Here is a 144,179-nt window from a genome sequence, read left to right on the forward strand (position 1 = left end):
AAAAGGAAGAAAGGAGGAAGGTCTATGTTTGTCAACAAAGAACAGCAAACAAACAGGTTCTATTAGGAGAACACATCCTTGATTTCAAACAGGTTTGTCAAATGATGGAATGTTGAAAAAGTTTCATCAAGGAGATAAGAAAGGTTTTTTCTTGTGTCAGGAGTGACTTGAGAAGCTGCAAATCACTTCTGGTGTGAGAGAATTGGCCATCGGCAAGGACGTTACCCAGGGGATGCCCGGATGTTTTGATGTTTTACTATCTGTGTGGGAGGCTTTTCTCATGTCCCCGCATGGGGAGCTGGAGCTGACAGCGGGAGTTCATCCATGCTCTCCCCAGATTCAAACCTCCGACCTGTCGGCCTTCAGTCCTGCTGGCACAGGGGTTTAACCCACTGTTTAACCCAAATAAAGGTATAAGGTGCAAATTATATTAGACATACAAAAACCTGGTTACATTGCCCTAATGCAGTACTGGGTTATGGGGAAAACAAAGAGAATGGGAAAGATTTGGAACCCTTTGAAATTATTGAATACTTTTGATTCCCTTGGAAAAATTATGTTGTTGAGTCAATAATAGCTCCCTTCTCCTTCATAAAATCCTTTTATTCAACTTGTTTTTTAACATGTCATCTTTTTAACATGTTGTCTCTGACTCATGGGCCATATCTTTGAAGAGAAGATCCCCCCCCCCCCCCAAACTATACATATGGCTTTAAATCCACATTTAGATCTTTTGCTCCTGATAGGACAAACCTGTCACAGAGACTTGATTCTTCCACCCACAGAGGAATGTTTTTTCTCTAATCTGTCAACTCCTGCAGATTGAATCAAAATACATTCAGCTGAAACAAATTACTTTTATTTGTAGCTGTCTGCGCAAAGCTGTTTTACACTATTGATAAATTTGTGTGTCTTTTTCGTTAATAAAAGTCAAGCAAACCACAGATAACTGGTCTGCAGTAAAACATTTATTCATGTCAAGTTGCTCCAGTTGGTGACATTTTGATTTGCAATTATGTAGTTATTGTTCTTTATGGATCTCTCTCTCTGTCTATCTATCTATCTATCTATCTATCTATCTATCTATCTATCTATCATCTATCTATCTATCATCTATCTATCTATCTATCTATCTATCTATCTATCTATCTATCTATCTATCTATCTATCTTATTATCTAGATGATTCTTGCATTCCTGAGTATTTTTGTTTTGCTGGACATTCCTTTAAAAGACAGCTTTTAACCCTTGTCTTGTGCCATTGATTGGTCAATCCTATCTTCTTTCTTTATTTAAAAACTGGTAAGTCTTATTTCAATGATACTGGTCTTTTTCACTACTCTTTCACTGCTCTTTCCAAGGAAAGAATGCCAGTATAGTTTGAGGTTTGCTATGCTATTTTTGGGGACCTTGGAAAATTCCTGGCCTTTGGAGCCAAGCTTGGCAATCTCCAGTAATAGAAAACAAGAGTAAAAAAATAGTGGGGTCTTGTGTCCTATTTCAGCAGATGGGGGTAGGTTCAGGAAACGCACACACGCGTGCACGCGCACACACTGTTAGGCCCAGCTTCTGCCAATGTAGCAGTTCAAAAACATGCAAATGTGAGTAGATCAGTAGGTAACATTTATGCGGGAAGGTAACAGTGCTTCATGCAGTCATGCTGGCCACATGATCTTGGAGGTGTCTTTGAACAACACTGGCTCCTCAGCTTAGAAATGGAGATGAACACCACCACCCCAGAGTTGGACATGAATAGATTTAATGTCAGCAGAAATCTTTACCGTTACTTATTTCATTTCTATCCTGGTCTTCTCATCCCTCAGAGGACTCAGAGCAGCGTACAACATACATCTAGGCAAAAATTCAATGCCTCATTATATAAACCAAATAAAAATAACATAAAATTACTAGAAACAATAAAAATATAAATACAATTAAAAACCATTAAACATATTAAAACACAATAACCCCATACACAAATAATGCATTGCACAAATCCCTTAATCACAATTCAGCTACTTCATTTCTAATTGTGTCGTGATAGGATGTTAGACTGCATTTCTGTCACTCGTCAAATTTGCATAGTGATGTTTCTCAAGTCTCTTGGTTGAGTAGCAGCATCACAGTCCATCAGTATCATAGCAGCATCACGATACACCCTACCTTTCCCTTCCTCTGAGGCTAAGAGTGTGTGACTTGCTCAAGGTCACCTAGTAGGCTTCCATGTCTGAATGCGGCATTGATTCCCGCTCTCCAGAGTCATAGTATAATGCTCAAAACACAGCACTACACTGGTGTGCACTAGTGAATTATCAAGCTATCATAAGAACATTTCATTAGTGGGAAATGCTTCTTCTTTTTACATATTTGCTTGCGCAAGATGAGTGCGATGGAGAGGGGAAGGATCTTTTACAGAATCAATAAAACCTAATGATTGCCTACAGGTTTTGCAATGTGCTTGTTTTAGATTGTGGATTGAAAACCAACCCCTTTAAAACATTAATCTGTTCACGCTGCAGATTCCTCAGAGTTTGTGAGAGGCAAAACTGGCAAAGAGTAAGTTAATCAATTTTAATCTACTTTTTTTGAAGTATCGTGAAACAAAATGTTTTCTTGAGATGGTATGCCAAAGATAGGCAGAATTGTTAAGAATGGTTAACAAGACTGATAAGTTTTTGTTTTGCGATGTGACCGTAAAGTATCCATTTACTCAGGCCAATGTTTTATTTTGCACATTTATGCATTATGCTTTATGCATCCTCATGATCCTGCTAGTTACCGCATAGCTATTGGACATGGCCCCTATGGCGATGGGGAGGCTGGTTTCAATGTGATACTTTGACTTGAGTAAATGGATATTTAATGGTCACATTGCAAAACAAAAACTTATCAGTTTTGTAGAGCAACATTTTCTCTTTCAGTCAGGCTCATAACCAGGATTTTGATTCGGGGGGGTGGGGGTGGTCAGGATCTACCCTAGCAAACCTTTTGTATCATTGTCCCAATACCCTCGTGCATATGGGATATATTGAGCATGGCGATCAGATAATGATATGAATAAACATAACAGTTTAAATAATGTACCAGTAAGGCCTTCTCACTGAGAATGGGTGGTGGTGGGGTGGGGGGGGGGGGGGCTATCATGGCTGGAATTACTGGGTTGTTGTGAGTTTTTTTTGGGCGGTATGGCCATCTTCCAGCAGCATTCTCCCTTAACGTCTCACATGCATCTGTGGCAAGCATCCTAAGAGGTTTATTCAGAGGTCTGTTGGAAATGAAGCAAGTGGGGTGTATATATATCTGGGGTGTATTTATATATGGGGTGGGAGATGCACACACACACACTACTTGCCTCATTTCCAACAGACCTCTGAACAAACCTCTGAGGATGCTTGCCACTGATGCAGGCAAAATCTCAGGAAAGAATGTTACTGGAACATGGCCATACAGCCCAAAAAACTCACAGCAACCCAAGATTCGGAATCTCTCCTTCTTCACTGGGTGTGTGGGTAGCCTCATTTTAATTTTTTTATTTCTTTCAGAAGAATACTTTAAAAAAAAACTATAATTGGAACTGCAACTTTGGGGGAAAATGACCGCTCACCACAGAGAAGGAAATCCTTGTGTCATCCCTGAATTTCTGCATCTGAATAATTTGGGCTGTGAAACTGTAGGAGGAAAGGTACATTTAGTGGAACTTGGTTAAATAATACAAATAATAGTTATCTTTGGTGATTTTACAAAATGATGAAAAGGAGCAGTTGTTTAATGAATTGTTTCTAGTATGCTGTTTATCAACAGAAATCAAGGTATAGTACAGTCAATAAGAACCTTTTAAAACAATATCAGCTTAAGAACTTGCAACAAGTTAAAATTCTTTAAAGCATGCACATTTCTTTAAAACAATTTAACATCTCCAAGTGATCAATTATTGCAACTTTATTTATTTATCATTTATTTATCACTTCGAGTGCCTCTGGTGACGCTGTAAGAAGGTCTGCCACTGTGCATGTGGCAGGGCTCAGACTGCATTGTAGTAGGTGGTCTGTGGTTTGCTCTTCTCCACACTCGCATGTTGTGGACTGCACTTTGTAGCCCCATTTCTGAAGGTTGGCTCTACATCTTGTGGTGCCAGAGTGCAGCCTGTTCAGCGCCTTCCAAGTCACCCAGTCTTCTGTGTGTCCAGGGGGGAGTTCCTCATCTGGTCTCAGCAATTGATTGAGGTCTCTGGTTTCAAGATACAATTTCTTGCTTCACATGAGAAGAGTGGTAGGGCTGAGAGGTAGAATCAGGTGCTCCAACACAGCTCTTTGGTAACTTCCAACAGAAGCATATCACAGAATGATTTGGAGCAACTAATAACATTCTAGAATTATCTAATTTGTTGGCTGCAGGTAGGTGAAACCATGGTACTGGACTCATAGATACGGGGTTTCTATTGCATAGTAACACACACACACACACACACACCACCAAGGAAAGAGAAGGTGACACAGTAGCAAATGAAGATTTGGATATGATCAAGTTGTACAAAGAGGAAGAGCATGAAAATGTACATATTCATCATGGAAACAGGATACCGAAAGCAAATACATACTAATAAATCCAGCTAAAATGAAATGTGTTCATGAATGTGTGGATCTCCTGGTCATTGATCATTGTACCACTGAGTATTGCTTTCTATATTGCAGGAAAGTAGGGACATTCTGCATGCAAACCAGTGCAAATTTGAAATTAAATGGCTAGCAGCTCATAAGTTAGATGTTGTTCATAAAATATAAGTTTCTGTTCTCAAATCCTAATTCTGAATTATTTTATACAGATTTTATTTGCAACAGATGATTTTTTTGCTCAAGCAGAAAACCTCTTAAAGGTAGGTAAAGTACATATGGACCTCCTTTGGATTTTAACCAAATTATAATGCATGCCATTCACAAAGGCCAATAATGGGCACCATGAAGACTATTATGTGTATGCTGCCCAATTGTCTCAATTTGATAGGGACTGTTCTGATTAATCCTCTGTTGTCCCATTTTTCAACTTCTTTAAAACGTCCCAGATTCCTCCTCTTCTTTCACCCCTTTGTCCTCATCTGAATTTATTGCTGCAAAATGAGTTTAAAAATCAATATTAGTTTGTTCTCAACTCAGCAATGGAAAGAGGAGAGGAGGGTCTGAAATCTTTCCCTTTGCTGTGTTTTTCAGGGCAAAAGCAAACTGATACATCCTTTGTGATCTTGTACATCTTCATTAATAATTTTTGCCATCTTGACTACAATCAATATTACTTGGTTACACATGCCCAAGGTTTTCACTGAAATATTGGAGGGTCTGTACTTTTTGAAGCAGTGGGTAGTCAAGCGGAAGAAAGTAGTTCCAACATTTGAGTAAGAGAATGCATTTGAGAATTTATTAGAGTAGCCCAATTCATAGAATCATTGAATCCCAGAGTTGGAAGAGACCTTGTGGGCCATCTAGTCTAACCCCCTACCAGGAATCAGGAAAATCACATTCAAAGCACCCCTAACAGATGGCCATCCAGTATCTGGTTAAAAGCCTCCAAAGAAGGAGCCTCCACCACACTCCAGAGCAGAGAGTTTGACTGCTGAACAGCTCTCACAGTTAGGAAGTTCTTCCTAATGTTCAGGTGGAATCTCCTTTCCTGTAGTTTGAAGCCATTGTTCTGCGTCGTAGTCTCCAGGGCAGCAGAAAACAAGCTTGCTCCCTCCTCCCTATAACGTCCCCTCACATATTTATACATGGCCCTCATCATGTCTCCTCTCAGCCTTCACTTCTGCAGGCTGCCCAGCTCTTGAAGCCGCTCCTCATAGGGCTTGTTCTCCAGACCCTTGATCATTTTAGTCGCCCTCCTCTGGACACATTCCTGCTTGTCAACATCTCCCTTCAATTGTGGTGCCCAGAATTGGACACAGTATTCCAGATGTGGTCTATCCAAGGAAGAATAGAGGGGTAGCATGGCTTCCCTGGATCTAGACACCATACTCCTATTTATGTAGGCCAAAATCCCATTGGCTTTTTAAGCTGCTACATGACATTGTTGGCTCATGTTTAACTTGCTGTCCTTGAGGACTCTGAGATCTTTTTCATTCCTTCAGTACCCATGGATATCAAATGAGTACAGATAATCCCAATAACTTTATGTGGAAAAGCATATTCCAATAATGTGAAAAATTGTTAAATTACTTGTTTATAACAAATGTCTTGAAGGAATTGACTTTTAGCCATTTGGACTGTTATTTGTTTGTTTAGAAACCAAGACCAGTATTCCATGCAGACCTATTCACTGATTATGGGAAGTGGAGGGATGGATGGGAAACCAGGAGGAGGCGGATTCCAGGTAAAGCACAAATAAAAAGTCACAAATAAAAGTCACAAATAAAAAGCCAAGGTGAATCTAGCTCTTCAAAGACTGCATGGAATCTATTGAGGCTTTCATTATCATATAATAGAGACTACGGGCCACCAAAGTTTGAAGGACCATCCTAAATTATAGATACTTTTACCCGAAAATTCATTTTTAATATTGTGATTAATGGCCAGTTCCCATGTATAATTTGTCACGAATCTCCTACTTTCTAACAAGTACTCAAATCAGTCGAAAAATTGAGGGGAGAAAGAAACTCAATCAGTAGTTTTTATATTAAGATAAACTCATATTTTAAAGAGCTGACAATCAACAATCTGCATTAATTGTTTTTTTGAAAACAACCTTTGGTCTTTTAAATATGTTGCACTTCCAGAAGCCCTCGACAACATAGGTCAAAGATTCTGGAAGATGACATGCAAAACATATGGAACGCCAAACCCCCCCCCCCCCCCAAAAACGAACAAACCAATTTGTGATAAATTAGTACAGAGTAGGTGAAACAGTGCTGCTTAACTAGATGGGATTGCATATGAAGAGCAATTGAGATGTTTCTGATAACTGTCGCATAGTTAGCTGTGTTAAACATGTCATTTGTCTTGTTCTAGATGTTGGATTTTAACAGCCCTCAGTACCACAGCTTTTTTTCGTGTCAGGAGCAACTTGAGAAACTGCAAGTTGCTTCTGGTGTGAGAGAATTGGCCATCTGCAAGGACGTTACCCAGGTGATGCCCAGATGTTTTACCATCCTGTGGGAGGCTTCTCTCATGTCCCTGCATGAGAAACTGGAGCTGACAGACAGGAGCTCACCCCTCTCCCCTATCGACACAAGGGTCTAACCCATTGTGCCATTGGGGGCTCCTTGTACCAAGGCTAACAATAACAGTTGTATAACATCTGGAGGTTAATAAGTTCCTCATCGCTGTTCTAGGAGTTATTGCTTTATTGGAACCAAACTTCTTTGAAAACCAAAGACTCATTGTATGTTTCATTAACCAATTCCCATTTTTCAAACTTACCCTAACCTAAGTGATCACTAGTTTATGTGCTGTGCTTTGAAAGATGCCTTTGTTTTCTTAGGTCATGATTGGTGCATCATTCAGCTAGGAGTGCCAGGTATTATTTACGGAATCGAGGTGGACACATCTTATCTGGCTGGAAACTGTGCTCCTCTGATATCTGTCCAAGCCGCATGCTTGAAGCCAGGTAACTAAGATCTTAAGAATTTCCACAGAGAACAGAAGTCCCTTGATGCTTTATTTTAAAAATGAAGGCCTCGTTCCTGTGAACAAGGGTGATTTGAAACAAAACAAGATCTTTCATCAGGGGTTATGATGTACAAAGAGATGATGATGGACCTTCATCACTGACATGATATACAACCATACCAATAAACTGCAATGGTACACAAAAGGGCAGCATGCAACATGTTCTGTTGTGCAGTGAGGGCTCCCATTGTTTAATGAGACATGGTATGCATCAGGACGCATTGCACACTAGAATATTATGTATTTTGAGACCGTTGTCCAATAAATACAATGCTGGCTTCCTATGTGCAGTGAGCCTTTCAAAAAGAAAGAAATGTGTGCACAATGTAACACATAAATGTGGAGGAAAACGTATGGTATGTTAATTGAAATCAATACTTTGGTATTTAGATAGAACACAAACTTGTTAATAACAACCGATTGTGGGTCCTGGCTGTCATGTATTCTGACTGTCCTTTACTGCTATTTTAAAAACCTGGAAAGTAAGTGGGTAACTCTGTCAACGTCCCTGAGCAGCGGAATATGTTAGAGATGTATTTATGCATCTCTGCTGCCTTATCTAATTTGAGTTTCTTTTCTCCAAAGTAAACTTCAGCAGTTTGTTCAATATGCCATTTCTTGTTTCAAACTACAACTGGAAAACTGTAGCCTCCTGCTTATTTTAGACTATTAACTTACACAAGCCCCTGTCATTTATATGGATGGCTAGGGCTTCTGGAAGTCTGAAACCTCCAGGGGGACAAATATTTCTTATCTTTGTTGCAAAACATTAGTTTTGGGGAAGAAGGCATATGGCATTAAAAGGTTGCATTCTGACTGTTCTCTGGTAAGATTCTATTGGGCAATTTTTTTTTTGCAGAGGAGTTACCAGCACTGCAACCAAGAGGGAGCAGAATAGGGACTGCAGCTTCAAATGAAGAGTTGAAGGTTGCCAAGGAGGTACTGTGACCCTGGGAAGCGGAACTGCTAAGTTGGTAGAAGCTGGGACTATCAGTGGGAGTTCACCCTGTTCCACCTATTTGAATCGCTGAACTTCTGGTCAATAAGTTTTGCAGCTTAGCGGTTTAACCTGCTGTGTCACCGTGGCCCCATAAAAGCTTAAATACATAGGATCATATTATATCTGATATATTAAAATAATTCTAAATAGAGTTATCACTGTTATAAAAACAAGCAACTAATATTTATTTTCAGATGCGATCAGATGAATGGACTGTCTTGGTTCCCATGTCAGAAATAAAATCTGGAAATCTTGATCTATGTCATAATTATTTTTCTGTGACTTCAAAGGAAAGGTGGACTCATCTAAGACTAAATATATATCCAGGTAACATTTATATGAAAACTGGAGTGATGCAATGGTTTGAGTATAAGTTTGGAGACCAGAGTTCAATTCCTTGCTCATTTATGGAAACCCACTGGCTGACATTTGGTGAGCCACACACTCTCAGTCCTAGAAAAGCCTGTGATAGGTTTGCCTTAGGATAACCACAAGTCAGAAACTGCTTGAAGACACAATGACAATAACAAGAAGATCTTTAGTTTGTGATTTGAGACTTGTTTGAAAGTTTAGTCCTGTCTCATTCAGTCTTATCTATCATCAGATAATGGCAATCTAAATGTAAATCTAAGATTTGTGTTTCTTACTATTACAAGATTTGTGTTTCTTACTATTATACAGACTGCTGCATGTGTATGTGTATGAGAACTTGTATATGTCTAATACCTAGTATGGACTATTGGAATGAAGCAGAGCCAGCGTGTTGTGATGGTTTGAGCATCTGGCTATGGTTCAATTACCTGCTTTGCCATGAAATCCCACTTCATGACCTTGGGTAGTAACACAATCCCAGCTTTAGAAAATCACGTCATAGGTTCACCTTAGCATCAATATGAAGACAAAAACCATCACCATTAACAACAACAACAACAACAACAACAACAACAACAACATAACCAAGAGTGAATCTGATGAACTTGTAATAAAAAAGGAGACAAAGTGGGCTTTATTCAATCATTATTAAAAGAACCTGAATGCCTGTGGGCACAGCTTGCACACGGAGCATTCCAGGAATAAATCAGCAATCCATGTTAGCATTAATGCTCTTCCAGTATTTTCTTTCTTAGACTAACCCTGCAGTTTCCTGTAAAGCTTTGCAAGAATGAGCACTAGTAAATCAATATTCTATTTTAAGTTGGCATCCATTGGGGCTATTTCCTTTGACTACAGAATTAATGTCGATATTCTGTAGCTGCAGTATTGCACGTGGGTCCTTGTTGACGTTGGCAAGGCTGAAAAGTGGAAGGCCCTACCTTGCACATCTCCTGAATGTTGGGCCGCACCATCAGCTTTTGTGTTTCACTCTGTTGTGCTGCAGGCAAAGAATTCAATGCAACAATAAATTTCATACCAGGAGAAAGGTGGAATATACATTAAACAAATACATATGTTTTAATATGCATTATTATGGAGCATGTACACTTTCAAAATATTCCTTTTTTGTCTTGTGCAGTAAACCTTATAAACAAATTGTATTTATTGCTGAGAAAACTAAATATAGAGAAAATAATGTTTGTTTTAAAATAACAGCTTTCATAAAATAATGGCAAAATGTAAAATTATTGCTGAATGCATTGCTGAATTCCAGATTCTTCATGGAATAAACTAATCAACCCCACATTATTTTGATGTGTAAAATTTCATAGCATTTGACAAATATAATGCCATTTCCTACTACTGGTAACTTAGGGCCCTTCCAGACAGCCATATAACCCAGAATATAGAGGCAGAAAATCCCACAATATCTGCTTTGAACTGGAATATATGGCAGTGTGAACTCAGTTAACCCAATTCAAAGCAGATATTGTGGGATTTTCTGCCTTGATATTCTGGATTATATGGCTGTGTGGAAGGACCCTCAATTGTTATTATTCGTCGTTCACTTTTTGCTCCCACATTTTACACACTTTCCTTTCTTTTTTTAAGTCTCTTTCCCAGACCAACAATTTCTGCAAGACTTTATTCCCAGTCATAACTAAGAATAATTGCTCACCACTCCTAGCTTGCCACTCCTCCTCCTAATTAGCCATTGAGATCTGACCAAGTGCCTGGCCATTGCCTGTAATGTTTGTGATGCCTTAATGTGAAAGGTTCACTGATCATGTCGTTGCTCACTCTGATATCAGGAGTGCAACCATGGTGTTCAGGCACTTGAGCTCTGTGGCCAGTAGGAGTGGTAGTGACATGGAGGAGGTAACACCCTAGTGTGGCCGATGCAGTTCTAGGCTATAAGGACAATGGCCCTGTACCAGATTTACACCAGGCTAACTTGCCTGGTATAGATGTCCCAACACTTAGTCAACATGGTCTTCCTAGGTTAGGTTTTCCCTGATGAAGCTTAATCCAGTTTTTTTCTCATTCAAAAGATGTGTAGCTAGGGAAGCTGTGTTGACTGGCTATGCTATTATTGTCCCTTCCCTCAGTAGTTATAATATTTGCATTATTCATAAATTCTGTTTTATAATGCAACTATTAAATGATATAGCAGTGTACATAGTTATTAGTTTGTCCAATTAAATTACAGCTATAGTTTCTTTCCTTCCCTATCATGAATTAAGAATTATTTCTTTCTCTAGATGGCGGAATTGCACGTTTAAAAGTCTATGGCACAATGCTAAGAGACAAGTCACTTTCTGGCGTTAATCATCTTAGTGATTTGGTTGCAATGGTGAATGGAGGCATCTGTGTTGGATACAGTGATGCTCAGTTGGGTCACCCCCAAAATATCCTAGGTAAGAAAATATCATGCTTTCATTACAGCCATGGTTTTGATTTTATTTAATTAACATATACAGTACAATATTGTACTGGCCAATATCTTGGATTAGTTGGCAGAATGTAAAGCTGTGTCAGGCCAACTTCTGTTGTGTCCTTCACTCCATCCAACATCCTATTGCTGGTGACGATGTGAATATCCAGGCAACATCCAGCTGTATTTCTGCAAAGGGATGCATACAAGAAATGCCATCCCTCTAGACCTCTGAAGGATCATAGAATCAAAGAGATGGAGGAGACCACAAGGGCCATCAGCCAAACCCCTGCCATGTAAGAACATACAATTAAAGCACACCCTCTGCTTAAAAACCTTCAGAGAAGAACACTGCATCATGCTCTGAGGCACCATATTCCTCTGCCAAACATCTCTGACTGACAGGAATTCTTCCTGCTGTGGTCTACTTTACATGCAATTTAACCCATTGCTCAGTGTCCTAGTTCCCAGAGCAGCAGAAAACAAACTTGCCCCTTCTCAATGTGACATTTTTTCAAATATTTAAACATCACTATCATGTTCAACACTATCACCTTGACAGATGATGCTGTCAAGGTGATGCATGCCATATGCCAGCAAATATGGAAAACAGAAGAATGACCATCAGATTGGAAAAAATCAACTTATATCCCCATATCAAAAAAGGGAAATGCTAAAGAATGCTCCAACTTCCATACAGTGGGCCCTTATTTCTCATGCCAGTAAGGTAATGCTGAAGATCCTGCAAAGAAGACTCTAGCAATACATGGAGCGAGAGTTGCCAGATGTACAAGCTGGGTTTAGAAATACATTGTTGTTTTCTACCTTGATCTATGGGGAGAGGCAAAGAAGAATTAATAAATTCAACATCATAATCAATTCACAAACATAATTCTAGCCATAGTCATGGAACTAGTCTTCAAATTATTTAATATGAAAGCATAAGGTTGTATCAGTGGTATGTGTCTGATGACAACAGTCTCCTTAAAATACGTTTCTATTATTCATAAACACACTCCATGAAATGCTATCTCCATTCACAACAGTGGTTCTTGGATCTGGGTAAACCTAAAGGAATCAGAAGCAGTGTTTAACAAAGCTGTGTTTGTTAAATCAATTATTAATAAACTACTAAATCTGTTTGATGCATGAGTTTCATGAACTGGTAGCACTTCTATTTTCAGAAGTAAATCAGCCTGTTCAAAACTGGTAGAAACAATTGCAGGTGATATATAGCTAAAAATATTGGAGTCCACTTTATTAGATATCACCTGCTTTTTTGTAGGAATAGGAAGACCAAAGTCCATGAAAGATGGATGGGAAACAAGAAGAAATTTGGAAAGACCCCCAGTTTTGAAAGTAAGAAAATCTAAGTTCGAACAATTAATATCAAACTTCTAAATACAGTTAATGGCACATATTATGTGAGGGAACGATTCCAGGACCATGATCCTTCCTGTAATATGATTTGTTGGGTTGCTGTGAGTTTTCCGGGTTGTATGACCATGTTTCAGAAGCATTCTCTCCTGGCATTTCTCCCACATCTATGGCAGGCATCCTCAGTGCTTGTGAGGTCTGTTGGAAACTCGGCAAGTGGGGTTTATATGTTTGTGGAATGTCCTGGGTGGGAGAACTTTTGTCTGTTTGGAGCAAGTGTGAATGTTGCAAGTAGCCACCTTGATTAGCATTGAATGGCCTTGCAGCTTCAAAGCCTGGTTGCTTCCTGCCTGGGGCAATCCTTTGTTTCCTTTGTTTCCCCCAGGCAGTAACAAGTCAGCCTTTGAAGCTGCGAGGCCATTCAATGCTAATCAAGGTTGCTAACTGCAACATTCACACTTGCCTCAAAATGACAAAAGAGCACTTTCTCGCACCCTGGACATTCCACCGATATATAAACCTCACTTGCCGAGTTTCCAACAGACCTCACAAGCACTGAGGATGACTGCCATAGATGTGGGTGAAATGTCAGGAGAGAGTGCTTCTGGAACCTACCATACAGCCTGGAAAATTCACAGCAACCGAGTGATTCTAGTCATGAAAGCCTTTGACAACACATGATTTGCTCTCTAGCATATGGATGCTGTGTTTGTTTGACTTCCTATTTCTTTCTGCTTCCTCTTAGGTTGATGACAAAGGGGTCCTCCTTCTTCCAGGTAGTGAATGGGCAGTCTTTCGACTGGGCCATTCAGGTCTAATAACCCATGTAGAAATAGACACTACTTATTTCAAAGGTAATTTAACTGTTTTTAGAGCTCTGTAAAGAATTTATTGCTGCAATCTAATTTATTGCTGCTGTCCTCTAAAATTTAGGAGCAAGAATATTTTATCAGATGGTGTCCTCCTACTGAAAGTCCACAGCACTCATTACTTTAATTTTGTATTTGAAAAGGTAATCTATGCAGCAAACTCCAGCATGTGTTTTCTTGATTTCACATGATTCATTGGGACTTTCCTGATAAATCAGTGGCCATAGAAGTTTTTACAATGCCGTCAAACTGGAGCTCCTTCTACTCTGCCATATAAAATCCAGATTACTTGTTTTGAACTGGATTATATGGCAGTGTAGATTTGTATAATCCACTTCATGGCAGATAATGTGGATTATCTGATTTGATAATCTGGATTATATGGTAGTCCAGGAGCCTGTATTCTATACTGTAGATGCACTCATAGTCACTTCTGGTTTGTAGCAAAGTGCTTCCACTTTCTCTAGATTGGAAAGGTCTGATACTTTCTTTAGCCCAAAATTCGAATGAGGGGACAAAAATGTGGCCCTACAGTGGCCATTGCCCAAATTAATGTATAGACTTGCAACACTAATTTATACGGAAAGAATCTATCACATTTTTGCATGCTTTTAAAAAAATCTATTAGGAAATTTTCCAGATACATTTAAACTTGAAGCCTGCATTTTGAGCATACAAGAAGAAAAAAACTATTTGGAACAAAAATGGAAACACAGTCCTAAATGGAAGATTTTGCTGCCTGCAACCAAGGTAAAATTGATCAATTGAAGATGATACAGCTATTTTTAAAATACAGGAGTGATAAATCTAGCTGGCCTCTAGTTCCCACTGTTAGCCTATTTTTGACCAGGGACCACTTAACAAGGGACCATTTTGATCAGGGACCACTTGACTAGGGACTACTCTCCAACATTAGTATGAAAAGGGTTATGAATCAGTTTTTGGTCAATTTTAGATTCAGTTTGGTTTTTGGGGTGCTGATTCAGAAAATTGCATTGGATAGACCACATCAGCTCTAGTTTCTGATATAGAACATATGCCATCCAGTAGTCATCATCTGCTTGCCCACAGAAAACCATGTTTAATAATCTAGAGATGATGTGGTAGTAGTAATCTTTTGAGTCAGCATATCCCCTCACGACATCCCCGTTGCCTTGGCACTGTGGGAGGGTTTTGCGAGACCAGTCGCTCTCATTGCTGCGTGGTTTCAAGGCAATGGTGTAGTAATGGTATGGCCGTGGACCATCTTGTTGACCTCTGGTGGTTTACAAACCACAGGTTGGGAATTACTGGTCTATTAGCTGAGAATGATGAAAACTAGGAATAACAACATCTGGCAGTGGGAGGGGTACCGATTTCTTAAAATATATTCTTAGAAAATCTGCAATCATGCAACTTCCATATGTTGCCAGGTGTCCCTTATTAGAAGAAATAAGAGATGTCCTTTATTTATGGTCCAAAATTGTGTTCTGTGTAGAAATGGCTGGTGTCCCTTATTAGAAGAAATGTCCTCTGTTTGGGAGCAGCAAAGTTTTTATTTCCATACAGACAGTTTGAGAATTCCTCCAAATAAATTCAATATTTGGGGTTATGGGTCCACTACAAAACCAAAAAAAGTGTGGATCTTTAATTTATAAATAGGGATGACATTAATTTTATGGAGATATTTATTTATTTATTTATTTATTTATTTATTTATTTGATACATTTGTATACCGCCCCTCTCAGCCTGCCGCCATTACATGGCCAAGTGAGCTGATATCAATACTTTCCTTTGATATTTAAGTAGAACACCAACATATCAATAACTGCTTTCTGGTTGTAACCCTTACATGTCATGAATTTTGGTTCCCGCTTATTAATTTTGAAAATCTGGCAAACCCAAATATCAGTACCAGGAAAATAAAGTTGATGATGCAATGACAGCTAGTAAAATAAATTATTGTATTGTTTTAAATTTAGCATGGCTTTCTCTCCTACAGCTTAAACCCCACAAGAGACACTTTTTTGATGCTACCATGATCGAGGCGCTGGAAGTGTTTACTCATGTGAGACTTACTCTTGTTCCAGATGGAGGTATAAGTAGGATGCGTCTATGGGGCTTTCCACGAGCTCCGTCCAATGAGAAGAAGTAGAAATCTTCAGAGAAAAATGCTATACAAAACTGAATGTGTTCCTCTTTATGTGTATCTTCACTTAATTGTTTCTTCCCATTGTTAGTTCAAACACAGTTGTTAACAAACAATAACATAATCACTTTAGTTGAATGAAAAAAAATGCACATTTGCTTATAGGCTGTCTAATAAGGGAAATTTTATTATATGTGAAGTAGTGATAAGATAACCCTATGCATACATAAAACATATATAAGTAATATTAGCGGAGTGTTGTTGTCTAGGAGTGCATCTACACTGTAAAATTAATGCAGTTTGACACCACTTTAGTTACCATGACTCAGTGCGATGGAATCCTAGCATTTGGTGAAATACCAGCAATTTTTGGCAGAAACTGCTATATAGATCTCATGCGTCTATAACTCCTAAGATTCCATAGCATTGAGCCACAGCAGTTAAAAGTGGTGTCAAACTGTATTAACTTTATAGTGTAGACTGGATTGAACTTGAAGGAGCTGGGGGTGGTGATGGCCGACAGGGAGCTCTGGCATGGGCTGTTCCATGAGGTCACTGAACGAATGAACAACAACAAAATGATCACATATGATGTCATGTGTGGAAGGATTTATAGCCTATTTCTGTTAATGCTTTGCTGAAAGTCGTTCCTGTGGAAAGTGGGAAGAAGCATACTTATGTTAAGAAGCTCTCCAGATTCTAATTGAAGTAATATAAAAAATGGTTTCATCTGGCTAGTTGGACAATAGAATATACTTGGAGTTTGTGTACTATGATCAGTGTTTTGTTTTTTGCCCACATTTAGGGACGTGCTTTGCTATGGCTTTGTGTATAACCTTTTCCTTTAGAGATTATAATAAAGATATATTTACACTTTCTTTTGTGTGTAGATTGAATATTTCACATTTTAGGTTTCAACTCCATATTATTATGAAATAACATCTTGGTTGTTAAACAACAGATCTCTCAGCCAGAGAGTGTGGGTGTGTTTTCACTATAAATGCACTTTGACACCACTTTAACTTTCTTTCTTTTTGGTCAGGTGTGACTGGAGAACTTGCAAGTCGCTTCTGGTGTGAGAAGATTAGCTGTCTGCAAGGACGTTGCCCAAGGGACACCCTGATGTTTTACCATCCTTGTGGGAGGCTTCTCTCATGTCCCCACATGGGGAGCTGGAGCTAACAGAGGGAGTTCATCCATGCTCTTCCCTGATTCGAGCCTGCAACCTGTCAGTCTTCAGTCCTGTTGGCATAAGGGTTTAACCCACTGCGCCACCGGGGGCTCCTACCACTTTAACTGCCAGGGTTCAATGCTATGGAATCTTGCCTCAAAGTGCTGGTGCCTCACCAAAACACAAGCCCCAGGATCTCATAGCATTGGGCCATGGCAGCTAAAGTAGCATCAAACTGCATTAATTCTACAGTGGAGATGCCCTCAGGGACTGTGAGTGCAACGCGAAGCATGGAGGAGATACTAGTCCTTGTAGTGTCAGGACAGAAATGAACCCAATGATGGGGAAAGAGGAGTCCTCTGCTTTGAAGTTAAAATGGGGAGCAAGATTGGGAAAGGGGATGGTACGAAAATGAAGAGGGCCAGGCAGCTAAGAAGAATGGTATTAATGCTGGACAAACTAATAGTTTTAAAGAGTCCCAAGACTGCTTTTTTACTCAACGGCGAAACTTCCCATGCACACAAAAGTCCCTTTTGAGAGGACAGGACCCCTGGGGAGGATTGTGGGAAGAGGAAAACTACCCATTAAATATAATGCAGGGGAAAGGTTACTTTTAAGAGAATACGTCCCAGAACTCCTTTGTAAGGAGTTTGCAAAAAGTAATTAGCCTGAGTCCTGAAAACGTTTAAGTATGGCAAAGAAAATTGGAAAAGGAAAGCAGGAAGGGAGGGAGGGAAAGAAAAGAGAGAGAGAGGAAGGGAGGGAAGGAAGAGAGAAATAGGGGGAGGAAAGACAGATAGAAAAAAGAGAGAGGAAGGAAGACATAGAGATTGAGGAAGGGATGGAAGACACAGGAAGAGGAAGTGAGGGAGGGAAGGAAGGAAGGCAGAGGGAGAAGGGAGGGAGGAAAGGGGAACAGTGACAAAGAAAGGAAAAGGGAAGGAGAGAAGACAGAGAGGAAGAGAGAGAGAGAAAGAAAGAGGAAGGAAGGGAAGGAAGGAAGGAAGAATGATGGAAGGAAGGGCAGGGAGGGATGGCAGAGAGAGAAAGAGGAAGAGAAGGAAGGAAGATGGAAGGAAGAGAAGAGGATGGAAGGGAGGGAAAACGGAGAGAAAGGAAGAGGGAGGGAGGGAGGGAAGTCAGAGGGAGAGGAAGGAAGGAAGAGAAAGACAAAGAGGAAGGGGTAAGGGAAGACAGAGAGAGAGGAAGGGAGGGAGAAAGGGAAGGAAGAGAAAGAGAGAGAGAGGGAGGGAGGGAATGGAAGGAGAGAGGGAGGGAGAGAAGACACAGAGAGAGAGAAAGAAAGAGGAAGTGAAGGAAGAAAGTAGGAAAGAAGGAAAAAGGGAGGGAAGACAGAGAGAGGAAGAGAAGACAGAGAGAGGAAGGGAGAGGGAAGAGAAAGACAAAGAAAGAAAAAGGGAGAGAGGGAAGACAGGCGGAGAGAGGGAAGACAGGCGGAGGGAGGGAAGGAATGGAGGGAAGAAAGAAAGAGGAAGGGAGGGAGGAAGGAAGGAGAGAGGGAAAGCAGAGACAGAACGGAAGAGGAAGGGAGGGAAAGAAGGAAGGAAGGTAGAGGAAGGGGGGAGGGAAGACAGATAGAGAAAGAGGAAGGCGAGGAAGAAAGAAAGTAGGAAGGAAGGAAAGAAAGAAAGAGGAAGGAAGGAAGGAAGGAAGGAAAAGGAAAGAGGAAGGGAGGGAAGATACACACACACAAAGGGAGGAAGGGTTTTTTGAAAAGTTAGGAGAAGAAAATAGGAGTGATCTTTCCTCGATGGAAAAACCTCCCGTGAACGAGTAACTTTTTGGAATGAAACTTCCTCGGACTGGGGAAAAAGTAACTTCCACAAGCCTCGCAAGGAACTGGGGAATTTTTAAAATCGGGAAAAATCGGGTAGACTTTTGGGGGGAACAAATCCCAGCCCTCGCTTGAGAGGGATTCTGGGGGCTGTAGTCCACGAACTTGAGGGTCACGGGGGTGGGGGTGGGGGCGGGCTTTGTCGAGCCCTTCCTAGACTGCCTGGCAATACCTGAGCGGCTCGAAAAAGGCGCCTTGGGGAGGGCAAGTGCCAGCCCTCACCTGAGGAGAATTCTGTGGAGTGTCGCTCACACACTTCCAAGAACGGGTGAAGGGAAAAGTTAGCCATGGGCGAGTGGCTCCTTCCACTGTTGCGCTGGCAAGAAATTAAGGGCTCGAAAGAGGCAGGACGAACCCCAGAACTCCTTTGGAGGATTCTAGGGCGTGTAGTCAACACACTACAGAGTTGGGTTGGGGGGGGGGGGGAGAGTTGGCTGGTGGGAGAAGAGAGTGCCACTTTAGTGCTTTTCACTCAAAGTGCCAAGAAATGATTGGCACTTTGGGGATGCCGGCTCCCAGAATTCGCCCGAAGGAGATGTTGGCAAAAGTTTCTGAGAAGTGCAAGAGTCTGGCGGCTTCATAGAAAAGGCGTCGTGAAGGAAGCGAAGGCGAGGGAGGGGAGGGCTCCTTTCCAGGCGCCTTTGCCCAATGAGTTTCCAAGGAGACCGGCTTGTCTCCCATGCCCACCCCCTTTTGGGTTGGTTGGTTTGTTTGAGGCGCTGAGTCATAATCCTGGCCCACGTGTGTGGGGCTGAGTGGGCCCTCCAGAGGGGGAGGCCAAGCTGACAGGCCAGGGGTGGGAGTGATGGTGCTGAACCTCCTTTAGGGACAGGATGAAGTAGGAGCCTTGGAGGAAGAGGTCCCAGCCAAGGTCTGGCCTCCATCCCCTCCCAGGTGCCTTGCTTGGGGAGTGGAGAGGAAGGCTGTCCCTTTGGGCCGGTCCTTCAGAGCCTTGGAGGCTCAGTGGTGTCACCTCTCCCGTCCCCACCGATTCCACTGAAGATGGTGGGAGCCCCGCGGCCCCGCCTGGTGTACAGCCTGACTGATGCCACCCCTGCCAGGACCATTTGGGTCTACCGGAATGGGGATCCCTTCTATTTGGGGCGCAAGTTTGTCATCAACCATCGATATGTGCCCAACTTCGAAGCCTTCATGATACAGCTCAACGAAGGGCTGCCCATGCCCTTTGGGGTGAGGAACATTTACACCCCTCGATACGGGCACAGCGTGTCAGATCTACCAGAGTTTCAACAAGGAGGCAGATACGTGGTGGCAGGCCGGGAAAGGTTTAAGAAACTGAAGTGAGTATAAAAGCATCAAGCGAATAAGGCCCAGGCAGAGCTTTGGGGGACACCAGCATCAAAATGTTCAAAACAATTAAAAAATACATTGTCGTAGGCTTTCATAGCCAAAATCACTGGGTTGCTGTGAGTTTTCAGGTTGTATGGCTATGTTCCAGAAGCAATCTCTCCTGACGTTTCGCCCATATCTATGGCAGGCATCCTCAGAGGTTTTGAGGTCTGGGTTGTTGTAAGTTTTTCGGGCTGTATGGCCATGTCCTAGAAGCATTCTCTCCTGATGTTTCACCTACATCTATGGCAGGCATCCCCAGAGGTTGTGAGGACCTCACAGACCTCACAACCTTTGGGGGTGTCTGCTATAGATGAAGGCAAAACATCAGGAGAGAATGTTTATAGAACATGGCCCTATAGCCCGAAAAACCTACAACAACCCAGTGATTCCAGCCATGAAAGCCTTCATCAATATGTTGTGAGGTCTTTTGGGAACTAGGCAAGTTAGGTTTATATATCAGTGGAGTGTTCAGGGTGGGAGAAATAACCTTTGTTTTGAGGCAAGTTCTTTCTCCCACCCTGAACATCCCACAGATATATAAACCCAACTTGCCTAGTTTCCAACTGACCTCTCAACTTCTGAGGATGCTTACCATCGATGTGGGTTAAACATCAGGAGAGATTGCTTCTGGAACATTGCCATACAGCCCGGAAAATTCACAGCAGTCCGCTAAAAAAATGTGCTAATGTTGCAATGGAAGTTTCCAAAATATTCCTGCTCCAAAGTAAATGTATGCATGGTTACTCTTGCACCTGTATTCCTAAACAATAAGATGCTTGAGAAGCAAGTTTTGTGTCACATCTGGTATCCAAGAGCACAGCTTGGAAATCGCACTACAGTGCCCTTCACATTTGCAGGTTTAACTTTTGTGGATTTGGTTAGCCACAGATTTGGTACAAGTGTTTTCTCTACAAATTTTTACATCCTCCAGTGTGACTCTATTGATAACTCCCACTGGATATTCTTCATACCACCATGTCGGAGAACCTTGAGATTCCTAGAAAAAACACCTCTACAAATTTTCAGCTCCTCCAGTGTGTTTCTATGGTCAGTGTCCATTGAAGGTTGATCATATGGAAATGCTGGATAACCTAGACATTCCTACAGAAGTGATAAAATGTTTTCTCTACAAATCTTAACATCCTCCAGTGCAACTGTATTGATAACCCCCACTGGATATTCTTCATACCACAATGCCGGAGAACCTTGGGATTCCTAGAGAAAAGATCTCTAGAAATGTTCATCTTCTCCAATGTGGTTCTACAGTCAATGTGCATTGGAGGTTGATCATACGGAAATGCTGGAGAACCGAGACATTCCTAGAGAAGTGTTATCTCAAAAATATAGCATTTTGTTATATTTTCGCCACTTTTACAGAGACCCTGTGCACCCTACCCCAGCGAATGTGGAGGATTTACTGTATAACATTAAGCCCTCAATTTTGCAATGGATATCCCACATGGTGTAATGGTTTGAGCATTTGATTACAACCCTGGAAACCAGGGTTTGGATTATTATTTGGCCATGGGAATTTGCTAGGTTATTCTAGTGAAGTCACATTCTTTCAGCTTGAAAGGAAGGTAAAGTCCTTCTAGAATAAATCTTATCAAGAAAACTCTGCACTAGATTTAACATCAGTTTTTCTGGTCCGCCTGGAACAAATTAAGGTTGGAGATGCTTGAGAACATCCTTGCCATGTAGAAATGCCACAAATAGATAATATAGCTAGGACAGCACTTTGCAACTATTATTTGTAGAGGGCTGGCCATTACTTCTTTCTATCTAGTGCATCAAGAAGTTGTGCCATATATTTGCCCATTGGTTACTGATCTTTCTTTCCTGGAAAGCTGCCAGGGACTGGCAGCCAATATAACACTTGAGAATTTTAAAAGCCATTAATTTCATGGGCTTTTCCTAGACAATAAATACAGTCCTCCAAAGTAGTCTATGGCACCTGGAATTTATTGGTGTTCTCCCATTGTAGTAGTAAGGCTGATTCTGCTTAACATCTAATACCAGATGGGATGTGGTACCTATGATCACCTTTACACTGAGAGGCCTAGAGATTCCTAGACGTGTTCGCTCTTGGAATCTCTAAGTCTTCCAACAGAGGAAGTTGACCATACAGATGCACTGGACAATCGAAATATTCCTAAAGAGCGTGTTTTAATTAAATTCTTGAATAATCAAATCCACAGTAGCCATGCCAGCTGACTGTAATATAGTGCAACAATTAGAGTCAACCACCTGTAGCAAGAATGAAGTTGTCAGAATACTAATCTAAAGACAACTCAGAGATAAATCAGGAACTCATCCCCAATTAAATTCCCACCCAAATCATGCTATAAATGTAATCAGTTTTCCTTCATGATGATCTACTATTATCATTACCTCCATATATCAAATTCAATATGAAATAAATTGGTATATAATTCCAATTGAGGGTGCAATCTTTAAAAAACTGTCCGAAAGAGTACATAATGAGGTTTTTGTGAAAGGGGAAGAAAGGGAGCAGAAAGAGGACAAGAAAAAATATGAGGAAGAAGAGGGGTGGCTGAAAGGAATGAATTAGGCATGTACTAATATTTCCTAGTTGCAAGTACTCCTTGAAAATTGCCCCTCCTTCCCGCATGTGGCAATTAGACTGTGAAGTAGATCAAGGTCCTATGAGTTCAGGTCTAGCAACCCTTTTTCCTGTGCTCCCCTCCGTTCCCAAAAGACAAGGAAAAGGGGAATATTCCTTTTGTAAACTTTATTTGGTTCGCTGACCTTGAATTCAAACCAGTAAAAATAAATGAGCTATAAAATTGATTTCTAGGCAGGTAGCATCTTTTAGTTTCTCTTCCTCTTCTGAAAAACTAGAATAATACCTGTGATTGAGAAAATTATGATGAATGCATTTTTTACAGGTTGGAGTATTATATAAGTAATCAGTAATGAAAGTGGAAACTGTAACGTTGTTTAAACTAGGTATGTACCTGAGGGTCAGTTTGCACAGCAAGACTAATGTAGTTTGACACAACATAGGCCCTCTCCACTGCCATATAATCCAAATTATCAAAGCAGATAATGCACATCATCTTCTTTGAACCAGATTATATGAGTCTACTCTGCCATATAATCGTGTTCAAACAGATAATCTGGATTTTATATGGCAATGTCGAAGGGGCCTTAAGGCCTTTCCAGACAGGCCCAATATCCCAGGATCTGATCCCAGGCTTTCTTTTTAACCCAGATAATCTGACAGTGCAGACTCATATAATCCAGTTTAAAGGAGAAAACCTGAGATCAGATCCTTGGATATAGGGCCTGTTTGGAAGGGCCCTTAGAATAATAGAATTTTAAGAGTTGGAAGAGACCACAAGGATCATCCAGTCCAACCCCCTGCCATGCAGGAAGCACACTTTCACTGTCATTGCTCAATGCTATGGAATTATGGGAGGTATAGTTTCACAAGGTCTTTAGCCTTCTTGGCTAAAGAGTGTTTGAGGATCAGGACATTTATAGGGATACCAAGATGCTTGTTTATAAAGCTATTGTCCTTTCAACTCTGTTGTACACCTGCAAAATGTGGACCATCTACTAATGTTGCTCTCGACTTCTGGAGTGAATCCATCACTGTTGGCTTGGAAAATCCTGAAATCTCTTCGAAAAACAGACGGACAAATGTCAATGTTCTGGAAGAAGCAAAGGCCACCAGCATTGAAGTGATGATTCTCCGCCATCAACTTTGCTGGACTGGCCACGTCTGAGTGCTCAATTTTACTCTCAGCTCAAAAATGGTAAACAAATGGTTGGTGGACAGCAAATAATAATAATAATAATAATAATAATAGGCTTAAAGCTAACCTCAAAAAATGTGGAACCAACACCAAGAACTGGGAAGTCCTGGCCCTTGAACATTGTAATTGCATATCAGTATATCAACAGCACTATGGATTTCAAAGAGGCACAAATAGAGGGCAAAAGGGAGAAACAGACCCTTTTGTCATAGAATCCTAGAGTTGGAAGAAACCTCGTGGGCCATCCAGTCCAACCCCCTGTCAAGAAGCAGGAAATTACATTCAAAGCACCCCTGACAGATGGCCATCCAGCCTCTCTTTAAAAACCTCCAAATAAGTAGTATCCACCATAGTCATATAGTGAGGCCTTACATTTCACTCATTGTTAAGTAGAGGGGAGGGAGTCATGTATAATTGCTGGCGAGGAATGCTGAGAGTTGCAGTCCGAAAATATCTGTAGGGCTTTCTGATTTCCACCCCTGGAGTAGTTGAATCTGTAAATGCCCCTGTAAAATAGGAAACCACTGGAGGTGCTGTTTTAAATGAAAACAATTGAATTGAATATGTAAACTTTTGAATCCTTTAAAAAATCTAGTCATGTTTCTTTTTTTCTTCAGTTACTTTAGTATAGGAGCAAAGAAACCTCAAAGAAAGAAGATGGATGAAGTGGTGAGTATTTCACCTGTGTCGCTTTTAGTAGTATGTATACTCAGCTGACCTCATGTACAAGTTGAGGAGAGATTTTGGAGTCAAAATTATGGATGTTGATATGACTCCTATGTTGAGGGTCATTTCACAAAGAGAGAAAAGCACTAGTGCCATCTCAGGGGCTCAGCTGCTCCTGGCCACTACCACCTTCACATTTAAAATGGGTAGAACTGGTGCCATGGTAGAAAGTAAAGGGAGTTGGTCTTTCCTTTAGGTTCTCTCAGGGTTGAGTGGCTATTTTTTATAATAAGATACAATATTGACACAGACCTGTCTGTAAGTCAATTCAGTTTTTTTGGGATTGATTATATGTCTAATTTTTTTTAGGCTTATACATGAATATATAAGGTTATGGACAGAAGGAAGCTAAGGTTTACCAGCATGTGCCAAGCTATATAATTTAAAACTACAAGTGCAAGATAAGGTTGAAATGCCATTATTTTCTGTTTTAGCTGTGTTTACACCTACTGAATGTATGATTGATTTTCAGCAGTTATATATTTGTATCTTTTTAAATGATAATGATGTTTATTTATATCCTGCTTTTTTCTCCATATGGAGACTCAAAGTGGCTCATAATAAAAAGCACTGCAATACAACTTAAATATGCTTATATACTAATATTAAGACAGTATAAAACCACATTAATATTAAAAACAATTTAAATTAAAACCATTGTAAAGGTAAAGGTTTCCCCTGACATTAAATCTAGTCGTGTCCAACTCTGGATGTGGTGGTGGTGCTCATCTCCCTTTCTAAGGCGAAGAGCTGGCATTGTCCGTAGACACTTCCAAGGTCATGTGGCCAGCATGACTGCATGGAGCACCAATTTCCTTTCTGCTGGAGCAGTGCCTATTGATCTATTCACATTTGCATGTTTTTGAACTGCTAAGTTGGCAGAAGCTGGGACTAAGTCAGCAGGTTCAGCAGCTCAGCAGTTTAACCCACCGCACCACCTGGGGACTCCTATGCTTAAAATCATAAAAGCATATAAAACCAAAGCATCCTCTGACTAGATCTTAAACACCATTGTAAAACACGACGAACAAATGACACACACACACACACACATATAAATAACCAGGGCAATGAGGAGACTAAAGTAGTGGTGGTGCATGCAGCTGAGGCTTGACTTTTAAAATGTTTTTACTTGAGGCACTTTTTTTAACTCATTACCCCAACCAGAATCCTTTCTTCCAATATCTTCAGCCACCTTCTTCTGGGGTAAATCTTTTTCTCAATAAATGAACATGTGTCTTAATTATAAAGAACTGATCAAGGAAATATTTATTTAAAGATTCACGGGTGTACAAGATTTGATGGTTATTCTGTATTCCTTCAAATGTTGTTACAATTGACTTTAGTTAAACAGTTTCCAATATAACTCTCAGTATGGCTTTTACTTCCACCAGACTGGTTTTAAACTTATTTCACTGTGAAGTACCTTTCTTTTCTTAACTGACAATTCAAGGCACTGACTTGCCTTTTTCTCCCTTCAGCTGTCCCCACTGAAGTTATGGATTTCTACTGGGGTTTCTTTCCCCCTTAGCTCACGAGCTAATTACTAATTTAAACAGGTCCAACTGACTCTGTAAACACACAGGCTGAAGACGTAAACCCCTGGGTTCAGTTTCTCCACACACCAGAACCCAACTTCCGCTCTTGTCCACTGACCAAAAGAAACTGACTTTTAAAAAAATGCCTGCTCCTGCCAAGTGGCAGTTAGCTCTGCCCCTTTGGCTTCTCTAACTTGGATACATTCTAACAGCCGGTTCAGTCGCTATGGCAGTTCCTCAGTTCAGGCAACACATCAGCTGGCCTGCACCTATCATATCCCAACATCAATAAACACATTTAAAACATCCATTATAGTCTGCTATTTCGTTACAACCATCATCTTTAAAAGCCTACCACTGGAAGGACAGCAGAGAGGGGGACATTCTGGCTTCCCTGGAAAGAAGGGTGTTCCAGAATTGAGGGGCAGCCACCGAGAGAGAAGACCCACTCTCTCATTCCCACCAACCAGCCTTGAGATGGAGGTGGGACTGAGAGAAGGGCCTCTCCTGACGATCCCAGGGTCCGGGCAGGTTCATACAAGGGGATGTGGTCAGCCAAATTGCCTGGACCTGAACTGTCTAGGGCTTTAAAGGAATACTGTATAAATGAAAAAGGTAAAATCAAATCACTGTAAAGCTATTTATATTTATTTATATATATATTTGGGTGTGTAAGCTAAAAGAAGACTTTGATGAATAAGACATATTTTACATTGGTTCAGATGAGTGTGCATAAGTAAAGAGAGGGCATATAGCTACTATACACTACAGTCAGTTGTAGAGTAAAGTATGTTGCTTGCTGTCTATGACCACATCTATGCCAGGCAGTTTATTCTGGCTTATATTTGCCCTGGAGCAGCCCTGAATCCAATATGTATGTGCTGATTGTGTATCTTTATATGAAAGTGGATGTATATCTTTATAAACTGTCAACTTTTAGGATGAAATCCTGTAAACCATTTGCATTATGTAATCTTTGTGTCACTCTTACTTTTTTTTGCAGATTCGACCAGTAGTCCACAGTAATATACAAGTACCTTCCAAATGGCAATCAATCTACAATAAGCCACGAAGTATTAAGTAAGTGTGTGTTTTAATTTATTTAGCATCCATGTAAATTATTAATATTTTTTCAGTTGTGATTTACATCCAAATGAAAAAGAAAACTATAAGAATAATTTAATAAAAACACTGTTAGACCAGGAGAGACCTGAATTTAAATGTTAGTTAACCATGTAAGTAACTGGATAGCTTTGGATCATTGTCTCAGTATAATCCATCTCAAAATCCTTGTGTGGAGGAATAGAGATGACTATTTATTATCCCAAAACAGAGAGAAAAATGAACAAGTACAGAATTTAGTTTGCCACGTTTATGGAAAGTACATCAGAAGAAGTCTTTAATGCTTTTGTAAAGCAATATCATGGCACTTACAGACAGGCACAACATTTCGGGGCCTGATGCTCTTTTACTGGAGGAGTCCAAACGATGCAGGGGTAAACCCTGCTTAGTCCCGAATTAATTAGATACCCCATTAGATCTTGGCCTTCCTGAAAGTCCCAGGTGTAGTGGAGTATTAGACCTGTGGGGATTCACCCATGGGTAGTCCTGAAACAACCGGGGGGGGGGGGGTGAGTCTCCATTGTTATATCACACCTTTTGGGCTCCTAGAGCCCAAAGGTGTGAGATGGCACCCCTTCCTTCCCTCAAAAATAAGCCCTTAAATTGTAAAACAACTTTCCTGGCCACCATTAAGGTACTGCTGGATTCCAGCAGTACCTTAATGGCAGCTGGGTAAGTTGTTTTACATTTTAAGGGCTTCTTTTTGGGTGGTCCCACGCCATCCCAGTAGTTACTAGGATGCCGTTGGGACCCATCCCCCCCAAGAAAGCCTAGATTTTGGGGGTGGGTGGGGACTTAAATCTGTGCCAAAGTGGGTTTTAAAAACCCGCTTCATTATGGATTGAATGTGCTGTCTGGAAGCACCCACAGAAATAATAGTGATTCTGCTTAACAAATAGTATGGGCAAGTGGTGCTTTCTTCTGAATAATAATAAGGAAACTTTGACTCAAAGTTTACATGACTTTTTGTATTTGCAGCACTGAACTACTTGTGTATAGGATTACAGCCTTGATTTTATTTTATTGAAACATGTTACAGAGATTTTCTGAAATGTGTGTGCATGCTTTTATATGGAGACAATGGCTGATAGCATTGCCTCCTGTTGAAGCTACTCGAAACTAGTTTGCCGTATGCTTGAAAAGATGATAGGAACCATTCTTGCACTCTTCAAAGTAATTATTGGCACTGTATATTTGAAAATTACATTTATTTCAATACATAATCCACATTTTGTCTCCATGTACTGAGAATTCCACTAGATGGCCCCAAATATCCTTTGCAAACAATCTCTGTTTCTCAAAAATTATACTTAATGAAGCAGTCAGATGTGAATCCTTGAAAGCAGATTGTACAGTATATTTTGGTAACTGGTGTGTATGCTGTACACTTCATTGTGTCACTGCATGAAGGATGCTATTTGAATATTTTTACTAGCTAATGTTACACTTATAGTGTAATACCTAAAGTAACAATCCCTTGTTGCTGCAAATAGTTTTATTGATATACTGCTGTAGAGATAGACTAGAAGCTTGTCTACATGACCAAAGAAATAAACAAACCATACTCATCCCAAATCCAGTGCTGGCAGTCTTCATTATGCACGGTGACTTCTTATAGGTTTTTTCCCCTACTTAACCTGACTTTGCTTCATGGTAAGCAAAGCCAGGGGATACACTGGAGTTTTCAGGAAACTCTGCAAGCTTTGTAGATCAGGTCAATTTCTCCCTGATCTGTTACCCATACACACACTGCCACCATCATCCTTTTCCTGTGTGTCATCACTGCCACTCCTTGCTGTCCATGAGCTACCTGCTGTCTGCTGAGGACAGAAAGTGAAACCCTCATAATCAGAAAGAAGGAGAGGCTCCCTCAATCTCTTCCTTCCTGGTTGCCCCATTTTTACTTCAGTAAATATTACAGGCCAGATGCTTTGTAGCCAGCAAGAGACAGGCTGGACTATTTGGACACATGATCCCAGATTCAGCAGGTACCTACTGGATCTGGGGAAGCTCCAAAACACATATGTCCAGAATTAACCTTCCAAAGTAGGTGTGTTCTTAGACTTGAAAATAAGAGTCGTGCCACTGTCAAGTTTACATAGATTGAACTTCTAAAATTGCATACATTACTGTACTGATATTCTCTTCCACCTTACAGAAGAACACCAGTATTGTTCAGATTTTTGTCTGAGGAAGCTTAATTTCTCCTTTTGAGAATACATAAAGCTGTATTGCTTAATTTCTTATGCTGCCTGTTCTTTTGAGTGTAGTGTTTCTATTGGGGGAATCGTACATATGTTTCTCTCCTCCCACCCCGCAATAAAAAAATACTTGAAGGGGAAAATGTATTTGGGGTGTATGTGCAGAAATTCAGGATAACCATTCTGGAATACACGCACACACATTTAAACAGATGTAATATTAGTTTCTGTTCTGTTCCAACTTTCGTTTCTCTGAAAAAGTGATTTTTTCAGCCCAGTCCTAATTATATTCACTCAGAAGTAAGTGATTTCATTTTGACTTAACTTCCTGGGCAGTATACTTGGGCCTCCAGATTTAGTTTCAAAGTGCTTCCATGTATCCTTGCAGGCTGAGGAAAAACCCGTTTTCTAATATGGGCTTCCGTGGAGAAATCAATTGATTCTATTATCTGTTTAAAAGGATTGTATTTTATTTCCTCTGGGAATTGTTGAGGACATTGTTGATTGGTACAGAGAGAAAGTAATTGAATTTTCAGAGGCTATATCTTTGTTGGGTTCTCCAACTGGACATATTTCACTTCTGCCTCCCCTACTATTTATGGTAGAAACATGGTCAAATATGCTATATTAGCTGATGAATTTAAATATTTTATTATTTATTTATTTATTGTAATTATGTCCTGCCTTTCTCTACCCTGAAAGGGACTCAAGGTTGGTTTACATATGGCAGCTATTTGATGCCCTTAAACAATAAAATGCACATTGAAACATAGTTAAATTTTAAAATCTACTGATAAAGTCTAATTTGTGATATTCCTTTAAAATGTACATTTTAAATAACTTTTTGTACACACTTTTTGTGTGTGTCTTCTTAATGCAGTGTTTTCACAAACGGAGAGATGCTGATACCACCTCTGAAAATTCTCATACCCAAGTTTACATTGAGAAGTTGGAATAGTGTCCTTGGCCTAATAAATGAAAAAGTATTGCCTCGCTCTGGAGGTATTCAAAGGTAAGCAGTGCAGCTTATAATGAAATACAGCTACTAAAACAGAGTGTATTGCTGTTTTTCTTTTTTTACCCTTTCTTGAAAAGCAGTGCTGATTAAATTGGTCTTAATATTTTAATTGTGTGCATATGTATGTAATGAAACATCAGTGCACTTGAGCAAAAAAAAATGGCCACATTTTTTTTTTGTTTTTATTGGTAAGTTTGTAATTGTGTAGGTTACTTTAACTAGAATTAACCATTTTGGAAAGTGAAATAGAAGCTGTGCTCAAAGCACTTGGGAGAAATAAATTACCAGGAACAAATGACATACCAAAGAGAGCTCCAGAGAGAGAATTGTTTCTAATTCTGACTGAAGTCTGTCAACAATATGGAAAATAAAACAATGACTCACATAGTGGGAATGTTCAATATATATTCCACTGCCTTAGAACACTTGAGGTCTTTGGATTAATTTCAAAATTCTACTGCAGAGATGTTTATGGCATGAAAAATATCAGATATCCAAGCTGGGTTCAGGAAAATATAGGGACTAGAGATCATATTGCGAGCATATGTTGGATAATGGATTTTACCAAAGAAAAATGACAGGTGTTTAATGGATTAGAGCAGTGGTTCTCAACCTGTGGGTCCCCAGGTGTTTTGGCCTACAACTCCCAGAAATCCAAACTAGTTTACCAGCTGTTAAGATTTCTGGGAGTTGAAGGCAAAAACATCTGGAGTCCCATGGATTGAGAACCAATGGATTAGAGTAAAGCCTTTGATTATGTAGAACATGGAAAATTCTAGACAGCTCTTAAAATTGATGTATCACAACATGCAATTCTCCTGATGTATATCCTGTACACAAAACAAGAGGCCATCATCTGGACAGAATAGAGAAAAATAATGGTTTCTAATTGGTAAGTGTGTAGGGCAGAGCTGTATTTTATCACCGTATCTATTTAGCTCTTACACTAAACATATCATGTGAAGTAGCATTAGATTTGAAGGAGGCTTTGATGAAAAAGACGAGTGCATATGTGCAATATCTAATGCGTACATGGTAATTCTTGTCAATGTGACCTGAACAGAATGTAGACATAGATTATTTATTGTTTGCAAGGATGTTCTCAGGGTCTGGCATTGTAGCCCTAACATCAAGTGGGATGCCCCTGGGCACAGGATATTGCAGTTACAGCATTTCTAGCATAGTACAAATGGCAGAGTTCAGCAAGACAATACAGGCCACTTGTAAAATGTCACCTGCTTTCAAAATGGAGTCAATCAGGTTAATTATAGCAGACAAGCTGAATTTTAATTCTTAATTTACACCAAAAATACTACTAGCATAAAATAGCAAAAAGCTGGGAATTATTCTTGAGGAAAGCCAAGGAAGAAAGTGTAAAGACAGATTTATAGTGGAACAGCAAGAAAACGAAAAATAATGACCACAAATGATGATTTTAAAATTGATGATGAAGACATTGAAATAGTTCAAGATTTCTCATATTTTGGTTCAGTTATTAATCATAATGAATCATAGAATCATGGAGTTGGAAGAGATCCAGTGGGCCATCCAGTCCAAGCCCCTGCCAAGAAGCAGGACAACTGCATGACGGCTGCATCCAAGAAATCAGAAGAAGACTGTGTTGCATCTGCCCTATTAAATGAATGCAGTTGGACACCACTTTAAATGTCATGAATTAATGCTATAGAATCTCTCTGTCCTCTCATTTTTTGTACTTTTTTCTCCCAAAAGCAAACATTTATTCAATGGCCACAGAACATCAACATTTTTCATTGTGTTGTATGAGAAAGACTTCTCCCTTTCAGGTTTTTTTCCCTCTCTTTTAAAAACTTGTTGCTTTTCTTCATGCTTCCAAGTCCTCCATGTCTACCCGTACCTCTCACTTGTGTACATTGCAGCTATATATGTGAAGTCACTCCACAGAAGATCAAAATATAGAATATAAGATTAATATAGTGAAGCTGGTAATATCATTACCCATATTAGAAGGATTCAGTTCTGTTTAGGATATATTAGTATTATAAGTATTAACTGTTTTCAATTTGCCTTGCTTACAGATTGTGTACTTTAAATGGCCACAGTTTACATGGGCCTGATGAATTAGAAGATTGTCAATTTTATGTTGGATGTGGGAATGAAACATTTAAGCATTTGCCATACTGGCAGCATCCCAGAGTTCCATATTATATTCGGCGGTAAGCCCCTTTTTGATGTTGCTTTATCTAATCTGGAATTTATTATGCTTCTTGGGCGCAGAAAACAACCTTTTTATTTCAGCCAAAAACATATTTTATGGTGGTGAATCTTGTTAGGGTATACGGAAAACGGGGTGAGTTTTGAAAGAATCAGCACCAAGTCTGGAATAGATATATGTGTTAAGGAAAAAAAGCTCATGCTGGTGATCATTATATGCAAGTGCTAATTAAAGTCAGTAAGTTTGGACCACACTCGGTGAAGTATAACTGGGTGTGTTTTATGATACATGTTGGCTCTCCTTTGAAAGTTGGAAAAGCCATACTCTCTGCATTTTGTGATGCATAGAAGACTATGTAAGTTTGTTACTCTGTAGGATTTATTTTTGATGCAATGCTTCAAGTTTATGTTTTTTTACTCTTCTGGAAAAGAGTAAATTTATGCTTTCCTCTTTCAACTTACTGTGTCTTTGTTGAACTAGATTACACATAAACTACAACAAAACTAGGGGTTTGATTATTTGGATTGGTACAGTTCTTCTGAGATGAAAAATACACATCTTAACTTTGGAAAATCTATTGAAATCTGTTTCACATATAAATGCACATGTAAAGCATTTAAATCCTAGTTAATGGAGAGATTCACGAGCATAATCAACTTCCCCTTTCTCATACTCATTTCATTTAGGATCAGTCTAGAGTAAAAAGTGCAAGCCCATTAATCAAGTGTTTGCTTCTATAATAAGGATTCTGTTACATAGCAGTGATATGTTGTACACAAGCTACATCTATGGTCACTTCTTCCATTCCCTATTTTAGGATTTCTCAGCTTCTGCTGACCTAGCAGTGGATCAATAGGCAACACTCAGATGGGAAGGTAATGGCACTCCATGCAGTCATGTCAGCCACGTGACCTTGGAGGCATCTATGGACAATACTGGCTCTTTAGCTTAGAAATGGAGATGAACACCACCCCCCAGAGTTGGGCACAACTAGATTTAATGTCAAGGGGAAATCTTTACCTTTACTTAAACATCCTAAAGGGCACCAGATTGCATTCGATCTTAGAAGTCAAGTAGGATCAATATTAGCCAGTCCTTGGATGGGAGACTGCCAGTATATATCAGATTATACAAGCTATTTTTCAGAAGAAAGAGCTTTCAGAACTACAGATGACCTGAAGTCACGCGCGCGCACACATAGGTTTTTCCTTTGAAAAACTATTGTTTGCTACCTATACTGATATGCTGCTAGTTTCTATTTGGAACGTACTACAAAATCCATTTTCTGCAGCCAAGCTTATAATAGTCATGCTTGTTGAGACTTGTTTGACTGAGTTTCCTATCTGAAGAATTCATATCAAGTTTTTCTCAAAATACAATTCCCACCCACAAAGTGAAAGATCATATTTACAAGACCAGATTTGTGCTGAACAGTAGTTTATAACAGGGCAGACCTAAAACTATTTGCCTCCTACAATTCTCTACTGAACCATTCAACAGAATTACAGTTTTCTTCTGATAATGATACCACTGTCTCATGGGACTTGGATGGTAGGTTAGTAGCAGACAATCCCAATTTTAACTGTAGCTCGCTAGCAACAGTAGGTCACACAAAAAGGATATAAACATAGGAATGAAACCCTGCAACAAATTTACATCCTGAGTATCTTCATATCTACTCTGGCTGTACTATTACAGAACCTAATTGTGTCGCCCACAATATCAGGATTCATTGTCATTATGTATTCATCCTCCAGTATGATAGTGTCATCAGTGTCCTTCTGCATTTGACATAAGGCAACAGGCCAATTTCTGTGTCAAAAAGGAGAGAGAGAAAAGTAATCAGTCATGATTCTGACAGCAGAAATGTGAAATTCAAAAGTACTTGGTGGCAAACCTCAACCTTTTAGGATTCCCTTTCATTGAAGAAGCCATTGACGAAAGAGGTTTCAGAGAGAGATAAGAGCAAAGGGCTCCTGAGTTACATTTAACTAGGACATTCCTATCTATCATCAAAGGTTGGAATTTGGATAATGGCTTAATATCTTTCTATATGTTGGCTTCCATGTTTCTAGCAGGTTTCATAAACAAATTCACCAAATCTATAAATTATCAAAGCCTCTCTACATAGAGATAAATTATCAATTTATCTCTACATAGAGACATTCAAGGGTTCCTAATCCAATTTTAAGAAAAGAAAACAATATTATTAATAAAAATATATTAGATTGGGAATTTATTATATGTCAGATGGAAGCTTATTAAAATTTTATTAGAAAACCCATATTTCCCCAATATATCATAAACAGCACCCTGTCTACATGCCACCTCTCCAACCTACATATTCTCCAAGTATACAGTATACGTAGAACCAGTAATATTTAGCTATCCATCTTATTTAATCTATTCTCTATACATTTTTAACTTAAAGCATTTATCCAATCTGCTCTTTAAATGTAACCAACAGCATGGTTAAGTACATAATTATTTTAAATAAACCAGACCCCCCCAATGTAAGTGATCAAATAACATACCCACCTCTGTGACTCCTGAGGATGTGTCCACAGTCCTTCATTTATGCTGCACCTTAAGGAACAAGGCCTTTCCTTTTATTTATTTATTTATTTATTTATTTATTATTCAAACTTATATGCCGCCACTCCCCTGGGGCTCGGAGCGGCTTACAAGAACAGGCTAAAATCTAACACAATTTAAAAACAATTTTAAACAATTTAAAAACAACAATATCAAAGATCAAAGGCCTGTCGAAACTGGTATGTCTCTGAAAGTTTACGTCTTAGCTATAGTACCTGATAGTATTCAAAATTATTTAAAATTTCCAGTTGGACTACTCCGTGACCCTTGTCCTTTCTCTACTAGGAAACTTTTCCTTTGAGAGTCTTTCCTCTGTGGGTGGATGTCTTCTTACTATGGAGGTGGTCCACCTTGTGGCTTTCACTTCAGACTGTAGGGCTTCTGGGCCTGTTGCTTTATAACCTGATAAAAGTTGTCCTTATGCTTTAACTGGAACAAGATAGTTCTCCACCTTGATATCACCTTCTTCCTGAAAGCAGTTTCTGAATTCCGTATTAATAAGTGTTACCAGTATTTCTATTGAACCTTTTACAAATCTAGAAAGATCATTGCATATGTTAGATGTTTGTTGTGACCTCAATCAAATTGCTCCTTCTTGCCAATCCACACAGTTGTACTTCTTTGATGGTGATCCAAAAATAGGTCACTATCCTTCCTCCTAGATGATCTCAGAGTGGATGGCACAAACTATTCTTCTATCTAGGGTTCTCACTAAGATGTCACTTCTGACTTCAATCAAGGCTCATTCCACCTGCAGCCTTTCTTAGTGGGACTTCCTTGCCTGAGCTTTGCAAAGCTGTCACAGAGTCTCAGCCCTGAATTCTCTTAAGACCTGGACTCTAGAGCTAGGGATTGTGCAAGGTTTTGATTGTAGGGTGCTGCAATCTTTGTTTCTGGTCCCACCTCTGATGGTAATTTTTGCCTATGATGAAGTATTGCTTATTTGTGATTGTGGTTCCTTGAGTGGTTATCTGTTCCCGCACACTACCCACCCTGCTTCCTCTCTTTATTCCATTTCCAGTTTTTTTCTGTTCCTGACTGTTGTGGGACTGGAAGCTGAGGGGAAAATATCTTGGCGGACTAGATAAAAAAAAATACTTTATTTACTGCCCTATTTTCCCAAAGGGGCTAGTGGTGTTTCCTGCAAAAACTACTCAACTCTGGAACTTTCTGAGTGAAGTATCATCAAGTCTGTGTAAGTGTATAGATGGCCACTTGAAGAACCTCAGTTTGCTCATATCTAAACAGTTTTGACTGTCATTTTCCTAACCCAATCTTTTGTTTATTAAACTATATACATTAATTGTTTCATCACAGTTATCCTTTTTACCCGAGGAATAAAGTTAAGGTTATACAGAACAGATGAGCTATCCTTGCATCATATGTCTCAGTAAAAATTTGTTTTCCTGGTCTGTGAATCAAGTTTTGTTTTCTAAATCAAACTGACGCTCTTGTTAGTTGTGCACAGAATATAATAAAATGTTCAACCTATTTTTCTAAGCCTATGGCTTTTTGTGCTCTGGATATCACATGGTTTCTGCTTTAGCAAATTCCTTAATCTCTTTCTACTTTATAGGGTTGGAGTTGAGGGCATCAGGAAACACTTGTCACAGTACATGCTTTAATGTATTTCCATTTGCTCTGATTTAGCTCAAGATGTCCATTCCTGAAAGTTAGTGAGGTCATTTTATTAGAAAGTTTCTACTCTTTCAGAAGCCTTTCATTGAGATGCATCAGGTGACTGATTAGTTGGAACTCTGCCTATACATTAATTAAGATTTACTATCATGATATAGGTCTTGGCTTAGATACATTTCCATAGCAGTTACTCATTCTTTCTTTTTGTTTGCTTAAATCATGGTTTTTCATCTCTGATTTGTCTTAGAATAGCCTAGGTTTTATGACCCCAGTTTTAATATGCACACTTTCTAGGAAGAGACACTTGGATTGAATTGCACTAGTATTCTACCTGCGGTGCTACTATTTTATTTTTTAAGCAGTGTGACTACGTTTCAGCAGACATGGCAATATCCTATTGAATATCCAGAAAAGCTCTCTGGATTAGAATTGTAAAGACTTCTTGCTAAATTACAAGTTCCAGGATTCCACAAGGTGAAAGTATGCCAGTTAAAGTGGGATTTTAACAGTGTAATTGTATAGTGTGAAAGGGCTTTGCACCAAACATACACAGCCCTTAAAATGGAAGAGTTAATGGTGGCTCACTGCCACCACAAAGTTTGGATTTTTTAAAAAAATAAAGACAACTGAGAGAGAAGAAATTCATTACTATTCACATAGTACTCCATGTCTTACCGAGTTTATACTTATACGTATTTCTTTGGAGCAGGGATGTGAATCATAGTAGGTAAACCACACACAGCTTCCAAAAATCCATCTGTTGGTATTTATGACCATTACAGAACTACTTTCCTTCCCAATTTGGCACCTTGGGGGTTCAATTCTGGCATAAAACAAGACATTGTTCTGAACCTTGCTTTAGGTTAAAACTCACCCAGACAGAAATGAGTGTGACCTTTGGGGCCAGGGATATGGGAAATATAGGGTAAGTGTGGTGCTCAAAAGATGACTGTTCACCCTGGTTTTACAGAATCTAAATCTATAGCTTAATTAAATTTTTCCAGGTAATTTGTTCTGGTTATTTATCGTAATATTGACTTTATTGTTGCTTGCCAAACTGAAAAAAAAAATCATGTAATTCATTGCATTGTTTGACCTTTTTCAAAATCCTATCTAAATGTTTCTCAAAATGCCTACCAAGTATGTTTGAAATGTAACAAAAAACCTTAGTTGTTACACCTGTAAGGTGCATCTTTCCAACTATTAAGTTACTTCTGAAATATAACTTTGTTGTACCTGTCTACTTGTAGCTAGTTAGGCTTTGACTAAATCAAGATTTTTATGCTTAAAGATACTTACTTTAGTTAAATTGTGTCTTGTATTTTAGAAGTTTTCATGCTTTTGCTGGACCTCCAGAAAAACCTCCACCCCAAAAGGTAAGAATCAGTGTTGAAATTACGTAACTTATGATGGTTTCAAACATTGTTCTTGGTACCTGGTTGGATTTACACTGTGCTTCTCATACTGCACCAACAGCACCCAACTACTGTACCAACAAATTTTAAGTGGATTTAGATTTATAGTTTCAAGGATTAATTGAACTATAATCCCTTTTCCAAGTCTAACCACCTGAAAGAACATTGGAACAACAGCCTCCCCCTTTTCAGTGTGTATTTCATAATATATCATTTTCAGTCTATTTCTCATATTACGATGGTTGCTTTTATAAAAATTATATCAAAATGTAATATGTGAAATGAATATACCACAATCATATCTTGTTTTGATTTTGGGGTTTATCTTATTGTTAGGAATCAAGAGTTGTTAGGCTCAAAATAACCCTCATTTGGGAGTGATTCCACAAAAATATAGCAGAGTGCCAGAAGCACAATTCATAACCAGAAGAAGCTTACATGCAGAGAGCAAGGATTAGTTTCCGTTCAGCAGGATGGAACAGGATTGCAGATCCACAATTTCATAGGTTCTAAAAAAACCCAATATGTTTATTAAAGTCAAAAGAAATCCATTCTGGATAGGAAAGGTACTTGGAGCTAACTAGCTTCACTGAACTATCTTCTAAGAAAAAGAAAAAGAAAAAATAACAAAATAGCCATATCTACTACATCTTGCTTGGAGAATGGCAAGATGCATCCTCACTCTAGGAGAACAAAGGAGAGAGAGAGACCAAAATGGAGAATTGACCACATGGCCTCATCAGGGCAATAAAAAATACCCTTAAAGAGGAAACCTGCCTCCTAGCTCACGCTGAAGCAAAGAGCACAGCTATTGCTGCAAGTAATGATAGTGTAAATAAATTGTCAATATTTGCTTGAGATAGTGCTTGCAGTTCTGGAGGGACTCTTAATTTTTTGCGTTTCATAGACTTAGCATGGGGATTTGGTTAACCAGTTAAAATTCATGAGCAAACCAGGTTTTTTTAAAACCTGAAAATTTGGGGGGGGGGGTTGAACCCCTAAACTCCCCCCCCCCCCCCCCCCGCTACAGGCCTGCTCATGTCATATAGTATGAATATAGTATCGTTTCTGCTGCCCTGGAGACTAGGACGTGGAACAATGGCTTCAAACTACAAGAAAAGAGATTCCATCTGAACATTAGGAAGAATTTCCTGACTGTGAGAGCTGTTCAGCAGTGGAACTCTCTGCTCTGGAGTGTGATGGAGGCTCCTTCTTTGTAGGCTTTTAAACAGAGACTGAATGGTCATCTTTCAGGGGTGCTTTGAATGCAATTTTCCCGCTTATTGACAGGGGGTTGGACTGGATGGCCCATGAGGTCTCTTCCAACTCTATGATTCTATGAGAATAACCCTCATATTTTATCTCCCAGGTTATCCAGAGGGTTAGGCTCAGCGTATTACCTTCCCTGCATATTTATCCATATTTGTCATTGAATAAGATGTCATTGCAACCTGAAAAGTGATCTTGAATAACTATGTTTAGTTTCATCAGAATTCTAAAAGTGTTGGGTGAATTTAGTCTCATGCATTTGAGATTCAAACTTCTTATCATGCCTACTACTGGAATTAACTGGAAACTGAAATGTGTTCTTTCCAGTGTTCACACTCTGACTTGCATTCTTGAGTGTCCACCAAAGTTTATCAATGGAACCAGATTTCTGTCAAAGTGTATTGGCACAGTTTTCAAATGTTTCCAACAGACGTTGTGGTACTCTTTTGTAACTATAAATTACCAACGAACAGTCATTTTCAGTTATTTTAAGACTTGAAACTTTGCAACTAAAATAGAAATGTTATTTAATTAAATGTATATACAATATATTATGATCCATATAATTTAAATTATTTTGTGTTATGGAACTAGTCTTCATGGTTTGCTAAAAAAAAAGTTTCACCCCACTCCCCCTATTTCTTTTCTGCTGAAGGGTATTGGCTGGGGGAAAAAAATCTTTAATTAATAAATCAAATATCTGTAACACAGTCTAACAAGAACAACAACAACAACAATTCTTGGTTTCTTGGTTTTTAGGCCTGTTCCTGGAATTATTTGGGGCACTGATTCAGAAAATTACATTTGAGAGATAGCATCAGCTCTATCTAGTTTCTTAGATATGGTTAAATTTATAATGGAAAGTGTGTATCATAAATCTGTGCTTTTGGTATAAAATAAGTAGATTTCCATGTAAAACATTTTTCTTTTAATGTTTAACATGTTTCCTTCATACTTAAAAAGATATTAATTTAACCACTACATTAAAATGTCCTTATTTTATGGGTAAGTAGAGTGAAATTAAGAACACACGGCATGTGTTCTGTATCTCAAAAACTAGACCTTTTGTGGGGAAACAGATGCTATTTTTGGAATCAGCGGGTCAAATATACCCAGATGTAGATCTAACATTTGAGGCATCAAAGTGCATGTTGGCCTGTGTAATAAATTGTTAATAAAACTACACATCAATTCAAAATGTTGTGACAAAATAGTTATGCAATATGTTTTCACTTTCCAAAAGAACCACATACATATCTATATATATATGCACAATTTCTCTCTATCTTTTTGCCCTGAAAATGCCTTGACATGACTGAATAGAGTACTTGAGTTTGATGATGTCACAAAGACTGTAACTAAGAGATTACCATAGTTATACACACATCCATGTAATCATTGTTCCACTTGTCCTTCCAGTTTCTTCCATGAGAATAAAGGAAGTATTTTCACCTATTCTGAAAACAATGACTGCATATTGCTTTGGGTAGAATTGTATATCCTTATGTTTGGGAATATGCTCTTTTGAAATCTGCAGACTTTTTCAGTGTGAGTGTTGACTTTTGTGGAGAGGTGGTTGCCAATGTAGCAGAAATGGTCAACATTTTCTAACGTTACACCATTAAGCTGTACTTCTGGCATTTCAGGAGGATTAGCTGGTGCCTGCTGAAAGATCACTGGTTTTCTTGATGTTAAATGAGAAGCCAAGCTTTTTGTATGCTTCTGCAAAGGTGTTTAGAGTGGCTTGTAGGTCTTCTTCTGAATGAGCACAGATTGAATAATCATCAGCATATTGGAGTTCTACAACAGATGTTGTTGTGATCTTGGTTTTCGCTTTCAGTCTGCCGAGGTTAAATAGCTTGCCATCTGTCCAATAGATGATTTCTACACCAGTTGGAAGATTCCCATCAACAAGGTGCAGTATCATAGTGATGACAATGGAAAATAAAGTTGGGGGCAATAACACATCCCTGTTTGTCATCTGATTCCACCTTAAATGGGTCATTTTGCGAGCCATTGCTGTCCAAGACTATTGCTATCATGTCATTGTGGAGGAGTCGCAGGATGTTCATAAATTTGACAGAGCATCTGATTTTTTGGAGGCTGGTTCAGAGTGCACTGCAAGTCACTGTGTGGAATGTCCCTTTCTCTACTGGAGTGGGGAAGGGACGATAGCATAAAGGCAGATTACATTTTCTATACTGAATTCTTGTTTGTTTACCAGCTTCTTTCACTCTGGCAATAGACACTGAAGTCATAAAACTGTAGTAGAAGAGTCATAAAACAGCTGTAAAAAAGAAACAGCAATAGATAATGATATACTTACATGCCATACATATATTGTTAAGTTTCTTTGTTAATGTGATACCATAAGATTCAATGAAAATAGTGGTATATTCTTGGATTTATTTATTTTATTTTTGCCTGAGTAATTATTAAAGGATGAACAGAAATTGAACTCACGTTATATAACATTATGAGATGAAAATATCAGGTTAAAAGAAGGCTTTTGTTTCTGTGCGTTAGAGAAGAGGAGTTCATCACAAAAGCTTACTAATAAAACCCAGCCGTTTAATGCATTAAGCTAGATACATAAAGTTCACAGAAGAATGTATGCTTCAAAGCTGACATTTTAGATTAGTAATTCCAGGGACAAGGCAGTATCTCACAATAAATGTGAAACATTCTCTGCCATCAGTCAAGATCATGAAGAGGCTACATAAAAGTTCAAACATTAACCAGTCTTCCATTTTAATAAATGTGCAGATTACAAGTATGTCCTGTGATGAAGAATGTAGTCTCCCACTTGAATAATGAGACTCACTTGGAAAAAACAGCCAAATGGCTTTTGCAGGCACCTTTAGTTTTGACTTCAAACAATCCAGTGGTTTCTGTTAAGTAGACTTGCTGAGCAATTAATTCTCAGCATCGAGTTCACAAGCACTTTTATTTCCCTCCCTCTGACATCATCTCTCTGGACTTCCAGGAAAAAGAAGCTCACACAATTTGGTGTGAGCTTGGGACATAAGTTCTGAGAAAACAACTCTATCAGCAGAGCCTTCTGTCTGATTCCTTTAAGAAATCAAACTAGGAAATGAGGCTTTCGACATTTCCTTAGCTAGGGGGATCAGGGAAAGCATAATTTTTACTACTTTTACATCCACTTATTGCCCCCTGAAAAGCAAAGCACAAGTAGTTAGAAGTTGTGTCTACGCTTACTGGAAGTCTCTGGTTTTAACGATCTGAGCAGTAGACATAATTTTGACGATGTAAACATGGCTGGATTGGCTTCTACCTTAACACTATTCTGGAAACGGTTTTGTAAAAAATATTTGACATAGTTTCATCTAATTTTGACTTTATTTTAGTCTGACAAGTTTCTTTAAATCTTTTTGAAAGCTTATCTTTGTAAGTAGGGATGGCCTCCCTTTTCTCACATAAGCTCATGGATATATGTAATATCAGCCATATGTAACACCAGCTACAGATTGATAAATGGACATATCTCCATCCAGAAAGCAGGATATCTTTCCTCTGTTAACTATGGAGTAGTTACCAGCATCAGCATGACCTGTGTTGAAGCATCCGAAAAAGGGCCTAGGCTGGTCCCAGCTTTTGAAAAGAACATGATGGAAAAAACTCCCTCCTGAAGCATTATTTTCCATAAAATTCTGCTCCCATTTTTTTTCTTATCTAGCCTACTCACACATAGAGAGCAGACTAGGTTACATGTAGAAGGAGGGCGCATCTGTACTATAAAATAATGCAGCTTGGCACCACTTTAACTGACATGGCTCATTACTATGGAACCATGGGAGTTGTAGTTTTACAGAGTTTTGGCCTTCTTTGTCAAGGATTTCTGTGGCCTCACTAAACTTCAACTCCCAGGATTCCATAGCCTTATTAGTTTATTTATTTATTTACGATATTTCTATCCCGCTTTTTTCAAGCCCAAGGGCGACTCAAGGCAGCTTACAAATTGGCAGCAATCTGATGCCATAACAATCCACAATATACAATTAAAACATTTAAAACAGCATTATAAAATCAATATAAAATTAATACAATACAAAAACCATTAAAAACATATAATAGAATCATAGAATCATAGAATCAAAGAGTTGGAAGAGACCTCATGGGCCATCCAGTCCAACCCCCTGCCAAGAAGCAGGAATATTGCATTCAAATCACCCCTGACAAATGGCCATCCAGCCTCTGCTTAAAAGCTTCCAAAGAATGAGCCTCCACCACACTCCGGGGCAGAGAGTTCCAGTGTTGAACGGCTCTCACAGTCAGGAAGTTCTTCCTAATGTTCAGATGGAATTTCCTCTCTTGTAGTTTGAAGCCATTGTTCCGCATCCTAGTCTCCAAGGAAGCAGAAAACAAGCTTGCTCCCTCCTCCCTGTGGCTTCCTCTCACATATTTATACATGGCTATCATATCTCCTCTCAGCCTTCTCTTCTTCAGGCTAAACATGCCCAGTTCCCTAAGCCGCTCCTCATGGGGCTTGTTCTCCAGACCCTTGATCATTTTAGTCGCCCTCCTCTGGACACATTCCAGCTTGTCAATATCTCTCTTGAATTGTGGTGCCCAGAATTGGACACAATATTCCAGATGTGGTCTAACCAAAGCAGAATAGAGGGGTAGCATTACTTCCTTAGATCTAGACACTATGCTCCTATTGATGCAGGCCAAAATCCCATTGGCTTTTTTTGCCGCCACATCACATTGTTGGCTCATGTTTAACTTGTTGTCCACGAGGACTCCAAGATCTTTTTCACACGTACTGCTCTCGAGCCAAGCGTCCCCCATTCTGTATCTTTGCATTTCATTTTTTCTGCCAAAGTGGAGTATCTTGCATTTGTCACTGTTGAACTTCATTTTGTTAGTTTTGGCCCATCTCTCTAATCTGTCAAGATCGTTTTGAATTCTGCTTCTGTCCTCTGGACTATTGGCTATCCCTCCCAATTTGGTGTCGTCTGCAAACTTGATGATCATGCCTTCTAGCCCTTCATCTAAGTCATTAATAAAGATGTTGAACAGGACCGGGCCCAGGACGGAACCCTGCGGCACTCCGCTCGTCACTTCTTTCCAAGATGAAGAGGAAGCATTAGTGAGCACTCTCTGTGTTCGTCCACTTAACCAATTACAGATCCACCTCACCGTAGTTTTGCCTAGCCCACATTGGACTAGTTTCCTTGCCAGAAGGTCATGGGGGACCTTGTCGAAGGCCTTACTGAAATCCAGGTACGCTACATCCACGGCATTCCCCGCATCTACCCAGCTTGTAGCTCTATCGAAGAAAGAGATCAGATTAGTCTGGCATGACTTGTTTTTGATAAATCCATGTTGACTATTAGCGATGACTGCATTTGTTTCTAAGTGTTTGCAGACCGCTTCCTTAACAATCTTTTCCAGAATCTTGCCCGGTATCGACGTGAGGCTGACCGGACGGTAGTTGTTTGGGTCGTCCTTTTTTCCCTTCTTGAAGATTGGGACCACATTGGCCCTCCTCCAATCTGCTGGAACTTCTCCCGTTCTCCAAGAACTCTCAAAGATGGTTGCCAATGGTTCCGAAATGACTTCCGCTAATTCCTTCAATACTCTGGGGTGTAGTTGATCTGGCCCTGGGGACTTGAACTCATTAAGAGCGGCCAGGTATTCCTGGACGACTTCTTTCCCAATTTAGGGTTGGATGTCCTCCAATCCCTCATCCACTCCATCTTTCTGAGGTTGAAGACTCTCTTTTTGTGAGAAGACCGAGGCAAAGAAGGCATTAAGTAGTTCTGCCTTTTCCCTATCCCCTGTCAGCATTGCCCCATCTTCTCCTCGAAGAGGTCCTATCGCCTCCTTGTTTTTCCTTTTTCTACTGACATAAGAATAGAAGCCCTTTTTATTGTTTTTAATGTCCCTGGCAAGTCTGAGCTCGTTTCTTGCTTTAGCTTTGCGGACCTTTTCCCTACAGGCGTTGGCTATTTGTTTGAATTCTTCTTTGGTGATTTCTCCCTTTTTCCACTTCTTGTGCATGCCTCTTTTGTGTCTTAGCACAGTTAGAAGTTCTTTGGACATCCATTCTGGCTTCTTTGCACTTGTCCTATTTTTTCTCTTTGTTGGCACGGTTTGCAATTGCGCCTTGAGTATTTCATTCTTGAGAAATTCCCATCCATCCGTAGCTCCCTTGTCTTTTAGTATCTGTGTCCACGGAATGCTGCTCAGCGTTTCCTTCATTTTTTGGAAATCAGCTCTCCTAAAGTCCAAAATGTGGGTTTGACTTGTCTTAGTTTCGGCCTTCCTTTGTACCTCAAATTGCAGGAGCACATGGTCACTTGCCCCTAAGGATCCTACCACTTCGACCGCATCGATCAGGTCCTCCGCATTTGTTAGGATGAGATCAAGAGTAGCCAATCCCCTTGTTGCCTCTTCTACCTTCTGGACCATGAAATTGTCTGCAAGGCAAGCGAGGAATTTGTTGGACCTTGTACTCTTGGCCGAGTTTGTTTTCCAGCAAATATCGGGATAGTTGAAATCGCCCATGACTACTGCATCTCTTTTCTGTGCCTGTTTGGTCAACTGTTGGCAGAAGACTTCATCAAGATCTTCCTCCTGGCTTGGGGGTCTGTAGTAGACGCCTACAACGACATCTTTTTGAGTCCCAGTTCCCTTGATTCTTATCCAGATGATTTCAAGCTGGTTTCCCAGATTGCTGTCTTGAATTTCTTCTGCAGCATAAGAGTTTTTGACATATAAGGCTACTCCGCCTCCTCTCCCCTTTGTTCGGTTTCTGTGAAAGAGGTTATACCCCTCGATATCTACATTCCAGCGATAGGAGTCATCCCACCAGGTTTCAGTGATGGCTATGATATCATATTTGTGGTGTTGTGCTAGAAGTTGGAGTTCGTCTTGTTTATTTCCCATGCTCTGTGCATTAGTGTAAAGACATGTGAGCCCCTGGGATCTTCCCTTGAGCTGTTTAATTGGGATTATTGTGCTTTTGGTACTTGGTCCTTGTTGTGTTTGTGCAGCCCTCCGTTTAGCCTTCTGGCGATTCCCAGACATTATGGGTAAAGTAGTGTTCGCAAGGCTGTTGTCCCCCTCCTCCGGTGGACCTAGTTTAAAGTGCGTCTAATGAGGTTTGCGAGTCTGTGAGCAAAAAGGTGTTTTCCTACTTGTGTGAGATGCACCCCATCCCTTGCCAGTAGGCCATCCTCCTGGAATAGCAGGCCATGGTCGAGGAAGCCAAAGCGTTCCTCCTGACACCATTTTCTAAGCCAGTCATTGACTTGTACTATTTTTCTGGCTCTTGTGGGTCCGTGTCTTACAACAGGGAGGAGGGATGAAAAGACCACCTGTACATTACATTCTTTTAGCATTGCTCCTAGAGCTCGAAAATCATTTGTGATCTTTTGAAACGTATGCCTTGCAGTATCATTGGTTCTTACATGAATCAACATGAGGGGAGGACAGTGATAGGGCTTGAGGAGCCTGGTGAGCCTCTGAGTGATATGGTGTATTTTTGCCCCCGGTAGGCAGCATATTTCTCGAGCCATCCCATCTGGTCTGGAAATGACAGCTTCCGTTCCTCTAAGGAGGGAGTCGCCTACTACCAAGACCTGTTTACTTTCAGGAATGACAGGGCCCCTTTTGTGCAATGTAGTGTGTAGGTCTCCAGAAACCAATGTCTTCCTGTTAATCTCATTTTCCAGTAGCATTGTCTAAGCCGTTCCATGTTTCAAATTTACATAATTCCGTGTTTGTCTATTGCACTGCATTTCCAAAGGCTTGTTCAAAGAGCCAGGTTTTTACTTTTTTAGGGAAGGTCAGGAGGGAGGTGGCCAATTAATATCCCTAGGGAGGGAGTTCCACAGCTGAGGGGCTGCCACTGAGAAGGCCCTGTCTCTCATTCCCATCAAACGTGCCTGTGAAGAAGATGGGATTGAGAGCAGGGCCTCCCCAGATGATCTTAAATACCTAGATGGTTCATAGGGAGACATACGTTCGGACAGGTAAGCTGGGCTGGAACCAGTATAAAAAGTAGTGTCAAACAGCATAGATACACACCTAGTTGAGCAGGCAACAGTGTCACATAGTAACCTGTCCAGATCCTACTGCAAAAACAAATAATCAACATCTAATGCTAGTTACTTTTCCTAAGTTGTTTTTGCAGTGTAAAAGTGAATTTTCTGAATGTTTAACTTTAACACTATCTATAAGTATGTTCCAATACTAAAGCAATAGATCAGTCATTTAGATTATTGTATTGCTTTTTCTTTCAGCTTTTGATAGAGCCATCTAAGCAAGAAGACAGACCACTGCCTCCCATTCATCCTTTAAAAGGAGAAGGAGATAGGCCTTCTGTATATCATGCAAAACCAGAGAAGGCAAGTCGTGAAACGACTCCTAGATCGCTGACACCTGATCATGGTAACACACACAAAGAAGAAATATTGTATCTGGTGCCTAAGACTTTGTAGTGATATAATCAGATTTGGTATTGATTTATTGGTGGAAATGAAGTTTTTACTATAATAAACCCCATGAATCCATGAAATAAATGTATAGATGAGTATAGATGTACCATTTTTCCATAGATTCAATGGGATTAATCTAGTTTGGATTTAGCCTTGGATTTGGGGATTGTTTTATCACAGAAATGATCTTTCCTTGATTCCAAAATGTACACAATGGCTGATTAACAATGTTTGTACTCAGTGTTACATGTGCACCAGAGCAAACAAAGTTATTTTATTTTTTTTATTAGGAGGTATTTTTTATTAGGAGTTATTTTATTTTTTTATTAGGAGAAAACGTGGAGGCCGTGACAGACTTTATATTTCTAGGTGCAAAGATTACTGCAGATGCAGACTGTGGCCAGGAAATCAGAAGACGCTTACCTCTTGGGAGGAGAGCAATGTCCAATCTCGATAAACTAATAAAGAGTAGAGACATCAGACTAGCAACAAAGATCCGCCTAGTCAAAGCCATGGTATTCCCTGTAGTAACCTACGGATGTGAGAGCTGGACCTTAGGGAAGGCTGAGCGAAGGAAGATCGATGCTTTTGAGCTGTGGTGTTGGAGGAAAGTTCTGAGAGTGCCTTGGATTGCGAGAAGATCCAACCAGTCCATCCTCCAGGAAATAAAGCCCGACTGCTCATTGGAGGGAAGGATACTAGAGACAAAGTTGAAGTACTTTGGTCACATCATGAGGAGACAGGAAAGCCTAGAGAAGACAATTATGCTGGGGAAAGTGGAAGGCAAAAGGAAGAGGGGCCGACCAAGGACAAGATGGATGGATGGTATCCTTGAAGTGACTGGACTGACCTTGAAGGAGCTGGGCGTGGTGACGGCCAACAGGGAGCTCTGGCGTGGACTGGTCCATGAGGTCACGAAGAGTCGGAGACGACTGAACGAATGAACAACAACAACAACAACTTGCAAATTAATTTGAGATTTATTTTTAAAGAAGTTTCTTTCTTTATTTTATTAATGATCAAGATCTAGCAAGCTGTGGGACGAATTCTGAATGTGGGAAATCACAAATTTTATTGGATCAGGAGAGTAGATCCATGAGCCTAAGCACACTGTTTGCACTCTGGTCCTAATTTTGAATTATTATTATTTTTTAATCATTGCATCTTTGTAGACTGTACATTTAATCAGATGTTAGATTTTCCATAATAGTGACTGGGTATCCAGTACTACAGATTGTGTTACATTTAATTAACAGGTGTTTATTCACAAAGGATATGTAATATGCTGTCTTTGGTAGTATTATGACATATTAAGATTTGTTTTGCACCTGCTTGTTTACTGCACGGAATACAAAAATAACACACAGTTGCTTCTTGGATGTTTTATTATCTTGTTTTGATTTAATACCTATTTAGTGAAGTTTCTTTTCCTTCTGGTGGTTCAAAAACAAAGTCCAAGCACAATGTATAGTTAATGAAATTGTGGAATAAGGGTAAAAGAGATGAAGCAGGAAAGCTAAAGTCTTATTATTGAGGTAAGAACTTGAACTAAAGTGGGAAAAGAAACATTCGCCTTACTTGTGAGATGTTTCTTTCCAGAAGTAGAGGTGAAAACAATGTGTCATAAGATCTTATCATGAGTTATTTCTCGTCATCACTTCAATAGGTAGGAAGTAGATTTGGGGAGATCCACAAACCCTCAATTTATGTTACAGCAAAATAACCAAAAGTTAAGAAGATAAATATATCATAAAGACAGAGCAACCAACTGAGAGAGAACATTCAAACTTAATATTATCCACTTCTGTTCTTAGAATTTCTTTCTGTTCTTCCCTCAGATCAGGATGAGGAGAATGTTATTGCTTCTAGTACAGAAGAGAAACCTTTCATAGGTAAGACCTTTTTCTGTGGTAGATGAGGAAACATCCTATCATAGGATATACCACTTAATTGTGGATGAAATAAACTGTTTTACCTATGCAGGCAATATAATATAGACAGTACACATTTGCTGAAGAATCGTCCAATGATTGAAAGGCATACGATCAGTAATAGCACATAAAAGTGGAAGTAGAAGCCTATTTTGCATAGATCTAATGTGTTTGTGGCAAGGGCTGCTGAGGTCATTGTACGTACTATGAACTGAATGAGCAATCTTCTCTGGCAATGTGACCCCAGACATTATGTAAACATATTGGGACACACGAATGATAATAGATGAGCAAAAAAAAGTCCATGCATAATTTTTGTGGTATCCTCCACCTTAGATAAAAAAAACCCTCCTCGCATAATAATTGCATAAAATATTCCACCCCATTCAGAGGGTCTTTTAAAACATTCAACCAGGTCTTCTGACTGAGCTGTTTGCAATATAATGTAAATTATGGACAATGCTCCAATATTTGAAACATAAATACTCTGATTATTCCATTCCTTAATCTCCCCCCATTCCCCATCTTAAAACATTTAGTAAGGTTAGGGTTTTGGGTTGGGCTGCATTAACAGGGGTCCTGGGCCTCATGCTGCAATAAGGTGTTGATTATTACTGGTTCAAAATTAAGAAGGTCCAAATCTTTCCAGGTGTCAAATTAATTCAAACCAAACTGGAAAAACACAGTTTTCTCCATATTAATTCACTTTTACTTGAGACATCATTTGGATGCCTCAGGTAAAAGTGAGACAAGTCCCGCATTTTGGGCCTGTCTGGAAGGCTCCAAGTAGTGTAGAATTGTATCATTTTCTGTTGTTTTGGCTACTTCTTAGGGTGAGATGTGGCATCATAGTACAACATAGAAAAATTATAACATCAGTAGATATAAGGGACATTTTTGCTGTGCTGAGTGTTTTGAAGTACTGTGTTGTTTATATTCACAAAATCTTTCCAATGTGATTTTTCCTCAGTCCATTTGATTTTGTGCTGCCTCTTGCTGAACAGAGTACCAACACACCAGAAAACTGTGCTACTCCCTTCTTGTGTTTTTCACAAGAGTTTGATGTTTATAAAAGTTGCATTTGCATCTCAACTGTCACTTTCACTTTTAGCCATTATTAATTTATATTTCAATTCAGTCTTAAAGCTTTGAATATTTTATTCTATGTTCTCTGTTACTACTGGTGTTCCTTAATATGTAAACGAAATGTTTCAGCATTATGACCATTATTTCTTGGATTTTCTTGAAAATAGAGCAAGAGCTTGTCTTTATACAAATAATGTTTATCAGAAATAATTGCTTTTCAGCCTTAAGGGTTAATAGAAAGTATTTATTCTAATGATTTTCAACAGCATGCAGTAGATTGTGGTTGATGTGGCTTTTTAATATAATTAATTTTCAGAGCCTAGTGTCTATAAAGCTCAGCACCCCCCTGAAGAAATTAAAGGGGCTCAAGAGATACAAGAAGACAAAGATATCCAAGTGGAAATGCCTGTTGACCAGGTAGATTTAATGTAAATGTATTTTTCCTGATTTAGAATCCTTTACCACCTGATTGTGTTTGGAAACAAAAAGAAGGCAGAAATGATAGGCTGTCACTCACCCATTCGTGAGTGCATTTAGAATATCAGAATTCTACATGCATTTACATTCCATAAACCAGACTCCGAGCTGACCTCAAAGGAAATAGTTCCAGTGATGGGAATTTTCACTCCTGGCTATAGTCTTCAGGATATGTTCTCCTGAAGGTCCCTCAATTTGATTTTTGGGGTGGAATGAAAGGTCAACAAAAGAAATGGGGGTAGCAGAGAAGACCATGCCCCCATTCTACACTAACATATAAAATCCAGATTATCTGCTTTAAACTGGATTGTATGGCTGTGTATGCTCATATAATACAGTTCAAAGCAGATAAAGTGGACCATCTGCTTTGTTAACCTGGATTATATAGCAATGTAGAAGAGGCCTATGTAACCACATTAGATCAGGTCACATGTGATTTGTTGAAGACCAATACTAAATATGAAAGTATTTTAGATTCATTACCATGATGTTTTAAACATTATTTCAGTTCTGAACTGCATTAATTTAGTTTTAGTAGTGATGACCGTATGTGAAATAAAATAATTAATTTCTTACTTAGAAGGTTTTTAATCAACCTTTCAATGAGCAAACAGGATTTAACTTCCTGTAGAAAAAAAGAAAGAAAAAGCTTCTAGCAAGTTAAGCTGAGAAAGAGATAAATACAGATTCTACAAAGCTCTTGGTTATTTTCCCAATAATTTTATTAAAATGTTTTGTTAGAACACCAAGAACTTCTAATTTATTTATTTATTATTTATTTATTTGCTTTACTTCTATACCGCCTTTCTCAGCCGAAATGGTGACTCAAGGCGGTTTACATAGTAAAGGTTAACACAATAACATCAAGAAGGCAATTAAAAACACATTATACAAAACATCAAGTCAAAACAATCATTATCATAAATGTTCTATACCTCTAAGAATGTTTCATTAATTATTAATGCTATCATAAACTTTGCTTCTAGAAAATTTACTTTCAAATTCTCCGGCATGATTTCCCCAAATGTTCAGGACAGCAAATGTCATGTTCTTTGCTTTTTCTTCCCTTTATTTTGAAAAAAAAAGTGAGTCAAAATGAGTCTGCATTTTCCAAATGTTTGGACTTCCAGGTTTACTCTGGGTTAAAAAAAACCTTGCCAAGATCAGGACCTTTCAATAAGGTCTGAAACTTAGCAGGTGTAGAGGTGTGGACGCTGTTCCTGAGATCAACATCAAGCCTCTGTGGGCTCAAACAGTGCCATCCTCCCCTCCCTCACCCCCTCTTCTCCTTTAATCAACTTAAAATTAAGTCATTAACAAGACTGGAGGCTTCAAAGCGTTCTGTTATGCCTGGAAATGAGTATTTATTGGAGAGTTTCCTACCCAGTTTCCTTCATCTACCTGTTGTTTATAGAGGTCACTGTAAGCTAAAGGTAAAGGTTTCCCCCTGACATTAAGTCCAGTTGTGTCTGGGGCTTGGTGCTCATCTCCATTTCTAAGCCAAAAAGACAGCATTGTCCGTAGACACCTCCAAGGCGGCATGACTGCAAGGAGCGCTGTTTTTCCTGATTGTTGATGAAAATTATGTAAGAAAGCTTCTGTTTTATTTCTGTTTGGAAAATTTTAAATGGAATTTATTTTACCCCAGGTTCCAGCTGAGGTTGTTCAAGAAGAAGACATTTATTCAAATGTTGGGGATGTAGATGAGCAGGTCAGTTTTGTGTTTACAGTCTTGGGGAGCAATATTTGAAAATTAAAATGGAATCCTGATCCCTGGGTCAATTAGTTAAAAAAAAGAATCCTAATAACCAAAGCCATTCAGACTTTAGCATCTTAAAGATTTTACACCAAGCTTCTCAGTGCTTTTTTTTCCAAATGAAGTAATAGTATATTTTCAGAAGGACTGAGGTTGATACGCTTACTAGATTTTGATACTCAGGCTGTGGTAAACAGGAAAGTTTGTGAGCTTTCTCTCCTGATTTAAAATGTAGTTTTAGTCAACATTTAAAGAAATGGTTAATAATAGATCTATTTTCTACAATATAGCTGTACAGCAGATGAAATAGAGGAATTATTCCTTATGTGACATCAACAATAACTTGAAAGTGATACAATCCTAAATACTCATAGGATAGAGGGTGTCTTCAGGTATCTCACTCTTTTGGCCAGTTTATTCTAAGAAATTGCAATCTCAGATAAATTTGTGAATGTGAAGGTGAATCAGTAGGAGCTGAAATACCATTGGAGTGGCATGTGATTGCTTTTTGTCCTGCCCTTCTCACCTGCTTCTTTCTCCAACTCACAAAAGTCATGTGCGGTCTTGCATTACTGCATGATTGTACCCGGCACTTGGATTCCAGAAGGTCACCCATAATCTCAGGATAGTGACCTGAGTCACGTCAGAAAGATGTACAAAAATAATGGGAGTCTGATGGTTTGCAAGAGCATCAGTCCTTGTTCCCCACTTTAAGGATTACATTGCTGGCACGTCAGTTCAAAAGATTAGAGTGTAAATAGTAGGTTTAGAAAGAAAAAGTTCTCTGTTTATTGTAACTTGACATCTACAGTTAAATTGGATATGACATAAGAAGAACGTAACTTGAATGGCCAGGAGTGGCCAGTAAAATGCCTTTCTGAAAAGAACTGCTTTTTACTATTCCTAGCACGTGGGATTCAGAGGTGGTTCTTTTTATTTGAGGAATGGAGGTGCTTTTTAGACATCATGAAATAAGGGTGTCTGTTTGTATCTGAATGAATGGAAAGAATGTATGTATGAATAAAGGAATGTATGAATCAAAGGAAGAATGAACAGGTTGTCATGTGGGATATTGTCTTGGAGCCACATACAGTTGAGGCAGGATTGAAAGCAAGTATGATAATTCACCCTTCCGGAAGCCATTCATACTGATATGCACACACCATCCATTTATTCATGTGTGAACCTATGCCCACACCTCCCTACCTCCCTTTCCCTTCCTCCCTTTCCCATCCTCTTCCTTCCTCTTCTTTCTTTTCCCTTCCTCTTCTATCCCCTCCCTCCCTTCCTATTTATACTTACCTTTATTCATATTTTCTTTCCATTCATTCAGATACAGATAACCTTCCAGTTCTTCCATCTTTAGCTTCCTTACACAGTTCAGCTGAAGAAGGTTCTTTGTTCAACAGTGAAAAAGGTTGGCCTTCATTGATGAGAAACCGCTAGGGCTAGGCAAAATTATCGTTAGTCCTCGTAAATCGGATCTAATTTGTTAAATTCATACTTACGGCATGATATCCAACACATAGGCATGGCCCGTGCCAAAAACTTAACTTACCCAATACTTTTTTGTTTGAATTTTGTAAACCTCAGAAGCTTCCCAAAGTCATTTTTCTGCTCAAGCAAACAAAGCAAAGCCAAAAAGGGTGCCATTCCTCTTTAAATCAATGGCCTCTCGCCATTAGGAGAGGGAAGCAGAAGAGAGAAAGTAGAGTTCGCTGGGAAAGAATTCTGTGTTCCCTAATTTTGTAATGAGTTTGAAACATTTTTTTTCATCGTTCACACAGCCCTTTAAACCACTATGAGTTGTATCTGGCCCATGCAATGGATGTTCCCTATGCTATTTGACTGATTGCACCTCCTGTATGAACCTGCCCAGGCCCTGAGATCTTCAGAAGAGGCCCTACTCTTGGCCCTGCCTCCATTTCAGCCTCGGTTTGGTGGAAATGAGAGAGCGGACCTTCCCTCTCAGTGGCTGCCAATTGACTCTGGAACTCCCTTCTTCCCAGGGAATCCAGAATGGCCCTCTCCCTGCTGTCAGGCTAAACACTTTGTTTTCACGCAGGCTTTTTAAAAAGAAGGTTTTTGAAGATCAAGTCAGGGGATGTTATGGTCTTAGGTATGAATAGGTTTTTCATTGATTTTGTGTATTCTAACTGTTTTTGAACAGTTTTAATATTTAATTCTATTTTAATGTTTGCATGTTTTTTAGGTTTTACCATTTGAGTCTCTTTTTTGGAGAGAAAAGTGGGGTATAAATAAAAAAAATAAAAAAGTCTTATGATTTTTAAAAAGCATATCCATAACAATTACCCAGTGTTTCTTCAGATATTTACTTTTAATTAGTACTCTTTCTACCTGCCTCAAAATATAGATAAGGAGTGACTTATTCATAAATGAGAGCTAGTAATAATAACATCAAAGCATGCATTCTTATATTTATATCCCTATTTCTCAAAGATTGGGATTCAAGATGGCTTACACATTAAATAAAATTACATTATTAACAATATTAGTTTTGAAATATAATAGTTAAGAACTGCAATGTAAAGAAATAATAACCACTTTACAGCCGTTCTATAAAGTTTTACAGTTCTAAAAGCCTTTGGGAAGGAAAAAAAACTTTTCTGGTTGACAGCAGAATGGCCATTTAAGCCTCCCTAGGGAAGTAGTTACAGAAAAGCCCAATGTCATATTCCCACCAAACATACCTGAAAAGGTGACAAGACTGGAAGATGGTGAGTCACCTGTGTATCTCAGTGTCTGAGCAGGCTCACAAGGGGAGATACAGTCTTCAGACAGTCTAGACCAGTGGTTCTCAACTTGTTTTGGCCTTCAACTCCCAGAAGTCCTAACAGCTGGTAAACTGGCTTAGATTTCTGGAAGTTGTAGGCCAAAACACCTGGAGACCCACAGGTTGAGAACCACTAGTCTAGACTTAAGCCATGTTCAGGCTGTCACAATCGTTGGGGCAGTTTGGCATGTGTAATGGCTCTGGGATGGTCAGGTCTAGCAGAGAGCAGAGTTTCTCAAATTGTGTTCCTCCAGATGTTTTGGGTTTTGGCTCCCACAGTTCCTAACAACTGGTAAACTGACTGGGATTTCTGAGAGCTCAAGTCAAAAACACCCGGAGGAGCAAAATTTGAGAAACATTGTCAGAGAGGAGCCCCCTGCAGGGCTTGGGGGGGGGGGGGGCTGGGAATGGTCTAGGTCTCATGCAGGTGAAGCTGAAGCCAGCCCCAAATGTGTTCTGGCAATAGAGGACCATATATGATGGACGGCTGCCCCTGTGGTTGGCTCCAGCCATTCTAAGGGTATTTAGAATCTGGATCCATGCAGGCACCAACTTAATTGCTGTAGTGTAATCAATATAGTTGTGGCCAACACCATTCCATTATTATATTTATTGCTAATATATGTGTATTTGTTTAAAGGCAGCAGCATTCTTGCACATGATGCTGCAAATGGACCAGCAGTCAGTGGAGCTGTTGTAACAGAGATCCTTGTAACTAGGTGCATCTGGTTCATGTAACCAGGACCATTTAACATTAGGAAATGTTATATGTTTTGTTTGTTATTTTAAATGATAAAAAAATAAAGAATTCATCTTTCTTTCTTTTTAACGTAGCCTTCAGAAGGGGACAAAAAAAGTATCTATGAGAAAGAAGAAAGACAAGAAGTGGAGGCAGAAGAGGAAGAGGAGGAGGAAGAAGAAAAACCTGTGCAGAAAAAGGTCAGTGTAATACCCAGACATTTCAACATATGAAAACTATGCCACAACAAAAGCTGAAATAATGTGTAGAAGAAATTGGTGCCACACAATTATTTTATAACAAGAATTTATGCATAGATATTGATTCATTAGTTCAAAAGATGGAAGAGAATTATTTTCACTAGCCTCCTACTGCCCAGAAGTTTTGAAGTGGTCTTGATCACCTATCTCTCCTTTTGATTCACAGGCTTATATATTACACTGGGGTTAACTTCATAGTGGGAAGGAAGATGCCTAGAGAGAAGGCTGCTTTCAATCTGATTTGACCTATTGCATTTTTAACCTATATTTGATTATAGGAAGCATTTAATTTAGTGTCATACGAGTATAAGTATTGGCTGCTACTGCAAAGTTCCTTCCTATCCATCTCTAACATCAGATTGAAATAAATGTCATGGTAGAATTAAAGGGGGGGGGGGGATCTGGTTATTTTTCAAAAAGTATTCTTAAGGGATAAGGCCATTCTTCACCTTCAGAGATTTTTTGTGTGTCTTCAGAGCTTTTTTTTTTTTTTTTTTTGCAACATTGATAATTATGTGTTTCTTGGTAGGGATATAATTATGTGATGATTTTTTAAAATAAGCAATTAATTTCTTTCTCACTGTGAGAAACGTCTCTGAAAACTGAAGTTTTGAAGACTTCACACTGCGACTTATGCTGTGAGATATTTGCATGTGGTTTTGCTCAGAAAACAGAATTTGCTGCACAGGAAACAGCATTTTCTATGCAGATTAATATCTCTGTGCAGAAATACCGTTTCTTTATTGCATTATGCCTTTTACAGGAAAAACTGCTTTGTGGACACAATAATACTCAAGATAAATCCCAAGCTGCAAAGATTTGCATCCATTTAGCATTATTTTCAAGGGGTTTTTAACACTTGAAAAAATCAGTTTTCAAGCATTTTTCAGCATTCAGGAAGAACTTCCTGACAGTAAGAGCTCTTCGGCAATGGAACTCACTGCCTCAATAGTGTAGTGGAAGCTCCTTTTTGGAGGCTTTTAAAACACAGACTGGATAGACATTTTTTCAGGAGTGTTTTGATTGTATGTTCCTGCATGGCTGGGTTTAGACTGGATGATCCTTGTTCTCTTCTAATTGTATCTATCTGTGAATGCTGGGAACTGTAGTCCAGGAATGTCTAGAAAGCTGCATGATTCCCACTCCTGCACTAGGAACCGGTATTTCCCTGATATTCAATCAAATTTAAGTTACCATTATTTTCAGGTAGCATGTGGTTATGATATTAGTATGGGAGCTCCCGGTGGCGCAATGGGTTAAACCCTTCTGCCGGCAAGTCGAAAGGCCTGTGGTTCAAATCCCTTTGTCAACTCCAGCTTCTCATGAAGTGACATGAGAGAAGCCTCCCACAGGATTGTAAAACATCTGGGCGTCCCCTGGGCAACGTCCTTGCAGACATCAGAATTCTCTCACATCAGAAGCGACTGGCAGTTTCTCAAGTTGCTCCTGACACGAAAAAAAGATATCTGTATGAATATTGAAATCACACAGATGGGGCCAGTTTTCGTTTGCTGATTTATCTGTATGCCATGCCTGTGCATCAGGCGAGAAGAAAAAAGCCATGGTAAATGTAGAAGATCCCATTGAATTTTGGGAAAAGTAAAAAACAAACAAACAAACCTTAACATGATGCCCTGGTAAAAAGAAATATTGGAGGACAATGATGAAGAAGAATACATTTATGTTTGGTAAATAATATTTGCAGAGTATGCTAGATATTGACTCTGAAAACATTACAAAGCATTAGCTGTGAGATTAAAATGTTTGCCAAGATCTATAGGAATAATTTATTACCATTCTTTACTTTAGCAATCTATTACTCACAAAGGAGTTTCTTTAATTAATAATGCCAAAAATGTCAATAAAAGGCATATGTCTTGATGAAGTAGTTTCTTTCTCAGTGAAATTTTGTAACTTAGAAAAAAATCCAGTCTGTATTGATTTTCTGATTGGTTGTATTCTGCTTTGCTTACAAAATATCTTTAAACTAACATATCTACTTGCTTTCCTGATAGTGTTCAATAGCTACAGTTAAGTATTTTAGAACTTCCCTTGAAGATGGGATTGATATTGATCAAGGTGGAGCTATTAAGCACCCACTACTGTCAGAGAGGAATGTGTTGTGAGAATCTGCTGTGATAACCTTTATGATATTTGACTTCAACTGTACATATGGTGGGATTTATAGTCCTATGAATCTGTTCTCAGAAGGCAGCCTCATTCAGTGAGGTGTATTCAGAAACAGAAGCGAGACTATCACAACCTTAAACTGTCTTGTTATATTCAGAAAACAATGAGTTTAAAGCCAGCTTTATGTCCAACAACTACACTGGACTTGTATCACAATAGTCTAGTCAGCAGTTAAGGGATATGATTCCTGTTATATGTGTTGTTGAAAGCTTTCATGGCCGGAATCACTGGGTTGCTGTGAGTTTTCTGGTCTGTATGGCCATGTTCCAGAAACATCCTCAGAGGTTGTGAGGTCTGTTGGAATCTTGGCAAGTAGGGTTTATATTTCTGTGGAATGTCCATGGTAGGAGAAAAAACTCTTGTCTGCTGGAGGCAAGTATGAGTGTTGCAATTAATCACCTTGATTATCATTGCAAAGCCTTGCAGCTTCAAGACCTGGCTGATTCCTGCCTTTGGAAATTCTTTGTTGGGAGGTGTTGGCTGGATCTGATTGTTTCACGTCTGGAATCCCCCAGTTTTCAGAGTGTTGTTCTTTATTTACTGTCCTGGTTGATTTCCCCCAAGCAGGAATCAGCCAGGCCTTGAAGCTGCAAGGCTTTGTAATGCTAATCAAGGTGATTAATTGCAACATTCACAGTTGTCTCCAACAGAAAACAGTTCTTTCTCCCACCCTGGACCTTCCACAGATATATAAGCCTCCCTTGCTTAATATACCTCACAACTTACCTACAAAGCCCTAAACGGTTTGGGACCATCCTACCTGCATGACAGAATAGCCGTTTATGAACCCACACGCTCACTTCGTTCATCCGGAGAGGCCCTGCTCGTGATTCCGCCAGCGTCGCAGGCGCGTTTGGTGGGGACGCAAGACAGAGCCTTTTCTGTGGTGGCCCCCCGATTCTGGAACATCCTCCCAAAAGATCTTAGACAGGCCCCTACATTGGCAGTCTTTAGAAAGAACTTGAAGACCTGGCTGTTCCGATGTGCCTTTCCAGATTAGGAATCTCCAATAAGAAGTCCCAGAAGCACTTTATTAGAACTAAGATTGCTGCACACCGCACATTGCACTTACCCTATAATCCTTACATATCACCTGTCACATCAGCACTTTTAATCCTGTACCCATTACTCTGGCCCGGCCCAGTTTTATAGTGTCTTGATGTATTGTTTATTGCTTGTTGCTTAATATTGCTTTAATTGTTTTTAATTTGCTTTAGGTATTGTATTGTTATGTTGTGTTTTGAGGCCTTGGCCTTTGTAAGCCGCATCGAGTCCTTTGGAAGATGCTAGCGGGTACAAATAAAGATAATAATAATAATAATAACCTCTGAGGATGCCTGCCATAGATGTGGGCAAAACATCTGGAGAGAATGCTTCTGGAATATGGCCATACAGCCTGGAAAACTCACAGCAACCCAGAGATTCCTGTTATGTTTACACAACAGTTTTACATAATGGAAAAATTATACTTAGATGGAGTGTATCTGGATATAACACATATACATTTAAGAGTAGGAGTATGTATAGGCTTACTTCAGAGAATGTTGGATAGTATGTCCATTGTGTTTGTTCTCTTGGCTCAAAAAAGTAATCATTAAAACAAAGTTTATAGCTTACCTTAACCCCTTGGAGTGAAGGAGGCATCAAACAGTCTTTTAAATAATTATTCCTTTAAATGGCAATGCTGTTCTCAATCAATCACAGTACTATCAATCTTTGGTGTCCCCTATTCAGAGTACTTCACTTTGCATTAGTCTGCTGGGCTCTGAAGAACAGAGACTAGCTATTACAGAATAAACATACATTAGCAGTTTGTCGTCTTCTGAGAGAGAATGCTTCAGTAAACCCAACGCTGTTATAAATCTTATAACTTTTAACTGCAGGTGCACTTTGTTTAACACATTATGAAAGCAGATTTATTACAGCAATTACTCTGCTGACATCTGTGAAATATACTGAAATTTCATGGGGATTTAGATTGCGAGATTTTTCTAGCCTGTGTTACCGTCTGTCACTTTTTATCCTATTTAAAAAGTTAGACATAAAATCTATATCTTACGGATGACTGCTATTTCACACAATTTTTAAAAATACATTTTGATCTCATTCTTGGACCCAATGTTTCTCCCATCCACATACTGTGTATCTATACATTGTCCCCACCCTTCACCCCAATGTACCTTCTATCAAAATAAGGCACATGCTTTCTAGCTTAGAGCTGCTATGCACCTTGACAGAGAAAGGAAGAGAGAGAACAGCCATTTGGTTTATTCTCATGCTGCACAGGTTGTCCATATTTTAACAGTTTCTTCCACTATTTCATGAGTGGTATTGGTTGAAGTATGGGAGATTTTCAACAAAGTTAAGACAGAGCTCATGCTAGGTTCTCGGGATGTATCCAGACAGCCTTTTAAAAGCAAGAGCTCCCACATTTTCATATGGAGTGTCCAGATGACGTCCTACAGAAAAGTGATTGCATTTGCCACAGAGCAGGAGAACTCTGTTTTGCAGTGAATTAATTTGTTAGTGCATTTGTTCCACACCTTCTTGAAAGGCGTGGGACAAACCCACTATTTCCACTGTCTGGACAGCTCCCTCAGAAGTTCTGGACTTCGTAAAGGGCCATCTGCACAGCCATCTCACCTGGGAATCGCGAGGGGGCTCTAACCTCCTCCCCAAACCACCTCAATGTTGTAGATTGTAGATATAAATAAATAGAAGCTTTACCACAGTTTCTGAACCAAAATATATCCTCCAGTATAATGTGTCACTCGGGCTTGTGTAACAAGTAACCCGGCAACAATATATACAGCAGTCTTTCTGAATTCATACAGAGAACAGAGGGAATAAACAGTCCTTTTAAACACTCTTCAAAATATGCTTCATGCCTTAGAAATGATCAGGCTTCAGAGAGTTGGCAGCCATTTCTTTTCTGGCTATTTCCAGTCAGTGCTCTCTTCACTCTCCAAGATGAAAGTGGTAGTTAAAACCGTTTGTTTCAGCAGCAAGCTAGAGACAGTAGCCAATCAGAATTCTGGCTCCTGGCATGCTCAGCCAATCAGCTGCCAACACATGTCTTTCAAGTCAACCCATTACATCATGGTGTCTTTTTACAAATCTCCTCACCCAACCCCCCTTTTAAAAATAGAAGATCTTGCCCAGCCTCCATTAGCGTGTTTCCAGAGCTCTCCTAGTGTGTAGGAATGACATACTAAGAGAAGGGGGGCAGAAGCAATTTTGCTTTCTCCCCCCTTTCTTCTGGCACATCATTCCTATATTCGAAGTGGATTTTACAGCTGTGTGGGACTGCCCTCAGCCTCCTCACCAAAATGCCCAAAATGCCCTCAGATAACGGTAGTACATGGATCATCTCAGATTTACTTATGCACTGTTTGCAACCAATGAATACTTAAGTAAGTAATTAAGAATTTAAGTTGGACTATGCTTCTCTGGCTTTAGTTGGAATGTAGGCAAATATCATCCATGATTTTAGACTATTTGCATTTTTTTCTTGATAATTCAGGAGTATGTTTTGTTCTTACAGCTGTCCAATAGGATACAAGATATGGGGCCAGAGATTACCCTTTTGACCCAAAAGGCTCAAACTGAGGGTGCACCTAAACTATAGAATTAAAGTAGTTTGACACTACTTTAACTGCCATGGCCCAATGCTATGGAATCCTGGGATATGTAGTTTTACATGGCTGCTTTCTCTTTCTCTGGTGCCTCCCCAAAATTGAAACTTCTGGGATTCCACAGCACTATGTATTAACTCTACAGCGTAGATGCACCCTGTATTTTTGCCAATCCAATTCTTGCTGCAACCCTTCAATCATACCCCATATTTTTCTTGAAGGAAAGGCTTGAAACCCCATTCAGAGGAAAAAGATGCTCAATTGTAGTAAGGCCTTCAGCAGCCAGGGGAAGAGGGGAAAGCCTCATTCTGCCACCAAATCCATATTGTTTGAAAAATGTTGCACTTTTATAGCAATACACATACTTATTCTTTGAGAAACAAAGTGTTTTGGAAACCCTAATTAATGGTGATTTCTATTTCAGGAGAAAAAAGGCGTTTTCAAAAAAATGTTCGGATTCTTTTTCAGCAAATCAAAGAAGAAAGGTATGTCATCCTTTCTGTCTGAGCATGATAAATATCTTTACAAGATACACACGGAAGAGTATAAAATGATCAGATCTGTATCTATCTAGCTTAGTATTCTTTCCAGAAACAACGAGTATCCAGAGAAATATAAAGGATTAATTTCACAAGCAAGGCACAGTGCCAGTATTCATCCTAGTTAGTTTAATCTCTAGCATCTGGTAGACAGACGTTCATGATTTCTTAATATGGAAATTATGCTCTTAGCGTTCAGAGTTAGTAGGTAGTAGTCATCACAACAATAATAATAACTTGTGATTTTATATGCTTTGATTTGTTCCAAATGCAGTTTCATCATTTAAAAAATATTTCCACTTTCTCCAGTTTACATTTTCAACATTACACTTAATTATAAACCTCCAGTAAATCTTCTTTGGGTAGTTTCAGAGTTTACCTAGAGCAGAAATGGAGGGCGGCTGATGGATTTCATACTCCTAAACTTTTGTAGGACCAGACATTCAGTACCTTTCCATAAAGACAAACTCAGATTAGTCAGTGAGCATACATTTAGCATGGTGGTGTAGCCACAGACGTTTAGATTATAAGTATATATGCATAGTACATATTTGTTGTATTTATAATTTTAATAGTTATGTATGCAATTTAAACATTTTTGCTTATAATGACTTCTGCAATATGGCTGTGAATCACATATTTCAAAGCAAAAAAGCTCTAATGGTTTGCATTGCCAAGTGGCTTTCAGAGGGTGTAGGTGCAGAGAAGGCAACACTTCCAATTTCATTAATCAGCAGATTTTAATCCAACTTTTATTCTGAATTTCCATGCACAACGGCTGTCTTCAGATAATGCTTGAGCTTGTCATAAAGAACACATTTAGTTTCATATTGACTTATAAATTCAGTAAATTCTCCATTGTATGTCTCCTTTTGACTTATGGCAAACTTTTATAATTTTCTTAGCCAAGGAATACCCTGTTATGGTTTACTATTGCTTTCCTCTGAAGTGCAGCTAGTAGCATCTGTGTTCTAGATAATATCTAGTTTTTAGGGGTGTTTAGATCACAACCTGCATTTTGTACTGCTTTAGCTATGTTTTGATTCTTATTGATTTACTAGCTGTACCCAGCCACGCGTTGCTGTGGCGCTGTCTGGTGGTATTGAAAATTAAGTAATGAGAAAGTCTGCTTAATGATAGCAACAACAACAACAATAGTATTAGTAATAATAGAATCATAGGGTGAAAAGAGACCTCCAAGGGCCATCCAATCCTGCCCCACAATCAAAGCATTCCTGACAGATGGACACTCACCCTCTGCTTAATAATAATAATAATAATAATAATAATAATAATAATAATAATAATAGAATCCTAGGGTAGGAAAAGACCTCCAAAGGCCATCCATTCCTGCCCCACAATCAAAGCATTCCTGACAGATGGACATTCACCCTCTGCTTAATAATAATAATAATAATAATAATAATAATAATAATAATAATAATAATAGAATCCTAGGGTAGGAAGAGACTTCCAAGGACCATCCAGTCCAGCCCTTTCTCCTATAAAGGAAAAACACAATCAAAACACTCCTGATAGATGACCATTCAACCTCTGATGATGATGATGATGATGAAGAAGAAGAAGAAGAATAGAAGTTCACCTACACCCGGAGAGCACTGTGAATCCAAACAAAGATGGATCCAAACTTGGCACAAATACACTGGTGGAGACTGAGGAAGACATTGAAACTTGGATTTATAGTTCACCTGCAACTGAACATCAGTCTGAACTCAGCTGGGGAGAGGGCTGTGTTCTCCCTCCTCACCTCCTCACGCGCTGCCTTTTTGCGCCATTTTTGGCACTGTGCGTGGCCTGCAGCCTGTGGGGAAGGTGGGGGGGGGTGGAGCTCCCTGGCTCAAGAACTGGCGGAGCAGCCGCAAGGCCTCTTTGTGACATTGCCAGGCCTTGATCCAGGGAGGAGGGGGAGGAGGAGGGTGCGGCGGCTTCTCTGCCAGCAACGGTGCTTGGGCAAGGCAGACCAGACCTCAGCCAGGCACATTAGATATGAAAGCCATCATCGTGCACCAGCAGCACAGTAGCGGAGAGGGAAAGGCCTCCTCCTGCTCCCTGGCTCAAGGCGGCATTAGGGCCGTTCTGCCAGGCCTTCAGCAAGGCAGGAGGTGCAGGAAGAGGCCTCTCTGCCTCCGCCTCCACTGCTTAGGCTGGTGCTTGAGATTAGGGATTTTTAGTTCACCTACAATCAATGAGCATGCTGAACACCACAACTGACAGAATTGAACAAAGGGGGAAGGTGAGGTAAGGTGGCCACTTCAGTGCTCCTAGCCTCCCTTGCCTCCTGCCCTGATCCAGTGGTGAGGGAGGATGGCCGTTGGTGCCTCTCGAGCGGGGGGGGGGGGGGGGGGGAGAGAAGGGGTTTGCACGCATGTGCTGTGTTCTCTTTTTCCTTTCTTAAAATTTAAAGGTCTTATCATTCTTTGGGGGGAGTTTTTTTGAGTGAAGGACATAGATCGCTTTGGTTGGTGTCTTGTGGCCAAATTTGGTGGCAATTCGTCCAGTAGTTTTTAAGTTCTGTTAATCCCACAAAAGAACATTACATTTTTATTTATATAGATTTCATTTCAAAAGCATTGCATAAATAAGTATCAAACTGATAAAAATATAAGGAGCAAATGCAGCTAAATAGTTTTTGATAAACAGCAGTCACATTATTTATAGCTTTAAACAATTCTTTCTCAGTACATGAGGCAGGACATTGTGGACAAGCATACAAATGTGGAGTTGTTTGTTCTGCTCCACAGTCATACAAGGTTCAGGATTCTTCTATTGCCATTTTGCCAGGTTGTCTTTTGATCTGCCCACTCCACTTCTGACTCTGTTCAGGGACTTCCAAGTTGCCCATTCTTGGTTTGCCCCTGGAGGCACACCCTTGTTAAGGGTGTCACTCAGTTGGGATTTCCTGGTTTGGCTGCTCAGAAGGGATACTTTTGCTGTTGCTGGAGGAACATTAAGAGGAGTGGTGGTTCAATATTTTTATTGATGAAAACTCATAATGTACAGTCTTTGATTATTTGGACAGAATTTGCACAGACAGTTTCTTCAAGTCCAAAAATGGCTCAGAAGACTGCTGTAATTACTCTGTCAAGGCATGACTCCAATCAGGACCGTCCATGAGGGAACCTGCTTTAGCTCATAAACCAGAAAGTCCATATTTTCCATTCGCTCTTTTCAAGAAATGTGATCCAGTGGGACTCAACTTTTTGCTGTTGCTGATATCACACATTTTCAAATTCACCTAATTATATTTTCACAAGTTTATTCAACATATTTTTAGCATTTTAAAAATGTTCAGTGTTCCTTTGTCTGTATATGATACAGATTAGGAACTGAATTCATTTGTTATTGTGATTAACATTCAAGTAACAACAATTTAGATATATATTTGTGTTAGTATATAACAGGTGTTTAGAAATAATGCTAGTATCCAGCAATACTTGATGAATTTAATGAATTCCATTCAACATTTTTTTGTGTGAAAAGCTTGTCACATAATGAATTCCATATTTAAAACTTTTTAATTTTGCCAGAAGGCAATGGCACAGCGGGGTTTGTCTGTGTATATGTTCATCACTGCTGTGCTGGTCTAAGCTTGCTTTCCAAAGTTGCCTCTTCCTCCTTTTTTAGTTGTCTTATGCCTGCCATTTTTGTACATTCATCTGCCTTGTTATCTGATGCTGTTTGGTGGTTATTTTTCCCTGGGCTAGAGGTGACAAATGTCCAATTCATATACCATTACTTACGTCTTCAGTATGTTGTTCTTTTCTGCTTGTTAGCATGAACATCCCAGTGATTGTGCAATAATAAATGTTAGGAGGCAAGAAGTACTTTAAATACACTACCAAAATGAAAGATATCTAGCAATAATAAACTTATTCATTGAAACCTTTCAAATGCAAAATCAAACAAGAATTTCTAATAAAATAACAAAGGGGGGGGGGGGAGAATATTTATGAAACCGTTAAAAATAATAGTGGTAAAAATGGCAAGAGACCATGAACGAAACACCTCAGTTAAAGTTTGAAAACATTGACGCTAGAAACAGAACGGAGGGAATGCTGTGGTAAATGTCCTTGGGAAGAAACCATGGTCATGAATCAATACATTTCTGGTAAGTAAACTCTCATTTTAATGGACTTGAAAGAGCAGGATATTTTGTATTAAAACTCTACTATTAGCTGCTTTGAATGTAGCATAAATTGGATATAATTATTAAGCATAATTACTATGTATGGTTTTAAAGCAGAAAGTGCATATTCTATTTAACACCAATTAACTTCTGGTTTGCATGTGAATTAACTTCTGGCCCCCATAATGCAAGTGTAAGGCTGGCATTCAGTGGTAAGAGCATTGCAGCAGAAGCACACCACAAAGGTGATAAAGTACTCTAAGTACCATTGCTATATAAAGTATGAAGTTGGTTTACTAGCCATATATTCTGTTCCTGATATTTTACCATGTATTGTCAGTTACAAAATTGCTGGCTTTTTAACACTGAAAGAAGCAAGGACAGGAGCTGAATGTCAAAATCCTAACAGGAAAGTGTGTAAACAGAGCTATAGTTTATTTATGTATTATTTCCTATATTTTACCCCACTCTTCTCATTCTGAAGGGGATTCAGGGCAGCTTACAGTTTGGCCACTTTAGTGGCACATTGCAAATACATAATGTATAAAATATATCACATTAAAACAAACAACAACTAAACCTATAAATACAATAAAACTATTAAAAAGCTGTTAAAACCATATCCCTAAATCCATGGTCATTCTTCATGCTGCAACATTCATATCAGTTCCGTATTACACTATTACACTATTCCCTGAATGCCTGGTCCCAAAACCAAGTCTTTACCTAAAAACCAGGAAGGAGGGAGCCAATCTAATGTCATTGAGGAGGAAGTTCCATAGCTGAGGGACCACAACTGAGAAGGCCTGTCTCTTGTCCCCACCAATCGTGCTTGCGAAGGAGGTGGGACCAAGAGCAGGGCCTCTCTGGCAGATCTCAATGCTCTAATTCAGTGATTCCCAACATTTGGGCCTCCAGGTGTTTTGGACCTCAGCTCCTACAGTTCCTAACAGTTGGTAAGCTGGCTGGGATTTCTGGGACTTGATGGATTCCCTTGATAGTTATAAAACACATGACTGTTCATCCTCTCCTCCAAGTAATTTCAATCAGCTAGAGATATGTTACCTAGCTGCCAAAAGGGATACAATAATGCCTAACACTGGAGCTTAGAGATAACTAGTTATTTATTCAGGTTGAACCTATCTTATCCTTCAAAATCCAAAACTTCTTGTCACCGACTTCTGCCTTCAAAGTGTTTGTTGCAGACTACCACTGGAAAAATTATTGTAAAGAGATAAAGGTAGTGATCAATGCCATTACCTCTTGAGAGAAAAAGGATGTAACTTCCATATTGTTGATTTGGGAAGAAGAGATAGTGATCACCAAAAGACCATTTGGATATGTCAACTTTGATGAAGTGTTATTAATACAGAACAGAATCAGAGATACACAATTTGTCATTCAGGATGTCAATTTTCTATCTATTAGCATGCTCAAGACATTACACGGTGATGTTTGCTGCAGTGTACATGGGCTCACACTGTCCGCCAACACCTTGCTCTTGACTGTGATGGAGAGATTAGAGATACTGTGGATTTTCTGCCATTTTTGAGAAATAATTTGAAAGTGGTGTGTTGTATTTCTATGTCCTGCAGAGGAAAATAGTCCAAGGGAAAGGAAAGGCTCTTTCCTGTTGAACTACTGCAAAATATGATTGCAAATCATGTACTATATTAGGTTCCAATTTGTGTGAGTTTAGAAGTATCTTGAAATAATATGAAAGATTATCTCTCAAGGGCCCCTGGTGGCACAGCAGGTTAAACCACTGAGCTGCTGAACTTGCTGGCTGAAAGGCTGGTGGTTCGAATCCAGTGAGTGGGGTGTGCTCCTGTTATTAGGCCCAGCTTCTGCCAGCCTAGCAGTTCAAAAACATGCAAATGTGAGTAGATCAATAGGTACCATTTCTGTGGGAAGGTAATGGTGCTCCATGCAGTCATGCCGGCCACATGACCTTGGAAGTGTCTACAGCGAATGCCAGATCTTTGGCTCAGGAATGGAGATAAGCACCATTCCCCAGAGTTGGACATGACTAGACTTAATGTCAGGGGAAATCTTTACCTTTACCTATATCTCTCTCATCTTTAAGCCCATCGAATTCCCATACTTTGGACTAGAACTTCCACTCCATGGATAACAGGGTGCACCAAGAAGTGCAGTGATGACTGAGATTGGGTTCATTGTGCCACTCCCTAACCAGTTTTACTCTGTTGAAACTTCATGTTTTTACTCCCATTTGAATGGTTTTGTCCTGACTGGTCTTTCCGCTCTATACTCTCCCAGCTGTTCCATTATTTAGTGAACTTTGTCTGTATGGTTCATGGCTGCCTAATAGCACTGGCTTTGGTATGCTCCAAGGCCTGTGATATGAGATAGAAAAAGGAAATATATAGAAACCCACAAGCCTCCAAAATCCAAAACCTTTTTACTACAAGCCGTCTTCTTCCACCTTCAAGGTGGTGACTACAACACACCTACTTGTTTGTGTCTCTGGTCTTCACTCTTGCTCTTCTTTTGCTGCTATCCATTTGCTTTCATGATTCATAGACTTGTGATGCATGATGTGAAAAGGAAATCTAGAAACAGTATTGGAGCTAAATAAGTGGTTCTCAACCTGTGGGCCCCCAGGTGTTTTGGCCTACAACTCCCGGAAATCTCAGCCAGTTTACCAGTTTTCTGGGCGCTGAAGGCCAAAACATCTGAGGACCCACAGGTTGAGAAACGCTGATCTAAACTGACATTGTTTTGCAGGTTTGGGTTCAATTTTCCATATATTAAGTATTGATGTTTATTTGAGACAAACACGCCCCATTGTTTAGTTATCTTTGTCTTTACAGTTATTTTACCTCACTAGAAGATTACTTTTCTTTTCTTCATACTTCATTATGCTTCTCCCTTCTCATTATGCATGTATTGTTCCATTAATCTGTATACCTGTGCCAAACTGCTTGTTGGTACCTCTGAATGGTGACAGTCATTTTCCTTGTTTGTTTTTTTCCCCTTCCTTGCTGTCTTGATGTTTCTGTTGGGTAGACTGTATCTCATATGCTGTCTGGTGGGTAAATTGAAGTATATCTCTAATCATGGGTTGTATGTGTATATTCTTCACAAGGGATCATTGCCACATACTTAAATAGTGTTGACATGGACTGTTAGCTAATTGTCTTTGAGGTGAAATTGCTTTATTGTTTGCTCTCACTTGTGTTGCTAATGATAACATGTGTTTACGATTCATAAATCAATCAAGTGTAATGATTTAATAAAGCAATGACCAAGGGGCAGATAGTGAGCCATATCCAGTATCTGCTGTGATATTTCAGGTCCTCATAATTTCTAGTACAAACTACGGTTTTGGCTTAAGCTTTTTTTCTCCCAAGACTACCTTTGGAAGTGTTACTGTCAGGCCAACTGAGGGGTGGTATAAGCATGTGAGGCAGAAAGGGGAACTTCTTTCTTTCTTTTGTATTTTATTTTATTTTTAATATCCCACCTCCTGCCACCAGTAAGATAATATGTAATTTAGGCGCCAAGGCAATGATGCCATTAAAGGGGAGAAAGAAGAATAAACCTCTCAGAAACACAGCAACTTGGGGTTCAGTTATAAAGGTCTGTATATGTCTTTTTGTTGTATAATTCAATACTGTAGTCAGTATGTAGCTTCAAACAATTTCTTTTACACCAATATGATCTTCAGCTGACTCTCAGGAATGTATCTTCAATCCTGCAACTTGACACAAGACTTCAATTTATTATTTGAAACAAAGAAATGTTTATTCATGAATTCTTGTTCACATAAATTGTATTGGTTACACAGTACTTTCTTTCAGTTACACTTGGATATTGTTACATCAGTATTTTGCTCTTGTGAATAAATCAAACAGATACTATATAACTTTCAGAATAGTATAACTCATGTTTCTTCTTTCCATCGATATTCTGACTGAAACTTATGCTCAAAGAACTCTCTGTCTCCCAGTTTCACCTGACTGAGGACTTGGACTCAAACTAGTCCTTTATTACTTTAGTATCCCAACTGAAGGCACAATCCTATACGAGGATCCTTTTCCCTCTAGCACATAGACTAGAGATAAATTCAAAATGGTTCCTTTATTACTTTAATATCACAGCTGAAGACTTAAACTTAAACTAGGAACCTCTTCCCTCTAGCTCTCCTGGCTAAAGACTGCCTTATTTTTAAAATGTCTCTTTTTTTCTTCTTAGTTTTGCCCCCTTTTTGCCTGCTAGCTACTCTAAAATGGATACATTTCTACTGCAGTGGCTTTGCAACCATGGCAATGCATCAACTAATCATATGCATCCTCTTCTGCCTGCCCCGTCCTTAATATTAACAGTAATAAACACAGATGAAACCTCCATGATACTTTACTTATTTACTTAGGTGATCTCTCGTTGTCTGAGTAGGATTGTCTTCCAAGATTGGTGTACTGGCGGTTGGTACGTAGGTGACTGTGGAGCCCTATTCTTGATCTGCATGTTCTCCCACAGTGAGGGCATTGGTTTCCAGGTGGAAGGCATCCCAGTCGAGGTTGGCTTGATGTGCCTTCCTCTTGGCACGTTTCTCTCTTTTGCCCTCCATTTGTGCATCTTTAAATTCTACAGCATTTCTGGTCATAGCTGACTTCCAGCTGGAGTGCTCAAGCCAACCTTAAAAACTCTGGCATAGACAATGAGAACTAGGAAGGCCTGGCCTCCATTATAATTAGTTATTCCGTTACACCAACTAATTCAGTATCCTTTACAATGAAATAAAAATGCTTCAGAAATTATGAGTTAAAAGGTGATGCTTGCATATTTATATATATGTTATTAAATGCAAATGCTATGTTTCTGAATCCAAATAATTTCATCATCTAGATCAGGCATGGGCAAACTTGGGTCCTCCAGGTGTTTTGGACTTCTACTCCCACAATTCCTAACAGCCTCAGGCCCCTTGCTTTTCCCCCTCAGGGAAAAGGAAGGGGCCTGAGACTGTTAGGAATTGTGGGAGTTGAAGCCCAAAACACCTGGAGGACCCAAGTTTGCCCATGCCTGATGTAGATACTTGATAGATTTTTTTCCTTTCTTCGACTGGCCTATCCCCAACAGTTCTTATATTTTCATGTTGAAGTCCTCTAGCCTCCAGCAAGCAAGCCATAAGATTTTGTTAAAGTGTTACTGATGGGTTTAGTACATTCTTCTAAAGATGAATGTAGTGATCTGTTTCTCTCTGTTTCTCTCTCAGTCTCTTTGTATATTTAGATACATATTCACATATGTCTTCTGGCAATTTTTAAAATTGCATTTCTTGAATTTTTTTCCTCCTGCTGTTGTTAATTAGTGCGTTTGGTCTGCAGCTTAGGCAAAAATGTGAAAATACCCCAAAGTTATTTTTTATAATACTTGAATCTTCATGGCTGTGTTAGAATTCATGTAATAATGACAACAGCCTATTTATTCTTTCTCTCATACATACTGTAACTTTCATTTCTTGGTTGATTAACTTTAGGTAGATAACTGGGTATCATGAAGGTAATGAGAAAAAATGCATTGCACTTTCAATTACTTTTCATGGCGAAAAGGTACAATTATAGGACCTAAAAGGTACCTCCTATGTGTTATTATTATTCTCTTTATGTTGCAGATGTGTCGGTAGTACTGTGCCTATAGAATTACAAACACTTTCCGTTAGAAGATGCTATTTTCATTTCCATAGCCATCTTGTTGGAACACTTTCAGGTCTGCCTCTGGCTGTGAACTTCAGCAATCATGGTTATGCCATTTCTCAGAATACGATTATGTCTCCAATCCCATTCTTTCTGATAAGCATATGCCTACTTTTACAGCATCCTTCCACATATTTGGACCAGAACATTCTTTTTTTTCTGTTCTCTGGTTTGTGAAATACCTGGTGCAATTTTTAAAATAAACTTTTTTTTTTACTTTCTGGTATCTTGTCACAGTGTACTCCATGATTGCAATCCTATGCATACTTATTGTTGAGTAAGTTCCATTAAAACATTCAAGACTTTGTTAGAAAGTAAATACACATAGGTATCAGAAGGGAAAGAATACTGATTTGGAGGCATACAATGGAGGAATCAATGTCTGTAGTATGAGTTGATGTCTTTAAGTATAAAGACATGGAAATATTAAGGAAAAATGTGGACAATAACCTAGGAATGAATTAGTGTTGGATAATGAATGAGCTGTCAGTTATAGGATTTTGTATCATTTATTTTATTTTCCACAAGCTGGAAGGCTTATGGTAAATGGAATATGAGACTTGAACAGAACAAAGAGATGTTTCTGTTTCTAGGTTAGAAATAGGAATTGAATGATGGAGAACTTTATTAAAATAATCACTCTATTGCTCTACTGAGAACCAGTTGAATGACAGAGATCCAGCTTTAAATTTCTAGCCATTCATCTATTTCTGGGTAGGATTAGATGTTAGGAACACTCCTTTGCCTCTACCTTGTGGGTGAAAATGACAGTCCTGTGTTGAGTTCTCTCCTATCATAGCATGTTACCTCATATTTACAGTGGCCTTCCATCTCCCTACCACCAAAAGATACAGAGATAGGAAAAACCACTGCAGGTTATGAAAGATTGGGATAAACTGCACACATACCTTCAGTAATGAAAGACTACTCTAAGATACTCTTTTAAGTTTCTGGTGTCAGCCTCGCTATTACAGAAAGGACATCAAAGTCTGGCTTTGCTGTTACTCCTGGGCCATCAATCATTTCCCAATTTATATTACTGGGACAACAATCTTGACTGTTAAGTAGGAAAGGCCCCATCTATTCCATCATCAAGCTCCTTTGAGGAGAAACAGGATGGAAAAGGATATGTACATTGGGTTGCTGTGAGTTTTTTGAACTGTATTGCCATGTTCCAGAAGCATACTCTCCTTACATTTCACCCACATCTATGGCAGGCGCCCTCAGAGGTTGCAAGGTCTGTTGGAAAACTCAGCAAGTGAGGTTTATATATCTATGGACTGCCCAGGGTGGGAGAAAGAACTCTTGTCTGATTGAGGAAAGTGTGAATGTTGCAATTGGCCACCTTGATTAGTATTTAATGGCCTTGCAGCCTCAAAACCTGGCTGGTTACTGCCTGGGGGATCCTTTGTACATTTTCCTTAATTTGTATACAATGTAAACCAAATGATAATTTAATACAAACTTTCTTTCACTGTAGACCTGCCTTTCTGTAGTGTTGAGTATTGAAAGGATATTGCTGTCATTACATTGTCTTCTGTGTAATAAATGTTTTAAAGTCCTTTCCACGAACCTTATAGTGGAGAACATATCCAGATTGTGCACCAGAAATGACCAAACCCACCAGGAAAGGCTGTCATAAAAGGTTGTAAAAGGAATTCCAGAGTATGATGGCGATCCCATAGAAAAACAGCAGAACTGTTTTTGAATTTGATATTGATTTAGAATTTAAAAGGCTGTTATTAATTTTAGTCAACACTGAACCAGTTAGGTCCCATACAGTGTAACTGTTCTGTGAAGTTTTGACATTATGAAAATAACGATTAGAAATGACAATGCTAGCAGCACTTTATACTTAAGATGTTACAGCTAATAAGTTACAATGTAGGACAAATTACCAATAGCTACAGTATTGTTACTCTTTTTTAAAAAAAATGTAGATTTTGATTTAATATATAAATAACATGTCACCTGATTTTTTAGATACAAGAGAAGAGTATACAGATGAACAAGATGCAAAGAAACAGAAGCCATTCTACTCTGCACAGAATGAACATTTTGATGCATATGATTATGATTGAAGGGACTATTTTGAACATCATGCCATCTGTGGTTGTAAAGGTATTATAATGGTTTGCTATTAAATGCATATTAATGCTGTTGCACACACACACACATCTATACCTTATAGAAAGGATGAAGACTGAAGTTTTTAAATTGAGGTTTTATAAAATGCTAGCATATATATCCAGAGTTGCCTGTGTTTGTATTTTCATTGTGGCTTTTTCTTTTCTTCCCCTCTTTCCCTCATACACCTTCCCCCTTTTTTGTTTTCTTTTCTTTTCCTTTCCTTTCCTCCCCTCCCTCCTGCCTTCCTTCCTCATTACTTCTTGCTTAACTTTCTTTCTCTTCTCTTCTTTTTTTTGTTCCATAAGCTCCCCTCTTTCCCTTTCCTTTCTATTTTCCTTCTTCCCCTTCCTCCGTTCTTTTCTTTTCCCCTTCTTTTCCTTCTTTTTCTCTTTCCTTCTTTCCTTTCCCCTATGCACATGCTGCCTAGCTGCAATCAATCTGTTTCATTCCTTTTCTTTCCCAGTCACATCACAGAAGGCCACAGCCTAGCCACAGTGAATCTGATTTATTCCTTTTCTTTCCCCCAGTTCCCGACCTGAAAGGGGTGAGAGCTTTTAGTTCATAACGTTCAAATACTTTAAGTTGGAGAATGAAGGGCAGGTGTGCCAAGTTTGGTCCAGATCCATCAAGCCATGTAGGAGCCTTTGTGGTACAAACCAACCAGCATAAGTGTGTGTGTGTGTGTGTGTGGATATATATATATATATATATATATATATATATATATATATATGGAAATATATTTTTAATATTGTAAGCATTGTGCAGTGCAAACGTGGATTTGTATTTCGATGTTGCGTGCTGTGAGTTCAGATGGTCTTACTTTCTGGTAAGTGGGAACAGGATCACACAGTCTTAAATTACAATCTGCCATATCCTTATTTGAGAGCAAGCCTTATTCAATCTACTGGAATTTACCTTTCGGTAGAGACGTATGGGATTAAATTGTTACTATCAAAATATAAGACGTAGTTCTTGTATTGTCACCCTCCACCCCCATGTTTTCAAAACAATTGCAGGTTGAGAATCCCATATCCAGAATTATAAAATCAAAAATATTTCAAAATGCAAAATTGTTCACTAGGTGATGGAGGCTGGATCTACACTGCCTTATATCTGCTTTGAACTGGTTTATAAATCTACACTGCTGGATAAACTGGGATAAGAAAATCTTGGGATATAGGGCAATGTAGAAGGGGCCTGAGATGGCAACACCTTTGATTTCTGATGGCTCAAACAAACATATTTAAAATCTTGTGTAGAACACTACCTTCACACTTTATATATGAAACATTAATGGCATTTGTGTTTAGTTTTGTGTCTCATCTCCATGATGAATGAAAAAACAGATATTCCAAAATCTTGGGAAACAATCCCCAGATTTTTAGTTCCAAGAATTTGAGATAAGACATATTCAGTCAGTAATTTTTCTGTTAAATTTTGTAAATGTATATGTTTTCAAAACTTCAATTCATTAAAAAAAGAAAAGAAAAACAGTTATTTGAGGATTATAGCAAGACAGACCTAAGGTACCACAACAGCCTTGTTTCATTAAGTACAGAGGTTTGTGTGTGTGTGTGTGTGTCAGGAGCAACTTGAGAAACTGCAAGTCACTTCTGGTGTTAGGTAATAATTACAGAGATAACAATGTGTGGCACTTAACTCTGTGCCAGTTATAGCAGCAAGCTAGTAGCAACAAACTGTATAACATAACCCTTTCCTCTTTTTTAGGATTTCAAAGGTGCAACTCAAGGAACATTGTGTTTACTACCAGTTATATCTTCAACACAACCATCTAAAATGATAGCTCCTTCTTTCCAACACAATTAGAAATGTAAACTTTAATTGTTGGTTTTGTGCTCCCTATTTTGTTGCCATCTATGTGTTTGTTCCCCATTAGGGTTTGGTAAGGATGAAGATGTTAAATTATTTAGCAAAACTCCCACATTTAGTGTTTTTTTGCTATACAAGTTGTTGGTGATTAATTCTTTTTGTAATTTCCTGATGAATTATTTCTCCATGTCAGCCTAATCAGCAGGCCTGCTGTGAAATATAATTGCACTTGCAAGAAAATTAACTTCTCATGAGAGGAATAAATTTCATGATTAAATTTGGTGGCATGAATAACATTCAAATACCCAAGCAGAGTGGCATGCTGATCTTTGCCATGATTTGATGACCTTTCTAAAAGAACAAAATAATGTTTTTGAAACAGTCCAGTGTGTCACAACTCACAGCAGACTAGAAAAATGTTTAAAGCAACCAAATATACTCTTGGAAAATCAAGGAACATCACCTCAGTGGAATTAAAAAAAAAACAGCCTTTCTCTGGGGTCAACAAAACACAACTCACCAAGTTCTCTCCCTGCCTCCCCCACATTTCCAAAGTCTGATAAGGAAACATATTTTCTTTTAAATGTAATTACTTAACTGGATTTAAGTATGGTAGCAGTCTGGCATTCATATCAGCAGGAGACAGACTTCTGTGCGAGTAACATGAATTATCTGTTGTTTTCTGCACAGAAAAAAGACCTTCCTCTACCCATATTTTCCATGGTGATAAGCATGGTGTTTTTCTTCTTGCCATCTTTTAACTTAGTACATTATTTTTGAACTTACAGCTGTACTTTCATGAAATGCAAATATTTGATGTAGGGCCAGCCAAATCCTAAATGAGAGCTGTCAGGCTAAAACTACAGATGTGGAATAGCTTTTGGAACTCTTTATTTCTCAAGTGCTGTGTGAAAATGTCCTTGGTGTCTGCAGAATCAAGCAAGTGCCCCATGTTCTGTTAACTCAGTCCATAAATATGCCTAGGAGGAAGAACTACAGCTAAAGCTTCACAGGAATATTTTTTTCCTTGTTGATTTTATGAAAAGAGAAGGGACTTGGTGGTGGTGAGGGAGCACCTCCAAGATAAGAGATCCCCCATTCTCTAAATTCAGGGCTTTAGTGTTTCACTGAAGTAAAAGCCCTACACACATATGAGGTATAACCATAAAAATAAAATGGCTTGTCTCAGAGATAATATGTCAGAGGCAGTGTGGTTTGCATATTATACTGAAGGCACACCTGCATCAGGTAGTTCAGCCAGATGTAAATATACCCCAGATCACCCCCAAATATGGCACATTAATGTTGACTATTGGGCTGTCATTTCCATGACCAGGAAACACTTCTCTCTATCTCACTGACTTGATGCACAACCATATAAAAGAATTGCAGTGATGGAAACCGGGAACTGCAAAAAGTATCACATAATGAAGGCTCCCACTATACAACAGGATGTTTTGAAAGGTGGTATGCCTTTCCAGATGGAAGAAGCTGTTACTCAATACTGTGGAGTCATACATTTGTTTTGATAGTTTTTATAGTCATAAATTCCCAACATGGTGGCAATCTGTATTGCCTGCAGAAAGAAAAAAGATTTTGACTACCGTTTTCACCTGTACAACTAATTCACTTCTACTTTAGAAAAAAAAAAGGGAGGGGGGATATTTCAAAGGCAGGCTCTTTCACAAATGCCTAGATCAATTTTGCTTTGAACAGTTGCTCTCCCCCGCATTATCCCTTAAAACTGCTGAGTCTGAAATCTGGTGAGAATTCTTCAAGTGGAAAAATTCTTACTTTAGCCACTTCATTTCCTTAATACTAAAGAACCTTCTTTTGTAGGAATATTGTGGAAGTGAGGAAGATATAATTCATATGTCCAGTGCTTTTGCTTTATCCATTATAATACTTTGAACAGTGGCTGTGATATATCCTAGCATATGATGGCAGTAGAAATACAGATTTGTAAAGGCGTGGAGTTTCTACCAGTGTTTTTTCTAAGTTCATAGAAAACTTTGAAAAGATACATACATGAGGGACTTCCCGGAATATTGCTGAACATTCATTTCTACACATTTCATTGTGTACTGTACACTTTTATATTATCAAAAGGAATTTATATTAAAAGTCTTTATATGTGGCTAAGCTGTATGCTTTCTATGTATATTTGGGATCTTTTTGAATTCCCTTTAAAAAGAATATAGTTTAGTTCAAACAGAACAGACTTGTTAGCCAGTGATCTGAGAAGTGTGTCTTGAGGGAAAAAATGTTGTAGGCAGGCACTTTATCTGTCAAAAAAAGAAATATTAGTGGTACAAAGTAGCAATAACTTTGAGATGTACAACACTACAATGCACTGGATTAATTAAATGTGCATTTTACAGAAGCCATAAAATAATCCCAAGTATGTGGTGCTTGTTTTATCTGGAGGCTGTTTCTGTAGCTCTTTCTTTCCAAAATACAGGTTTCAGCATTGTAACACAAGTTACAAAATCATCTGAAATGTATTTGGACCTCTTAAATTAAAATGCACTGTCTCTATTACAAAGTCATCTCATACTAAGCAAGAGTGCAAAATATTAAAATACAATAATCAAAAATGAGAAGTAAAAATGCTATCATACTGGGAGGGAGAAACAGCTATGTATATTTTCCAGATATCAGCTGTATTATTTAATATAGGCATGGGCAAAAGCCCCTAGTCACAGACTGGCACATGGGCGGTGGGTACGGACTCAGTCGTTCTACCTCAAGGTCCGAGGCAGTTGAGTAGTTCGGCAGCTGTATCCGCGACTGAGCAGCCCTATTGAGGACCCACTCTGCTCACCCCACACGGGGAGGGGGCTAGAAAAGGTGCCCTAAACATAGTCTGCCTCACTTATCCCTGACTGGACTGCCGCGTCCAGTGGGGTCACCATCCTGCGGCCAAAAAAGAAAAATGAACTTCGGTACGTGGAACGTACGGACTCTGATGGACAACAGTGACAGTGAACGCCCCGAACGCAGAACTGCCATCATTGCAAGGGAGCTGGGACGCTTCAACATCGACATAGCAGCCCTTCAGGAGACCCGGAGAGCAGGAGAGGGACAGCTGAAGGAAGAAAAAGGAGGCTACACCTTCTTCTGGAAGGGACTGCCCGAAAAAGACCAAAGAATGCACGGAGTTGGCTTTGCCATCAGGAATGATCTGGTGAAACATCTGTCCGAAGCACCCACTGGCATCAACGAACGACTCTCAACCCTCCGAATTGATCTTGCCAAAAACCAACGGGCAACCATCATAAGTGCCTATGCACCAACACTAGACGCTGATGAAGACATCAAGGAGAAATTCTACTGTCAGCTGGACAACGTCCTATCGGGGATACCTAAGGAGGACAAAATCATTCTCCTGGGGGACTTCAATGCAAGAGTCGGGCGAGACTTCGACCTGTGGCCAGGGACCATAGGAAAAGACGGGGTTGGAAACAGCAACTCGAATGGCATCCTGCTTCTCACCAAATGTGCGGAGCACAACCTTGTCATCACCAACACGCTCTTCCGCCAGAAAAACAAGTTCAAGACATCATGGAAGCACCCACGGTCAAAGCATTGGCACCTCTTAGACTATGTAATCACACGTGCCAGAGACCGCCGTGACGTACTCCTCACAAGAGCCATGACAGGTGCTGACGACTGCTGGACCGACCACAGGCTAATCCGATCCACGATGGCTATCAAGATTGCCCCCAAGCGCAGACTCCAAGGAAGAAAGACAAGGCGCAAAATGAACACCCAAGCCCTTCAAGAGCCCTCCAGGCGAGCCCATCTCCAAACAGCACTCAAGGACCATCTACCCACAGTACACCCCGAAAATGTTGAGGAACACTGGAACAAACTGAAGACCTCCATCATCCAAGCCTGCGAAGAATCTATTGGATACCAAGCCAAGAAACATCAAGACTGGTTTGATGAAAATGACATCGAGATCCAACAGCTAATCGACAAGAAAAGGAAAGCCTTCCAAACATGGCAGAGAGACATCAACTGTGCTGCTAAGAAAAAGATCTACGCCAGTGCAAAAGCTGAGGTCCAAAGAAGGACAAGAGAACTCAAGAACATCTGGTGGACAAAGAGGGCTGAAGAAATCCAACACCTGGCAGATACCCATAATGCTCAAGGATTCTTCAAAGCCACAAAGGTCATCTATGGGCCAAGAAACCATGGCATACAGCCTCTACGCTCATCAGACGGAACCAAACTCCTGAAGGACCAAAAGTCAATTGCACTACGTTGGAAAGAACACTACCAAAGCCTCCTAAACCGCAGCTCCAGTGTGGCCGAAGAGGTCCTCTCACAAATCCCGCAACAACAAACCAGGGATGAGCTTGCAGCAGTGCCTAGTTTGGAAGAAGTCAGCAATGCCATCAGCCAACAAAAGAACAACAAAGCCAGCGGACCGGATGGGATCCCTGCTGAAATCTTTAAAGAGGGAGGACCTGCGCTGACACACCAACTCCACCAGCTCATAGAAAAATCCCGAGAAAATCCCGAGAAAATCCCAGCAGACTTCAAGGATGCCACCATCATCACCCTCTTCAAAAAAGGGGAAAGAACAGACTGCGGAAACTATCGAGGTATCTCCCTTCTAACCTCCGCTGGGAAAATCCTCGCAAGAATCCTTGCAAACCGCCTTCTGCCCCTCTCAGAAGACACCCTCCCAGAATCCCAGAACGGCTTCCGCCCCTCCAGAGGAACTGTGGACATGATCTTCACTGCACGACAACTCCAAGAAAAATGCAGGGAACAAAACCAACCTCTGTACATGGCATTCATCGACCTTGCAAAGGCATTCGACACAGTGAATCGCAGCGCTCTCTGGACCATCCTCCAAAAAATCGGGTGCCCAAGCAAATTTGTGAACATCCTGCGGCTCCTCCACGATGACATGATGGCAACAGTCTTGGATAGCAATGGCTCCCAAAGTGACCCATTTAAGGTGGAATCGGGTGTCAAACAGGGATGTGTTATTGCCCCAACTTTATTCTCCATCTTCATCGCCATGATACTACACCTTGTTGATGGGAAGCTTCCCACCGAAGTGGAAATCATCTATCGGACAGACGGCAAGCTATTTAACCTCAGCAGACTGAAAGCCAAAACCAAGGTCACAACAACATCTGTTATAGAACTCCAGTATGCTGATGACAATGTCGTCTGTGCGCATACAGAAGAAGATCTACAAGCCACTCTCAACACCTTTGCAGAAGCATACACAAAGCTTGGCCTGTCACTGAACATCGAGAAAACCAAAGTGCTGTTCCAGCAGTCACCAACCGCCCCCTCTCCAATGCCAGAGATACAGCTTAATGGCGTAACATTAGAAAATGTCGACCATTTCCGCTACCTTGGCAGCCACCTCTCCACCAAAGTCAACATCGACGCCGAAATACAACACCGCCTGAGCTCTGCCAGTGCAGCATTTTCCAGAATGAAGCAGAGAGTGTTTGAGGACCGGGACATCCGTAGGGAGACCAAGGTGCTTGTCTATAAAGCTATTGTCCTCCCAACCCTGCTATATGCCTGTGAGACGTGGACTGTCTACAGACGTCACATGCAGCTCCTGGAACGATTCCATCAGCGCTGCCTCCGGAAAATCCTGCAAATCTCCTGGGAAGACAAGCGGACAAACATCAGCGTGCTGGAGGAAGCAAAGACCACCAGCATTGAAGCAATGGTCCTCCAACATCAACTCCGCTGGACAGGCCACGTTGTCCGGATGCCTGACCACCGTCTCCCAAAGCAGTTGCTCTACTCCGAACTCAAGAACGGAAAACGGAATGTTGGTGGACAGGAAAAGAGATTTAAAGATGGGCTCAAAGCCAACCTTAAAAACTCTGGCATAGACACTGAGAACTGGGAGGCCCTGGCCCTTGAGCGCTCCAGCTGGAGGTCAGCTGTGACCAGCAGTGCTGCAGAATTCGAGGAGGCACGAGTGGAGGGTGAAAGAGAGAAACGTGCCAGGAGGAAGGCGCGTCAAGCCAACCCTGACCGGGACCGCCTTCCACCTGGAAACCAATGCCCTCACTGCGGAAGAAGATGCAGAGCAAGAATAGGGCTCCACAGCCACATGCGGACCCACAAGGAAACCCATGATGGAAGACCATCTTACTCGTCCAACGAGGGATCGCCTAAGTAAGTAAGTAAGTAAGGGCAAAAGCAGTAACAGTCAATTTAATATAGGGGAAAGGCTGCATGGTGGTGTTTTTCATGACCAGCTCCGAAATAACGAGGCCAGACACATGAAATTGAATGAAATATGGGCTGCTTTATTTGACCTAATAACAAGTTAAGTTTAGAATTTAGAAAACTTGCCCAAAAGGGAGGAGCAACCTGGTTGGGGTTTTAGCCAGGGCAGGTGTTTACCTGTGATGAACCTTCCCAGTTTCACTTGGGCTAAAATACCTGACCTCAAGGGCAATGCAGTCTTCTGGACTGTTAACCCAGGATGGCAGTGTTGTGGAAGACAGATCTAAGGAACTCCTCACTGCAAGCTCCAGAACTCCAGAAGGGAAAGCAAACTAATGTCAGCCCACAGAGCAGGTTTCTTCCCATCTTCAAGGCTCCAGAAGTCAAGGATGCTATTCCAGATCCCAAATGGTGCCAAAGTGTACTTTTGGTATTCTTCCCCAAAAACTGCCCCATCAGGCCAGAACAGCTCTCATTCCCTCCTGCAAATCTCTCAGGAAAAGACGATTATCTTCTTATGTTAGGTGTACTCCACTGACCCTACATAATTTAGCCTCTGAAAAATTAGATTCCAATGTGGGTGCAAAAAAACCAAATTTGTCTTTCATAGGTTTGGAAATTATCCTATTGTGTTTTCTGTGTGATAAATCCAAGCACATTGGGAGCTCTTCTCCATACCAAACTTTACATCATAGAAGTGCAGATCAAATTAGCAGACCAGGCTGCCATATTTGCAGATAATGGAAGTCATGCAAATCCTGTAGCCTCAGTGCTTTGCCTTTCAGCACACTCGTCAGTCCTACCAAGGTGAATGATGAAGATGTTAAAGAGCCTTGTGCTCTTCAAATAGTAGTGACAACAAACCATTCCACCTCCCAAGCCACTCAACTGTGGCAACATAACTCAAACCCAATTGCAGAGGCCCATAATAATTGCCTGAGCAGACGGCAAAACACTCTTCCCGTTATCTTTGGTTTAATGGAGGCCCTCTTCAATCTGTATAAGACCAACATTAAATAATGAGTAAGACTGGAATACGGTAACACATTCCAGTTGGTCCAGTGGAATGGACCAAGTGGCTTGAAGCCCATTTGTACTACTAATAATAATGTTATAAAGTCAGCACTGCAAAGGCTACAGTGTCCCTAAGAAATTGCTAAACACCATTATCAAAGACATTTGGCCTTGTGTGTTATAACTGATAGTCCACCATCTTGATAACATGTTATTTAGGTTAGAATTGGAACTCTAGTAACTGAAAATAGAATGCCAATCAATATATAGTCATCTAATCCTCAGCAATGATTGTAATTAAGAAAGCTAAGGCTAAAAAGACACAAATGTAACGAATTAAATTAAGGAAGCTGTGTTTCTAACACTTCAATTGTACTCTATCCAACCTAGTTAAAGTCTCCAACGTGATTGTAAAATGAAGATATTTGAGAACAAAGATAGCAAAGACAGATTTAAAAACATCTGGGAAGTGAAATTGAAGCCTTAGGATAAACTAGTAACACATACTCATATCTGCCTTGCAATGTTATATAAGATTTGCATTGGTGACTATAGCTAATTCCCAGTCATGCATGGACTTTTCATGGAACCCTCAAATGGTAAATTTATGAAGAAAGTTGGCCTGATAAATTGACAGAAACTACAAACCTGGGCTAATATGTATCCTGACACAATGAGAATACTAGATTTGATAGTGTCTTCTTGTAGCTTAACTGCTTGGCTGTCTAAACAAAATATAGTTGGGAAATTATTTGTAAATTCACTGACATTTTTGTGCCCTTAAAGTTGAATGTGTTATGAAAGCTGAAGGTCTGCTTAAAACCCAAACAACTTGTGAATAAAACAAATGGGGAAATGGAGATCAGAATCAATGCCTTCGTCCTCGGATCTACCTATACATGTTGACAGCTAGCCTTGGGAGAAGAACTTAGGGGAGAAAAACCCAGGACTAGTGTAAATCTTTAGGAAGGTAATCCATGAGTAGATACATATATATAATGCAGAATTGTGGGAGAAACCTCAATAATGAGCAACTATCTGATTAGTACAGCCACTTTTGAGCTCATGACATGAACATATCCTTTGGGGACAACAACACTGGATCAGCTCTGAAGCATAGCAAGCCAAAGAGGGCAGTTGTACCTTTGACCATGGGGAAAAACGAGGTCTGGCAAAAACTTTAAGGATTGTGATTGACAAGAAGAGTGTATAAATTAGTCCAAAACTATGAAAAAACCTAATGAGCAGCAACTGAATGATTGGCTGCATATAAAGGTTATAGCCCGCAGCTGAATTGATCTCCCACCCCATCCTGCTGAGTAACCAAATCCCTTTCTACAATGTCCAAAATGAGACAATGTAAATGGAATTACGACAATAAAATACATTGAATTTGCATTGGTTAGTTTCAAAAGCTGTGTATGTTTGAATTATGACAGAAATTTATAGTCTTTTCCTCGTTATAGGCAGAAAGAAGCTGTTAAGCTGCTGATCAATCTTAACAGGGACACTGCATTAAAAAAACAACATGAAAAATAATCATGTAATTTAATGTTGCTATCTAAGCAATAACTCATGAACTTGTTCTGTCTGTCCTTTCAGGCATTCTTTCAATGATCTGTCAGCGTTTTCAGCTACATTTGAAATCATGTCTTGTATATGTAATAAGGGGAAAAATCATGCAAATACAAACCAAATGCAGGCTAGCCTTTGCCATTTTTTGTTGATATATCTAATTCAACCACACTCCTCCTCGAAATTGCTTTTAGGAAGCCAGTGTCTTTGTTTAGAAGGCAGGTATCTCTGGTGTAGTAGTATAGTGCTTTCCACCTTGCTGAAGTAATTGCTGACAGATCTGGAGAAATAGGACAGGGAAATTTTGTTCCAGAGAATATAATGTATCAGAACAGCTCCTAGTGATTTTTGAAATGGATTTTGAAATTATGGCTCACTTTGGCATATTAAAGTGTTTTGAAGTATTGATAGGTGTGAAATTGAATTGTAGTGGGAAGCTGTGTATGCGATTTTTCCAGTTCTGTGGAGGTATATGTTTGCATAACAAAAAAAGAAACCAATACATCTCTTTATAAGGCGTTTTCTTGTGTGGTTGGCCATGTAATTTTAATAAACATACATATGCTGCGGGGTTTTGCAAACTCTGTGAAGCTGGGATATAGAATCTGGCCCTTAACCTTTAAGCTCTAGAAACAGCATTTTCACAGAAACAGTCATAATGGACCTTATCACACAAGAGAATGAATCCACTTTAAATCCAGTTTCTGCCTTCTGAAGAATTCTGGGGTTTGTAGTTTGGAGAGGAGGCTTTAACAGCCTAACTAAACTATAAACCCCAGAATTCTGCAGGAGTGGATTCATTCTCTAGTGTGATGAGGTAGATATCGACAGGTCCATATTAAGAGAGAATCTTTTAAAACACAAGAGTGTGCTTAATTTTTAAAAGATCTGCACAAGCTGGGTCAGTTCCTGAAATTTGGTAGGTGGCTACCAGAGACTGGGTTTCTGGGACATGAAAATCTCATTGTGACATTCCCTCACAAGGGAGGTCTTGCCTGGCTTTCTCGCAGATAATTTTGAGTCCATGCGGTGAAGACATAGCTTTTCCAGAGGAGCACCTGTAGACTATGAATTGATGGTTTAGTCACAGTGCATTCTTCTGTTGTTCCGGCACGTTCTGACTTGTGTATTTGGGGGTTATTAGAATTATTTTAAATTCACATTCTACTATTTTATAAGCAACAACAGGCATGTTTTTGTTACTTGCACTCACCATCTCCTGCCACTTTCCTCTTCCTCTTGCCTGCAGTTTAGCAACTCCCAGTACTGGTTCATGGCAAACCATAATTTGACATTTCAAGCAAACCTCCAACTAAATTAGATTTAGAATCATGGTTTACAGATAATATTGTTTATACAAACCATAGCTTCTCGGAAGCAGAACAAGCAGCAAACTGTAGTTTGCTGCAACCTATGACTGTGCTGAGAGTACCTGGGGAGTCCTCCTGGAATCATCACTGAGCCTGGAACCTCAGGTTTTGCTGGTGGCCAGGGGAGCCTGTACCTTGAGAAATCAAAGTTGGCCAAGGTGGTCCACACACTCATTACAGCTAGGATAGACTACTGCAATGCGCTCTACATGGGGTTGCCTTTGAAGACGGTTCAGAAGTTTCAAATAGTCCAACGAGAGGCAGCCAAGTTAACTGGAGCAGTATACAGGGAGCACACAACTCCCATGTCACGCTAGCTCCACTGGTTGCCAGTTTGCTTCCGAACACAATTCAAGGTGCTGTCTTTGGCCTATAAAGCCCTAAACGGCCCCAGCACAATTTACCTGTCCAAATGCATCTCCCTATATGAACCATTGCAGAGATTAAGATCCTCTCCATCCCACCACTGTCACAGGTGTGATTGGTGGGGATGAGAGAAAGGGCCTTCCCAATTATTGCCTCTTGGCTATAGAACTCCCTTCTTGGTGAGATTAGATCAGCCCCCCCCCCCCCCCGTCCTTTAGAACAGGCATCCTCAAACTGCGGCCCTCCAGCTGTTTTGGCCTCCAGCTCCCAGAAGGCCTAACAAACGTGTTCAATTTTCAGGAATTCTGGGAGTTGAAGACCCAAACAGCTGGAGGGCCACAGTTTGAGGATGCCTGTTAAAGAATAATGGTAAAAACTTGGCTTTGGGACTAAGCCTTTGGGACAGTGCAATAAGGCTGCAGTAGGAAACCCTACTGTGCCAACAGGATTTGATGTAGATGATTGAGACGGTTTTAAACAGTGGATTTTAATGTCTAGAAATTATTTTAATGTTTATGTATGTGTATAGTATATATATGCCCTGACATTGAATGTTTGCCATTTATATTTTGTGCTCCACCCTGAGTCCCCTTTGGGGTGAAAAGGGCAAAATATAAATGCTTAAAATAAATAAATAAATAAATAAATAAATAAATGTAAGCTGGTTTGAATTCCATATTGAGAAAAAGGTGAGTTAGGTATTGGAAAACACTAAACAATGATTTCATATTACTTTTGAGAAACCCAAATCAAGCTTCCTTCCTTCTGCATAGTTGTCTTAAGAAAGTTTGAAAGGGTGTGATTTTGTTCATTGATGCACCTGTAGATCAGATTTGTGTTACTGTGTAGTGAGAATAATTGTGAGACACTGGTGTTTTGCTCCAAAACTACAATGTATGAAGGACGCCTCAATCTTCTATCATTGATGGCAATAAAGTGTGTGTGTGTGTGTGTGTGTGTGTGTGTGTGTGTGTGTGGTGAGGAATGGGAGAGGGCCTTCTTGGTTTTTGTAGCCCAGTTGAGAAATGCTCCCTTAAATATCTTATCGGTGCCAACTTCTGCCTCTTTCCAATGCCAGGTCAATAGATCATGCCACCCATATAGAAATTTACAAATTTCTGGATTGTGTGGATTTGGAACATGTCAGATAATAACAAGTCTGACTGAAATGAATAATTTCTGGTTCAAGAATACCATAGAATCATGCTGGAGGACTTAGAAAATCCGTAGAGAGGGCATCTTTTGTCAGATGTGGATACCAGTTCTGGGTATACAGATACATTAAAAAAAAATGAACCATTAGGTCTTAATTTATTATAAATGTGCATGGATTTTATGCGTCAAACCCTTCAAGGGGCACTGGGGATCTATGCCATTGCGGGAGGCTATATCAAGTTATGCCTACACATAAGTGTAGAAGATTATTGTTATTACGGCATCTCTAAAGTCATTTCTAACTTATGGTAACACTAACGTAAAACTATATCTGGGTCTGAGAGTGTGTGACTTGCCCAAAGTGGGTTTTTGTGACCAAACAGGGAATTCAACCCTGGTTTTCACTATGTCATGAATCACTACATAGCAGATAAACAGGAAAACATTTATGTAGGAAACATAACATCCAGAATAAAGAATGGTTTGAGAGGAGCAATGGTCTATGTGACAAAAGTGACCTTCCTCCCTAACTGCATCCCTTTTGCAGCCTTTCATGATTCCTCTATTTCTTCCCTCTCCTTAACTAAATTAGAGTTGGTTTATCTAATTGACTTTAATTATATTTTATTATGATGGGTGTTCCTATCACATATGTCGTAAGCTGTTTTCTTTGCCATATTAGGAGGAAGGCAGGATTTTTATTAACTCTTTTTTATCAGTCCATCCTCCTCTTCAACTATTCTTTCATTTCTGAGTAAAAATCCTTCACTAATCATTCATTCTGGTCCAACCCACTATTCCATCACACACTAGATGCCCTCATTCACCCACTGGTTTTCTGCTGGACGTAAAACATATTTGATATTATGTTCACATTTCTTGAGAGATTAAAAGGCGGAAGAATTGGAAGGAGGCAATAGTTTTGCAATCTATTTGGCAATGATATTCCTCCTTCCTCCACTTTTCAGGCTATCATACTTTTGTCATTGAAGTGAGAATTGCAGCAATTTTGCATAAAACCTACAATTTCTTTCAGCCATGCTTTGACTGATAACAGGCTGTTCTTTTTTTTTATGTACCTACAGGAAGCGAAACAAGAATAAACTACACCTCCTTTCCCATCTAATAGGTAGAAGGAGACACACTGAGTGTTGTGTCTCATTTACTTATTATATGCTATTCTCATATGTTGCAGTGCTAGGTACCAACCTTACAAACAATATAAAGCAATGATGCATAGTGACAACTTTTGTCCTTTCTTGAAGTTTGTTGCTTGTTTTGTAAGGCAGGGATAGTGTACAAAATTTATTCTTGTGGGCCTTGTGTGTGTGTGTTGGTGTATGAAGCCAGTGTGGCCTTGTGGTTTGAGCTTTGGATTACTGACCTGGAGAACAGATCTCACAACCTCTGAGGATGCCTGCCGTAGATGCAGGCATAACGTCAGGAGAGAATGCTTCTAGAACATGGCCATACAGCCCAAAAAACCTACAAAACCCAGTGATTCCAGCCATGAAAGCCTTCAACAATACAATCAACACTTGGTCATGAAAGCTGACAGGTAATCTTGGGCATGTCACACACACTTAGGACCTTCTCACACACTCCTAATGCCATATTGCCATCATAACACGGTTCGGGGCGGGGCCTCCAGCAGAAGTTCAGGGACACCATGTGATGGCTGTAACCCTCAACAGGCTGGCAAGCATCGTAGGATAGTTAAATTGTTATGTCTGATGCGGTCCTTAGCTACAGAAAACCCCACAATAGGTTTGAAATCTACCCCAAAGATCCTAGTACCAAAAGAAGTCCTGCACAGCCATTCAGTAACCCTGCGGAGTGGGACAAGAGTTAGGGTTAGAGTTAGCAAACTCCTTGTATCGGTACTCTCTTTCTTCCTGATAAACAGTGAAGAAGGAGAGGGGTCTCAGTCATTTTTTCAAACCTAGAATCCTCTTAAATAAGATATACATGGCCTGACAAAAATGTGATAGGCCTATTTATGTTTTTTTTAAAAAAAAATAGGGTGATTGTTATTGCTGTTGTTGTTTTGATTTGAAACTGTGCAGGAGAAGCTTGCAACCTATTGCAAAAGCTTCTTACCACCCCTGCAGGCTTCCAGGGGCTTATCTACACCAAACAATTTGAAGACTGTGCTCATGCTCCAATAATAACTGTGAGGTAGAGTCTACATCAGTGGTTCCCAACCTTTCTTTGGTTAGGGACCACTTGACCAGGGACTACACTGCAACATTAGTAAAAAAAGGGTTACAAATCTGTTTTTTTAGGTCAACTTTAGATTCAGTTTGGTTATTTGGGGTGTGGATTCAGAAAATTGCATTAGATGGACCACATCACCTCTAGTTTCTGATACAGAACATATGTCATCCAGTAGTAGCCGACTGCTCACCCACAGAAAATATTTAATAATCTAGGGCTAATGTGGTCTATCCAATGCAATTTTCTGAATCAGCACCCCCCAAAACCCCAGGAACAGGCCTAAAAATGAAGGCACCAAGGTGCCTTCGCTTCCATGGAATGGCTCCACTCAGGGAGGAGGAGGAGGAGGAAAAGCAGCAGTCAGGAGGCTTGTTGTTGTGCCTTTAGTGGGTAGTCAGCCTGAGGGTTTCGCAAGACATGTCACTCTTGTTGCAACGGTGTAGTAACAGTGAGGCCATGGATCATATTTTAGTTCTTGTGAACCACTGGTGGTCCACAGACCACAGGTTGGGAACCACTGGTCTACATGGTCCAGTTAGAGTGAAACCGATTCATTCATCAAGACTGTTGCCTTTCCTTGCTTGTTGTCCTTGCTGATGCAGATAGCCACAGAATTCTGGGGGACACGATAAAAAAGAGGTTATCTTCTGCCCTTCTGTGCTATAAGTTACATTTCTCTAGTTTTTTCTAGGTAACTCGTGGTATACAGCAATCCATTCTAGGCTACATACACCTAAGGCCCTTCCACATGGTGATATAACCTAGAATAACAAGACAGATAATTCACAATATCTGTTCTGAACTGGGTTGATTGAGTCCCCACTGACATATAATCCAGTTCAATGTGGATTTTATACAGCTGTGTGGAAGGGCCCTAAGAAAAATCCAAGTATCAGAGTCATTTTGATGCATTCTAGAACTTTGCAAGTGAATGTGCACAATAAAACTGAACAAACGCTTCTTTCCATTATGTAGATCACATTCTGATCCTATTAAATTGGGGGAGGGGGGAATAAACATATGAGTCACCAATTATACCCAGTTAGATTAAAAAGCCTTTGCTAGTGTGAGTATAAAGAGAAAGTGGATATCTTTTCAATTTTTATAGTCCCTTAAGCGAATGGTCAATTAATCTTGATGATGATAAAACTGCTAAAGTGGAACGCCGAAGAGTCCTTGCTCGATGATGTGTGCATTTAGCTCAAGCCCAGTTCAAATACAGCCTGTTTTGTGACTGATAACTCTGTCGGTTTGCGATCATGGCCAGATACATCATCACATACTTAATGACAAGATATCTGGCTTAGTCACAGACAAAACAAACATTCAGAATTAGCCTAAACCAAAATCCTATCAAAGAAGAAAAATAAACAAATGGTGAGGCAACTGTTTAAAAATAAATCCTTGGGAATTTGGGGAGATATTTAAAGAGATGTCAGCTTTCTTTCTTTCTTTCTTTCTTTCTTTCTTTCTTTCTTTCTTTTTTGCAAACTGTAATAGCAACTCCTTGGGTCCCCTATGAAGAGAGTTCAGTAAATATGAAGTGAGGATATAACATTATAGAAAATGTTGAGCGGCCATATCTAACCATATGCTGCATAGGTTGCTATCCATTTTAGAAATGTGAGGATTGTAAATGCATTTCCTGCAGAGAGAAAATTAGCATAGCAGGCTCTTCTAGTTAATATGCTAACTTTCCCCTGGCACCAAATTCTCAGTGTGAGAAGCTTCATACATACAAATGTGTACAGGAATTCTGGAATACAATAATGAGTGAGGCCAGAGACTCTGACAAGTTATATATACAATTCAAGGTTGAGATTTTTCTTCTCATTTAAGCAGCTTTCATGGATAGGGAATTATTTGTGGAAAATTATTTGGTGAGAGTCTGTTTTTCGCTGGATGTATTGTTTATTTCTTGCCAAGCTGTCCAGCTTATTGGCTATTGTGGGAAATATGCTGTAATAATTCAGTGTGATATTCTTAGCAGTTAGTTCTTTTACTTTAAGTTCTTTCTTTTGATCTTAAATCCTTATTTCGGTTGAAGGAGAAGGCCAGACTTAGCATGCTCAAATTCTGACAGGTACAGAAAGCTTTGGGATTTTTTCAGATTTTAAAATTCTTGCATAAATAATCTATCTTGGGGATGGAAGATTAAAAATGAAATTTATTTGATCACATACATCTCATACACATAGTTGAAGGTAATTTTATAAACAATATTTCAAATAGTTATGTACAGACAAAAACTGTATACGACACGGAACAATCAGAAAGCAAATGTGTCACTTAACTCAGCCACACATATGGGAAATTTTGGATTTAAGAATAATTTGGATTTTGAAATTCTGGATAAGGGATACTCTAACTATAGTCATATTTTTTCCTGCATGGATAGATTAGGTGACTACTCATTGCAACTGGATTATGCATGATGATGATGATGATGACGACGACGACGACACATAGCACTATCAGTGGACACCGCACTTTAGCAGTAAAAAATAAATAAATCCAAAACTAAAAACAGGTCCTGCTAAATGTGTACAATCCAAAACACACACACACACACATGACAGCCATTTTGATCTGGTTTCAGACCTGGTCATGGAACAGAGGCCCCTTCCACACAGCTGAATAAAATCCCACATTATCCACTTTGAACCGGAACATATGGCAGTGTGGACTCAGATAACCAAGTTCAAAGCAGATATTGTGGGATTTTCTGCCTTGATATTCTTGGTTATATGGCTGGAACAGCCCAGAGACAGCTGTGGTCGCCTTGGTGGATGACCTATGCAGAGAGTTAGACAGGGAGAGTGTGTCCCTGATGGTTCTCCTGGACCTCTCAACTCCTATCAGCACCATCAACCATAGCATGCTTTTGAGATGTCTTGCTGGAATGGGATGCGGAGGCATTGTTTTACTGTGACTCTCTTCCTTCCTGGAAAGGTGGTGCTGAGGAACTCCTGTTTGAACCCCTGGCCATTGTCCTATGGAGTCCGCTCAGGACTCAGTTTAGTCCCCCATGTATATGTTTAACATATACATGAAACCACTGAGAGAGATGACATCCAACTCTACTACTCCTTCCCAGCTACAGCCAAGGAAGCTGCCCTAAACCAGTGTCTGTCATCAATAATGGACTGGATGAGGGCAAACAAATAGAAACTTAATCCAGACAAGACAAAGGTGCTCCTGGTCAGTCAGAAAGCAGATTAGGAAATAGGGATCCAGCCTGTGCTGGATGGGAATACACTCTTCCTGAAGTCTTCAGTTTGGGGGTCATCCTGAACTTGGCATTGAACCTGGAGGTCCAGGTGTCAGCGGTGGCCAGGAGGGACTTTGCACATTTAAAACTCATGTGCAAACTGCACCCATTCTTTGACATGCCGAATTTAGCCATGGTGGGACATGCCTTAGTTACATCATTTCTGGATTACTGTAATGTGTTCAATGTAGAGCTGCCTTTGAAGAGTGTTCAGAAACTTCATCTGGTCAAAAGAGCTGCAGCCAGGTTGCTCACCAGGGCTGGCTGCAGGGAATGGACAATCTCCCCATTGCATCAGCTCAGCTGGCTGCCAGTATATTACCAGGCACAATTCAAAGTGCTGCTTATGACTTTTAAAGCCCTATATGGCTCAGGTCCAGGCTATTTGGCTGACACATCTCTTATAAGTCTGCCTGGGTCCTGAGATCTTCAGGAGAGGCCCTTCTCTTGGTCCCACCTCCATCTCATGCTTGGATGGTGGGAACAAGAGACTGGGCTTTCCTTCTCAGTGGATACCCCTTCACTCTGGAACACTTTTCTTCCCAGGGAAGCCAGAATGGCCCCCTCCCTGCTGTCCTTTTGGTGGCCTAAAACTATTTATTCAATCAGACTTTTAATGAAGGAGGTTTTAAAGAGCCAGGGTTTTAGTTATTAATAGGTTTTAATTTATTTTAAGGGTATATTTCTAGGTTTTGTATTGTATTACATTGCTTTTACTGTAAGCCGCTTTGAGTCTCTTTTGTAGACAGAAAATGTGTATAAACAATTACCACCACCATCATCATCACTACCACCACCAGTGTGGTGTAGTGGCTTGAATGTTGGATCAGGATACTGGAAGACCAGTTTAAATCTTCCCTCAGCCATAGAAACCCTCTAGATGACCTTGGACAAGTCAGCTTCAGAAGAAGACAAAGGCAAAACTTCTGAACAAATGCTGCCAAGGAAACTCAAATAGGCTTGCCATAAATCAGAAATTACTCAAAGGCACACAACAACAAACACACAAAGAAACATACAGGCATGCTATCAACCTTTGCTTCAAGGGTACTCTTTTTTTGGTGGAATATACATATACATATATAATTCACTGCATAGAGATAAGTATACTTATAAAACAATTTAATATTCCCTTTTTATGCATATAGATCTTGCACCTCCTTATCTGAAATAACACCTTTAAGATACATAAATAGATGTAATAATTACAGCTAGTGTTTTAGATGCTGAAAACCTAAATATTGCTCACTAAATATTGCTCACTATTTTTAAAAAATTACAAAAAATGGTTAGAATCTGGTGTCCCTTACACGGGAACTATAATGTACTTTTGTGTCCTCATTTTATAAACAGGAATGTATTGTATATTGCCATGTCCAATATTTATCTTGCGTTTTGTAGCTTTGCATATATTATATGCTTATTTAATTGACATTTATACACGGAAACTTGGAGCCTTCCCTGCATAATCACCTCAAGGATCAAAATCTAATTGCTTTTCCACCCTTTTGGTTTGATTCTTAAAAATAATGACAGTTTAAGAAAAGCCCAGGTCTCTTTTTTCAGTCTGACAAATGATGCTAATCCAATCCTCAGAGGTCAGGACCTTCTTGGTAACCCATATAACCCATGGCTTTTTCTCCATGTTCAGTGTTTAAAGAAAACTTTTAGTTGATTTGTTCCAGAAAAGGAAATTTAGCTGGCAGACACTACCATTAACAGAACTTTGTAAAAATAAACGGTTCATTTCTGGGCATTTAACAAGATGTTTGTAAGTAAGCACATTCCAAATCCATTAGTTTTAACAAAATGTGGTACAAGCTTAGGATGGCATGTTCATGTGCTTCTTCTATGGATAGATGACGGCTTTTTCAATGAGCTAAAATTCTAGTGGTAGCCATTCTTCTGTTTTTATTTTATGTGCTCCTCACTTTGTAATTATCCCACTTGAGTTTTATCTCATCAGTCCCCTAACCAGTTCAGTTACTATGTCAGAATTCTGGATTTCTCCACTAATTTCTGTGGGCATTTCGCATTTCTATCACACCTGATATTGCAAAATAGCCTCTCAATATGGACTAGAAAATTACACTCATCCAGACAATAAAATGGTATTTTTCATCTTACAGGTTGATTGACTGATGCATTTATATAATATATATTTAATTTAAATCCTTCCCTCTCCAAGCTTTTCAGTTGTTGGTACTATTGTCCCATGTAATCATGTCATTTCCCACTTATGGTGATCATTTCATGGTGTTTTCTTGGAAAAGGATTGCTTTTGACTTACTCTGAGGCTGAGAAAATATAACTTGCCCAAAGTCACTCAGTGGGTTTCCACGTTTGATTTATAATCTAATGTCCAGAAGAGTCATATGTGCAAATAACCAAACCATGCTGAAGCTTTTTACATTCATGTATTTGTTTCTTTGATCTTTTTGCTTGGTTTCTATTTTCTTCCTTAATACTTTTATATTACTTGCTTTTTTGTGGAAGCATTGTTGTTCTATAATTTTGAAGTGTCTTGGACAGCTGTGACCGGTTCCATCCATCCATGCATCTATCCATCCACCCAACCATCCAATTCCATCTCACATTATCACCATCTGTGACTCGTAACAGATTGTCTTAGGACCTTATCACATCGTCTTTGGGAACTGTTCTAGGATGCTTCCAAGACACTTCCTTGATGGAGCCCACTGGATCCCAATATGCGATGCACAGCTACTTCTGATGGGGATCCATCCATTAACTGTGCTGAAAGCATCCTATGACAAAGCAGGAACACAAGAGGCTTCCTGTGTTCCCATAAGGTAGAACGGGTGCAGCAATGCTTCCCCATCAGATGGAGAAGGAGGTGATGCAGGGGCATGGGGGGAATGGGTTCCCATGCTGTCTGCCTGATTTCCCATTTGCCCAACAAATGCCCTGCACAGGACCTCAATTTGATGAGGTTCTATACATCATGATATGTATTTGGCTGGTTTTTGTGGTGCTGGTGGGGAGAGGGATTGGTCCAATTACACTCAATTGCCTAAATTCTTTGGGTTTACCTAAGCTTTCTCATACCTCCCCCTTGTTGCTAAATTTGCCTCATTGTTGGCTCTAACAGAATTCAGGATCAAAAGGACTGATGATAGTCCATTTTGTTGAAATTTGCATGAATTTATATTTAGGGGCCATCCCCCGATAATGAGCAATGGGACAATGAAAAGCTCTGGAAAAATGTTGACCGTGTCCTTAATTGGATCTCTATCAATATGTGTTGATTGATCATTTGCAACATGCTTGAAGTAGTTACAATAGTTTAATGGTAAAAATTGTTTTAAAAATTATTCATACCCTCCTACTTTCTGACAACCAATTAAAAATAATTCAGGATTTTTGCAATTACATTTATCTTGAAGCAAGTCTTCAAGTAAATATACTTAGGTGTGTATTCTTTATCTTATAGTTTTACGCTCTCCCACAGGAAATTGGTGTGACTTCAGAGGACTTTGCTGGATTGCATGTCCCATTTGCTACTTACCATGGAGTAACTGGGAATAAAATGGGAAATAGTGCCTCCATAGTTTCTCTTGAAGAATAGCATTGTACCCTGTCAACAGAGGTCCTTTATGTCGACATGTCAAAAATCACTGTGGTTTGACACCAATCATTCCAACTGCAAATATCGTTCTTCTCCTTGATAGCCTTGCCCTAGTGGGGTCAAGTGAATTAATGAAGCTAAGACCATGAGTTGAAATAAATGTACATGCACTGAAGTGGAAGGAGCAAACACAAGACCCTGGTCAAAGCAATTCATTAATACAGATGTGGCTAATCATCATTACATTGACTGTTGCTGAGTAAGAAATGGCTTCTGCACCTCTGTTGTATTGTAGTAAAACAGATGAAAATTTCTCAGCTTTTTGGCTAAAATGAAATGAGAAAAGATGAAGATTTGTTACTCAAAAGCATTGTAGGAAGGAAGATGTTCGCTTTTGCTACATAGGAAATCTGTGCACCAGCAAGTTTGGTCTTGATGAATATTCATAATATTATAGCATGCCAGGCTGCCATCAGGGCAGGATTCATGGCGTTTGGTCTAATGCAAGCAAGAAAGGCTCTAAAAATAGTGAAATCTATAAATAGCATTTAAATTGCTCCATACAAAATAATCTACACAATATTAACTAATATATCAGAACCTCCATCCAAAGTTGAAACTTGTAACTCTTTAGATCTGTGACAAAAAAATGGGTTTATTATCCTAGCACTTGGATATAGCTTCAAGTATTAATTTCCTGTGAAATATTTGTTCTACCTCAGAAACAAGTCAGAAATTCTTTATTAAGGTTACTCAAACTGTGTAAACACAGGATGTTGTTCCATCAGTATTTTATAATACTTTTTTTTACACAACTGTGTAAATATATATTTGGCTGGTGTATATGAATGTCTATGTTGAGCTGAAGTTTACAAAAATATTGTAAAGCATGTGGTGTTATTGGATATCACTGTGACATGTACATCATTGTGACTTGTAGGTTGCACATTATTGAGCTGCACATTGATTGTGTGGTTATACCCTGTATATTGAGCATGACACATAAATATCACAATTCCGTTGTGAGTTAACACAGCGTAACTGCAGCATAACTCCATGAGCAGAAGGTTTAATTACATCTCCCCTATGTACAATTTCAGTGATAAGAGTTCAGATGCCTGACATAAAATCATCACACCTCTAGAGTATGTTTACATGATAAATGAAGTTGGGCAGCAAAATCTGATCTTTCTTAATGTTTTGTACATTTTGCTAGAGATGTATTTTCTCTTCATTCAGCTGTCAGGGCTCAGGGTGCAGAAGTAACTGTACATGGAAGTTAGCATCTTGTCCGTTAATAGTACAGATAGGGAATCCACCCAATATTAGATGTCTGCCTTGGATTTTGGGAGTATAAATCCAAAAAGACACGGATGGCCAAATGTTCCCCTACCCCTTGACAAATGAGATGCTTATTGGTTTGATAATCAACTTTTTTTTCCAAAATCAGGTGTGATTACTCACTTCTGAAGGTCCTTTACAACTTTTCTTTTTGTAAATTTTGTTTCCTAATGTCTTTCTTAGCATTTGGACCAATAAAACAACATGCAAGCAGGTCACTTTGGTTGCTTCAAGTTCTCAGAAGTGTTTGAAGTGTATTGCATTGATATGTCAGCCACCATACATCACTCAATCTATATCCATGTTAACTGGAAAACTTTCTAATCTTTTTAAAAGGCCAATTTTTGTGTTTTTGAAGAAAAAAGTGGCAAGATTCTTCTGGTTTCACTTCCATTGAGATGGCACATGAAGTGTATTGTGTGGACGTTCCTTTAAGTCTCCTGTCAATTTATGTGACTCTATGAATTGCATTGTATTTTCTTACCACCTTATCAAACGCGCTGAATTGCCCATCATACACCGCTTGTGCTCCACTTTCAACACAAATCCTATTACATGACGCATGTATACTTCTGGCTGGGCTCCGTGCCAAAAGGAAAGAGCAAGGAGCGTATGCCGCCACTGTGGCAACTTGAGAAACTTTTCATGTTGTCTTTGTGGAGCGATAGGTTGTCCACACTGCCTGCCAGGACCCAATGGATTTGACACAATGCATGGCAAATCCTTATACTCTGTGATGAGGTCCTATGTCAATTAATATAATATATTGCATATATATATATAATGTTTATAATATTATAATGCAATACAATATAATACCACTACTAATAATACAGTATTATAATTATATATTTATATTACATGTAATATTACTAATAATATTACAATATAATGTAGTACAATGTAATAATATATAATATTGATATTGTACTATGCTAATAATTTAATATATTGTACGTATACATATCTTGTAAGCCGCTCTGAGTCCCCTTCGAGGTGAGAAGGGCAGCATATAAATGTCGTAAATAAATAAATAAATAAATACTCAGAGGTGGTTAGGCTAGTTCCTTCCTCTGAAATATAAACACTGGCGTCTGGTATTCACTGGCTGTATCCCATTAATATACTAACTCTATGGTTTACCCTATGATGTTTTTAGGATATTTGGGCTGGCATATGAAATAGTTATACATTATTTGTTTCTCCAAGAAACACAGTAGTAAGAGGTGCCCATTGTTATGCATTGAGTCTTCCAGATTCTCAGCAAACACTTTTGGGGACTTCATTCCCAGCTTTCCCAGCAATGCCATAACCTATAACAGTTATTCCTGTGTAGGCTTACTGCACTCAATGGAACACCTCCTGTGTAAGAGATTTGACTTCCCAGCATTTCTCCAGGGTATCTCCATACTTTTCTGACGCCTATGCTGTGCACAGTAAAGAATGGTGGGATTGTGAAATCTAATCTGTTGCCAACATATCTTCAGGAGCCCTTTCAGAAGTCTCTGGAGCCTAAGAGGTTACCTCACTAATGACCATGACTGTAAAAGAAGTAAGGTCAGGCAATTAGATTATGAGTCACACATGCAGTTTTAGAATAGCTACTATATACATCCATTTTTGCTGCTGTCAATTGAATGCTACATTATATATAATCAAAGCAACCAAGTAACAGTTTTAAAGGCTTCTTTTGAAAAAAAAAACCCAGAAGGTGTGCACTTTAACCAATTTCATTGCTCATAGCATCTGCTATGAAACAACTTAATGTCTCTGCGTTACCTTATAATGATGCTTTATAACCATTCTTAGTGGTATGTCCTTTGGATAGTGTTTTGCTATTTATAATAAGCACTCGGCAAATACTTCTTTATTTGCTGTTGTGAATGATGAAGAAGTGGATTATGCCATTTGGCTGAGCCAGCAAAAAGCAAATGGCATTCCCATCCTGTTCAAATGCATAGTATTTTGAGCCAGCAGGCCGGCAAATGTCCGACCCCCCCCCCCCCAACTCCTAGCCGTGCCGGCTGGATAACTAACCAACGGGGCAATGTTCTACAGTGATAGGCAGTGCGATGCACCAGCAGCAGTACAAAAATTTGCATCATAGAATCATAGAGTTGAAAGAGACATTGTGGGTCATCCAGTCCAACCCCTGCCAAGAAGCAGGAAAATTGCATTCAAAGCACCCCCAACAGATGGCCAACCAGCCTCTGTTTAAAAGCCCCCAATGAAGGAGCCTCCACCACACTCCAGGGCAGAGTTCCACTACGGAACAGTTATCACAGTCAGGAAGTTCTTCCTAATGTTCAGATGGATATTAGGAAGCCATGTGGAAATGACAGGCAAAGCAGACCCTACAAATTCATAGGACAAATTACTAGGAAGAAGGGGGGGGGGGGAGGAGAAGTATTTGAGCTGGCCAAGTTATGGCAGGTAGCATACAAAAACCCAGAGGTATTTTCTTCCTTATAGTTCAAATTCAACAAGAACATATTAAATAACTAGGCATTTGTTGCTTTCACAGACGCCCCATCTCTACTGCCCAATTCATCTGCTATACTCTTCCTAATAGCATTTCTTTTCCTGCTATCCCTGATCATTCCATTCTCATGTGTTGCTTTCCTCCTTAAGTTCTAGACCAGTAGTTCTCAACCTGTGGGTCCCCAGATGTTTTGGCCTTCAAGTCCCAGAAATCCCAACAGCTGGTAAATTGGCTGGGATTTCTGAGAGTTGTAGGTCAAAACACTTGGAGACCCACAGGTTGAGAACCACTGTCTTAGACAGTCTTTTTTGGAGGGAGTAGGAGACATCTACTTACAAGCTCATACAGAAGACTGCTCTCTCCTTTCTGAAGCAAGGCTATGAATTGAAGGGAAAACAACACACATAGCTAAGCTAAGCTTGGGTATTTGGGGACAGTGGGAGAAAGACATTGATTTGCCCTAACATAGCTCTCAAGTTGGGTTGTGCATCAGATGGACACAAGGTCAAAGGAAGAGCTGGCTGTCTTGTAATGTGTCTTTTGTCTAGTTCCCCCAGAGCAAGATTAATTGGAAACATAAGGGAGTGAGTATTGACAGAGCATTGAAGTATGGTGGAAATGGGTTGTTGTAGGTTTTTCAGGCTATATGGCCATGTCCTAGAAGCATTCTTTCCTGACGTTTCACCTGCCTCTATGGCAAGCATTCTCAGAGGTTGTGAGGTCCTAGGACATGGCCATATAGCTCCAAAAACCTATATCAACCCAGTGATTCCAGCCATATTTATTTATCATGTCAGAGGCAGATCAAACAGTTGCATTGCATTTTTACCAAACAAACAAACAAACAAACAAACAAACAAACAAAACACAAAGTTTGCAAGCTTGGTAGTTGATTAAATGTCCTTTGACTAGTAGCTGGCCACTTGGAGTGCCTCTGGTGTTGCTGCAAGAAGGTCCTCCATTGTGCATGTGGCAGGGCTCAGGTTGCATTGCAGCAGTTGGTCTGTAGTTTGCTCTTCTCCACACTCACATGTTGTGGATTCTACTTTGTAGCCCCATTTCTGAAGGTTGGCTCTGCATCTCGTGGTACCAGAGCGCAGTCTGTTCAGCGCCTTCCAAGTTGCCCAGTTTTCTGTGTGCCCAAGGGGGAGTCTCTCATTTGGTATCAGCCATTGATTGAGGTTCTGGGTTTGAGCCTGCCACTTTTGGACTCTCGCTTGCTTAGGTGTTCCAGTGAGTGTCTCTGTAGATCTTAGAAAACTATTTCTTGATTTAAATCGTTGACGTGCTGGCTGATATCCAAACATTTTACAATATGGTGGAAATGGTTTCTGTACACATTTTCCGCCCTTCAACTAGATACAAGAATGCAAGTGAATGTGTGTTTGAAATATGTATATCAATGCTCTTAGAATATCAAACAAAATCCAATGGCGGAATCTTTTTGTGCACATTTCTTCAATTGCTCTTTTAGGAAAGTGGCTTTTTCATCATGCCTAGATCACTGGTGAACCACTGATATGATACGTTCCCATTCTAAACTCCTAACAAATAGAGGGGTGATTAATTGTGGTTTACCGGATGTTCTTGTGCTGCATATCCTGTTATCTCTGGGTAGCATAACAAATGGTGAAGAGTGCTGGGAGTTGCAGTGCAGCATCTGGAAACACATATTTGCATATTCCCCACAGTTTTTCATCTATGAAAGGGTTATCAACCCCTGATACATCTATAGGTGAGGTGGACAAAATACAGTTTCATAACAGTTTTTGGCTTTCCAGGGGACCTTCCACATAGCCATATAACCCAGGATATCAAGGCAGAAAATCCTACAACATCTGTTTTGAACTGGGATATTTGAGTCCACACTGCCATATATTCCAGTTCAAAGAAGTCAATGTGGGATTTGTTTAGAAATCTCCCAAGTCATTAGATTTGATGTAGAGGTTATTTTTCCTTGGAGGGGGGATTATTTTTCCCAAATGTTGAAACATTGCACCAAAATATGACCACAATTCCCTGCAAATGCCAGAAAGGGACCAACAATAAACAGCTAGGAGTCAATTCAAGGTGAGTTTAGGTTTCATTGTCTGTGCAGATTTGTATTGGTTTTCCTTGTTGCCATTTCTGATTTATTTTAACCCTAAATCAAACCTATCATAGTAATTTCTCAGCAAGTATTATTCTTCAGAGGTTTGCCATTGCTGCGAGTGTAACTTGCCCAAGGTCACCAAACGGGTTCCCATGGCTGAGTGGGAATTCACTCTCTAGTCTCCCAGGTATCCTTGTCTAAAACTCCAACCATTACATCATACTTAACTTATCAGTGGAAATCAATGCAAATGTTTCTCTATACAGAGTAAAACAACATACAATACAATTTCTTAAACACAGTTATTAAACAAAAATAGAATTTGTTGCACAATACCTCTGACACTAGAATGGTCAAAAAGAAAATACTGACAGAGAAATACCTTTCCTGAAGCCGTCATCTATATTCTAACTTAATGCTTCAAGTTCCATCCCTAAGTAATATTTTTTCTCAGAAAACAGAAATAATTAATTGAAAGATTTTACATGCAGAGCACTTTCAATACAGGATTACATTTCAGGTTTTAATCTAAGAACAATATTTACTCTCCTTGTTTGGAAAGACAGTATCTCTGTCTTAACCTTGCGATGAACCCCTTTCCACTGCAAAACACTTCTTTTCTTCAAAAGATTATTTCTAGCCAATGAAGGTCCTACTGACTTTTTTCTAATCTCACGTTTGTCCTACTCGGCAGCATTATTGTCTCTCTTAATCCTATCTGAGAGATAAAGACTGTGAGCTGCAGGTGGACATGTCTAATCCTGTTTGTTGCCTTCAGAAATGCTGAGTCACAAGTTAAATAGATAGGATGAAAGACAGGATGGAAAAAGTCAATAACACTTCTCCGCTAAAGGATTACAGTCATCCCTCCACATTTGCGGTTTTGACTTTTAGAGATTTGATTATCCATGGATTCGATTAACATGTTCTCTCCGGGACTCTTTAGGTCCTCCAGGATGACTCCATGGTCAACTTCCTCTGGTCATGTAGAGATCTCTAGAGTGAACACCTCTCTAGATTGACGACTCCTATGACAAACAGGTCAATTCATGACCTGAATTGTTATTTAATTTGATGTCCTATATTATATTAACTGAATTGTTTCTGATCCTGTTAATCTGCTCTGTTTCCAAGATATTTCCTATGCCATTATACATTGTTATCCACCTTACTAAACCAACATATCCTTTAACCAGCACATGTAGTGGCTTCCCCCCCCCCCCCCAAAAAATAGTCTGCTGTTATTGTTGTTGCTAGCTATTGTTATGCTGTTTTATGCTATCTTAATTGTTATTGCTTTGTTTTTAATTATCTTTTGCCTTGGGCTTGGGGCCCATGTAAGCCGTCCCGAGTCCCTTCGGGGAGATGGAGGCGGGGTAGAAAAATAAAGTTCTTCTTCTTCTTCTCTAGAAATTTCTAGATTCTCCAAAATGATTCCATGTTCAGTAAGAAGATCTAAAAATTCCCAGAGAAACTGAAAATCCTAGAAGTTAGATGTGGATAGGTGAAACTGAAGTAGTTGGAGAATGGGAGATGACCGAGGAGCATCTGACTATAGGGCTACTATCTGGTCACAACAATAACACTACCCTCCAGAATCACTGGAGGATCATCAGAAGATGTAGTGGGGGCCTTTCCACACAACCACATAACCCAGAATATCATGGCACAAAATCCCACACTGCCACATATTCCAGTTCAAAGAAGAAAATGTGGGATTTTATTCAACTGTATGGAAGGGGTCTGGGATGTCTTTGTTGTTTTGCTTTTAGTCTTGGGCATATTGTCAGCTCCTCCTCCAATATCCTTGCTCTCTACTGGCCACCAAATGTCCATTGGGGGGGAGGGGCACTGGAGGAAGGTGAGTCCTACACTGGTTTTATTGTTTTGTGAAGTTGGTAGTGAATTCCTCTAAAAACCCTTCAATACGATGCCAACTAGTTGGGTGTGGAAAGATGAATGTCCCAATTTTTAAATTGAATACAGGATTCTTTGTTTTCTGCATATATAAATGCACTATTGCCATTCCAGCAAGAGTCAATGGACCACATCATATTTTGATTTTCATTAATGGACATCTGTATCCTTTGAGTCTCATGAAAGCTGATGGAGGCCCACTCTGCCCTACTCTCAAGACGATGGATGGATGGAGGGATAGATAGATGGGTGGGTGGATAGATAGACAGACAGACAGACAGACAGACAGACAGACAGACAGACAGACAGATTATAAACAGAAAGAATGAACATTTTCTTTTAAAGCTGCATCTATGTTTATTTTATGCAAGAGCAGTAGTACCCTCTAATAAATTCACAAACATGACATATGTCAAGGCCTACCAGACATTTATCCCCGCGGGAGTTATTTGCCATAATTGCACTTAACAACAGTTATTCTCTTCATTGCACAATACATCACTGTCTCACTGAGAGCTGAATGTGGACTTATATCTTTGACAAATAATTTGCCGAGAGTTCTCCTCCTGGAGCCTTGGCACTTGAATACGTTCCTTCATTATCCTCCTTGATTGCTGATTTCGCATGCACAGGCCCGGCTTGTCTCTTTCCAGTCTGTTTAGGTTGAATGGTACTTGTCAAGAGTTGCACATCATTTGGATTTAACTTCAGGCAGGCGTTGCTGCCCTGGAGATCCTTGCGCTTATTCAAGGCTGAGGGGAATTATGTTTTAAATGGATCTCTTTGCAGACAACACTGTTGTAACAGACAATGCTGCAGAAAGTTGTTGTGAAGTATGGCATATTCTATAGTAACTCACAGCCATCTGCCAACAGATCACAGTCTGTGCACTTACTTTTGGGTGTGTGAAACCAGCAGACCATCTTTTGCTCATGTGCCTTGTTAAATTGTTAGTTTATTCTGTGAGGAAGAATCTTTTCATTTAGTGGCATTCACTCCCTGCAAGCATTCTAGAAACAGGACTACATTGAGTTTTGAACACTTCTTAAAAACATAGACTGGCATCCTGCTTAGCACTTACGAGATCATAAGCTGGACTTGCATATATTGTGAGCAACCAAAGGTGATCCCCCACAAGTTAATTTTGCAGCCCAACAGCACCCTTACTGAAGCATTTTACAGGTATTGGAAAACAGGATGCTGGGAAATGATGTTTACAGTGCTCTCCCAGTCATGGGATACTCTGGGAGCATGACTACAATGCAGAATTAATGCAGAATGACACCACTTTAACTGTCATGGCTCAATGCTATGGAATCATGGGAGTTGTAGTTTACAGTCTTTAGATTTTTTTCAGCCAAGGAGGTCCAGTGCCTTGCCAAATTACAAATCTCAGGCTTCCTTAGCAGCAGTTAAAATAGATTCAAGCTGCATTAATTCAACAATATAGATGCACCTTGGAACAAGCAGTTGGGGCAGGACTCCAAAGGTTCTGCTACAAGGTACTGTGTCCTCTAACTGTCCCAGTTTGACAAGCACAATCCTGATTAATCCAAAATCATCCCATTTTCAAAACGTTTTTAAAATGTCCTAGTTTCATCTTTTTTTCCCACCACATCCTCAGCTTCCTTCAACTGCAACAAAGTATACAATATACAATAGTAAGTTCAAATCAATTAACTTGGGAAGGAGGAGGACAGGAAGAGAAGAATCTTGCTCTTCTGTGAAAACCCAGGCCTCTTCTACACTGTCATATAATTCAGATTATCAAAGCAGATAATCTACATTATCCGCTTTGAACTGGATTACATGAGTCTACACTGCCAAGTAATCCGGTTCAAAGCAGTGTACATGGACTCTCGGGGAAAAGCGAACTTCTGGCTGTAGTGTTCTTTTTCATTAATAATGTTTGTCATCCGGTGTTGTCCGTAGACGCCTCCTGGATCATGTGACTAGCATGATTGCATGGGGTGTTGTTACCTTCCCACTGAAGTGGTACCTATTGATCTACAATTGCATGTTTTTGAATTGCTAGGTTGTCAGAAGCTGGGGCTAACAGTGGGAGCTCACCCTGCTCCCTGGATTTGATCCGCTAGTTTTTTTTATCAGCAAGTTCAGCAGCTCAGTAGTTTAACCTGCTGCACCACTGTGGGCTCTTGGAAGGTATAAAGCACTCAGCATTCCTAAGCAAATGCAGCAATTTTGTGCATAATATTTTGAAAGCATACTGTGTCTTCTCAGCGAACGACAGCCAATTCTTCAAAATTCTGCTCATGCCTCTCCAGAAGCATCCTCGGATCCCCAGCACATTGTGTGTTGCTAAGGTGAGTTCAGAAGATGCTTTGAAGGGCTGCAGTTTGCTGATTGGAGCCATGGAAATTCTCCACTGAACTTCTTGAAAGGAGAGACCTGCATGGTTTTCATTAAATATGAAAAGCTACACGGAAACACTGGGGAGATTTATTTTGTTTTTAAAAGCGCAATCCACGAACAATGGAAATGAATACCTGCAGCAGCTGATAAACAGAATTAAAAGTCGACTGGCCCCACGTGAACATAGCTGTTTCCTCCCCTCCCCACATTTCGTATATACAAAGAAAACTATAAAATGGCTCAGTGTATGTGTTACGTACTAAGTCTTTCACATTTTACTGGGCTTATTGATTGACCCTAATATTTTTTTAAAAAATGGAACTGGCAACAAAAATTGTTGCTCTGAGGAGTGAAATCTGTGGAGAGTGCATACAACCAGCCATGGCCCTTTCCATGCTACTCATTCCCCCTTCTCCTTGGTCTTCTCTTTTCCCTCTAGAAGTGGATCTACACTGTAGAATTAATGACACCACGTTAATTGCCATTGTTCAATGCTGTGGAAGCCGGGGAGTTGCTGTCTTGTAAGTTTTATAAAGTGCTGGAGCCTCACCAAACTACAAGTCTTTTGTTTCCATAGCATTGAGCCAAGCAGTTAGAATGGCTTCAAACTACATTACTTCTATAGTATAAATATGCCCTAAAATGTCTGTCTCTGTGATAATTGGATATCGACAAATTCGACTGTTCCGGAAACAAGGATTGGGGATAAAGCTTCAGTAGAGACACCTTTTCTCTATGATAACTCTCCCAGGAGTGAATTTCCCTTCCTAGTGGTAGATTTCTCTCCCTTCCTGTTGTCTCACTCCCATTCATGTGTAAGTCGCATGTTTGTAACTCGGGGACTGTTTGTACTGAGAAGAAACTCTCTGTGTGTGCTTTCAAATCGTATGTTAGCCTATGGCAATTCCATGAATTTAACAGTGTTCTGTTAGTCAAGGAATATTCAGAGGTGGTTTTGTTACTTCCTTCCTCTGAAAAAGAGCCTTCAGCACCTGGGATTCCTTGGTTGTCTCCAAGTATTAACTAGAATTGATGTGCTTAACTTCCAAAATCAGACAGTATCTTTCTCTTTTAGGTTGTTGTTGTTGTTATTAGATACACAACAAGATTATTACACACAGGAAACAACATCACTATGCTGGCTTTTGTATTGGACCATACGTCGGACACTTTCTAAGTGTCTACAACTATGTGATGTATGGGTGAATAATGTGTGTAGATCTGAGTAGGGCAGCCCTTTGTAGCTGACAGATGGTAATTTTGTCAGCGCCAATTGTTTTTAAGTGCTGGCCAAGGTCTTTAGGCATTGCACCCAGTGTGCCGATCACCACTGGGACCACCTTTACTGGCTTGTGCCAAAGTCTTTGCAGTTTGAGCTTTAAATCCTTGTATCAGGTAAGCTTTTCCGGTTAATTCTCGTCAAGTCTGCTGTTGCCAGGAATTGCAACATTGACAATCCATACTTTGTTTTCCCCCACAATCATGAGGTCAGGTGTATTGTGTTGCAAAACTCTGTTAGTCTGAATTTGGAAGTCTCAGATAAATTAGACATGTTCATTTTCTGCAAGTTTTCCAGGCTTGTGATCCCACCAGTTCTTTCTCACAGCAGAGAATTTTTTTTGTGACACAAGTCCCAATGGGTCATCTGAGTAATGGTGTTATGCCTCTGCTTGCAGTCTGTCTGTGTGATTTTCTTGCAGCAGCTGAGGATGTGATCCATCATTTCATCTGCTTCCTTGCAGAGCCTACACTTGGAATCTGTCATCAACTTTTCAATTCTGGTTTTGATTGCATTTGCTCTAATTGCTCATTCTTGGGCTGCAAGAATCAGACCCTTAGTCTCCTTTTCAAACTTCTATTTGTGAGCCACATCCAAGAGTTTTCAAATTTGCTCTCAATTTTTCCCAGGAACTGGCAATGGAGAGCCTTCTTTTGCCAGTTTTCTCTTCTGCTCTGCACTGTATTTTTTTACAGTTATTGTTATCATCATAATCATCATCTTCTTTATTTATATAATCATAAATTATTTATAATTTATAATAATTATTTATACAATTATAATTATCTTTATTTTTATCCCACCTTTCTCATGGTGGCTAACATCTACACTAGACAGTTTAAAAAGAGCAATACAAAAGTTAAAAAACAATTAAATTAGCCAGAAAAATTCTGAACTTGGAATGATATTTGAGGGTAACTGAGCACTGCCTCCACAAATTAACTTAAACTCAAATTAGATACAGAACAGTGTGGGCAGTTTAGATAACCCAAACACAAACAGATTAAAACGTTAAAAGTCAAACTTTGAACTGATCTCAGAAGCATACAACCAGATAGCCACTGCAATTGCTACAGGATTGGTGTAATGTCACTATATTTTCTCGTGACAACTTGGACTGGAGGTATACACTGAAAGATCTATGTTGTCTTTCTAGGTGGTCCTTCATATAGCACAGTACTATAATGAACTATGTTATGTAACGAGGTCATACGCACCTGAAGTCAGCTCCCTGATAGGGTTGCAGATAACATCTTATCTTGATATATTAAAATCAAAGTATGCCTGTCTATCCCACAAAGGCTGTTGCTAGGAAAAATGTCCCTCATTGATGACACTGTGTTTGAGGGGAAGGGAAGAAGTAAGAAAAATGTCACAAAGAGAACCATGTTGCCATAGAGGCCCTGTGAGGCTCTCTTGGAGATGGAGATGAGAGGAAGTGGAGGGGAAGAAAAGAAAGGGAAGAAGAAAGGAAAAAAAAGGAATGGAGAAAAAGAAGGGGGGAAGGAGGGAGGAAGAGAAATGAAAGAGGGAAATATATAGAATCATAGAATCATAAAGCTGTAAGAGACCTCATGGGCCATCCAGTCCAACCCCCTGCCAAGAAGCAGGAAAATTGCATTCAAAGCACACCCGACAGATGGCCATCCAGCATCTGTTTAAAAGCCTCCAAAGAAGGAGCCTCCACCACCCTCTGGGATAGAGAGTTCCACTGCTGAACAGCTCTCACTGTCAGGAAGTTCTTCCTAATGTTCACATGGAATCCCCTTTCTTGTAGTTTGACTCCTTGTCTCCAGGGCAGCAGAGAACAAGCTTGCTCCCTCCTCCCTATGACTTCCTCTTACATACTTATACATGGCGATCATGTTGCCTTTCAGCCTTCTCTTCTTCAGACTAAACATGCCCAGCTCTTTAAGCAGCTTCTCATGGGGCTTGTTCTCCAGACCCTTGATCATTTTAGTTGCCCTCCTCTGAACACATTCCAGCTTGTCAACATCTCTCTTCAATTGTGGTGCCCAGAACTGGACACAGTATTCCAGCTGTGGTCTAACCATGGCAGAATAGAGGGGTAGCATGGCTTTCCTGGATCTAGAGACTATACTCCTATTGATGCAGGCCAAAATCCCATTGACTTTTTTTCCACATTGTTGGCTCATGTTTAACTTGTTGTCCACGAGGACTCCAAGATCTTTTTCACATGTAATGCTCTCGACAGGAAAGCAGAGAAAAGAAGGGATGAAACTGCTACTCTGACACCTAAGCAATGGTGGGTATATCTGCTAGTTCTGAATAAAATTGAGGAAAGGTATTCATTGCTATTGTGGCTATCTCTGCTTCTACAGTCAACAATGTCTGGAGGACGCACCAGGTTACCATACTGATCAATGAAGGCAAGTATAACCATGACCATAAAACCAATCATATCCTCCTGTCAGGAAGAAGCTGCCTCTTTCTCTGTGAATAAATGTTCCAGTTACTTATTTTGTTTGAGTTTTTCATTTATATTTATCTTATGGATTTTGTAAAGGTGAATCTCAGGGAAGCTAAGTTAGCAATATCTTGAAGTACTCCTTAAAACGGGCAATTAATCCCCATTTGATTCACACTAGATACTCCAAGACTGAGATTTACAAGAGAAACATGCTAAAAAAAACCTAGCAGAAAACAGCAAGCATGATAGATGAGTGTGCTGGAATTACAAATTACACAAAGCCTCCCTGCAGTTCGAAATCATAAAATCAAAACAATTATTGAGTAAAATACTTTTATCTCCTGCGAGGCTCGGGTTTATCCAACCAAGTATAAATCTCAGCGGGTGGCATACCTGTTTCACGTTCATAGTTCTGCAACTTTCAGAGAATAAATTTCACAGTGAAACTTGAACTGCAATGTGCTGGTTTATAGATGTAATTTTTGGGAAACTTCTGTGTTGAAATACTCAGGCTTGTTGAGGATGGAGTTGGAAGACAGCATTCTTTTTGTAGAAAGCCGACGGTGGTATAAAAAAGAGTAATTTTGTATGCAATGCATATATTTCCACTGATTTTTCTTATTTATTTACAGTATTTATATTCTGCACTTCTCTGGCTTACTTACTCGTAGCTTGAGGATGATTGTCTTCCAGATGTGGTGTCTTGGCGGTTGGTCCGTAGGTGGCTGTGGAACCCTATTCTTGATCCGCATGTTCTCCTTCAATGAGGACATTGGTTTCCAGATGGAAGGTCATCCTAGTCAGGATTGGCTTGATGTATCTTCCTCTTGGCCCATTTCTCCCTTTCGCCCTCCATTCATGCCTCTTTGAATTCTGAAGCACTGCTGGTCACAGCTGACCTCCAGTTAGAGTGCTCAAGGGCCAGGGCTTCCCACAATGTTTAAGGTTGGCTTTAAGCCCATCTTTAAATCTCTTTTCCTGTCCACCAACATTATGTTTCCCGTTCTTGAGTTTGGAGTAGAATAACCACTTTGGGAGATGGTGATTGAGCATTTGGACAACGTGGCCAGTCCAGCGGAGTTGATGGCAGAGGAGCATCGCTTCAATGCTGGTGGTCTTTGCTTCTTCCAGCATGCTGACATTTGTCCGCCTATCTTCCCAAGAGATTTGTAGGATTTTTCAGAGGGAGCTCTGACCCAGAAGGGGACTCCGGGTGGATTCCATTCAATGCCATTATACACTGACAAGGCAGACAACTGTACATAGATAGAGGTATATATATGCTTTCCCATCTTTGGCATCTTGGAGGCTTGTGCTCAGTTCCAGTCACAGGAGGAGGGGTGCTGTTGCTCCATCTTCCCTGCCAAAGAACTTAATTCATTAACTTTCTCCTTGATCGAATTACTGGCATTTTTTTCTAACATTTCCTTATGGGTGCCTTAAATACCTCCTCACTTTAAAGTGGTACCTATTTTAAAAGTGTGGGTTGCCAATGTATTCCTGGTATTACGTACATCTGTCCCATTGTATTTGTGTTGGTGTTGGTGAGGGTTATGTAGTCTTGTGTTTCAGATTAAAAGCACAATGGTTCCTTTCTCTCTGGTTTTTCAATAATAATAATAATAATAATAATAATAATAATAATAATACTTTATTCTTATACTCCCCAAAGGGACTCGGGATGGCTTACAGATGGCACAAGATGCCTAAAAACAAACATAAAAGTAAACACAATTTAAACGACAATAAAATAAAACACATGCACATATAAAAACATCAATTCAGACTCAATCAAGCTGCGATCCTCTAACTGTGGCAGTAAATTACTTATAATTTGCAAAAGCTACATCTCAATCTGTGTTGATGGTGATCTACTCCAGTAAAGATCCTGGTTGATTCATTCAACTTCCTAATATGCCTAAAGTGTAGTGTGTGAGTTGATTGGAGTCACCTTCATGATGGACATGTCCTGAATCATCATCCGATTGTCTTTATTACAAAGGCAAGCCATCCCTGAAACTTATAATATGACCAATATAATTAAGTAACTTTTGCTCACGATGTTATCCTCTGCATCCTCAATGCATTATACAATAAATGCTATAGCATATATAAGTTTAGAATTTGGCCTTCGGGAGTTTGTCACCTCCTTCCAACTGGCAGAGGAGGTGACACACAGCTTTGCCTCTAGAGCAATTGTTTTTTTTTTTCATTTCATTTTGTCTTTCTGAAATAATAAGGTTCTTCATCTCCTCAGTGCTGCACATAGTAGATGGAGGCATTGGTGTGATCCATATTGCATTCCACTATATGTACCTAGTGTAGATCAGTCCTACTTAATATTGACTCTCCTGCTAGAAGCTCTCCTCCTTAGAGAATTTATTCATTCCTTGTTGTACAGAGTTTTAAAAAAAACTTGTATAAAGGAAAGTGGAGGCTGACTGCTGTGGTGTGAGATAAATTTCTGAGCCAGCTGTCCTCTCAACATTTTCTACCTTATTATTACAACAAGTAGAAGATTAACCAATTCCTTTGCTCAGTAGTATAACTTCTACAAAAATGAAGATGGGGGGGGGGGGGGGGGAGAGAGAGGCCCTATATCCCAGGATCTGATCCCAGGTTTTTTGTTTATTCCAGATTATCTGGCAGTGTGGACTCACTTAATCCAGTTTAAAGCAGAAAACCTGGAATATAGGACCTGTCTGGAAGGGCCCAGAGAGAGAAAAACACGAGGCTATGAGTGACAGTGACATGGTAATGATCCATCCTGTTTTTCTGTTCTGATGATGGTGCCAGTGTCCATTCTGGATGTCTGATCAAACCAAATCAGACCCAATCTCTCTTTTATCCTTCCCTGAAGCTCCAGAACTTCCATCAAACTGCAGACTATCCCTCAACTTTGTCCAAAATGGAGTAAAGTCAGTTTAAACAACCACCGCCAAAAGCTGTTGTGCATCATGGTAGCATCTAGCAGTATATTAAGCGTGAGTCTGGATTTTTCAACTCATGTAGACATAGTTACATTTCAGAAGTGAAACATTCAAATCATTATCTTCCTGTAACCAGTAACACCTAGATAAATTGAAATGTTAACTTTAATTAGCTTCAAAAAAGGCATTTGAAAGGATTTCCTCCAGATTTCCTATCATTCTGCAATCACCAGGACTCAAAATAGCTTTGAACTGTAATGAAAAAGACACAAGTAATAACATGAGTTCTTTCTACTCCCTACTAATGTGGAAGTGGCTATTTGGAGGGAGGGGTGCACATGGAATAGGGGAGATTTTGGTCACGCAGTTGGAACAGAATTCTACCTTATATAACCATAACAAAGGTGGGTTATGATGGAGTAAGATGGACTTACATCTTCATAACTCATCAGCAGCTTGCCAACTCTTGTACCAATAATTTACAATATGCTGACAACACCATACTAGTCACAGAAAAAGTATTATAGACACTTTTTTATACTGAGGCTAGAATTTTGAAAAACCAATTTTAATAGTGTTCCTAGAACCCAAAAGTTATGGTTCCATTTTTGGCAGTGTTCCATGTGCAATGGTCCTCTTGCAGTTTACCAAATATGTCAAGTCATGTCATTACAGGAGATGAGTGATACTGCTGTGAATTCTAGATTGTATAGAGGCTCAAAGCAGTTACAAAAATGTAACCTAGAGTAATGCAGTCATGGCAGATTCATATGCAGAATCTCTCCATAGTAACTGTTTTAGGGAGTATGCAGGGACTGTGAAAGGCCTCCAAACCCTACTTTTCAGACAGAAGTCTCTGTGGGATGGGGGTCTGTTCCTCTGTTGATTGGGAAGCAGTTGATTGACAATTTCACCCTTCCTATGAATGATTTCTATTTTGAGGGGGAACTGCAAGAGGGACGTGTTCCTGCCTGTCACACTGAAGATTATTCAGAAAGGATGGGGCTATTGGTCAGTTACTTCCTAATCAACAGGGGAAGAGACCTCACAACCTCTGAGGATGCCTGCCATAGATGCAGGTGAAACGTCAGGAAAGAATGCTTCTAGAACATGGCCATACAGCTTGAAAAACCTACAACAACCCAGTGGCTCCAGCCATGAAAGCCTTCGACAATACATTGAGCATCTCTATGGGGAGAAACTGTTCCAAGACACATGAAAATTGGAAAAAACTAAGATCCATGCAGATGACACCACTCTGATGGCCGAAAGCGAGGAGGAGCTGAGGAGCCTTCTAATCAAGGTGAAAGAAGGAAGCGCAAAAGCTGGGTTGCAGCTAAACGTCAAAAAAACCAAGATTATGGCAACAAGAATGATTGACAACTGGAAAATAGAGGGAGAAAATGTGGAGGCCGTGACAGACTTTGTATTTCTAGGTGCAAAGATTACTGCAGATGCAGACTGTGGCCAGGAAATCAGAAGACGCTTACTTCTTGGGAGGAGAGCAATGTCCAGTCTCAATAAAATCGTAAAGAGTAGGGACATCACACTGGCAACAAAGATCCGCCTAGTCAAAGCCATGATATTCCCTGTAGTAACCTACGGATGTGAGAGCTGGACCATAGGGAAGGCTGAGCGAAGGAAGATCGATGCTTTTGAGCTGTGGTGTTGGAGGAAAGTGCTGAGAGTGCCTTGGACTGCGAGAAGATCCAACCAATCCATTCTCCAGGAAATAAAGCCCGACTGCTCATTGGAGGGAAGGATACTAGAGACAAAGTTGAAGTACTTTGGCCACATCATGAGGACACTGCAAAGCCTGGAGAAGACAATTATGTTGGGGAAGGTGGAAGGTAAAAGGAAGAGGGGCCGACCAAGGGCAAGATGGATGGATGGCATCCTTGAAGTGACTGGACTGACCTTGAAGAAGCTGGGGGTGGTGACAGCCGACAGGGAGCTCTGGCGTGGGCTGGACCATGAGGTCACGAAGAGTCGGAGACGACTGAACGAATGAACAACAACAAGGTCCAGGAAAGTACAAAGACCTCACAACTTCTGAAGATGCCTGCCATATATGCAGACGAAACATCAGGAGAGAATACTTCTAGAACATGGCCATACAGCCTGAAAACCTACAGCAACCTAATGAAGAGATTCTTGTTTCTTGCTGCAGCCGCTATACAGCAAGTGAAGGCTGTGTGTGGTCAATTTGGGAAACAGTACTTAGCCATCAAATTAAGGTGATTAGATAGCTAGGTAGATGATACAGAATTCTGGTCATTGTATTTCTGAATACAGAATGAAACATCTCAGCCTTATGGAAAGAATGTGGAAAGATGCAATACTTTAAAAAAAAATCAAAAATTTAGAACACAATCAAATCCCTTGTATCTGAAAACTTTTAGGGATAAGGTTCTGACATGGTATGATCCTCTCAAATGTTGTGATGTATTTTCCCTGGAGCCGTGTGTTTCTCTTGTAAAATTAACATATTGCCCACATTCATATATGATGCACATACTTCTGTCTTTATAATCATTTCCAAAAATACTGGGGATATCACCATCATTGACACCTGCCAGTTCTATATGGGACAAGTGCTCTGACCCTCACACTGACAATAAGGAACACCTGGCAATCCTAATCCACAAGTATGTTTGCTTAGCATCTATTGGTTTTCTTTTTTCTCCATGTGCAGGCTACAAGGCGACCTACAATATTTCAAAAACAGGCTGTAGTTAAACATTATGTATGCAGACATTAATAAGGACTCACACAGCAGTTCAATTAAAAGTAAAATATTAAAATACAATTATTTGTTATTCGTATTATCAGAGGGTTTTATGACCAGAATTCCTGGGTTGTTGTAAGTTTTTTCGGGCTATATGGCCATGTTCTAGAAGTATTATCTCCTGACATTTTGCCTGCATCTATAACAGGCATCCACAGAGGTTTCTTTACTTCATTTCTACTCTACCTTTCTCCACCCCGGAAAGGACTCAAGGTGGCTTACAAATCTGGCAAAAATTTAATGCCACACAGATAAACAATTAAACACATCTCATCAAAATATAAAACAATCTAAACATATAAGCAATTTAAATACATATCAATCAATCAAACAGATTAAAAGCCATTGAAAATGCCGAGTCATGATCTCATATCCATAATTGTTTTCCAGAATCCACAGTCCATTATCCAAGCTGTGAAAGTCTCATTTCGTAGTTTCCTTTATAATTTTAAAAGATAAACAACATAACCCCATGACAAATGTTTTTGGTTACACAGATTTTTAAACCAAAGGCCTGCCTGAATAAGGAGGTGTAAACCTTAGCTTTTCAACAGAAGGGCAGAATGCATTGTGTTCTGTACATGAAATTGATTGGCCGATCAGTATCTAGTGAAAAATGGAGAGGTGTATATCTTTGCATCATTTTTATCCATTTATTGATGCTTGCTTCTCTTAGGATTGACATTGCCTGCATTGAATTAAGTCAATCCCACCTTTTTCATAACAAACTCTTGCCTTTTCTTTAAAAAAATACATTGAGGAATCAATTGTGCTTGAAGTAAACTCATATGGGGGGATGCGGTGGGGCAAGAGGAAGAAAGATGAGCATTTGGTGTCTATATGTTACATATTCATGACTATGCGAACAGTTGGCATGGTAACCCTTTCCATTGTGGTCTTTTGCAGTTCCCCTAAGTAGTCCAGTATTAGTTTAAAACACCGAACCATGAAGACTTCACTAAGCATAAGCATACGTGTGGGTGCTTTCAAGCTGAGATCTCTCTGAGTCAAGGGAATGAGTTTGCAACATGCTGGTTTGGGGATTCTGTTTCAGATTAATAGACATTCAAGACCTCATTAAAAGTCTGGGTTGCATCATAAGATTAAAAAAAAAACTAATTCAGTATAATACGGTGAAATCTATCACTAGTGGGTACTGAATATGGAAAGGGAGAGCTTTGTATATAACAATTACTAAATACAGGTATAGTGTTTTATGGGTCCAGGATGTATACCTTCACCCCAATAGTGTTGTGCTTGCTTATGTTCTGCTCATTAATTTTTAGGCCACTGGATATGGGGAAAGACAGAAAGCTAAGCAGTGTAGTGTTATGTCGTATTACCATTTGCTCAAATGTTGAAAGTAAAATACATAATCAATACATTTCATAGCACTACATAATATACCGTATATACTCGAGTATAAGCTGACCCGAATATAAGCCGAGGCACCTAATTTTACCACAAAAAAACTGGGAAAATATATCGACTCGAGTATAAGCCGAGGGTGGGAAATGCAGCCGCTATGGGTAAATTTCAAAATAAGAATAGATACCAATAAAATTACATTAATTGAGGCACCAGGAGGTGAAATGTTTTTGAATATTTACATAAAACTGTAATTTGAGATAAGACTGCCCAACTCTGATTAAATCATTATTTTAATCTTCTTCAATGTAAATATACTTACACATCCTTCCAACAATAATAAAGAGAATAAAATAATAAATGTAATAATAATAATTATAACAATAAAGTAAAATAATGGAAATGCAATAATAACAGTAATAATAGAGCAAAATAATAAATGTAATAAAAGAGTTAAATAATAAATGCAATAATAATAAAGTATAATAAATGTAATAATAGGGTAAAATACTGTAAATGTAATAATAAAGTAAAATAATACATGAAATAAAAATAATACTAATAATAGAATAAAATAATAAATAACCTTGACCCGCGTATAAGCAGAGGGGAGCTTTTTCAGCCTAAAAAAGGGGCTGAAAATCTAGGCTTATACTCTAGTATATATAGTATATGTATTTTATTTTATTTTTATTTTCATTTTCAATTAAAATAAAATAAATACATATCAACATTTGTAAGTTTTATACATTTACTATGATATGGGATTTCCATTTCCTTCTGCAACCCATTCACAGTGATATTTGTCCCCTCCTGAATGTGTCCACAGATGCTCTGTGTCATACCACAAATATGGAGAGCTACAGAAATGGTCATTTTAAACAAGCCTGAATTGTATCGAACTGTTGCAGAGATCCCCAAATTTAGGTTCTCCATGGGTTTTGGACTTCAACTCTCCGAATCCTCCGCCAGCAAGATCTGTAATAAAGAATTCTGGCAGAAAAAGTCCAAAACATCTGGAGGATCAAAGTATAGGAACTGCTGAATGAAATGATTGTTTAGATCTTTCTGTGAAATATTGGGTTCTCATAGACCTAACTTTTGTTCAGTTGTATGTTTGTCCTTTTCATGCACGTTCAGGCAATTGCTGCCCTTCTTCAGCCTCTCCCTCACACAGCTTTCAAGAAAAGAGAGGAGCATCATCAGGATGGCCTCTGACACACACAGAGATTTCTAAATTGCACTCCAGGCCTCGGAGGTCCCTTCTACACTGCCCTAATATCCAAGGATCTGATCCCAGGTTAGCTGCTTTGAACTGTATTATATGCGTCTCCATTACCAGATAATCTGGGATCTGATGCTGGGATATAAAGCAGTGTAGAAGGATCCGGACTTGGCATTCTGAGCAGCTTGGGTTCCAAACTTTCTCTTGCATCTTCACTATTCTCTGGAGTCTCTGAACCAGGGAACTAGAAACCTAAGTTTAGCCCACTCCAGAGCTACAGGATTCCAGTAGAGGGTTGCTAATAATTTGCTTGAAGATCTCCAATGAAGGAAAACTCATATTCATTCTAGGTAATTTAATTTCATGGTCAAACCACTCTTGCTGTCAAGACATTTTTTCCGAACGCATACCAGGACAAGCAGAGTGAAAGCTGCTGCAGGAGAGAGTTCTCTTTTGATGGCCTCCATGGTCAGTGGCCAAGAGTCTTTGCATGTAGCACAGGACACTAGTGTGTGGAATGTGATTAGGGCAAGGTCATGGGCTATTTAAGGCTTGGCTGCCCCTTATGTGCCTCTATGGATCGTCACAGCATGGGACTGAGCAGCCAGCACCAAAACACAGAGGTGTTCAGTTGAACCTAAGCGCATAACAGCATCAAACTGACCATTGTTGAAGCCAGCCTTTCTTCTTAAACAATCTCACTTCTTCTCATTTAAGTTTAATTTAAATATTTTTACATCAGCTTCATTTTTGTGATTTGTGTGATTTGATCTAATTGGGACTGAGGAGTTGGTAGTAAGGTTTTGGTTTATGGCCAGGTGTGAGAAAGTAAATTTCAGTTAATAGTTAGGGGAAAGTTTATTTCCCCTGACAACACCTGATCACCTGACCAATTTGAGTCCTAGCAAATCTCTGGAAGCCTTTCTATTCCTGGAGGACACTCTCACCCAGTTGGAACCAAGATCCTGCTCACTCCCCCCCCCCCACCATTTCCTGTGGCCAAAAGCATCTTCTCATAACTGCAGAGAAACACCCATTATGTTCAACCCATTAGATGTAGTTGTCAGTGAGAGGGCTCTTGTACCTTTCATGGATGCATAGAAGAGGAAATTTCAACAATTGTTGCTGGTTACCTGGTTGCATTAGTTCTTCAGATGGACACACCCAATTCCTTCAACCAGGAATTTATTTCCCATGCTTATTACCAACTGCATTTCTTTCTCCTGAACTTGCTCCAATTTGTACCTATTCAAGAATTACTTGTTTTGTTTTCTTTATGAGCAGAGAAATGCCTCTCCCTGCCATCTCTGTTGTGAAAAAACAAAATCTCGGAAGTAGAGAGAGGTCCCTATTTATGTAGAGGCTTTCTACTTGGGTAAGATCTTTGATTTTCCAAGAAGTCTCTCCTCTTGGCATTTCTCATATTGGAAGAGTGGTGGTCCTGAGAGGCAAAGTTTGGTGCTTCTTTGCCTTCATTGACAAGTGCCTTCATATGGCCAAAACATAGTTGTTTATGTAGACTTCCGTCATGCATACAATATGGCTTCTGTCCTACTTACTTAGAACAAATATAGTATTCCAGATGAGATCTGACTCATGTTAAAAATATTACTTGCTATGACACGGGGACTATGTTTTAGAATGTATTTTGTAGATCTCTATTTTGGATGCCCAATAGTTAACATGACCAAGAGGGAGGAGACAGTTGTTACTACAGAGAACCACATGGTGGCAGTGTTTCTTGAGGAAAGTTCACATTTGTCTCTGCATTCTCCAGAATCATGTCAAAACATGTCTTCCAATCATTTAATTAGGAAATAAGGACTCGGTGTGGTTCAGAATGATGCCCTTTTTCATGTAGAACTTTACAAGAGGTTGACATAAATGAGCAGCACTTACGTCGATTAGAAAAGCCTCTTTTTAAGCTACAGAAATATTAAAAGAAAAGAGTCAAACCACATTACCATGATATGCAGTATAATTTCTTTCTTTGAAAACAAAGAAAGTAATCTAGGACTTTATTAAAAACAGATACTGTTTGGAACTGAACTATAAGAACAAATATCTTAGTTTACAAGAATACAAAGTAAGGCATCAAATATCAGCCATTTCACTCTAAAGTTAACTCTGATTTTCTTCAATGTCTCATGACAATTGTGGCTATAACTTAGTGCAGAAATCTTCTGTGACAGCCTATAGATTGTTAACTTTCTCTCAAACTTGTATCTAAAGTTTCTGCGGTTAATGGGAAAAACATTGGGCCTAGTGGGTTCACCCAGTGCAAGAAATTCTCTTCCCGTGATTTCCCAAAGGGTTATGCTTGCTGACTCCTAAGGTTTGATTAATTCAGCAAATTACCTAGAAAGGCCGGCTCACAAGTGCCCCTCCAGTGTCTGCACACAAAAGGTACTCTGAAGTCTACACAGTATGCTTCAGTGGAAGAGATGAGTCTATGACAAGCAAGGGATTCATTCCCTGATATATACTTTGCTATTTCTTTGTTGGGTCATTCTGAAAGTTTAATATGTCACTATTCATTTTTTAATAAGTAGTTCATAGATAACACGAAAGCAACATACCATAAAAATCTATCAATAGAAACACTGGCCAGAATCCTCTATTCCAATGTTTTTCCAACTGTGCTCGTCCAGGTGTTTTGGACTTCAGCTCCCAGAAATACCAGCCAGCTTCCCAGCTATTAGGAATTGTGGGAGCTGAAGTCCAAAACATCTGGAGAAGCAGAGTTTGTGAAACACTGCTCTATTCTGTCAATTATGAATATGTAATCCAGAATCATACCCTTATGACAGTTACATTTTAATAATCCCGAAAGTCCCCCGGTCTCAATTTATCAGACAATAACTGCTGGAATCAACAGAGGTCTGTTCTCCTGTTGATCCGGAAGCAACTGACTGATATTTTCATCCATCCTTGAGCAAATGATCAGCAGTGTGTGGAATAATTGTAACATGAACCCCGATTCTGCTTGAAATAGCAGAGATAGTTCATAGAAAGGGGTGGCAATTGCAGTCATTTACTTCGCAATAGGCAAGGGAAGAGATCCCCATCAATCACAGTAACTGCTTCCCACTAAATGGAGATTGAGGGGGTTGTGCCATGATTCACTGTGTTTATAGGGTGCATGTGTGTGTGTATGTATATGTATGTATGTGTGTGTGTGTAATCCAACACAGGGATAATAATACTTATCATGCAGTAATAATATAAGCAGAGTGGGGTAATTGACAATGTTAAGAAAATGATCAGACAAAGTGCTTTCAATTGACAATTGGAAGCATTGCAGCCTAGGAGCCAAAGGAGTGGTCATTCCTGTTGCGAATCAGGAGCTGTTAGGCTCAAATATAACCCTCACTTGGGAGTGATTCCATAAAATATATAGCAGAGTGCCAGAAGCACAGTTCATAACCAGCATAAACTTATGTGCAAAGAGCAAAGATTGGTTTCGATTCAACAGGATGGAACAGGAATGCAGATCCACAACTTCATAGGATCAAAAATAATATATTTTTAAAGATAAAAGAAATCTATTCTTGATAGGAAAGGTTCTTGGAGCTAACTAGCTTCACTGAGCTATCTTCTAAGGAAAGGAAAAAGGTAAAATAACAAAACAGCTATATATACTAGAGCTTGCCTGGACAATGGCAAGATGCCTCCTTACTCTAGCAGAACAAAGGAAGAAGTGTGAGGCCAAAATGGAGAATTGACCACATGGCCTCACCAGGGCAATAAAAATACCTTTAAAGAGGAAGTTATGTTTTCCCTGAAGAGATCACATTGCTAAGTATTCAAAGGGGGAGGAGACAGTGGCATGCAGTATGAGTAAGACAAACCTCCCTTCTAAGCAACTTCTTGAGATAAGACAAGCAAAAAGAATTTGGGGTGTACAAAATACCAACCTTCAATTGAAGATTTAGCCAATGAAATTCAGCAACAAAAAAAGCCACTAATAGGCAGGTTAGTTAAAGAACCCCCCTCCACCTCACAAATTGAATAATATCAAGACTAACAAAAGAAACTGACCGACAGATGAGCAAAGAAGTCACTAAGCAGGTAAAGAATTAGTTTGTGGTTTATTAAATACAGTTACATATTACACTTATAATTTTATGTTATTTAAACTATAAATATCGCAAAATTATGGGTTTTTTTTCTCAAAGTGACACCCCACCCGAGTTGTGCTTGTTTTTTTTTAATGAATTTTGACACACCAAGCTCAAAAGGTTGCTCATCACTGTTCTAGGCTATTGCTTCTCAAACTGTCAGTACTAACCTCAACAGCTTAGCTCAGTGTTGGGGTCCTGAAAAAATGGCAACAGTAACAGACTTTTGAACATCACCTAATTTTAGACGTTTACATTAATCTGTGCTACATTGTTTAAAGTGGACTGACTTTGCAGAAAATGCTTCAGCTGTACTTCATTAGCAATCCTTACAAATGCTTATTATCAGTAAATGTTTTATTTTTAAAACTATTTTATATGCCTATATACCCAGGGTCATGTAAACATTTATTGTGTTGTGAGTGGAAAAATTTAAGAAGCGTTTCTCTGGGCAACATCATGAGGACCAGTGAAAAGAGAGTTGTGAAATCATTTCCCCTTTGTAAGTAGTAAATTAGCAGCTTAACTCTATCAGAATGTTCTTGCCCAACAAAGTGGACCATCTCTCCCCACATTTATATAAATATATGACTCTGGTTAACCATGTACAAAGGGAAGTTTTCTTTTCCTGCTTTGACAAAATGGTCCCATGCTTGCAAACAAACCTATATAATGCTTTTTATCCATTTACTTCGTGGTCCTTTCATTTTCTTTCCAAGATACTGCTGTTAAAAGTGGTAAAAGGGGACTCTTATATTGTACTTTGCAGCTTCTCTCTTTGGGAAACTCATTCCAATGAACAATACCGCTATTTATAGCCTTTCTGAGTTTGCAGACCATTAATGGTTCTGCTAGCCACTCTTAGACACATTTCAGACTGATTTCTCCACTACATCTTAGAGATTCTGATACATAATGATTTGTTGAAATCCAGGTGAGCTTATTGCTGTCCATTTGGCCACTTTGAAGAAATCAGTGAGATCTTCCTTCTGATGCATGGTTTGATAAATAAATAAATACAAACAAATAAATCCTTCTATCTCATGGAAAGAACCTCGGAGGCATGTAGGTAATCTAGACAAGATGCATACAAGGCACAATTGATCTTAGTGTTTGTTGGTGTGGCTAATGCTGTAGGATGCCTGAAAACATGAAGATAAGTATAGATTTACACCTGAATACTAAAACCTTAAATACTTGGGAACAGACTATTCTATTTATTTTTCTATCTGTATCTATCTCAATATCATTAGGATTTCTGATGGCAATCTTTTTGAGCAGATCCCCTGTGTTTTGATTTCATCCATCACTTCAGCTGATAAGTTAAGAATCAGAAACCATCAATGAACCAGTTTGTCTAACTTCTTGCAAAGGAAAAAAAAAGATATACAACACTTTCACTAACTGGGAAAACGTATAACTGTAAGCAGAATGGGTGGTTCAATAACGTAAGTGGGGGCAGGCCATTAAATATTACTACAAAGAGTATCACAGTATCCATAGTCTGAGTTGAATATATATATTTTCCACAAAATTGAGGAAAAAAATTGCATTTTCCAGATATTCCATTCAACTAAGTCAACAAATCAAGTGTTTGTTTTCATCCTATGTGTGCCCCACATTTTGTCTTTGTTCATTGTCTTTGGATCTCAGAATGGTGTAAATATAATTACAATTTTAATTTCCCTTCCAGTTGTGAATTAACTGAATATCTCCACAAAGTTCTGTTGGAGCATGTAAAAATCAGTTAGTGAGAGTGTTAACTGAAAAATGCAAAGCACAAAGCTGATTGGTTGGGTCACACCCGAGAGGCTACCTGAGCCTGGGAGTTTTGGCAACAGTTACATGTCTAGGTTTTCTGTACAGGGAGCTTACCAAGCCTGGTGTATATTTCTGCTTCTGGGCTGCTGGAAGAAGATCCTTCATGTGGATACTCAAGGACCATTTGAATCTCTCTCAAAAGTACATTGTGTGAGGCAATACAACTGTTCACATAACTATATATATGTTGCCCTGCCTAACAAAGAGTAAACACCTTATTTACTGATAATCTGCGTGGCATATCTTTTCTCTGGCAAGACAGTGTGAGGATTGGCAAAGACGTGAACTATGTGTGATTTCTCATTCCGCCACAAGTTCAAAATGGAGATCAATGAATCAGATCATTCTGGATAGGAGTCAGTCCTAAATCTTTATCATAATTGTACTCCATTCTCTGTCACCATTCACATAGTTTAAAAACTTTCAAAATTTGTATTTCAATATATACCTGATATACCTTTAGATTGTTATTCTCCTTTTAAAAGTGCATTTAGTTTGATACCTTTAAATTGCTGAAAAGCTCCTTCCAACATTAAAAAAAGAAGAAGAACCCAGTAGATACTGAACTTCTGATTCACACAAGATTAGATAGAATTACTATGACATGAGCTGTTTCAAATTTGATAGACTAATGCAGAGGTAGTCAATATGTGGCCCTCCAGATGGGGTTGAAATGCCATTCCAACACATTTTTTATTATTATTTATACCCCACCTTTCTCACCCCGAAGGAGACTCAGAGCGGCTTTACACATCGGCAAGAATTCAATGCCATAAAAACATACAATTAAAACAAAAAATTACATTAAACCCAAAGAATTAAAACATTTAAAACATTGTGTCATTTATTAAAACTATGCAGTCTATGATCGTAATCTGGAGTATTCCTGCTGTCATTGCACATATTCCATATCCGTTTATTGCACTACAGTTACTATCTGAAGGATTGGTCCCATAGCCATGTCTTTACTTTCTTTCTGAAGGCCAGGAGTGAGGGGGCTGATATAATTTCACTGGGGAGGGAGTTCCACAACCAAGGGGCCACCACTGAGAAGGCCCTGTCCCTCGTTCCCACCAAACACTCCTATGAAGGAGGTGGGACCGAGAGCAGGTCCTCTCCAGAAGATCTTAAGCTGTGAGGTAGCTCATAGAAGAAAAAAATGTTCAGACAGGAATGCTGAACTGGAACTGTTTAGGGCTATGTAGGCTAAAGCCAGCACTTTGAATTGTGCTTGGTACCAGAGGTAGTGGAGCTGATGAAACAGAGGGGTTGTATGCTCCCTGTATACCACTCCAGTGAGGAATCTGGCTGTTGCCCATCGGATCAGTTGAAGCTTCCAAACAGTCTTCAAAGGCAAACCCACGTAGAGCACATTGCAATAGTTTCTTCTGCGTGTATGGACATGGACCACTGTGGCCAAGTCTGGCTTCTCAAGGTACGGATGCAACTGGTATACAAGTTTTAATTGTGCAAATACTCCCTGGCCATCATAGCCAATAATGAAGAATCGTGGGAATTGCAGTCCAGCAATGCATGATGGGCATACTTTGCCCACCCCTGAATTAGTCTATGAAGTTTTGTTCATTTCATTTCAGAATAAAATTCTCAGATTCTGATTCCTTGAGTATCACTGTTTTATCTTAGACACCTTATTTTAGACACTTGCCTTCAAATAATTCATTTTGAATTCCTTTGCTCCTTCTAAAAACAATTATCATGGCTTTTTATATCTGCAGATAGAATTACAGTATGTATTGAGGTGTCAAGTTTGATTTCATGGTAATGACATATTTATCAACTACTTTTTTTCTGCCAACCTAGCAGTTCAAAAACATGCAAATGTGAGTAGATCAATAGGTACCGCTCCTGTGGGAAGGCAACGGCGCTCCATGCAGTCATGCCAGCCACATGACCTTGGAGGTGTCTACGGACAATGCCGGCTCTTCGGCTTAGAAATTGAGATGAGTACCACACCCCAGAGTCGGACACGACTGGACTTCAGGGGGAATCCTTTACCTTTACCTACTTTTTTTTGGGGGGGGGGGGGAAGGGATAATCCAGGAATGATGCCAAGCAATATGCCTATAAATCCGGAAACGTACTTCGGGTTGAGTATCCCTTAACTGAAATTTGGATTTTTCTGATGTTGGGTTTCTTGCTGATATATAATAAAGTATCTTGGATACCAATTCTTAATATCAAATTCATTGATATTTCATAGATATCTTGTATACACAATGTTTTCAACAATTTTGTGGATTATATGTTTTGATACACTGAATCATCAGGAAGCAAACATGTCACCATCTCAGCCACCTATGTGGACAATTTATGATTTTGGATATTAGATTTCTGTATAAGGGATGCCCAACCTGTAGACATACGAGCGGATTCCTATACTGTTACACTTTGCCCTGTGTCTACAGGGAGCAAATGCCAAACAAAGCAGGCTCCAGTGTATAGAAACAGTCTCAGGTGAGTCAAACCAATCTGGGTCATACAGAGTCCAGGGAGTTAACCAATGGTGTAGTACCAAGGTCTCAGCCAATTCAGCGATCATATTAGCCAATGCCACAAGGGAAAGACAAAAAAACCCCTACACCATAAACTAATCCAGAGGTCAAGAATCCAAATAAATCCTCAAGCAGGAAGCCAAAGAGAAGAAATTGCTATGAACAACAAAAACCTCCCTGTGGGATTTATAGCTGCCCTGACCTTGAATTGTCAGGTGCTTGCTTGCTCAGCCTTTTTCTTAATTTAAGAGGCATTGGCTTCTCTGTCACTGTTTTTTTTGTCACGATGACCTTCTACAATTGATGGAAGTGCCTCCTCAATACCTTTCAATTCCATCTGAGGTAAGGTCTCATCCTGCTGAAGTTCATTGTCAGCTGTATTGGTTCCTAGCTGCTCAGATGGGAAGCAACCATCATCAGACAGGAGGCAGGGATCTTTGGAGGACCGGCTGCGGGAAAGTAAGATGAAGAGGGTCTGCTCTGCATCAAAGTTTCACCCCACCACTGGTAAAGCACCTTTCTGGCACAGGGTCAGACTAGATGGCCTTTGGGGTAACAGAACAAACTTCAACAGAGAGAAATTGTACAGTACTACATTTGTGCATAAAAATGAAATGCACAGATATAGGATGGGTGATGCAGCAGCTAAGAAACCCAATGTGATTCTAGGCTACATCTATAGTACTAAAACCAATGGAAGTTATAGTGCCACTTTGCTTTGCTTTGATCAGACTTTACCTGGAATAATACGGGTTGGGCATCTCTTATTTTGAAATATGAAATACATGGGTAGCTGAGAGAGTGGCACCTTTGCTTTCCAGTGGCTCAACACACAGAAATTTTCATGTATAAAATTACCATATTTCACCAAATCTAGGCTCGGAATAATCCCTCACAAAGGGTGAGACTTGAGAAACGGGAGAGTCAATCAAGTGGGTAAATAAAGTTCCTGATGAGTCTTGGGGGTTGCTGGCAATCAGCCTCCCAGTAGAGAGTCACTTTACCCACTGGATGAATATGTTGTTTCCCAAAGCAGACACTTAGTCCAAAGTCACATAACCATTCCACATTATTAGTTATGATATTTGATAACCTTGGGTCCAATGGATCTGTATTGCAGTATTGGCAGTTCAGTTATCCAATGTTCTGCAACAGCAAATAATTTAGTAGAGAAAAAAAGGAAAGAGACAGCCCAGTGGACCCAGTGGGGAGAATCGAGTTTGCTTGTTAAAGAAAAGTGTGATTTTATGTATGTCATATTGGGGAAGGGGTTGGAGTTGGGGAGGGTGACAGGGTTAGGAGAAATTTATCTTTTCTATTTCATTTCATTTATTTATTTATCTGCTCACCTAATGTTTCTAAAGTCTCCAGTAAAAGGGTGCAGGTGTGCTTTCCCACTATCAGGTGAAAAAGCCTTGGGAAAGCTTGCTTAATATCTAGGAGAGATTTCAATAGTATTAAATATTTATAGTTGATATGGGGTTGAATGGGGGAGGGGGGTTACTCTGGGGAGGCTTGGCCCTGGCTAGGGAATCTCCAGAAAGAAAGTAATAGTTTTTAATAACCACAGAAACTATATGTACCATATATACTCGAGTATGAGCCGACCCAAATATAAGCCGAAGCACCTGATTTTACCACAAAAAACTGGGAAAACACATTGATTTGAGTATAAGCCAATGGCAGGAAATGCAGCAGCTACTGGTAAATTTCAAAATAAAAAATAGACACCAATTAAATTAAATTAATTGAGACACCAGTACGTTAAATGTTTTTGAATATTTACATAGAACTGTAATTTTAGATAAAACTGTCCAACTCTGATAAAACTATTATTCTAACCTTCTTCAATGTAAATGTGCTTACGTATCCTTCCAATAATAATGAGAATAAAATAATAAATGTAATAATAATACTACAGTAAAATAATGAAAAGGTAATAATAACAGTAATAAATAGAGTAAAGCAATAAATGTAATAAAAATAATTCCAAAAATCAGCGTAAAATAATAAATAACTTTGACTTAAGTACAAGCTGAGGAGAGCTTTTTCAGCCTAAAAGGGGGGCTGAAAAACTAGGCTTATACTCAAGTAGATACAGTATATAGAAATGAAATTTTATAATAATAATAATAATAATAATAATAACTTTATTTTTGTATCCCGCCACAATCTCCCCAAAGGGACTCGGGGCGGCTTTCATGGAGACAAGTCCGGTCAAACATAGTTTAAAATATAACACAGTAAAATTTATAGAGCAACATCATAAAACAACATAAAACAATTGTCAACAAACAACCAATAGCCTGACATAGTAATCAAATCCTAAAACTTGGGTGGGCAGGGCTAGTGCAGTACAGTTGTAGGGACAGGGCTGATGGATAAAGTGCAGGAGCCAGATGATAAATTAGGGCTAGAAGAGCAATGTCAATGTTAGAACACTATATCTCTAGGCAGGGGCGGCTCAACCCATTACGCAAAGTAAGCATTTGCAGTATAGTTGATTTTGCCCAGGGGTGCTCTTGAGGCACTCTTGGGGGAAAATAGACCTTGATATATGCGAGTTGTAGTTACTGGGATGTATAGTTCACCTACAATCATAGAGCATTCTGAACTCCACCAATGATGGAATTGAACCAAATATAACACACAGAACTCCCATGATGAACAAAAAATATATATCAGTGATTGGTTGGGGGGGGGGGCACCAAAATACTGTTTGCTTACGGTTGAAAATTACCTAGGGTCGCCTCTGTCTCTAGGGCAGGGAATAGTGGTAAGTGCAAGAGCAAGATATTGAGTTATGCCTAGGGAGGGGGTGGGGCACATTATTTATTTTAATAAGTTGAGACCAGTCCGGGATGATATAATAAAAAACAAAAAGGGGCTTGATTTTTGATAACAAAATATGTTTTCATTGTGTGTATTTTTCAAGCCTTTTGAATGCTCAGACCCCCTACCCCTCTGTTTTCAAGGGGATTTTTGAAATGCCAAAATTGTTTTCAGGCTGGTGATTAGGGATCTCTTCACACAATCCTCTCAGGCCATGCCAATGCACCGGCAATCACCGGAAAAAGAGAAGGTGTGCAGGGTGGCTTGTGGTACCCCTCTATTCTGTTTTGGTTAGACCACACCTGGAATATTGTGTCCAATTCTGGGCACCACAATTCAAAAGAGATATTGACAAGCTGGAATGGGTCCAGAGGAGAGCGACTAAAATGATAAAGGGTCTGGAGAACAAGCCCTATGAGGAGCGGCTTAAGGAGCTGGGCATGTTTAGCCTGAAGAAGAGAAGGCTGAAAGGGGATATGATAGCCATGTATAAATATGTGAGAGGAAGCCACAGGGAGGAGGGAGCAAGCTTGTTTTCTGCTTCCCTGGAGACTAGGACATGGAACAATGGCTTCAAACTACAAGAGAGGAGATTCCATCTGAACATGAGGAAGAACTTCCTGACTGTGAGAGCCGTTCAGCAGTGGAACTCTTTGCCCCGGAGTGTGGTGGAGGCTCCTTCTTTGGAAGCTTTTAAACAGAGGCTGGATGGCCATCTGTCAGGGGTGATTTGAATGCAATATTCCTGCTTCTTGGCAGGGGGTTGGACTGGATGGCCCATGGGGTCTCTTCCAACTCTATGATTCTATGATTCTATGTGCCCTCCTCATCAGACAGAGGGGACAAGACAGAACCTTTTATTGGTGTCTATTTTTTATTTTGAAATTTACTAGCAGCTGCTGCATTTCCCACCATTGGCTTATACTCGAATAAAAATGTTTTCCCAGTTTTTTTGTGGGAAAATTAGGTGCAAGGTAGGCCCATCCTTGCCATGAAGCAAAGTGGCAAAACGAGGCAAAAATACCCTGTGTCAAGAGGTAGTAGCATAGCACTGCAAGGCTACTAAGGAGAGGTTCTGAAAATAGCTGTGAATTTCTGGGAAAACAGAAAGAAAGGAAGATTATGATGTTTTATAACCTTGCCAGCTTCACACCCCATGGTTTCTGGGAATCGGCTACTGTATACTCAGCTTCTTAATTTTATGAGAGAGAGAGAGAAAAAAAACCTTACCAAGAAGGAAACTGGGAATGTTAAAGTGATTAAAACAACTGCTTCTGTATTAATCTGCATGGTACCAGTTTTGTATAATGAGCTGCATAATTATACAGGGCAAAACCCCCAAAGCCTTATATTATATGAATTAATACTTAATTGTAAAATAGATCTAATTGGTGTTTGAAAAAGGCACACACATTGAGCAAAATGATCTCCTTGTTTTAGTTTTAGTTTTTAATGACAGCATTGCAAGAAATGCTGGGAATTGGATTCTGCGACCTTCCATTTTCCTGACTTGTCAGTGGGGTTACTTTTCTGTACAAATTTCACCTGGAAATTTAGAATATCCAGATCATTGGAGCAAAGCTGAACATGAGTTTCCTAAACTCTGTCCACGTTCTGAGTCCCAAGGCCCTGTTCAGATCTTATTGATTCTTGTCTTCCAAGACAGTCTTCATTCTCTAATTCTTTTCCAGACAAGCCTCTGGGTTGTGTCCTTCTCGCCCATTTGCCCTCCTTTATAATGCTCCAAAAGTGTGATTGACTTGCCCAATTCTCCAATCTGTTACAGTCATTTCCAATTTTGATCCTGTCTTCTACGGTATTAGTTAATCCTCCTAATTCGGCATTGTCTCCAGATGCCCTCTATTTCATAAGCCAAGTCATTTGAGACGATGTTGGAACCTTCTTGTTCTCACATGACTCACTTCTTTCCAGGGAGAAGAGGAGCCATTGGTTAGCACCTTCTTGTCCTCACAGTCCTAAAGTCACACAAATGCTATATCAATGCAACATTTTGTGGAACCATTGCAGGAAAACACAGTATTACAATAACTGCAGGAGTAGTGGGTGCATATCTGAGGGCCCTTCCACACAGCCCTATATCCCAGAATATCAAGGCAGAAAATCCCACATTATCTGAGTGTGGACTCAGATAACCAAGTTCAAAGCAAATATTGTTGGATTTTCTGCCTTGATATTCTGGGATATAGGGCCGTGTGGAAGGGCCCTGAGAGCAATTGTCTTGAAGATGCAAGTTGCTATCAGTGCTGTTATCTTGGTTAATATATAAACAATGCATGTAAGAGCTTAAAAGATGTAAAGCATATATAGGCCACAGCCATCAGAGCCATCTTCTTGCCTGTTGTGTCCTCTTCAGCTGCACAATTTGAGCAATTTTTGTTGTTGTTCTTTCTTCTCCTTCCACTCATACAGTGCCTCACCTTAAGCTAATGCAGGCAAAACTCAAAGAAATAGTTAAGAGGATATAACTCCAACTCCACATTTTCCCCTTAGTGGATGGACAAAGCTGCAGCAGGTGTCTACTCATGTTTGCTTGGACGGGGGTAGAGGTCTCCACCCAGCTGTAAAAGTCTAGTTTATCAGGTTTTGTGATCATAAGGTAACATAAACATCAGTAGAAGCCCACAGTAAACCTTTTGAACAGAAGGAGGTCAAGGACTTTTGAGCATAAGGGCAGCACACATGAGGAGGACACGGGGGCAGACTCGGCATGCATAACTTCATCCCTCCAGAATATATTGTTCTGTGAGATGAGGGAACTATGTTTCAGTATATATCAACATTAATTTTTCTTTTAAAAAATGGGGTGGAAAGAAAGGGTTTTTGAAGAAATCTGAGTAGAGAAACCAAAATGGAACTGGGGCCCCTTCTACACTGCCATATAAATTCCAGATTACCTGCTTTGAACTGGATTATATGGCAGTGTAGACTCACATAATCCGGTTCAAAGCAGATGTCAATTATCTGCTTTGATAATCTGGATTATATGGTAGTATAGAGGGGCCAGAGATTAAGTATTTAACTCTTGAAATCCTGTATCTGTATTCTGATTAGGATGGCAGGCAGGTATAATGAGGGGTATAAGACAACCTCTGACTTTTGAGAAGATTTTCCTGGGTTCAATGCCAGAAAACACAGTAGTTTATATTGGCTATAAGGTCTTCAAAGTCTCAAGCATCCCCATTCTTAGCAACCCAAGATTGTCTGGCATTTGAGATGCCAGGGATAGAAGCAGGTATATGAAGGAGATGCTTTTTCACCAATCCAGTTTGATTCAATATAAAAACCTCCAGATTCTTTAGAATTTCCATCACCTCTAAGCAGTGGCTATTCTTGCAAGGGCTGATGGGAAAGAGATCTCTTAGTTCAAAATATCTGAAGATTGCTTACCATACTGAAAAGATTTGTACTAAAATATGAACATGTTCAAAAATGAAATCCATGTTCACATAGGATTAAAGCACAGTTTGTATCTCAACAACTTCTACCTTTCTTCCTCTTACCAATACCACTTGCCTGTCCTTTTAGACAACTGTGCAAACACCAGGCTCTTCCGGACTATCCCACTGTTTCTTTCTTTATACATTTATAAAAAAACAGGATGAGGTAACATTACTAGTCAGAGGGCATCTAAGGGACTTGGAAGCAATTGATCTGCCATGCCCTGCAATTTTGGAGGAAGGGCATTATTGACAAGAGAAGGCAATGTTCGCTTTGCCCTTTTTACAACCAAAAAACTCTTCCTTGGAGTTGATTCATTGTAGTTCACTCTCAGGGAAGAAAAGCAAAGACATGAGTAATCTGGACACAGATAAGACCTTTGACAGCAATCAAACTAAGTACTTGTGGTTTTTTGGCCCCGGGAGCTGTAACCAGCTGCATCTGCAATTTGAGGATGACACCACAGGAGCAATTATGCACTCGCCTCTTGTGTAATGCTCAATCTAATGGCCACTCACAGGGAACATTACAATGTTACCCTATGACATTACATTTCAAAGCCAGGCAGGAAACCTTCTCGTTTTATTTGCTGTAATGCTTAATGATTTGTGAAATCAACAGCCACGAAAATTCGGCCTCTTTGCCTCCACCCACCAGGTAGAAAGTGGAGATCATTCTTTTTATATTCATTGCTTGGCCTTTCACCATTTGAGACTTATGCAGAAATGCACTCGGGCCCAATAACCAAACTCTGAACAGGGGCTTGTGTGCTTTAATTATTCCCATAGGCAATTTAGGAAACCTTTTCTTGCAATTATAAATGCTACAATATGTCAAAATGGGCAGGCAGTCCAGAGAGTTACATTCCGGTTTCTGAGAATCTGTATTGGTTCCTGGGTGCCACAAAGTGTTTAGCAGCTTTTTAATTTAACATCTGCATGTACATAAGTATTGCTTTTTCCTTAGGATGCATCTGCATAGGGCAGTCTACCTTGGATCCAGCACATGCTCTGGATCTAACACATGCCTGTTGAATCCAGAGCCAGTATCCAGACGATGCAGCCCATCCCTGGATTAGCGAATTCCCCTTTTTTTCTGTGTTGCTGCTACTTTGCAGCCATGGCACCTCTTGTGAGCATGAGGTTGTTCTTTGTTGTGTCTGCTCATTTTAGAATGGGATACCCACATGATCAGTATCCAGGGTGGGGTAAATAATAATAATAATAATAATAATAATAATAATAATAATTATTATTATTATTATTTATTTTAACCCATCCTCTCTCCCCAAGGGGGCTCAAGGTGGCTTCCAAAGTAAAAATAAATAAATAATGGCAAACATTCAATGCCAGTTCTTTGGAATTTCCTACAAACTCAAAAATACTCCCTCCCTACATCTGTGGCTTGATCTATACCAGTGGTTCCCAATCTTTTTTGTTTATTGACTAGGGACAACTTGGCCATGGTCCACTTGACTGGGGACTACTTTGACCAGAGACCACTCTCCAACATTAGTACCAAAAGGGTTACACGTCAGTTTTTGGTCAAATTTAGATTTGGTTTGGTTATTTGGGGAACTGATTCAGAAAACTGCATTGGGTAAATCACATCAGCTCTAGATACAGAACATATGCCATCTAGTAGTTGCCATCTGCTCGCCCACAAAAAACCATATTTAGTAATCTAGAGCTGATGTGGTCTATCCAATGTGATTTTCTGAAACAGCATCTCAAATAACCCCAGGAACAGGCCTAAAAACCAAGACACCAAGGTGCCTCCACTTCAGGCACCACATGGAACAGCTTCGCTCAGGAAGTGGGAGGAGGAGGAGGAGAAGCAGCAGCAGTCAGGAGGCTCGTTGTCACACCTTTCATGGGTAGTCAGCCTCTCCCCTCCCAACAACCCCGTTGCCTTGGTACTATAGGAGGGTTTTGTGAGACCAGTCATTCTTGTGGCAATGGTGTAATAGCGGTGAAGCTGCGGACTGTGTTTTAGTTTTTGGGGACCACTGGTGGTCCACGGACCACAGGTTGGGAACCACTGATCTATATTGTCAAATAATTCAGTTTGAACTGCATTATATGATCCGTGTAGACCCATATAATGCAGTTGAAAAGGCATTATTTGGCAGTGTAAATCCAGGCCTAAAGCAGAGGAAAGTTGTGCTGAGGGCAGAAAACCTAGGATTCTCACCAGAAGTCAACATGTGTCTTGTATGCAGCTAGAGGTGGACACATGGCGAGTCCAAGTATTTTTGTTTGTGTAGACAGGTCTGTGGTCCAGTAAATCTAAAAGCTTACTGAAACGTAAGCTGGATTCATGAATGGAAAATCAGAGTTGCCACCACAAGTTGATCTAAGATGAATTTCCAAACCAGTTTGGATGATCTTCCTTAGACTATGTACCTGAGGAATTTTGAAGAGAGCCCAAAGAATGTCAAAGCCAAGAGAAGTCTTTTTTTAAAATCGGTGTCCTCTCCAGGGTATCCTACTTTGGAGTTGTTTAAGGCTATAATATCTGAGATCTCCCAAACCCTGCTGAGTTTCTTTTGGAAGGACAGAAATAAGGAATTTCACCCTGGGCCAATTTACATGTGATTTTCCTTCCCAGTGGCCCCAAATGTATCAAAACACTTTTTAATGTGGCAGTTTTGCTGACTAACCTACCAAAATGTTCCAATCCCTGTCCTTTCCAGCCAAAGTCAGCAAGTGGACGCAACATGATACCACTTCCAATGCATTGCCCCTCAGCAGGTTGCGGAGACAAGGACTGCCATGTCTTGGCTGTGCAGTTGCTTAGCTAGGCAATTCCAGGTAAACTTCATGATACAGATATAATATTTGAGTTTTTAATTTATCTGTGCCTTACCGGCACATTAGTGTGGGTTGGCTAGCCCATTCTGGTATGTCTCTGCTTTGGCATGGAGTCCTAATTGAGTTCGGCCATCATGAACCATCTAAAGCTTGTAACTGTAAGCTACCCAGTGGAGAGCGTTTTTAATCTTCTCTCACTTTACACTGAGTATTAGAAATGCTCAAAGTACAAGATGAATGATTATCTCTCTGCACCAACACTTTTCAAAGGCTCAAGAGAAGGCAGTATTTCTCCTTGTAAACCTTCCTTCTGAGATGACTGGATAATCTCAAAATCGCAATGTGGCATTACTCTCTTTCCTACTGTTCAGCTGTTTCCTCACTATTTGGCAGCAAAAATAGATGTATATGAAAATCCCCTATCTTATTTCAGTGTCCATTTACAATTATAGTACTCTGGGGTTTGTAGTCTGTTGAGGCATTACAGTTCTCTGAGCTGAGAAATGCCTCTTCCTATATTGTGTATCCCAGGAATCCGCAGGAATTTGCAATAGCAAGGAAAGTGGAGTCAATGTTATAATTATGGAGCTGCACTCTCGGCCTGTGTCTACACTGGCCCTGGATCGACTATGATGGTGGCCACATACATACACTTGGCCAAATCTTCTCTGATGCTGCATTGGTAAACAATTGATCCAGTCGGGCTGAGAACATATTGGCCCCACTGGTCTGTCCCTTGTTCTTGTATAACTACTGGCACTCTTCACTGGCCATGGTGCTACTTGCAAGTTCCTGGCCACTGCAGTTCCATTTACTGAGATCATAACAGGATGTCTGTGTGATCAACAAGGAGGGGGTAGTGAGCATGCGGACAATTGATTGGGGCAAATGGAACCTGATCTAGCTGTCCACATAGCCACAACTCCTGAGGACATTCCAGAATTTCCTTCAAACTCTTGATCATCACTTTACTTACTGCAGAGCAAGTTTGGGTAAAGAGAGAATGTGTCCAAATGCTAACGGGAAGTTATGAAAATAGTCAGCTTTGCGGTTTAGACACACCTCCCTTTCTCAAACCCACACCAGGCAGGAGTGTGTGTGTGGATAAATAAACTCACACTTGGGACTGGGATGTAAAAATTCAGTTACTTCCTTTTCCTCCATTCAGTGACACTGAGAAGGGTGATTTTTTTTTTTGCATTTTAGAAATTGGTTGTTGTGAGTTTTCCAGGTTGTATGGCCATGTTCTAGAAGCATTCTCTCATGACATTTCACCTGCATCTATGGCAGGCATCCTCAGAGGTTGTGAGGTCTGTTGGAAACTAGGAGAATTGGGTTTATTAATCTGTGGAATGTCCACGGTGGGAGAAAGAACTCTTGTCTGTTGGAGCTAGGTGTGAATGTTTCAATTGGCCACCTTGATTAGCATTTAATGGCCTGGCAGTTTCAAGGTCTGGCTTCTTACTGCCTGGGGGAATCCTTTGTTGGGAGGTGATTAGCCCTGATTGTTTATTGTCTGGAATCCCCCCGTTTTTGAGTGTTGTTCTTTATTTACTGTTATGATTTTAGAGTTTTTTAAATACTGGTAGTCAGATTTTGTTCATTTTCATGGTTTCTTCCTTTCTGTTGAAATTGTCCACATGTCTTTAGTTTGCTTTTTGAACTGCCAGAAGGCTGCCTTTATGTTCTCTTACTCCGGGATAATCCAGTTTATTTTTCAGTTGCTTTTTCTGCCTTAAAGAATGTTTGGTTGCTAGTGGCACTGCAGTTAAGTGTCACTAGTCTTGCTAAAGTCCAAGTAAAGCTTATTTTTGAACCTTTCCTGCTGTGTTGGGCATTTCTGCACCTCTGGATCGTGACAATTTCAGTGGCTTCTCTGTGTAGTCTGACATGGTGGTTGTTCGAGTGGTCCAGCATTTCTGTGTTCTCAAAAAATATGCTGTGTCCAGGTTGGTTTATCAAGTGCTCTGCTATAGCTGACTTCCCTGGTTGAAGTAGTCTGCAGTGCCTTTCATGTTCCTTGATTCGTGTTTGTGCGCTACGTTTGGTGGTCCCTATGTAGACTTGTTCACAGCTGCATGATATACAGTCACTCCTGCAGAGGTGAGAAGATCCCTCTTGTCCTTGCTGAATGTATCTTGTGTTGGTTTTTCTTAACAGGTCTGTAGATTGTACGTTGTGTTTCTTCATCAGCTTCCCTATGCAGTCAGTGGTTCCCTTGATGTATGCTAAGAACCCTTTCCCTCTGGATTGATCTTTGTCTTTACTCTTGTGACTTGTTCTTGGTCTTGCAGCTCTTCTGATATCCTAACCCTAACCCTAACCCTAACCTTGGACATTCCACAGATATATAAACCCCATTTTCCTAGTTTCCAACAGATCTCACAACCTCTGAAGATGCCTGCCACAGATGCAGGTGAAACGTCAGGAGAGAATGCTTCTGGAATATGGCAATATAGCTCGGAAAACTCTCAACCCAGTGATTCCAGTCATGAAAGCCTTCAACAATACATTTTGGAAATATTTAATACAAATTTCAGGAAAGTTTTTATTGGTATGTGTGTGTGTGTGTGTGTTTCTTCTTTGTACATTTTGACAAAAGTATCAAAATGTGAATAATCTTGTGGTAGTGGGTCACAGTGTTCTTATCTTAATTGGACCAGATGGTATTTGAAACTTGGAGCCAAAAGGGGTAGGTAGTACAAAAAATGGATACTGCAGCTACAATATATTTTATGGGTAACCTATCTATGTTTTCTTGAATTTATCATCTTCCTTCTTAAACTTTTTGAGGCTATTCTCAAGTGATTTCTGGGAAATTTCTTGTAACTTCATTCATCAGAATCATTTGAGCCATTATGTTCATAACATGAGAGAGATTCTCTACATCCTGCAGTTGTTATGCATCTGAAATATTAAAAACTCCATTAAAAGAGATGTCAAAGGAGCTTGGCTTTTCAGAATGCTAGCAGAAATGTGTAACAATTATTTACTTTAAAAAATGTTTTGTCTGACCACTCTATCTTTTAATTATGATGTCCATTAATCTAAAGCCTTTCATTAAAAATGGCGAAGCTTATCTTTTGGCTTTTGAGAAAGTGCCTTATTCATTTGGCCTTTATTGGCCTAAGTGCAATTACCGGGGCCAGCTAGAGCAGATCAATTGAAACGATAGGATCAATTCTTCTGCTCGGACGTGATTTCAGTATGGCAGGACAGTAGTGAGAATAGCTCACTCACTTAAAATGTTTCATGCCAGAATCAATGGGGTTTCCATAAGTGTTCCGTTATAGTTTAGCAATTGATTTCAAGATCTTTTCAAGTTGGAGGTAGGAAGTGAACTAAAGCACAGGACAAGTAAGAATGCCTCACAAAACTATTATGCTTGCAAAATTTTGGCAGAACTGGTAAATCTTGTCTCTCCTATATGGGCTGTGACTTTGTTATTACTAATTTGTTAAGAAGGAAGATGGGCTGTGACTTTGTTATTACTAATTTGTTTAAGAAGGAAGATGATAAATTCAAGAAAACATAGATAGGTTACCCATAAAATATATTGTAGCTGCAGTATCCATTTTTTGTACTACCTACCCCTTTTGGCTCCAAGTTTCAAATACCATCTGGTCCAAATTTATCAAATTTGCAGATGACATCAAATTGGGAGGGATTGTACCCCAGAGGACAGGATCAGAGTTCAAAATGACCATAACAGATTAAAGAGCTCGTCAAAATCAACAAAATGAATTACAACAGGGAGACACGAATGGCACTACAGTTAGGCAATAAAAATGAAATGTACAGATATAGGATGAGTGACACCTGACACATTTAATGTAAAAGGAATATATAAGTCTTTGTAGACCACAAGTTAAACATGAGTCATCAATGTAATGTCGCAGCGAGTCTAGGCTGCACCAATAGTGTAGTGCAGGGGTCCTCGAACTGTTTAAACAGAGGGCCAGGCCACAGTCCCTCAAACTGTTGGAGGGCCGGATTATAATTTGAAAAAGAAAGAAAGAATGAATTACTATGCACACATACATATCTTATTTGTAGTGCAAAAAACACCTAAAAACAATATAATAATTAGAATGAAGAACAATCTTAACAAATATAAACTTATTAGTATGTCTAGGGGAAGTGTGAGCCTGCTCTTGGCTGATGAGATAGGATTGTTGTTGTTGCGTGCTTTCAAGTCTATTGACCCTGAGCAAGGGCCAGGTAAATGACCCTGGGTAAATGACCCTGGAGGGCCGTATTTAGCCCCCGGGCCTTAGTTTGAGGACCCCTGGTATAGAGTCTAGATCAAGGGAAATCATTGTCCCACTTGAGGAGCCCCTGGTGGTGCAATGGGTTAAACATTTGTGCTGGCAAGACTGAAGACTGACAGGTTGCAGGTTTGAATCTGGGGAGAGTGCAGATGAGCTCCCTCTGTCAGCTCCAGTTCCCCATGTGGGGACATGAGAGAAGCCTCCAACAAGGATGGTAAAACATCAAAACACCCAGGCATCCCCTGGGCAACATCCTTGCAGATGGCCAATTCTCTCACACCAGAAGTGACTTGCAGTTTCTCAAGTTGCTCCTGACATGAAAAAAAATATGTCCCACTCTATTCTATTTTGGTCAGATTTCATCTGGAATACTGCGTACAGTTCTGGGCACCACAATTCAAAAAGGATATTGACAAGTTGGAATGTGTCCAGAGAAGGTCAACCAAATGATCAAAGGTCTGGAAGGCAAACTCTATGAGAAATGACTGGTATGCTTAGCTTGGAGAGAAGAACGCTTAAAGGAGAACATCATGTTTTAAATATTATTGTGTTGGGTTTCACTGCAAAAGTTTCTTGTGTCATCAAGTTCCCAGACCTCAATGAGTAGATAGGCTAGAGGCAGGACTAGCCTGAGGGATTCCTTCCCCCACATCCCTATGCATGTTTCCCAAAAAGGGCTTTGTCTTTACTCTTTCGGCTAGCCCCTGTCTTCTCCCCCTTTGATGATGTAGCAATGGAATTCTATGAGGGAACTTCCTCTAAGCTTAAACTGCCCTGGGCTGACCATGTGGTCTTCGCTATTTTCCACTCTCTTCTGCTTTCCTTCCTCCCAGTAAGAATGCATTTCTGCCTCTTTCTAGACAAAATGTAGCTGCATGGACTATTTACCTTTTCCCTCCTTTAGCAGAGGAGATTTAGTAAGCTAGTTAGCTTCAAGGCTTTTCTGTCAAAAAATTTATTTTTTTACTTCAATAAACATTTTGAGCCTAAAGTTCTGACTCTGCAATTCTGAGCCAGAACTCACCACATGTAAGTTTCTGCTGCTTATGAAGTTTACCTCTGGAACTCTGCAATATTTATGGTGGAATCACCCCAACTGATGGTTATTTTTGAGCTTAACAGCTCAGATTCCCCCAACACATTGAGGAGGGGGCAAGTTTGCTTTCTGCTGCTCTGAAGACTAGACATGGAGCAGTAGATTCAAATTGCAGGAAAGGAGATTTCAGTCAAACATTAAGAACTTCCTGATGGTAAGACCTGTTTGGCACTGGAATATGCTACCTTGGAGTCTGGTGGAGTCTCCTTCTCTAGAGGTTTTTAAGCAGTGGCTGTATGGCCATCTGTTGGGACTGCTTTAATTGTATGTTCCTGAATGGAACTCTATGACTCTAGAGTTCTGAGGGTAAAAACTGAAGTCTTCTTCTGTGCAATATCTGGTGACATTCCCTCTTCTATGTGACCTTGAAAAGTAAAGGAGCCTTCTTTGTTTTTTAGTCTGGTAACTCTACTTAAACTTCATTTTCCTTCATTTACTTTACAAATGATTTCATCGGTTTAAAAAAGTATTTCCCAGGCAGGTTAAATCATTTTCCAAGGTGGACACTGCCTTAAAAATGTTTGCTTATCTCATTAATGATAATTTGGAAAAAAAATATTAATCATGCTGGTGATGGGAGAGGAAGCAGCACTGCAAATTTAATCAGTTAATCAATCTAATCAGCCAACCCTACCATCTATTCTATAGATATTTGTTTGTGAGGAAGCTTCAATTACAGGTTAAAAAATTGCCCTACAAACTTGCAGCCCATGGAAGCCCAGGGGTTTGAGATACTCCAGAAAGTCTCATGAGTATATAGGATATACATGATGATTACTGATTTACTCCCACTGTAAATTCAGTCAATATTAACCAACAAAGCAAATA

General features: G+C 39.7%; 2 protein-coding genes across 2 annotated transcripts; both read left to right on the forward strand.

The window, feature by feature from the left end:
* Positions 1 to 2,481: 2,481 nt before the first annotated feature.
* On the forward strand, positions 2,482 to 16,713 carry ALLC (allantoicase). Its single transcript, XM_060788023.2, has 12 exons — positions 2,482 to 2,555; positions 3,542 to 3,681; positions 4,822 to 4,872; positions 6,269 to 6,356; positions 7,464 to 7,589; positions 8,511 to 8,590; positions 8,846 to 8,978; positions 11,288 to 11,443; positions 12,746 to 12,819; positions 13,583 to 13,691; positions 14,335 to 14,456; positions 15,689 to 16,713. Exons 2-12 carry the CDS (start codon positions 3,592 to 3,594, stop codon positions 15,839 to 15,841), a joined length of 1,182 nt encoding a protein of 393 aa, XP_060644006.2. The 5' UTR covers positions 2,482 to 2,555; positions 3,542 to 3,591; the 3' UTR covers positions 15,842 to 16,713.
* A 2,645-nt stretch (positions 16,714 to 19,358) lies between these two features.
* On the forward strand, positions 19,359 to 79,512 carry DCDC2C (doublecortin domain containing 2C). Its single transcript, XM_067468477.1, is given in 13 exon segments — positions 19,359 to 20,162; positions 24,614 to 24,665; positions 27,264 to 27,340; positions 30,464 to 30,595; positions 32,659 to 32,796; positions 38,356 to 38,404; positions 47,986 to 48,133; positions 51,514 to 51,625; positions 53,323 to 53,385; positions 57,059 to 57,163; positions 63,473 to 63,533; positions 75,438 to 75,575; positions 77,316 to 79,512. Coding segments are annotated over 13 exon segments (1,473 nt in total). The 5' UTR covers positions 19,359 to 19,863; the 3' UTR covers positions 77,415 to 79,512.
* The last annotated feature ends 64,667 nt before the right edge of the window (positions 79,513 to 144,179 follow it).

The sequence above is a fragment of the Anolis sagrei genome, chromosome 1, assembly GCF_037176765.1.
Source record: "Anolis sagrei isolate rAnoSag1 chromosome 1, rAnoSag1.mat, whole genome shotgun sequence".
Lineage (NCBI taxonomy): Eukaryota > Metazoa > Chordata > Lepidosauria > Squamata > Dactyloidae > Anolis > Anolis sagrei.

What these genes read in the sequence shown, in the direction of transcription:
- ALLC (XM_060788023.2), top strand. Translation starts at nt 3,592, where the DNA reads ATGACCGCTCACCACAGAGAAGGAAATCCTTGTGTCATCCCTGAATTT. An exon ending in GTGAAACTGTAGGAGGAAAG is followed by an intron (nt 3,682 to 4,821) that starts GTACATTTAGTG and finishes TATTTTATACAG; the next exon opens with ATTTTATTTGCAACAGATGA. An exon ending in AGTTGAAGGTTGCCAAGGAG is followed by an intron (nt 8,591 to 8,845) that starts GTACTGTGACCC and finishes ATTTATTTTCAG; the next exon opens with ATGCGATCAGATGAATGGAC.